The sequence below is a fragment of the Microcebus murinus genome, chromosome 11 (assembly GCF_040939455.1).
Source record: "Microcebus murinus isolate Inina chromosome 11, M.murinus_Inina_mat1.0, whole genome shotgun sequence".
In the NCBI taxonomy this organism is placed as follows: Eukaryota; Metazoa; Chordata; class Mammalia; order Primates; family Cheirogaleidae; genus Microcebus; species Microcebus murinus.
Window position 1 is genome coordinate 27,376,640 of NC_134114.1, and position 144,179 is coordinate 27,520,818.

Here is a 144,179-nt window from a genome sequence, read left to right on the forward strand (position 1 = left end):
TGCTTATACCATGTATTTTACTGTCATTCAGAAACTATTTGAATAGTTCATCCTGTGCCCAGAGGTCTTCCTTTTGAACCTGTCCATTCAAATGGGGGCATGGTGATTCTTCAATTATCACCCAGTTTTGTTGGTTCGTCTATTACAATATCACTACCTTGCCTCCTTTTTTGTTTTTAATGGTGAAAAATATCAAAATGTACAGAATATGATGAACCCCATTATCCAGTTTCAGCAATCATTAACTCCTCGCCAATCTTAACCTTATTCGTGATGTCAACACCCTCCTCCCCACAGACATATTTTGAAGCAAAACCCAGACCTGTAATTTCACAAATAATTTCAATGTATACCTCTGAAACACAGTGCTTCTCCTGAATTAATTCTGAAGCATTAAATATCAGGATAGTGTTGAAAATTCCTCAGTTGTCTCCAATGGTTTTTTCACATGGTCCACACATTGCATTTGATTGATAGTCTCTAAATCTTAATCTTTGGATTCCTTCCCTTTTTTCCCCTTGCAATTTATTTATTTAAAAAACTGGGTCATTGATACTTTTCCACATCCTGGATTTTGCTGATGCCATCACTAGAGTGACACTTAACGGGCTAATCTCTGTCCCGTATTTCCATAAACTGGTAGCTACATCTAGCACCAAAAAGCTCTAGACCGAGGGTGATTTGGGGCCCCCCAGAAGATATTTTTGGTTGCCACAAGAAGAGAGGTGCTACTGGCTTCTAGCCAGTAGAAGCTACGGTGCTGCTGCTAATCATCCTAAAGCACAGGAAAGCCCCCCTCAGCAGAGAATTCTCTGGTCCAAAATGTCAATAATGCCAGCAATGAGAAATCCTGCTCTAGAGGGTTGTGTCATCAAGTTCTTTTAGCAAGGAGATATTTGATAAGTAGCATTATGTTCTTCTATCAAGAGATGTTCCATGTGGCTTTCTTTTTATGATGTTAGCATCAGTCTCCATTTTCATTTTCACTGCTATCACTTTACCCTCTCTTGGACCTTGATTCCTCACTCTCCTATACCCTGTCCACACACTGGGTAAGTACACACCTTTATTTCTGGATAAAGTCCTTGTGTTCCTTCTATCCTGGTGAACGCAATTGCAATTCAGCATTTATTGACCATCCACAATGTGGAGGATTCTGTGTGTGAGTAATAGCACAAGAGAAGGCACAGAGCATATGAGGAAAGGCAAGTAGTCTAGGGACTGGGCAAAGGAAGGAACGAACCCTTTGTCACTGGGTACCCTATGCCTGCAGCAGGCAAAAAGGCAAACTCCTCTTACCACTCTTCTTTCCCACCTAGCCAAATATCTCAGGAAGTCAAAAGGTCTCTTCACCAAGAGACTAACTCTTCAAGATATGGGTCAAAGCCCTAAAAGTCTGTACTAAACTTATTTTATGGACTTGCTTTGCCTTAATAATTTTTACATTTTAGTGAACAGAAATATTTAGATGTTGATATTTTTATATTTCTCAAAATATCAAAATTGCAGTTTTAAACATTAAAATCACTATATTTAAGGTATTCAAATTAATACTTAAAATATTCTTTCCTATTTCTATTAATATTTAGCTCCTCCTTGTTTAGTCAGTAATCTTCTTTAAAATGTGTCTTAAAGCTAAGACTGAAAACTCATTACCTTCCTTAGAGAACTTAGTATTTTCACTGACTTATACCTTAATCCCTCATGAGTATTTTTAATGTTAAAGAATAAACTGCATTTGAAAAAATAAAATTGAACTATTATTTAGTTCAGCAGTACATTTATCCCCCACCAACAGTATATATATTTATTTCATGATATTATTTAGGTGTAACATTATCCCTTGAATCTTTTGTACAATTGCCTTGGTAGTTATCCTTAAGTATACGGATGCATAGCTTACATTGGCACAATGGGTTGAACTTTTTTAGTGATTTAAATTCTAAATTTACATTATTTTCACATCTGAGCAATATATAATGTATCCCTAAACTTATATTTGACAAGTTTTTCAACTCTAGTGAATATATTTCAATAAAAATCATGTGTTAACTGGCTCTTCTGCTTATTTAAAAAGCAAAATCAATGTAAATTTTTGTATGTTAAGGCTATACACTTAGTAAAACATGTATTATGATTTGCTGTACTGTGGCCATGAATATAAATATATATGGAGTATCAAAAAATATAAAGTCAAAATTATCTGTAAGAGTCTACATTTACCAGGTAAGCACTTTGCTGATTAAATAACAAATCACTGTGTGTCAAATGTTAGAAGTGAATGTAGTCAACAGGTCACAGAATAATATTAATACATAGCAGTGGGGGAAAGACTTTTAAAACATGTTGGGAAAAAACAGGGTTATCAAATAATTACCCCATGACAGTTATGGAAATAAGAAATGAGGTTAAAAAGAAGACATAACAATGGTTTAATTTTATTCACATAGTTGCCATTAAAAGGTTAACTCATTCATAAAAACACTTTAGCTATTCTAACATCATTTGGTTCTCATTTCTTACAAATTAATCCCACCACAGAGCAGAAATGTTAGAAATTATATTGCAACTTGAACACATTAAGTATTTTTAAAACCTTTTAAAATAATACAGTTTATGAACAATTGTACACAGCAGGTTACTTATTAATATGTTACATATTAACAGATCTATGGTAGCACTTGGACAAATAGATTTTCTGGAGATTAAAGATGGAGTTGGCATTTTTTTCAAGGAGGTATTTTATATCCATCAGGTAAGTTTCTGTAGTTTAGAATTTTACTTTTTTATAAAGTGAGATATATATGTATATATATCTCCACATCTCCTTAAAAAAAAAAATCAAGCCAGAAACTAGATCCAGCTCTGGGAAAACATTATTTTTATTTTATTTCTATCTAATGCAGCATGTAAATTTTTTGCTGTGAGTGTCTACATATATACTCTTAACTACAAAAGAAAAACTGATTCTTCTGGATATACATCAAAACCTAGATTACCTTTGTACACTAACATTTATTAAAAAAAAGTTGATAACATGTTAAATGTTGGCAAAACTAAGAGCACTCGATTTGACTACCCATCCTAGCTTTCACAGAATTTACTTTTGAGCTCACTAGACTCAAATTTTATAACGACAGAATCTGTTTCATACAATGTGCATCCAGCACTTGATACAGTAGTATATGGCACAGAGTGGGTGTTAAATATTTGTCAATGATGGAACAAAAATTTTCACCAGCAAGTGAAAAAACAACACATGATTTGGAATAAATGGCATGAGAATACCTAGTGTTTCATTATGCAACAATAGCTTTTTGCAAAAAATTCTAAAGTTACTATTATAAGTAGATCAAGAATTAGATAAAAAATAATTTTCTCCAAAAATAAAGGAATTCTCATAATGGGGAAAAAAGAAAAGCCATAATAACATTTTATCCCATAAAGCTAGTATGTAAAACTTGGAATATAAGCTAAGTGAAACCACCATAATTACTGAGTAAGGCAATTCCAAAACTACTATGTTTTACATATTTACTAAAGCATCCATTCTCTTTCGGACAATATTCCCAACACTGGATAAAAATATTTTTTAAGGTTTTAACAAACTCCTAATATAAAATGTTTAATCAGTTCATCCTTTTAGGCCTTGAATCCATGTTAAAAGAGTTTTAAAGCTGGAAAAAACCTAGTAGACTCAAATCATTTTTTAAAAATTGACCCTAAAGCAGCTGTATTAACTGGATAATACATTTGTAACAGCATCATGATTTTGTTCTGATACATGTATTTCATCCATAGTGGAAATTAACCAGAATAAATGTCAAATGAAAACATTCATCTACAAATAATTTCAAAAATGATTGTTTTAAATACTTAAATCAATAGAGTCATAACATCACTGTATTCTGAAATTAGAAAATTCATAGCACATATAAAAACACATTTACCTATTTCAATTAGGTCAATGTCAGAATTTATCAAAATTCTCCATCAAAATTTTTTAAAATCTTGATTTTTAGGTACTATAAAAAATATGCACTAGTCAAATGATATGTGTTTGGTTTGACAATTCCACAATGTTAGGAGGAAAGGGAAGGAAAAAACACTTATACAGTTAAATTTCAAATCCTAAACATATAATCCTTTATTTAAGCCTGCCCCTCTATATTTAAAAAGATATCAGCACTCTTGGTTACCCATTGCAAGCAATACAGAAATCTCACTGGTATCAATTCTAATCAGTTTAGTCCATCCATTTTCTTACATACATAGTAACTTCTCTTTTCTATCTGAATATAACAGCAAAATAAGATAAATCTCACTTTCTTCGTCACCTTTGAACACGGGGCGACCAGTCCAAAAATAATCGAAAAATGTAGCTTTATGACTGGTAGTCTGTTTCTGCTTTAAAAATATTTTTCCAGTAATCAACATTTGTCATATGAGGAAATCCTTCACTGTTCTAGAATCACAGTTCGAAGCTCATCTTCTTTATTGATCATCATCGAAGCAATTGCTCCATCATTAAACTCAAAAGAAGTTCCTCCATCCACCACCATACATGCGTCCCAACAACGAGAACGAACACAAACCCTAGGCAGAAGTAAATATGTCATTAAATAGTAATAGTTTTCTTAACCCTAAATAATAGGTTATTTAAAACCCTAAATTTTTATCTAAACTAATATATCATTTGGCCTTGATTTTAAAAATCATGTTATTTAGTATGAGAGAATTAGTAACTGTAAATACATGGGTACATTATCAAAGTCTCAAAATTTCAATGTTCAAGACAGTATCATACACTTAAACATATAGCAGTAAACAAGTGCAGACCTGGATGGAACTCCTAACAGTGGTGTATTAAAGTTGCAATTGCTATATATTCTGGCTGTGAGCTCATTACTGGATATAGGTTCTGCAAATATTTTTCTCACTCTTTGTTTTCTTAATGGTATCTCTTTTTCAGTTTTGTTTTGTTTTGTTTTGTTTTTCTGAGACAAGATCTTACTCTGTCACAGAGGCTGGAGTACATGGTGCTGTCATAGCTCACTGCAGCCTCCAACTCCTGGGCTCAATTGATCCTCCTGCCTCAGCCTCCCAAGTAGATGGGACTAGAGGCATGCACCCACCCATCCGACTAATTTTTCCATTTTTTGTAGAGATGGGGTCTCACTCTTGTTCAGACTGGTCTCGAACTCCTGACCTCAAGCAATCTGCTGGCCTCGGCCTCCCAAAGTGCTAGGATTATAGGCGTAAACCCCTCCACTCAGCCTCTTAATGGTTTATTTTGATTACTAACAGTTCTTAATTCTAATGTAGTTCAATTTTTCACTCCTTTATCATTAAAGTGTTTTTATGACATGTTTAAGGAATCTTTTCCATCCACCAAAGTCATGAAGCTATTCTTCTATTTATATAGCAAAAATTTAAATATAAGAAGTATGTGGCCGGGTGCGGTGGCTCATGCCTGTAATCCTAGCACTCTGGGAAGCCCAGGCAGGTGGATTGCTCAAGGTCAGGAGTTCGAGACCAGCCTGAGCAAGAACAAGAACCCATCTCTACTAAAAAATAGAAAGAAATTATCTGGACAACTAAATATATATAGAGAGAAAAAATTAGCCAGGCATGGTGGCACATGCCTGTAGTCCCAGCTACTCGGGAGGCTGAGGCAGAAGGATTGCTTGAACCCAGAAGTTTGAGGTTGCTATGAGCTAGGCTGACGGCCATAGCACTCTAGCCTGGGCAACAGAGCCAGAAGAAAAAAAAAGAAGTATGTATCTTTGAAAGAGTCTTTGTAGTCTTACCCAAACTGAGTATAATTTGTTATTAATTAAAATTAACTCTCAAATGATAAAGTGAATTTTAAGATGAGTTTTCTTATTAACATCTTACCTTGAAAAAAAAACCAACTGTATATTCATAAACAGAAAATTTGCATAGTATACGTAGTAGTTTGTAATTAAACTATCTTTGGTTGCCATAAGATAGATGACATTTTCTCATAATGACAGGTTTTCTTATTAGTTTGGAATATTGGGCAACCTTTACAAAATAAGAAATCATTCATTTTTGTATATCCTCTCAAAAAAAAATCTGAAGCAGATTCAATAGGTAGAAGAAAAGCTAAAAGAAATGATTCCTTCTCTAGGAAGTAGGACAGATTAAAAAAAGAAATAAAATGAATATAACTCAGGTTTTATATGAATATTTATCCTTCTTTTATTCCATAGTTTATGAAAAAAAAAGTTGCTTTCTAATCGGCTTCTTTTAAAATGATTAAGTTGATCCTACTGTATCCTGATACTTTTTTTTTAAAACCAACAAATCAACATCACCCAATTAAACAATTATAACCCTTTTACTCACTTAAGCTTTAGTTTCTCTAAAATGACACAATAAGTTTAAAAGAAAATATCATCTTAGCCAGGTTAGCATATCTTATTAGTTTTACAGGTTCTACTTTTCCTGCTAGATTAAGTTTGAGTGAATTTAATGACATTAAATAATTTTAAAACTGTGCTTTGTAATGATGCAAAGAATGAAAACAGTCACAAGTTAGACCTAGGATGCTTACTTTGAGGAGAAACAACGCTGACGACTGCTTGAGAAAACTCTGTTTGCAATTGGTTCTCGAATACTGAAAAGTATTTTTGGTTCTTCTGGACTGTAGAGCAGTGATTTGTTATATTCATTTGTCACTATAAAGAAAGAAAAACAATATTAGCACATTCAATAAAAGATAATTAATTCTGAGAAGTAAAAAACAAAAAATAGATACAATTTCCAACCTAAAAGCAATTCTGTTCCAAATATTTGGGAGCAATTTTCTAAGAACTCACAACACATACTCCGTTAAAAAAGAAAAAGACTTATAAATGAGAATTAAATTCTGTGATTAGCCCACAAAAATATACATCTACCCCACGATATAGCAGAAATAGGTATAACTAGGGTGGCAAAAACCACTAACTATGAAGGGAGAAATTAAATAAAAAACAGAAGAACTAGGTAGATGCACTCAAAAAAGGAACTTGAGTTGCCAATTTCCCCTGCCAAGTTCTTTCCGAAATAACATATCAAAGAGTTCATAACTATAAGGTAATAGTCTTGATATAAAATGCAATCTCAAACAATGACAGGCAATGTGCTTTCTCCAATGAAACTGCCATTATTCAAGATATATTTAGAAATCTTTGGGACCTGCTTTCTCTCTAACTAAGAGGCACACAAGGATTGGCATACAAAGCACAAATCAGTTAAAGACAACTGCACAAGAAACCAGGCTCGAAAGAAAGTTTGAGTACCATATTAAAAAAAATTCCGAGGAGATCGGTATATTCACACCTAACGGGTACAATGTACACTAAAGGGGTGAGAGGCATACTTTGACTTGAACTATACAAAAGCAAATTATGTAACCAAAACGTGTACCCCTATAAAATTCTGAAATTTAAAAAAAGGAAAAAGCAAACAACCACAGAACAATTAAAAATTATGCAAATATTTGACATGTCACGGGACATCAAAATATTTAATAAACACGTTTAATAGAAAAAAAGTATAAGAGCGTCAGATAACCTTAATTAATATGAAGCTTTAACTATTGTGGAAGTTTCATTTGAATTATTGGCTCTTATTAAAAAGAATTAATTTATCCACAAAAATAAAATTTGCCTTCATGGGAGTTATCACAAAAAACATGCTAGCTCTGAAGGAAACTTCAAAAGAGTAGTTCCAGAAATGTCTATACCAATGATTACACCATTGGCAATCACGATTAACGTCTAGACAATCAGATCGTCAAAGGAATAAACATTCATTCACTAAAACTCTGGTATGTTTATTAAGAGAAAAATCAATGACTATGTTTTGTATATACCTTTAATTTATATACCTGACATAAATTTCAGGTATATAAATTAAATTTTATATATATATTTTTCAAGTTAAACTATATAATTAGGAATCAATTACTATATGTGCCTAATTTTCCTTTCTTTGCTACAAATTTAATGCTAATTCAATAAGGCATGATTAAAATAATCTTTTAGGTCTCAAACTGAGAGGAGAATAGAATCCATTTGAGACAGCTGAAAGGGACTTCAGAGATTAAGTCTTGCTTTCAAACTATTTTAGAGGCAAACCATCCCCCCAATAAAGGAAGTGTTATGTGGAAATCCAATATATAACAAAGATAAAATAAACTGATATTGTTAAAATACTTTATCAGGTTCAAATGCATTGCTAACTGATTTAAAAGATAATCAACAAGAATGAGGTTATTTTGATAACTCTAAAATTCAAGCATTTGTGTTTATGGATGACAGCTGCAGTTTCATATGTGTCAATATTTTGTTTTGGTTTTATATGTTGAGAAAATCCTCACATAGGCAGTTAGATGCAACTAGAAATACATTTTTTTTAACAATTTACCTTGATATTTTAGGACATTCTTCAATTAGAGATAACAAGATTTAATTTGAGGTCTATACAAAAAATGATCCTGTTAGATGAGTGGACTTTGGTCTGTTAAAAACTGTGTTTTTCAGTTTAAGAATTTAAATATTTTTTAAAAAACAAAATTTAAAGAATATATTTAAAAAACCCCTAAGCACCAGCTAGATGGCTCCACCTCAACCCTCTCTTTATAGTTGTGGAAGTAGAAGAGTAGAAGATCATAGTCTTAACCACAGTTTCACTGATCAATTGATCTGATTGATCTGAGACTGGAACCTAAGTCTTTAAATTTTTTATCCATTCTCCAACAGTACTATTTCTCTTAAAGGAATCCTGAGGTAACTGGGCAAAACTAGGTAAACAAAATATTTGAATGAATGGGAAGATAAGCATTCATAGCTCGGTGAATTCCATCTCATTCAGAGGATATTAATGGCACACCAAATTTAGTTATGTATTTCCTATGTGCAAGATATAAGTTTCCCTATATTTTTCTACCTCCCAGGAAATGTTTGCAGTTATGCTGCTCTCACATAAGTTACATTTTATGGTTGACAAAAATCACAACATAAAAGTCAAACTTTAAAGTTTACATTGTTTGAATACATTTAAAGGGATATTAAGAGAATTTTAAGTCAAAAAAGTGCTTTGCTTATTAAACAACTACACTTCACAGTATCATTCTCAAAATTGATATAGAAATAAATTAAACTGTTAGTGATTAATACCATGTGTCACTGACCTTTCTCTACCAATTCTCTGTTCAATGGAAGACTCAAATTTCCTTGTTGTTTTGCTATTGAGAAAGAAAAGAGAGAAAGTATCTTGATAAAATATTTCATATAATAGGTAATATATAATAACATATACACATTATATAGCGTATTATACTCATAATATAAACTGCAGTGTCCCCCTTATCTGTGGTTTCATTTTCTCAGGTTTCACCTTCTACAGTTTCAATTACCTTTGGTCAACCACGATCTGATAATAGTAAATGGAAAAATCCAGAAATAAACAATTCATAAGTTTGAAACTACACATCATTCTAAGTAGAATGATGAAATCTCACACAGTTCTGTTCCATCACACCTGGGACGTGAATCATCCCTTTGTCCGGCATATCCATACTGTACATGCTACCTACCCGTTGATCACTTAGCTGACTCAGTTATCAGATCTACTGTTGCAGTGTGGCAGTGCTTGTGTGTGCAAGTAACCTTTATTTTATTTAATAGTGGCCCCAAAGCACAAGAGTAGTGATGCTGGCAATTCAGATATGTCAAAGAGAAGCTGTAAAGTGTTTTCTTTAAGTGAAAAGGTGAAAGTTCTCAACTTAAAGAAAATCTTATGTTGAGGTTGCTAAGATCTACCATAAGAACAAATCTATCTGTGCAACTATGAAGAAGGAAAAATAAATTCATTCATAGCATATATAGGGTTTGGTACCAAGGTTTCAGGCATCTACTAGGGGTCTTGAAACGTATTACCCGAAGATAAGCGGAGACTATTGTAATAGCTGTTTTGGTACTCACCGATACTTAAAACATCTTCCACAGCCTGAGCTGCAACCCTGTTAATATTGAATGACCTAGAAACAAAAATCACATTATTCTTTCTTGTATTAATTCTAAAATCAATCTAAAAATGAAAAGGTATAATCTACTTAATATATAAATAACTCTTAGAAATTACTGAAACAAGTTATAAATGAATAGAATTGAAAACTGATAAATAATATATTGGTATGGGTATGGAGAAAGAAGTATTCTCACATATGGATGGGAATACAGAAATTGCAGTTGGAAAGCAATAATGTACTATCAAAATTAAAATGAACATATTCTTCAATCTAGTAATTCATCTCAAAATATACTTACATATATAGTGCACAAAGATATGTGCAAAAATATTTACTGAAGCACTGTTTATAGCAGCAAAGCAACTCACATATATATCCATGGGAAGCTGATTAAATAAATATTACAGCTACTCACTTTATTAAAAATAATAGGACTATATGTGCTGAGAAAGAAGGATAACCAAAATATTAAGTTAAAATACAAAGAGCATTATGTAGTGTATATATTATTTCCCTATTTTATTTTAAAAGCAAAAAAAACTACACACATATATGGCAGTTGAATCTAGGGATTCGTACTAGATATACAAAATGAAAGGGAGACAAGCTTTTCACTGTATACCTTTTTGTACTTTTTAACATATCTATTTCTTTAAATTATGAGAGTTTCCTTGAAGGTGAGAAATCTTTTGTTTACATGTATGATGCCTCGTCTAACCACTTAAGCATTAATACAAACATGGATACCTTTTAAAAATAGTTCTGTCCTAGGGTCTATAAAAATCACTAAGAAAAGGTTTTTTCTTCTTTCTTTCTAAATTCTTCCAGGTAATTTAGAATTCTTCTACTGCCTCATAACCTTCATATATGACCTGAATAGATAATCCCAATGAATAGGAATAACATAATGAGTCAACACAACTCTAAACCTAAATCGCTGACTCAACTCTTTTGGCAGGAAGAGATATTCCCCCTATACCTTTTAACCCTATGCCCTACATGTTTGAAGAAATGCAAAAACATGTTATACTCTCTTTTAAGAAAAATGCAGATATATAAAACTTTACATTAAAATTTTAAGGTCATTCACAGACCAGACCCCTTTGCTAAAAAATCTGAAATGTGGCCCACGCTTATTCCATTTTCACCATTATCTGCCCCCAATTTCACATTCCAACCACACCAAGCTCACTCCTTCCTCTGTACCTTGTTCATACTTACTATGTAGTATAAAGCAAAGTACTTTCAGTTTCCTGACTTTCTTATTGTTTAGTATCATGTCCACAATACCTATCTCATTAGTATTACTGTTGCATACTACAAAATATAAGGCACTTAGGGCACTACCTGGCTCGTGGCAAGAAGTCAACATTGAATGAAAATGTCAAAAGCAAGGGATACATATGAGTTAAATTCTAATTCCTCTAAACATCCACATTATGGGATTTTGATTATTTATGAATTCTCATTTTAAATCTAAAACTAATATACAAATAAACTATGTTTATTAGGGTTCTATTGAACTAAAATATATAGTTAAAGGGCAAAAGATTTTAGTGACTACTATCTCCTTACAGGAAAGACAATTTAAGAGAACAGAAGTCTCATAAGAACTTGCTCTAATATTTCTAGAACTATGACTTATTAAGGATACTACAAACCAACCCACACTAAATTCTCCGAATTAGAGTTAGATGAAGATAATTTACTGGGGTTGTAACCTAGATCTTGGCCAATTCACTCTGCCTTCAGGAGTAGTCTGCGTTCTACATAAAAGACAAAAACTACTATTCATGCCTAAGTGGGTGTCAGATAGCTTCTTTCTTAGGTCTGCAATTTTCACCATTATGAGAGTTACTCATTTGAAATACGATATAAACACAACAAAATTGAAAGACAAAATTGAACATCATATCTTTATCAGCTACTAAAACTCCATCTCCTACAAATACTTTCCCTTCCTTAATTAAGTCTGGCAGGGCACAATGTACAGAGGGGAAGGATTGGGAACAGTCTTAAAGAGAAACTAACCAAACAAATGAGATTCTACTCTGTAGTACTTCTCCCAGCATATAGAGTAAATCATGTTCCATGCTGGACAGAGAAAAATGAGATGATAATGGGATAATTCAGACACTTGCTAAACAATACAACCCCTATATCCTATCTCTTGTGGAAGAATTTCTGGAAATGCCAAGATCAGATAGCTATTCCCTAAACACATTTTTTTTCCTGGACATACGGTTAAACTCTATTTTCTAGTCACTCTGCCATATAGCCCTGTGACTGAGTTCTAGCTAAAGGAATCAGAGTAGACATAGATAGACAACACTTCCAGCCTGGCTCATAAGCCTCCCGTAGGGACCCTCCACACTCTTCCTCCTGCGGCATAGCAACATTGGGAGCTATGTTTAGAAGATGGTACAGCCACATGATGGAAGGAGTAACCATTTGGAGGACAGCCGCCTGCCAACTAGGAATATCCACTTCAGACTTTACAAGAATAAGAAACTTGCATTGTGTTAAACCGCTGAGATTGGGGGTTTATCTGTTATAACAATTATTAGTTTACCTTAAGTTATACATTTCCACATTTCATACTCAATGCAAGGACTGAAAATGTCACATAAGAAACCTCTCTGAATCAAGAATTAAATGAAAAAGAAGAGAAAAAAAATACACTATCCTAATCTATTCTTTCCTGGGATTCCTCAGAGGTCTACAGTTTTAATTTAAGTCTAGAACTTAAATCCAAACTCCACCATTTATTAGCCACATAAGCTTTGGGCAAGTCAGTTAACTTATGAGACTTCTTGCACTCTACTAATGAAAATAAAGTCACCTACCTCCAGAATATTTGTGAGAATATAAACAAAATAATGTAATTAGCTTGGAACAAAAAAAGTGCTCAGAGATGGCAGTGTTATAAAATAAAAATTACTAATGTATAGATTGTTTTCTCTCTATATATAGCTTTCTCCCAGACTCTCTGGCTCCTAGGCTTCTCTTCTCTCCCTGCATTTTCTGAAGAGAAAAGGACAGAATATGAATGGGAAATGCAATCATTGCAAAAGAATCATCAGTCAAAAGGCCACACTCAAGATCCAGAAGGCCACATGTGGCCCCAAGGCTGCAGGTTCCTCATCCCTGGAACACATTCAAGGCAAACAAGCTGCACAGGGCTGAGCAGAGAAGAGACTGAGTAACCAAGGTGGCACGGATAGGATATAGTTAGTGACAGAGAGGTCCATTCTAAAGCACAGGTGACTTTAATAAAGCAAGACAGCTGACATTCTAATTTAAGCCATACTTATTTAAATGCAACTCAACTAGAGGGTGTATGTGGGAGCTGGGGAATGCTCTAAAAGCTGCCTCTAATATAAGCACTATTTTTTTGATAATTCATTACAACCTAGTGACTGATCCTTCAACTGTGTGACCTCTACAGACATTTCAGACACCTCTCCCTCATATATTTAAAAGCTGACCTTCCTTGTGAAGCAGCACAAGCAAGAAGAACAGTGAAAAAGGCACTGATTTTACACTCAAGCATACTGTACCTTTTTTTCCCAGTGCTGACAGTTACTAGTTGTATGACTTTCACCTAAATATTTATTATTCCAGCTAACCTTCAAGTTCTTCCTTTATAAAACTAGGATACTACTACTTTCTTTCAGAATTTTTATAAGGATTAATGTATTAAAAGTACCTAGCATAATACAAAGTAGCAGGGGCTAAATAACCAGCAGCTTGTGTTATCATGCATAAAATATAAACTTACAGTATCACAGAAGTTCAGAAGATAGTTTTATTATTTTATCTGTTCCATTCCCCTCATTGTGCAGATAAGGAAATTTATAAATGGTTGCAAAGCTGGTTAATGGTTTAGCCAGATTTCTTAACACTCAGGCTAGTATTCTTTTCAGTTATATTACTTTGCTCATTTTTATGGATGAGAATACTGGGTAAAGAGAAGGGAAACCACCTAGGAAACTATTTCTAATTCTCACTCTAGTTTTCAACAAGCAGTATATGATGTTCTGTAGGAAAGATGCTATCATGATAAATAAAAGCTGTTAATTTTAACATTTTCAACTTTATCTATGAGACAGTTACAAAATAATTTTGTAGCATATTAGATGATTAAATTTATTTTTTCAAACAATTATTGGAAAAGTCACTTTAGAAATGTATTTCCTCCCACTGACCTTCAGGAAAATAAGATATTAACCTATCTTTTTAAGTGATACTTACTTTTTCCAAAAGATTATTTGGCTAAAACTAAGATTTGTTTTTAAAGATGTAAAGTTACTTAATACTTATAAATGAAATGGTATGATGTTTGAAAATTACTTCAGAATAACATAGGACATAAGCAGATAGGTAGGGAAAACAAGATTGAGCACAAGCTGGTAATTACTGAAATTGGCTAATGGGTATGAGGGAATTCCTTAGACTATTTTGTCTACTCTTACACATATTTAAAACTTTCCACAATAAGAAGTTTAAGAGCTCATGCTTAACAAGTAGGAAATAAAACTCTAAATTAAACTATTGAAATTTAATCAGTTTGATAAGCACCGTTTTAGCTGTATTTGTGAAAATGTAGTCATTTACTGAAAAAATATTTGCGTGAATATATATTAGGTACTGTGCTATGCACACAAAAAATTAAACGGGGGAAAAAGAAAAGGAAAAAACCTCTAATCACCATATCAAATCCCCAAAGTTGCTCAAACTAGTTGGGTAATTAGCATATTAGGTAACTAATAATGTGATAAGTGCTATAATAGTACTATGAGAAAAAATGCTGGGGAAGGACAGAAAAGGAATTAATTCATTGTCCTTATGAAAGGAAGTGAGTGTTAACAAAGATTTACTAAGGAGAATGACATTTGAAGACTGGATTTTCCAGCCAGTGGATAGAAAGTGGAGAGTGTTCAGACATTCAAAGCAGGAAGAAGTTGCATTGAGCAAAAACAAAAAGCCAAGTGAGAACATAGACTGTGTGCAGAATTGCAAGTAGCTGTGGTGGCTCTAGTATGATGGGTGGGGGTAAAGGTAGGGCAGGAATAAGGCCAGTGAGGTAACCAAGGTCATATTTTAAAGGGTCTTAAATGGCAGACTAAGCAATCTGAACATAGACATCAATGAATGTTTTAAAGCAGAGAAGAGATTTAATCAGATTTATTTACATTTTAGAAATATTACTCTGTTGGTAATGTGAATGACAGCCTGAAGAATAAAAGGTGAGGTACAAAGAATATTCATTAGAAAGATGTGGGCTTGGACCAAAGAAACAGCAATAGAAACCAAAAAAGGTGGGCAAAGACTTCAGAAGTACAATTAACAGGATTTACAGACTACCATGTCTAGAGGGGAAATATGAAAAATGAAAGACTCAAAGGTAAGAGCAAGGTTTTGAGAAGTAATGTTTTTCTTTAGAGCATGAAGTCCAGGTAAATAGTGATGGTATTAAGCAACACAGAGAACAAGAAAGAAAAACTAAAGATAATAAGTTAAAGTTTTAAATGTGTTGAATTTGAAGTGCTACTAATACCCTATCTAGTAGTAGTTTTAGAATGTGCATTTGTACTCAGGAGAGAAGATATGTTTGGGTGGCATCTGTATGTATGTCCTAAGAAATAGAAGAGAATGTCCAGAGGAAGGTTATAGAATAGACCGTATACCCAGGATGTCCTAGGTTACCTCCAGTTAAGCCTTTAATGCACAAACCTCCAGCCTATTTTTTGTATTATACCTTGTATTCTTTTCTTTACTATTATTTAAAATATTTTTTACTGTTAAGAAATATACAATCCCCAAACCACTTCTCATTTCCTTTTATTTCCTTACAAACCTAATGCTCAATAATGATCAAATAATGACAAAATCCAGCCTGTGGCTATAATCCAAGAAGGCAAAGCAAGACTACGGGACCCAATCAATAAATGAAACAGAAACTGGGCCAACCTGCATAACACCAGGCAACTTCTTGAGTATTAAGAGGGTAAGATGCACTGATATGAGACATCAAGTAAATTACATTACTTAAAATATTTCACAAAACTTGATAAGCAACATGCCAAGTTACTCACCAGGCCTTTGATCCTGTTCCAGTACACAAATTGAGCCCTGAACTCTTCTGTTTTTCCCATGGACCATCATCAACTGAAATCTCATAGTAGGACGCCCTGTGAATTGAGAATATAAAACTGTTTGCTGAACTTATGGTTCAAGGTAAATAAGACAAACATAGTCTTCTTTAGAACTAATGAAATCTAAGTAAGTCAAGCTTGACCAAGAAATATCTGGCTTAGTAAGCACACACATTATGGTGCTAATTCCGATATTGATTAAGTGAAAAAGTTAGAAGGAAAAAAATTTCTGCATGTCTACGTGCCTTTCTGATCTACATGCTCCTTTCTATCAATACTTTAATATTTCAAACAGAAACTTCTTGCAAATTTTTACCTAGCATTGCTGCTACGGTCCTTATGGAGTCTAACACATATAGAGCCTCATTTCAGAATCCAAAAAGAGAAAATACATTCTTAAGTAAGTTTCATTCTGGGTAGCCAGGCCTTGATATAGCTAAATCTGTATCTAATTCTTCGAGTTACCAAAGGTTTCTGCTAGATGCTTGCTGCTTAAATTATATATAACTTTTGAATTGGTGTAAACTAACAGATTAGATAATAAAGCCGTAAAGAAAAATTTTCAACCAATACTGGGTTAGTGGACAAAACTAGGAATAAAATTAGAACTATAATTTCTTAAGAGAGTTACATTCCTTAGATTATTTCATAAATATGAAATCAAATAGGTTTTCTAAAACCAGCAAAAATGATACTCTTCTTTATGAATGCATAAGTGATTTGTAACTATTCAAAGAATTTTTGAAATGTGTAAAAGCCTATTTTGTAAATTCCATCTTAAAATAATGGTATCACTGATCAACACTGAATTATGTTTCTCTAGTAAATAAAAAAGTTAAAATAAACCCTTAATAAAATATAGCTTTTCAAAATAATGACAGTTATTAGATATGCTTGAAAACTAACCAACTATGGATAATTTATCTCTTATTCTAACCCTTTCAATTTCACCTGTAAGCTCTTAATTTCTGAACATTTTCATGATATACTCTTTTGCATTTTTTTCTCTAAAGTCAGCATTCCTTATAAAAGATAGCCCACCTAATATTCACATTTAGCTATTTCATAGCTTTGTTATATCTTCCTAGGAAACGCACATTAGGAGCCTAGTATGTACAGACAAGCCAGCCAAATCCAGAGAAATGGCTGCTACTATGCCAGAATCAAGTAGAAACAAAAGAGATTAGAGGTAAGTGGGGGGTGGGTAGAAGAAGCAGAGGTAGAGAAAAAGAATGGTCAGGTGAGAGATGCTGAGCCCAAAACAATGAGCAAATTTAGTGTCATTTTCACATGCAAGTTTATCAAGATTAGTCAATTCATAGATTTTTTGTTTCAGGGAAATTATTTTTTTTTAAGGCAGCAATAAAACTCACAGTCCCTTTAGAGTGGGTATACTTCTTCTTAAATTGTCCACTGCTACAGCCCAAGAATAAGACATTCTAGGTTAGAACAAATAGGAGAAAAAAAAACAAAACTGGGCTTTTAAAATGTTCTTAAATCTAAGAACATTATAAATGAGGTGGGAATAATATTGCTGCACTTCATATTTTTTTAAGCGAAGCACTTAAGTTTTCAGAGCATAATGAAGCCTCAATACAGGTCCTGGAATCAGAAATACTGGGTTTATATTATAATTCTGATGCTAACTAATTATATAATTTGAACAAGTTATCTGAACTCTCCAAACCTCAATTTTAGTAAAAGTACAACTACCTTTCTCATAGGGCTGCTAGGAGCACTAAATAAGATAACACACACAATATGTGCCTGACACATAGAGGGCATCCAATAAATGTTCATTTCCTTTTTGCCTAAGGGTCTGGATCCTTAAAAATAAGTTCTAATGCCTACAGTAGTTAAACCATTTTCAATAGTATCAGAAGCCAATCCATTGTTGTTCTTATCTTAGTAAAGATATAAGGTAAGACATCAGAGAACACAAAAAGAAGCAGCATCAGACATTATTTAGGAGATAAACCAGATCACTACTGCCACAGGAAATAAAAGCATTCAATCCAAATCCCTTCATGAGACCACTGACTTCCCAAAAGTCTATCAACTGATCCCAGTTTTCCCCCTTTTATAAGTTTTTTAATTTTTTAGTAAGTACAAATTATAAAGCAACACTAGTAGAAGCTCTCAGCAGTTAACTATACAACCTTTAAAATATACAAACAATAAAATAAGCCATAAATGGCTTGCCTAGAGTATGCATAAACTCAAAGAACATTTTTACCTTTGTCATCTATTAGAGTTTCTCCAATCTCATTTAAAGTTGTTGCTTTCTTCTCTATCTTATGTCTTTAGCAATAACTAAATTATATCAGTAATTAGAATTACGATTTCTCCCTTCTCTCATACAATAGCATCTATTATTCATCTCTGTATTGCTTCAAACTTGATATGCAGCAAAAGAAAAAACTTTATATATAGCATAAGTCTTGCTGGTGTTAAAATGTTTACAGTTTACTATATTTTCCATTTTCCTTTAACTATTTTATTTCTTTGAAGAATTTTACTTTTAAACATTTTTAAATTATATATTTATTACCCTCAAAAAAATTAAGATAACACTACCTTTACCTTACTCATCTTTATATCCCTAGAGACTCACATATTGCACATAGCAAGAGCACAATATATTTTTGTTGAATAAATTTAATATTACATACAACAAAATAATTACAAGTAAAAAAAATTATTCAAGTCATTCTGTTGACTCAAGCTTTGTTCTTTTCAATACTTTCAGAGTTGAGTCATCAGCTAAAACGTGGATATCTTTTTCAGTTAACCCACTGACTGCCATGTGAGTTGTATTTAACTCAGACTAGTTTTGAGCCCAGGGCCTCATCATGAAACAAAACCCTGTAGTTGGTTCATGAAAATCTTGCTTGTTTAAGTTTTTATTGTTACAATTAACATAACAATTTAATTCTAAAAACATGAATTGTGTTGCATATAACTCACGAATAGAAAACAATAAAAAATAACAAATTAGAAAGGATTGTTTTGTTTTAATAAAACAGTGTGGCCCTAAGGAAAAATTTTTTTCCTAGTGTGGCAGTCAATGTGTTAATACAAATTTTTCTCACTAAAATTAAATTTCTGTGAAAGGAAATGACTTGTAAAAACAAAATATCAGAATTTATGGAACTTTGAGTAAACTAGGAAACCAACTATTTGGCCTTCAAAAGATCACATGGTTCTGGTAGCAGGAAAGTGAGACATAAAACTCATTTATAATCTTCTACTCTAATCTACTTACATCTATAAAAATGAGAAGTCAAACTAAAGTACTACCAAGAGTTAAAATAACTTTACATTACAGTAGTCACTTTATAGCTGGTAACTATGTTCTACAAACAAGTTTTGCAAAAGAAATTTTATTAACAATAATTTAAGCCTACATTATATTTAAGTCCCACAAAACAAATTTTATCAGTAATAAAACACATACATTTAAATGCTTCTAATGAGGAGCTGCATTAACCTTAAGTTTTGGTAATAATGGTTATAATCTTGAATTGTCAATGCATTTGCCTTATGATGTGTTACACTAAAAAGAATACATTACCTATGCAGAATTCCTGTCAAATATGCCTTGTCTAAATCTTATCATGCAAAGAAGAAAAAAAATCATACAAATTTAAAATAAGGGATATTCTGCAAACCAAATGGCTTAGACCATTCAAAAATATTAATATCATTAATGACAAAACAGGGGTGAAAATGTCCTTAATCGGATCCTGGATAAAAACAAGCAAATATATCAGCTTTAAATGGCACTAAGACAATCGGGAAATTTTTAATAACTATCTATAAAAGTTTTATATCAATTGCAAATATAAGCTTAGTATATCACTCCCTTAAACATTTCTAAGCTGGGTGCAGTAGTGGTCCCAGCTACTTTGGGGCTGAGGTGAGAGGATCACTTGAGCCCAGGAGTTCAAGGCTAGCCTAGGCAACACAGTGAGACCATGTCTCTAAAAAAAATAAAATTAAAATTAAAAAAACACATTTATAAGCACCTATATAAACAGATTAAAGGCTCTGGGAAGTAGTACAATAAAGAAACCCAAATAATTTGGTTTAACCTAGGGTTTCACAAACATTTTTGGTCACAAAACATTCTCTCCCCTTAATGTGTATTTAACATATATAAAGGTTGGGAAATATTTCAGTAAATAATTAATTGCTATTACTTATAAAATATTAACTATTCACAAATTTTAATTTGTACAAATTGAATATGAAGATCCAAAAGTATTAAATCATTAAATCCTATACTCAAAATCACAGGGAAAGTACCTGGAAGATAGACTCTCCCCAATGAAGACTTCGTTTAGTGCTCTCACTGGCAAAAGTTGTGGTCCTGAAGCCTCAGACCCTGCAGGTAATGAGAAAGAGAGAGAGAGAGAGAATGAATGAGAATGAATATCAAGATAGCTCCTCAAATTTTAGAAATGTTATAAAAATTCTATAAAACATTAAAAATGTTTTTGTTTTAATAGAATCATATACTTCAATATAGTTAACATAAATTATCTCTTCAGGTATCCATTATATAAACCTTCATGTCACCTAACCATATACCTGCAATGAAGCCTCTATCTCTTCAAAATAAACCTTAATTCTTCTTGAAACAATTTTTCCAAGAATGATGAAATATATTTATCCATCTTATAGGATTCTTGTTGTCACCCTTAGTTTACCCTGGAAGCTTCAGAGGTTTACCTGACCAAGTACTTCCAAAGGACAGCCATTTTGAAGTTAAACAGCAAACTACACGCATGGCTTATGTTAGAAACCAAACCAGATATGTTAAGAAACCAGATTTTTTTTTTTTAAATAGAAAACCTCAAGAGTGTTTTTAGCAATAGCAGCATTGGAGGAACAATGCCGCATCTCCCTTAAGGACTCCTAAAAAATATCTTCTGTTTTTAAGCTGTAAGGTTATTTGCAGTTTAAGTAATCTTCCTTGATGATTATTTAAACATCACTCCATCACACAGAAGCCTCCAAAGGATTCCCAGTGCTTTCTGGTTCAAATTTGTGACTGGCACCTTCAATTAGTTCACTTTACTTTTTATTTTTATCTTTTATTAGTTTCCAACTGGAAATGCCAACTCTATCTTCTCAATGTCACCAACAGCAGATTTATTGCACTCCAATAACTCTCGCTAGGCAAGCACCATGAGACAAGGTCACTCTTCTGTCCCCTCCACAACTTCTCCTAAGTCAGTGTTTAAAAGTCCATCCTACTTGTGGCAGACAGCCTCCAACATGCCCCCAGTGATTTCACCCCTGACTCCTGGTATTCACACCCTTGTAAATATACACCCTCTGTTCCACATCATACCAGGGTTGCCCTATGTGACCAACAGAATATGGCAGAAGTGATGGAAGTGACTTCTGAGATTAGGCTAGAAAAGAATCTGTTTTTTCCCCACCTTGGTTGCTCTCTTTCTCTCAGATCACCTGCTCTGAGGGAAAACTTCTCATGAGCAGCCCTTTGGAGAGACCAACATGGTGAAGAACTGAAACCTCCTTCTACCAGACATGTGATGAGCTGGGAAGTGTATCCTCCAGTCCCAGTCAACTCTTCAGTACTGCTGTCCTAGCTGACAGCTTGACTGTCACCCTCTGAGAGGCCATAAACCAGAACTAGCCAGCTAAGCTGCTCCTTGATTCTTGACCTTCAAAATCTGTAACATCATAAATATTTGTTTAAGATGCTAAGTTTTAGGTAATTTCTTATATAGCAATAGACACCTAATATACAGTAGATAATGAATACACAAATAAAACTACCACTGTCATCAACACAATCACTGATCTATTCTCCTCTGACTTGCTGGACTGATTATTATATTATTCTGTGTGTATGTTTATTATTGAACATTAATCACACTTTTCTCATTTCTTTTGTATTAAAACTGCCTAAAGGGAACCCACTATTCTTTCAAATATAACAAGTTGTTATTACAATACCATGGATCCTTTGAGCATTTGTTGTTTACCTAAATTATCAGCTCAACCTCATGGTACAGTAGAAAGAACTTGACATAAAAAGCTTTATAAAAAGATCTGGTGTGTTCAATCAAATTTGACTGCACTAAAAACTAAAATTGGCTAACTGTCTTGATTTGGTACTACATATATTTACATCCTCATACTTGACAGTTTTACAAATGTAAACAGCTAAAATTTATTGTTTAAATAAGGTAATTACTAATGGAATTTTTTTTAGATTACCACCCTCACAGATTTTCTACAAATGCTCAACAGTAGGCATTCACTAAATATTACTAATAAGTCTGAACTCTCACCATCAAACTGTATTCAAGTTTTTCTTTTATATGATCTTGACTCTCTACCTCTGCTCCCATTTTCCCTCATCCTAATTTTCTTCTTCATATTACATTTTTATTACATATGCTTGAATTTCAAGTTAATACCTTTGTCAAATGAGGAAGAGAATAAAATTGTTTCAAATCTCGTTAATCATAACTCTGCTTGCATTTTCTTTCATGCTAATTGACTACTAAACCTTACCTAATCAAAACTGCACTCAGCAATGGGATGTGAAAAAAAGATAGCCTTGACAACAATTAACAATTTTCTATCCAAGAGAAAAATTATAATTTTCTATATTTTTAAATATAGAATTGTGATACTAGTGACAGAGGCTGCTACAGCGAGTAATTCTATCACACTGCCATATTGCTATATTTCCAGGTCTACTTGAATTAGATGGAACCATGTGACTAGTGATGACCATGGAATGTGCGTAAAAGTCATGAAAAAGCCTGGCTCCTTAAATTTCCCTTATGATCATCCATGTTCTCTGTCTTCTCCCTACACGATACAGGGGATCCAATAGAAGACTCAGAAGCCGAAGGAATCTGGATTGCCTGAACACCCTTGGACAGTGAGACGAGTTAGAAATAAACCTTTATTGCATTAAGTCCCTGAGTTCTGGGACTGCTATCAACCAATTCACCTCTCCACATTAATACAAAAAGCCTTGCAAATAAGAAAGTTACTAGTTTATACGATTAAAAAGAAAATAAATAAATCAACCCTAAGTTCTCCTTTTGAAAGTATACTGGTAAAAAATATAAAATTCTTCTTTAACTTTTAGACAAATAAGACCTAATTCAAGATAGATTATACTACATAAGATAAAAAATTTTGTTTAAAGTTATGCCATCCCTTTTTTGATAGGTTAAAAAAAAAACAAGATTTTTTTTCTCTCCAATCTTTTGTTCTAAATTAGAAAGTTAAATCAGGGATCAAACATGGGAGTGTATTTATAAACCCAAACCTATTTCTCCTTTCAAAAATCCCAATGGAAGCTTCCTAGGAAATGTTTCCTGACAACTTGAAGAAATTTAAATAGGAAATATAAGGTATCCCTTGAAATATGTCTGATTTTTTCCACAGAAAATAACACGATAGAAAAAAAAATCTCTAACAAAAATAGCCTTCTAAGAAAGTGCCTAGACATGGTAAGTACCACATAACTGTAAATAATAATAATAATAATAGCAATATGGTAATAATTATTTAGCAATGCCCTGTGTTGCTATTCAGAGAAATCTGAAACTATTCTGATTCTAGATCCTTTATACAGGTGGCCTTCTGACCTGCAAATTCCACATCCATGGATTTAACTAACCTCAGATTGAAAATATTTGGGAAAAATAAAAGTAAAAAATAACAATAGAATAATAAAAAATAATACAAATAAAAAACAATACAAAATAACTTTTTTGTTGTGTTAGGTATTGTCAGTAATCTAAAGATGATATAAAGTATAGGCGAGGACATGCATAGGCTATATTCAAATACCACCATTCAAATGCCACTTAGGGATTTGAGCACCCATGAATTTTGGTATATACAGGAGGTCCTGAAACTGTCTCCAGGATATCAAAGGATGACTATAAAAAAATAACCTGCTCCAATTACCCCACTACCTCTACCTCCTCCTCACTGGAAGCTTGCAATAACTATTTTATCCTAGTATTCTATCTTGATGTGGAAGATTTTACCATTAATTATGCTAAACACTTTGTGGCCCCTTTCAATTCAAAGACTCTTGTCTAAGTTTTTAATTTAAATTTTTAAAAAGTTTTTTATTGATACATAATAACTATACATATTTATGGAGTACATGTGATATTTTGATACATGTATACAATGTGTAAAGATCAAAACAGGGTATTTAGGATATCCATCACCTCAAACATTTATCTTTTTTTGTATTGGGAACATTTCAAATCTTCTCTTCTAGCTATTTTGAAATTCACAATAAATTATTAACTACAGTTACCCTACACCATGTGAACACTAGAACTTGTTCCTTACCTCTAACTATATACCCATTAACCAACCTTTCTTCATCCCCCTTCTACCATTCCCAGCCTCTGGGATCTATCATTCTACTTTCATGAGGTCAACTTTTTTAGTTTCCACATATTAGTGAGAGAATATGTGATATTTGTCTTTCTGTGCCTGGCTTATTTCATTTAACATAATGACCTACAGTTCCACATCCATCATATTGCAAATGACAGGATTTCATTCCTTTTTATGGTTGAATAGTATTCCATTGTGTATATATACCACATTTCCTTTATCCATTTATCTGATAATAGATACTTAGGTTGATTCCATATATTGGCTATAGTGCTTTAATAATCATGGGGGTGCAGATATTCCTTTGATATACTAATTTCTTTTCCTTTGGATTAATACCTAGTAGTGGGATTGTTAGATCATATGCTAATTCTATTTTTTAGTTTTTTGAGAAACTTCCATATTGTTTTCTATAATGGCTGCACAAATTTACGTTCCCACCAACAATGTATGAGAGTTTCCTTTTCTCCACATCCTTGCCAGCATTTGTTATTTTTTGTCTTTTTGATAATAGCCATTCTAACTCTGAAAGATGATATCTCATTGTGGTTTGGATTTGTATTTCCCTGATGGTTTGTGATGTTGAGCATTTCTTCACATACATGTTGGCCATTAGTCTGCCTTCTTTTGAGAAATGTCTACTCAGAGCCTTTGCCCACTTTTTAATGGGATTATTTGTTTTTTTACTGTTGCATAGAGTTCCTTGCATGTTCTAATACCAGACCCTTGTCGGATTAATAGTTTGCAAATATTTTGTTCCATTCTATAGATTGTTTCTACACTCTGTTGTTTCCTTTGTTGTGCAGATGCCTTTTAGTTTAATACTGTCCCACTTGTCTATTTTTGTTGCCTGTGCTTTTGAAATGTTTCCTCTGCCTGAGTTTTGGGAAATTTTCTTTGGTTATTTTTTTTATTTTGAACATTTTTTCTGTTCTTTTTCTGGACTACCATTAATCATATGTGAACATCCTGGATTTTAAGCCATGATTTACTAAGTTTAATACATAATTTTGTTTCTATATATGAAATACTAACTTAGTTTATAAGCTAAATACAATGAATCTAAGGAAACTGAGCAGTGCATCTTTATAGACCAACCTACATCTTCCTTAATTAAAAGACCATTGGTGAAAAGAACCAAATCTACAATCTTTACAGAAAAAATGGGAAAATACAACTAAGTAATAATTCATGAATTAGCTTAAAACTGAGAATTTACCTTAGTCTTTGTAATAGAAAAAGCTATAATATTCTAGCTAATATTCTCTTAGCAGCTTACACAAATACTTCAAACATAAATCTTAAGGCTGGGATGCAAAATTTCCCAATAATAAATTTATTTAATATACTGAAGTATAACTATATAAAATGTATAATTATTATGAAATCTTCCACAGATTAGCTTGTTTTATCTCTACTGCTTTCTTTTTATTTTTTATTTTTTGACATTTGGAAGAATAAGGCCAAGAATCTTTTTTTAAAAACATCAACTATCTTGTCAGATATTTTATAATCCTTCCCTAATCAATTAGTTTTCAAATCTGTCCTAGGAAACACTTCTTCTAGAAATATGTTATATTTCTTACTTCAGATTCTAATTGTAGTAAACTTTACAACTGAAGTCATTCATTGTACTTTCTTAAGTGTTGCTAGTGGCATTAAAAATAATTATAAATTATTATCTTAAACAATTAGAGCTCAAAGGAACTATAAGTTAAATATTGCCCCAAATACATCCAATTCCCAATCTACCTACTTTCATCACGAACTCTTTCGATGTTAAGGGCTCTACTATGTTGATTCAAACTTAGTTGCTGTTCATGAAGGTCCACAGGAACAGGGTTTATGCCAGTCCCTTCAAGGTATAACCTGATTCGCTGCCTCCATAACCACCTTAGGAAAGAGAAGGAAAAGCAAGTTATCTTAAAATAGAATAAATTAAACTAAGGATTAGACATCATAATAATTTAACCAAATTGAAAAGTAAAAATGATTTATTCCATAAATAAATTATTCCACAAACACCTAAAACCCACAGGTTCCTGCTCAAAGATAGATTTGAATGTCTGTCTTTTCAATTATAATGGAAATATCTAATATATATGTAAAAGATCTCCCAAGTAACTTGAATTACAGTTAAACTCTTTGTCAAGAACCCATTGAGGTCAAGATATTGAGCTAGATATAGCAATATACTTCCACTTCGTGGTTATAAATTAGTCATTTCTAGAGTTGCCAAACTACCAAAATGCCTAGAAACCAGAATCATTGGTAATAAAATGATTCTAAAGAGAAGAAGATCTATTAATAATGCAACCATACAAATACCTGGAAAAAAGTTTTTCCAACTATAAAATCTAATCCAAGCCAGAAAATAAAAAGTAGTCCAACTTGGCTCTCTCAGATATAATTAGCCAAACCCTTTTTAGCTCCTCCCTCCACCTTCCTCTTTTCATGAGGGTCTGACCACTGAACAGATTAAGTAAAAGAAATACAAAAAATAAATTAAAAAACCATCCCCACTGCTTAAGGAATACTTAATATATAAGACAGAGACACCAGGAATCTCAACATGGTTGAATTAAATTCAGCCTTCAATCATTGCTGGTTTGGAGACGAGGATAAAAAATATAAAATTTCAGAATTTGAACATTCAATTTTAGGCAATAGTTTTAACTATCTTTCTACCAAACTTCTAAGGAAATGTAAGTTAAGGTTAAGAAAGTAGAAACTTGGCCTCTGTTTTACTGAAGGAGAAAAACCTCTATTTGCAAGCACATTACAGGCCAAGCAACATTTGTCAGGCTTTCTCTCCACAGTTCCAACTGAACAAGGAGAAGGTAAATAAGATCTGTCTGTGACCCAGCTAATACATTACTTTTTATGGATATTCTTACAACTATGGAGTTATCCAAATGTTATCGGATTTGTTCTGTTTTCAACAGTATTATTAATGGTACATACATATTAAAATGTTTTTATAAGAACAATAATAAGAAATTCCTACCTGAACTCACCACGATAGAACTTCTGTAAGGCTTCTGGGAAGGAATGTGTATATCGAACAGGCAGACACAAATGACCCTCAGACCTTTGGGTGGTATAAAGGGGAGAAGAAAAAGGGTAAAGAAAAAGAACTTAATCAAAAGGTAACACTAAACTACAAAAATCAAAATATAGGCCGGGCAAGGTGGCTCTCACCTGTAATCCTAGCACTCTGGGAGGCCAAGGCGGGAGGATTGCTAGAGGTCAGGAGTTCGAAACCAGCCTGAGCAAGAGCAAGACCCCGTCTCTACTATAAGTAGAAAGAAATTAATTGGCCAACTAATATATATAGAAAAAATTAGCTGGGCATGGTGACACATGCCTATAGTCCCAGCTACTTGGGAGGCTGAAGCAGCAGATTGCTTGAGCCCAGGAGTTTGAGGTTGCTGTGAGCTAGGCTGACGCCACGGCACTCACTCTAGCCTGGGCAACAATGTGAGATTCTGTTTCAAAAAAAAAAAAAACAAGATATGAAATTTTGAAGATTTCTATTTTCTTCTTCATTTTTTACTAAAAAATTGTCTATACTTTCAACAAAAAGACCAAATAAAATAATCTATGTCCAGCTTTAATGCCATATCAATAATACTTAAGTTTCTATATTACAATGAAACTGAAAATAATAGCAAATTTGCCACTGATTAATTACCTTGTAGAGTTATCTAATAATATAGTAGAATTTGCACATTACCTTTAAATTATTTGGCTATTAACTTGGAGCAAGTCACTTTAACATCAGTTTTATCAACTCTAAAATTGTGATAAAATCACTAATCTCAAAAGGTTAATCTGGGAATCAAACTATTTATGTAAAAGTGTTTTGAACCATAATCCCTTTTTAGATGCTATTTAATATAACCTGGAACCTGAATCACTAATAGAGAACTAAGAAATCTTAATCCAATGTAATCCCTCATTTATAAATATATATATATATATATATAGATGAAATTCCTTCAAGAAGTTCATAGCTTGATGTGAAAGACAGAAATTAAAACAAATAATTAAAATTACAAGGTGGTCACATTGCTTATAGGCTGCTATAGGAAGATGAGAGTATACACCACCTAAAGGTATACCGAAAACTCAATCATCATCATTTCTACAACACTTCAAACTTGGAGAAAAGGCTGAGGGTAGGCTTACCAAGACAAATTTCTGATAATAAATGTAAATTACTTGTAAGTGTTAGGAGCAGAAAAAAACGTTTTTACAAAGTTGTGACTTTGTCAGTTTCTTTACCTGAGAGGGATAACACAAAGGGTGAGAAAGGGCAGGGCTTAAGTTTTTTAATTTTTATGCTCACTGTAATACTTTACACAGTGTTAAGTAGATAAAAGTATTAATAGTCATTTGATAGAATAAAAGTATTAATAAAAGTATTAATAGTAATAAAAGTATTAATAGTCATTTGATAGAATAATACATGCTGAGGTTAACTCGAAATCTAAGATACTGGAGAGAGAAGAATCTCACATGAAGTTACAGGCACCATAGCTTGAGAAAAAGAAGTCAGCCAACTCAAATTTTAGAAAACCCCAGGAGGCAACTAACTTACTACATCTTCCTGGAGGCAAGAAGAAAAACCAAAGGACTTATAAAACCTGGTATTATAGGTAGAAAACAAAGAGATGGCTATTAACACCCTATGCTTATCATTTTCAAAATTCCCACAAGTTTATGAATATTAAGCCAGCCGTTTTAAAGGAAAACATACTTGCATAAACTGTATAAAATATGATCAGGAATGTTAAGTAAAAAATGTCTTAACCTGATTGATAGGAAAATATGCCATTAGAAGTTCTAAAAGCCACATGCATCAAAATTGATGGCAATGAAAAATTAATTACTGAACCAATTATCTCAATTGCTTACATTCTGGGAATGTTTATTCAGCTAGCTTGGATCCTAGCCCAAACTCCCTAAGATCATTTAATTAATCATTCCCTTTTCAAATGTTTATTGCCTAATGAAGTATAAAACTGTGTTAGTGATAGTGAAATTAAAATATAAGGCCCTATACTGAAGGAATTTATAGTCTAATGGAAAAGACAAAGAATTAAACAAAAAATAATACAAATAATATAGAATAAGTGCCTTCTGTACAGTGAATTACAGTCAGAGCCCAGGAGAAGCACCAGAGTTTTGAATGAATAAGTACTAGAGAAGTGAATAATAAGTGGTGTAAGGGCATTCTTGACAAAAGCACATATAGAGCATGAAAAAAATGGGCCTTCAGAATTCTTTTACTTACTCTTTAAATCAGGCACTATCTTAAATATCAAAAAAGCCCTTCACTAGAGCAAAAGCATCCCGATGTGACCCTCTAATCATGGTGTTAGCGGATGCTCATGCTAAAAATGTGAGGATTAATCTTTGCCATAACATAATTTTCTACCATCAATGCCAACTAGATGCATATATCTGAGCTTAAAACTAGAGCTATATTCTTGAAAACAACTACATAAAAGATAATCCTGCTAAATTCTACATGCCTAAATTTTATCCCTAAAATGTTTTTGGAACATCGTTCTAAGGTTCATGGTAGCCAGGAACAATGATAATTCCACTTAAAAATCATGCACCATAGTAAAATACCGGTAGCAACAGAGCACAGTAATCTGACTATAGTAAATAAAGAATAGCTTCCGGATTTTAAGATGGATCATAAATACTATGCAAAGATGTTTGTATGTGTAACATGAAACACACACACACACACACACACACACACACAAATCAAACAAAAAGAACAAAAGATCCTTACCGTTCTGGATCCGTGTTTACCCCTATAACAGGTTTAAGTCTGTCCAAGACTTTACTTGCTGCCAAAAGCATCGTGCCATCACCTAAGGGACATAAGTTAGATAAAAGAGATAACTAGCTTTCTGTTATAAAACCAGTTTTTGACATCATTTTGAATACTAATAGTTTTGTTTTAACAATCATACCCTACCCTGCTGATTGCCACAGCCTACCGCACTTCCTTTCTACCTACTATACCTTTGTACTCTCTCTCCCATTCTAATACAGGATTTTAACAGTCACAAGATTGACATTTTTGGCAGAATAATTCTTTGTTGTGGGGGGCTGTCCTGTACAGTGTAGAATGTTTAGCAGCATACCCATTAGATGCCAGTAGCACCTTCTAGTTGGTAACCACTGCTCTAATCCCCAAATTTCTATTAGCCAATTCTCTTTCTTTCTCCCATAATGCCAGTCCAAATTCATAAATTATTTTAATGAAAATATATCCAACGAAGTGTCTAACTTCAGATTTTTCTCTCCAACAGCTGCCATCAATTTAAAGCTTCAGGAAGAGTGATCATTAAACATAAAGTTTAGGGAAAAAAATAAGTGTTAAGTATACTGGAGGCCAAAGAGGGGTAGAAGTTACCTAATTTCACTAAACTCTTTAGTAACTTCAATTTTTTTCTTACAACCAGCATAATTAAACCAAAATACAATAACCATTAATCCTTTGAATATCTGAAGTTAAATGCCCACCTTAAAATATACACATGGAAATATATATACGGAACCTCACAGAAACACCATTCATTAAAAAAGTAGAATTTTGTACAAAACAGATGTTTTAACCTAATCTTAAAAATCCAAAAATTTGTCTGATGGTAGGACTCCAAAAGCTTCAAAATAGCTAGCCTCCAAAGAATCTGGAAATAATGTGTATTAGTAGCATTTCCATATTCCAACATCTTTACCTCTGTAAAACTATTACCTCCTGCAGCTATGACAGCATCTGCCCATTGAACAGTCTCTTCATCATACTCTCTCCTCTTTACTAGACGCACTTCAATTCCCTCATTCCTAAGATAAAGAAGTATAGGTGATGTAAAATTTCCACTAATGACATATAAATTAGGGGTATGCTTTCTGAGAGGCAGATTATTACAATGGAGATGTAAAATAAACAAATTTATGTTTTATAAACAAATTTATGTGCAGCTTTATAAAGTTACCTTTTTTGCATTTAATTACAATAGCCAATGAACTATGATGGTGCAGTAAGCATGATAAACTGAAAGTTAACAACTATCCTAAATCTCCATGTGCTTTAAATACATTTTTATAACCACTAAAAAATAGCAATAATTTATTGGTGTGAATTTCATTTTCTCTACTCCTTCTGATGCTAAAATTCATAATACAAAAATGGTCCAGAAGACTAACACCAAGCGAGCCAATTGTTTAAATTATAAAACTGAATAGCTATTATTTTAAACCCAATAAATAGTCACTGAGTGCCAGACACTGGAACAGTGACTAAAAATACTGTATAATTTCCGTATTCTCACAGTGACTCTCTTGTATACACAAACTTATTCACTGACTGCATTTAATCTCAAATTAACTGAAGTTTCTATAATTTTTAGACATAAATTTCTATAATCATAATTTTTAGACACTCAAAGATGTTATAATGAACACTCATATAATCCACTACTCTGTTTTAAGAAATAAAACATTACATAGTAGAAGCCAGCTGTGTACTTAATTAACTCTTTGCAAGAAAAGGCACTTCTCAGACCAAATAATTGGAAACACCTGTGAAATTTTGAGTACAATAAAAATTTCCTTAGAAGTACCATAAAATCGGGTCCATTAACCTTGATATGACAACAATCATTACTAAAAAAAAACCTAAGGAAGAACTGATGGTACAAAATAAAAATTGAAGTCCTGAAGATAAATCCCACCCAAGGCCCAATCCCATAGACTTACCGTAAACTATCTACAATATGCTCTACATTTTTGGTGTGAATATGATGTCGTTCAAGAAGTCCACTGTAGCTAGAGCCTTTCAATGCAAGCTATATCAAAATAAAAGAAATGTTGCTTTAATACATGTATATATAATATCAAGGCTTTAAAAAGCCCCATATAAAATAGAATTCTTTGAAGGTATATTTTAATGACTATCTGTAAAACCTATAAGTTCAAATTGAACTAGAAAGCCTGATTTCAGAAAATTGTAATTTGGTTTTAATACTAAATACAGCATTAAGTTTTCTGCATCATGTAGTCAGCAAGATCTCAAAACTTTCATGTTTTTTACAGCTTAAGTTTTTTATTTTTTTAATGACTTTTTAAACGTATTGCATATGCCTACTTGAAGACCAAAGATAAACTAATATTTACAGAGGCAGTTAGATGACCTTTGTTCCACTTGGATTTGCTGCTGTCTCGTGTTCACATTTATGAACTCTATTTGAAATTTACCCTATGCAGTCTAAACAAAGAGCTAATTAATTAGCTCCCTGAGAAAGGATAACTTTTAGATATACAGACATATACCCTTTAAGAATTACATTTCCTTAAGTTGACTGGAGTAACATTTTATAACTATCAGTACCATTAACAGTCTCCTTTTAAAATATATATGTCTTCTAAATAGTACATAAAATAAATATTGAGAGAAAAATTTAGAACATCCATTTAATCATCAAGTAGGAAATCTGTCCACTAGAGTGAATGCTAGAATTCAAAATCATTTTATTTTCTTTCCTCCACCAAATTCCTCTATACCTTTCCTCTTTATGATATGGAATCAGTTTTCCAAGTACCTGTCCAACATATAATCTTAACATTTTGTTTAAATAATTACTTACTGAATTATAAAGTAAAATCAACTTTTAGATAGCATGTTAATATGTATTTTGCTTTTGAAAGGAATTATAATCAAATACAATCCTGTGACTCTGAGATCATTAATGTTAACATTTTGATACTTACCTTCTCTGTCATTTACCTATGAATACTGAGTTAAGAGTTTTAAAAGAATTTTGTCCTCACTCTATAATCTAAAGGGAATGTTTGTTTTCCAAAAGAGGAGCTAAGGAAGCATCTGGCTATTATGAAAATTAATATATATTAATAGATATTAATTCATAAAGATATACTATATCAGACAGCCCATGCAATGGTTTAATGCTTAGCCACAAGCATCATTGTATTTAGTCAGAGCAAATCAATGTTAAGAACTTATTTTTAAAGAAAAGCAGAGACCAAAGTAATAACTATTAATAGAAAATTCTTCATTTAATCAACAAATCAGGTCTGAAAATCTATTCTTAGAGTAGAATTTCTGAATATAGATGAACATAACATTAACATTCAGATTGATACTATCATTACCCAGCTATAGATTAACTAAAACTGCACTAACCACCTTAGTGGAGAGAATGGAACAAAATGCTTTTCCTCTCTATCCTCTCTTTTGGTCAGCTCTAGTTTCAAGGCTGAAGAGTCCCAATTTCTATCTCTAAACCTGTCCTGTCATCAGGGTTCCAAATGAATTTACTAAACTGCTTATTTGACATCTTTCTTTTTTTTTCTTTCTTTTTTTTGAGACAGAGTCTCACTTTGTTGCCCAGGCTAGAGTGAGTGCCGTGGCGTCAGCCTGGCTCACAGCAACCTCAATCTCCGGGGCTCAGCGATCCTACTGCCTCAGCCTCCCGAGTGGCTGGGACTACAGGCATCCGCCACCATGCCCGGCTCATTTTTTCTATATATATTAGTTGGCCAATTAATTTCTTTCTATTTATAGTAGAGACGGGGTCTTGCTCTTGCTCAGGCTGGTTTCGAACTCCTGACCTCAAGCAATCCACCCACCTCGGCCTCCCAGAGTGCTAGGATTACAGGTGTGAGACACCACGCCCGGCCTTGACATCTTTCTTTGGATATCTAGGAGGCATATTGAATTAACATGTTCAATACTGAACCCTTGATTTTCAAAGCCAAGGATTCTCCACCTATGGCTTAAGCCAAGAATCTAGAGTCAAACTTGATGCCTCCTTTCCTCTTATTCCCACACCCAATTACTAAATCCTATGTTTGATCCATGTACTTCTCTCCTTTTCACAACTACCACTCATGATCCCTCCTAGAATATACTGCCCAAACCTCTCATCAGAGTTCCCTACTTCCACTCTTGGCCACCCCCAACAGACTATTCCCCATACAGCAAACAGAAGGACCCAAGCAAGTCTCTCCCTCACTCAGCTTAACACCCTTCTACAAATCATGCTTTGCCCCTGCCAACTCTCCTAGGCCTATGTGACCTGACTTCAGCTCCATTCTCCTACCTCATTTTTCCTCCTCATTCCCTAGGCTCTAGTTTTATTTGTCTAGTCTCATCAAGCTCTTTCCTTTGTACTTGCTGGAATGCCTTCCCTCTCTCCCTCAGCCTAACCCTGGTTCTTCTCAACCTTGGGGTGTCAGGACTGCCTGACCACTGAAACACAGCTGCTGCTGCCGTCACAGCTGCAACAGCCACCACTGCCAGTTACTCCATCCTCAAACCTGTTAATTGCTTTCACTACATTCACCACGCCTAAATTTATCTTGGGTATATTTCAAAATCTATTTGTCTCCCCTTACTAGAATATAAGTTTCAGAAAGCAGTGATCTTACTTGTTCACCATTATACCCTCAAGGGCCTAAGTACTGGCTAAGTATTTGTTGAGTGAATTCATTCAGGCATGTTTCAGAAAAGCACCAACAGTGCAAAAACAGATGCTAGAGAAGATAAGCCAGCCAAGTGACAATGGTGTGTAAAGAAGGCCATCTTCACCTGGTCAGAATTCAGCAGAGGCAGATTAGTTATCATAGTCTAATATTTTGTTACAATAATTATCTCTCACGATCCCATTTTAGGGGTGAATACATAGCTAGAAATTAAGCTCTAGAAAGTTAAATGTATTCATCCAAATATGTGAGTGCCTACTACTGTGTTCATTTACATATTAATTGAGCTCAATCAAATGTATTAAATGGGGCACTGAAAACTGCCAGGGACAATGAGAACTAATTCAAATACAGAATAAGTCTTTAGAACAGTTACATCAAATTTACTGCTTCTTACCTGCTATAAATAAAACTGAAGGACTTCAATTCCCTGTCAAAATTTTTGATCTTGGCCGGGCGCGGTGGCTCACGCCTGTAATCCTAGCACTCTGGGAGGCCAAGGTGGGAGGATTGCTCGAGGTCAGGAGTTCGAAACCAGCCTGAGCAAGAGCAAGACCCCGTCTCTACTATAAATAGAAAGAAATTAATTGGCCAACTAATACATATAGAAAAAATGAGCCGGGCATGGTGGCGCATGCCTGTAGTCCCAGCTACTCAGGAGGCTGAGGCAGCAGGATTGCTTGAGCCCAGGAGTTTGAGGTTGCTGTGAGCTAGGCTGATGCCACAGCACTCACTCTAGCCTGGGCGACAAAGTGAGACTCTGTCTCAAAAAAAAAAAAAAAATTTTTTTTTTGATCTATGTTCCAAGTTTTTGTCTGGATAACATGAAACATGCTTGTGCCCAGAAAAAAAGAACATAAACCTTATTGTATAAGCCCTGCAAATTCCAGTCTGGTGGTCAGAAACTTTTGTGCATACTTCCTTAATTCTCTGCAAATTCCAGGAAATTAAGATACGCAGCAGTTGAGTGTTAGGGAACTTTGGTTTGAGATGGTAAAGAAGTTGGTAAGATGGTAAGAAGATGGGAAAGAAGACGGTAAACTTTGGTTTGAGATGGTAAAGAAGTATGAAATGTGGGGGAAAAGTTTTAGAGAACAAAATACTCCAAGCTTTTATGATTGCCAGCAACACTAAAATTCCTAAAATTCCAAATCTAAATACAAAGTTCATTTAGCATCAGAATACTTAACATTGAAGCAGATATGTCATTTTATAAATTCTTATTCCCACTCAAATTTCTTTTTGGGAATTAATTCTCTAATAAATCACACTCAACATTCATTTAGAAAATGTAAGTTCTTATATTATTTTCTTTAAAGCTCTTGCTGGCTGGGCTATTGAACTTTAGTAACACAGACTGGCTAAACTAGGCAGATAAGAGACAAGGCATTTAAGAAAATCACTTAATAAGCAGAATCAATTAGAAAATCAAGTCACTATTCAATTAACTGTCATTTTTTTAAAAAGTAATATGCAAAAGCTGGTAAGAACTTCTAGCTACACCTCTGAAAATAACACGACTTCGAGTATCTAAAAACATACCTTTAATCAGACTAAAACAAGAACAGATGAATTCTTATAAAATGTCTTATAATAAAGATTGTCTTATAATAGGTTAGAGAAGTTAGTGAAATTTAGAACACATTCCCAATTCTCTGCAATGTTACACAACATTAGGTATTAATGATAAAGGCTCTACTATTTTTCCCCCCAAAACCTGTTACTTCTTCTCCCCATTAAAAAAAAAAGTTAAAAGATTCACCAGGACACTTGGAAAATGCAGGTAACTCTAAACAATCTATAGACAGACCCATTTCAGTATAAGCAACAGAATTTCTCCAACGAAATTTCCAAAAGCCAAAGATCACTTCTCCCCACGTAGCTCAAATGTTAAAACACAGCAGAGAATGAAAAGAAAGAAGATTCTGAATAGACAGATTTAGGACACTTTTAGGTCAGATATGATAATTACACCATTTCCTAAATGGTCAGTGACACTTCTATTAAATTTCAGATGTTTTTACTTGACCCAAACTGAACTTACTGCAATTATAAATTTTTAAAACTTGTTTCACTAGTCAGTTATATATTATTATTTTTGTACTCTGTAATTTCCATGAAAGCTCAGTAAGTGAAGGAGCTATGTCTTTTTTAATTTAACACATAAGAAATTCACACTGTTGAGACAATGACAGTTAAGCATGTAAACTCACTAGGCATAATTTTTTAGGCACCTAATAGCATACACACTTAACTAAATGGTACATTGTTATTCATTGTTATTGCCCTAAAGGGTTAGTGGCACATAATTAACAGCTAGAAAGTCAACTCATGATCAAGCTTAATGTAATGAACCCTAAAGATTTCTTCAAATATGTTTGGTATTTATCTAGGCTCATTTCTATTTCATTTATTCTCTCTCCCAGGCCTTCATCTTCATTTTTGCCATTGTTCTCTTTCTATTTCTACATTCCTCTTGTTTACTCCTCCCTTATATGTTGGTAGTGCTCAAAGTTTCATCCTTGCTTTCTTATCTGCTCTCACTTCATCTTGCCCGAGTTATCTCCTCACTCCAGAGGCCTGTCCTATGCAGTACACACCAGTAACCTTGAAAATCTATACTGCTAGCCCAAGCCTCTCCAATCTACAGGCTCCAATTTTCAAATGCCTACCTTTATATCCATCCACACGTAGTTCAAGTACATTTCTCCAAAACCATCTAAGACCTGATCCCCCCTTCAAATCTGTTAAGCCCCAGACAACAGTTAACAGCAGCATTTCTTACTTATCCAGTGAAATAAACTCAGGTGTCACCTTTAATTCTTGCCTCACACTCAATCTCCACAGCCAGTCAATGATGAAGTCCAATAATTACACCCATAAGCTGTTTCTTCAATCTGTGTGTCCTTTACATTCATGTTGCCACTGCCTGAGTGCTGGGTTATACCAACTCAATCTGGTCTAATGCAAAAACTTGCCTCCCTGTTTTCTAAACTAGTTCTTTCAAAAGTCTTTGACTAATTGCCATCCCCCAACCTCTCCTAATCACCACCACCACAAACCTGTTTTGATACTACTCCCAAAATGCTAAAGTTTCAGAAAGATTGACCCTTATCACCCAACTCCAATGGGGAAAGACAGGCCAAGCAAGAGTTGTATTCTACTGCTAAGAGTTTGAAAACCACTAGGAGATAACTCCTTAGCATAACACTTTTAATGCTTTTATTAAGGCCCAGCCTACCTGTTTGGCCTCAATATACTCACTCTTGAACAATGATTTTCAACACACCCTTACAAAGCATTTTAAGTTGGTCACAATTTAATGATCACCGCCAACATTACTGTTAAATAGGAAATAAAAAACACTACATGTAACAAGGCTAAATTGTTTCCTGTTATCTTTTATTTAGAATGTAAGTACTGGGTCACAATATAAGATATCTGTGAGCCAGATATCTATGACCCAGAGTCAGAAAGTTTTGAGGTTTTTGTTGGCTACAGGATGAACTTCACCAGGGTCTTACTAACACTGTTTTTTCTCCTTTACATATACAAATTGTTCCATGTTCAATATTTAAGTCAAATATCCCCAAATTAAAAGATAGCATTTCACTCTCCTCATATTGGCAAACATGTCTATTAAGTGCTGATGAGACCATGGGGATTCAATAATTCATCCAATGCCTGTGGAAAAAAATATTTGTACTTCTAATTGCAACATTTTTTCTTAAATACTAGAAAAACTGGAAACCTAATTATCCAAACAAAGGAATATTATACAGTCATTAAAATTAATTACCATGTATCAACATAAATTAAGTTTTGAAGCCAATAGTGAATAAGACCAGCAAATTTCTAAACAGGCATGTATTCTAAAGAATATGATCATCATTAATGTAACTTCTAAAGAGACACGAAATGTTATACTTGTTTATGAATAAGCCATATCAATAAATGTAAAACCATATGCATGAGAACAGACATAACTTCAGGCCAGTGGTTACCTTAGGGAGTAAAAAAACTGGATGGATAGGGCTTTAGTTATAATTGTAACATTTCGTTTTTCAAAATCTGAAGCAAATATGGCAAAATATTAACATAAGTTAATTCTAGGTAGTTGAATACACAGATGTCTTGTTACTTTATGAAACCTTTCTACATGTTTGAAATGTTTCATATTGGAAAATATAAACTTTAAAAAGATCATTAAAGAATCTATTTAAAAGTTGAAAAAAAAAAATCAAAGACCTTCTTTTCTCCCTGTCATCCCTGCCTTTCCCAAATTGTTCTCTCCCTTCTTTGTACTCCCATGGACCATTTATAGTTACAATACAGTGTAATGTATTTTTCCATACATTTGGAAACTGTTTATTCATCTTTGATTCTCCAGGACCCAACAGGATGCCCAATAGTTAGTACTGGCACTATACTAGACTATCTAGACACTTCAAACAAAGTAAATCAACCAACAAACTTCCTGGATGTCTGTGATAGTGACCCTGTAGCAAGTATTTTTAAAGCAGATCATAATTTTTGAAATTATCTTTTCTAGTATAAAAATGCTTCTTAAAAGGCAAAATTTCAAACTATAACTGTCTCAAAAAAACTGATTACAAAAACACTACACAAGCAGAGTTAAACTCAACATATCTTTAGCTCACTTCAGTGATCTTAGTAAGGCAATCTACTTTGGAGTGACCAAATCAGTATTATTTCAGGTACATAATTTAAATATAAGTGATATTTACATAATGATCCTTATTGTAGCTGAAAAATTAGAATTAGATTGTGAGGCTTTAAGTTAAATTACATAAATGACAAATTATTTAATTTGATCTTCCCAAAAATTATGTAAAAAGGAAAAGCTGGTAGTATTATACATATCTCAAAGCTGAAGAGGCTAACATAAAGAGGTTAGGTTACTTGCTCAAGTTTACAAAGCAATTAGATTGTTGTTCCAGGATCAAAACTCTGATTTCTTTTTCTTAATCCAGGATTTGTCAAATATGTAATGCCCATTCAGCCACATCCTACTAACATTCCTGTATTAGCCATATATTTCACTCCCACTTGTAAATACTCACCGGGCCTCTAAACTTCAATTATAATGACTAAGTTACATAGGTCAGGAACTATTCTGTTCTTTATTATGTCCTAATTCTACCAACTTTCAGGAAGAAAAGAGCTAATCAGATGAACCCTCTTTGAATGCAATTGTTTTATAAACATTGGTCTATACAATCCACATCTAATGGTTTAACATGAAGAAAAAATAAATTTTCCTAAAGCATGAAATAACTGGTACACTTGCTGATATTTTGAAATTACACATTTGTTATATATTACAAAGTTCACTGATAGTGAAATAAAGTCAACTTATACTTTACTACTTAAGATATTGATATGCATCAATAAATACTTTTATTTACTCAAACCTAAATTTATATAATTAAAAGTATAGAAGAATTGATCACAGTGAAAAATTGTTATTTGTAATCTTATGGTTGGTCACATATTTGAAGTTTTTAAAACCTCCCCCAGGTAATGGTGATACACAGTAAAGTGGAAGATAAGCACTCTCAAGCATATTGGTCAATGACTCTCTAATGATGGCATTTCGGCCTCTTTGATAGTCAATACTTTTATATCTTTCAGAGTTTCCTATTTAACTGCAAATATTTAAAAAGGGAGTACACCTAAAGCCTCTATTTTCCAAATTGTGTTCCACATTTTCTGCCAAAAAAAAAAAAAAAAAAAATCCCATGGCTAAATAAAACTTGTCTTTGGTTTAGACTCATGTTTTCAAACATATTTAACTTAAAACCCCTTTCAAAGAACCCATATTGGTAACCTCTGTCTTAAGCTTTTAGCAGCTAACATCTGAAAGATTGACAGCTGGTAATAAGGCCCTGGACTAGAAGAAAGCTGGTCCCCAACCTCAGGGAGAAAAGAAAAATGATCTTAAAGAACATCAGAAACATTTTGCCACATCTTTTAATGAGGGTGTGGGGGCGGAAAGGTGGAAAGGATGTTGAATAATATGCAGTTCTTGGCCTCAAAGAGTTTACAGTCTAGAGAAGAAAATAATCACAGATAAATATTATGAAGACACAGAGAATACCTAATCCAAACTTGGTAGCCAAAGAGAGGCAGAGGCATAGCAAGGTTACCAAGTATGGTATCCTAAGGGAGTAATGTCTGAGTGTGACTACAAAAAAGGAACTGGAATTGGCTAGAGGATGGAAAAGAGCATTCTAAGCAAAAAGGGCTATAAAAGTAAAGACACTGAGAGATGCAAATTAAACCACCCTGAAATACCATTTTTCGCCTACCTGGTTGGCAAAGACTCAAAAATTTGATAAACTATTTATAGAAAAACAGGTACCCCCATAGTCTGTTGGTGAAAGTAAAAATCTGTACAACTTCTAAGGGAGGCAATTGGCAATACCTATTAAAATTTTATATGCATATGCCTTTTGACTCAGCAATTCCACTTTTAAGTATTTATTTTAGAGCTTGATTCACACACATATAAACACAAATATTATTCATTTCAGAATGTATTTAATATCAGAAGGTATTAAATTAAGGCATACAATGGAATAATGTACATACTATCAAAACAAAAAAGAATGAGAATGCTCTTTATGGCAATCTCCACAAATAATGTTAGCTTTAAAAAAAAAAGATGCAAAATAGCTTACATAAAATATTGTAATAGAATAAAAAAGAATGGGACAAAGAAAAAGAATATTTCGCTGTGTTGATGTGTTTGTATTATTTCTGGAAGGAAACAAAAGAAACTGATAACATTAGTTACTTCCAGGGATAAAAACTGAATGACAGGTGACAAGAATAAGAGAAAGACTTTTGATTGTATAATATTCTCTATCTTTTACATTTTGAACCATTTTAATTTGCTAATCCATAAATAAATCATATTAAACCAGCACAACATTTAATAGAAATTAAGGCAATTTGAAATTCCTAGAAAATCAAGTTCAAGACAAGAAGTGATCAGAAATGAAGCCCAAGAGGTGGACAGAGCCCCAGTTCATGAAGGAACTTATTTGGCATATTAAGGATCATGAACTTTACCCTATGACAGTGTTTCTCAAACTGTGATCTGGCACCACTTGCAAACCTGGGGAGATGGGTAAAAACTGCAGATCCCTGGAAATCAGCCAGAGTCAGAAATGTTCAGGGTATGGTTCAGAAAAGCAAAGTCTGGGGATTCTCCACAAACTGAATCAGAACCTTGGTAGCTAAGATTCAGGCATTTGCATTTCAACAAGTTCCCTAGGTGACTAAAAGTTATGGGGAGCTTTTGAGTTCTAAGCAAAGGAATGAAATGGCCAGATGTTCACTGTAGACAGACCACTCTGATGTCTGTGTCTGGAAGATTTTCAAGGAGCAAGTTTCAGTTAGAAGGCTCTGGCAGTATTCCAGATTATGTTCTTATATTTGATAAATAATCATATTGCATACAATATAATTATTGCATATCATGTGGCAAAACTATTATCTGCCCAGGAGCTACAACCTATACCATATCATCTTTTTCAGGAAACAAAGTAAGGAAAACATACTCCAAGGGGCTATACCTCCCAATAAAGGCAAGCTTAGATGGAAATAAATAGGCAAAATTTAATCCAATAATAGAACACACTGTTAGAGGAAACTATCCTATCTTATCCTAAATTAAAAAAAAAAAACTAAAAAATGGGAACCATTGAAAAGGGTTGCCTCTGAGGTTATGAAACTTTGAATGGATGTGAGGACAACAGAAATTGCTGACTTCTTATTTGGTATATATTTTTAAAATTTCAAATAAAATCTTTTTTTTTTACTAATAAGGCATGTTTCTGGTGTCAAAATCCTTTCAAATCAGTTTTATTTCATCTAAAGTTCTAATTTGTGAATGTCACGGACCTGATTAATAAAAGTTCCACATTTGCTAACTGCTATATCTCTTATGACACATGTAAACCATAATAGTTTTATTAGCCTTTGCAAGGTCATGAGACAGACAGTAAACCTAAAATGTTTGACTAAAAATCCTATATTTACAAGACAAGTGGCTGGTCAATCAGTGGGGGAAAAGATAAGATTTAAAAATAAAGCAATGTAACCAATAAGAGAGTAACTAAAAATCAAAACTTTAGCCCAGCTTGAAGAATGTAAACCTATTCTGTACATGCTTTATCAACTAAAAATATTTCCTAATTGTTCAGATTTCTACAAAGTTAGAAAGCCATGAGGCTTCACGTTATAATATTATCTTGGCATTCCATCCTTCATCTTCCATTTGCATTTCAACAAATAACCTAGAGATCTATTTTGCATCAAAAAAAACAAAAAACAAAAAAAAAACACCACCACAACAAAAGAGAATGCTTTGACACAAAACTGAGTTACCATGACACTACAGACATAGCAGCCATGGTGTAGACTCACAGGAGCACTTGGCCGCTTTCTTTTATGTCCAATTAACATGATTCATACATCATACTATTTTTTACCCTAGCAATATAGCAAACAATATTAATCACCTTATCAATCCTATAATATAAATGATAACACAAGTTCAAATCAGTAAGAAACTAATCCAATAAAACTGTAATGACAACATCAACAAAAAGATTCCACTGCCCAGCAATTACAAAACCGTATTCTACAGTTCAGGAGTTTTACTTCAAAGCTTGCTTATCCCAAACAGCATTACCTAGCAATAGACAAATATTTACCAATTAGAGATTTCTCCACTCAGAGTGGGTACACTAGGTAGTTTGATTTTTAAAGACTTACTGATTTTCCCTACATTTTAAGTTTTTTTTATTAGTGGCACTCTAGTCAGGGGTCCAAGAGTTAATCCTAAATGAGATGCCACACATTTTCTTGAGGCCTTGAAAAAGTTAGCCAGTTTCAAAATGCCAGCACTAGAAAGGACCTTGGAGGCTATCTAATACAACCCTAGCATTTCACTGAACTAGGTGAAAGCACTTTGAAAACTGACAATACTACACAAAAAGTATCATTTTCACCCATGAGGCCCAGGGAAGTTAAAAACACATATGAAGTTAGGCTGGGCGCAGTGGCTCACACCTGTAATCCTAGCACTCTGGGAGACAGAGGCGGGCTGATTGCTCGAGGTCAGGAGTTCGAAACCAAGCCTGAGCAAGAGCGAGACCCGTCTCTACTAAAAATAGAAAGAAATTAATTGACCGACTAAAAATATATATACAAAAAATTAGCTGGGCATGGTGGCATGTGCCTGTAGTCCCAGCTACTCGGGAGGCTGAGGCAGTAGGATCACTTGAGCCCAGGAGATTGAGGTTGCTGTGTGCTAGGCTGATGCCAGGGCAATCACTCTAGCCTGGGCAACAAAGTGAGACTCTTGTCTCAAAAAAAAAACAAAAAAAAAACCACAAGCATATGAAGTTAACCACAGAAACCAGGGCCTAGAATTCCAAGCTCCCCATTCCCAATCCCACACTATGAACATGTCAACTGAGTGTACTATTTTAAATTGTTCTAGGAGTCTTTGATACTGATAAAATTGTATGAAGAACATATTTATGCACATATGGCATTTGACAAATTCTAAAAGCTAGACCTTGCAAAATTATGAGTACAACCCAAAGGACACACCCCTTTCCCAAAACAGAAACAAGGTACTTTTTTCTGACATTACTATTCCCTGCCTCAACCACAATTTCACTAACATAAATTCAACTACTTTAACCTCCTGTTCAAACTATTCATTTATTCTTTAAATGACACAATGGTTTCTATAAGTTGCTACCTTCAAACACTTAGGAAAAATAGAGAATCTGCACCCAGACTTCCTCCCACCAGGTGAATGCCCAGGGATCCCTCTTCAATTGACCCATCTAAGCAACAAGATGTTTAATGCTGACAATAGATTCGCAATTTCATTTAAGCAAAGATGATTTACAATTTCATTTTGATGCCTGTACAAAATAACTTCGCTGAAGATTACATAGGATATCAGATGTTTAGAACAGGCTGCCTATTCTTACACAGAATTAAACTAGATTACAGTTTTATGCAATTAATTCCAAAGCCTTCTGGTCCACAGAGCCAACAATTAGGGATTTCCAATAGAAATTTTTCTAGGCACATTTTTCATGTTAGCCTTAGTGACTCCTTTTCCTAAAGTTGGTAGTTGGGGAAATGGAATCATCAATTTAAAAATTTTTTTAAAAAAAGGAAGGGGTGGGGAAGAAGTCCAAACGCAGGGTTTTTCTTCTTGGATTTATATACTTTGCAAAGACATTAATAAATATACCAAATATAGTCTATTGTGGCAGTAATGCTACATTAGAGACGTAGGCTTTTTGTTTCATACATTAGCCAGTATACTTGTCCCTTGTCTGACATTTCTACTTAGTAACATACATTTCAAGTCAAATTTTCCCCCTTACTCCTTTTTTCTCAGCACCGAAAACACGTGTGTTTTTAAAACAAACTGCTAGAACCTTGTCTGACGACCACGTTCCAGCATGAAAAAGGCTCTTCCTGAAGGGCTTTCCAGAGTGTCCCAGGCCTTGTGGTCCAGCAGAGTGAAAGGGGGTGTGTCCTCCGTGCATTCACCCCATTTCTCGCAGCTCTCAAGAGACAACCCGTGACCACTTTTCTCTGGGCGTCCATACCTCAGGCCACCCGCTCACTTTCTTGGGTCGTGTCACCACAAGGGGGTGGGGGTGGCGAGAGCACAACTGAATCCCCAAGCCCCTCTCACACTTAAAGGGCCACTCCACTGAACAGCCCTGTGCTTCCTCCATTGCTGGGCGCCTCTGCCTGGGAGGTCTCAGCAGTAATACTGACCCCCTCCCTCTCACACCCATACAAACACACACGCACCGAAGCAAGGGGGGGCCCGGGGCAAACCCAGAATTAGGGGGCAGCGAGAGAGACAGGCGGGGCATCTGGGGTGCCCTGGGAAGAAGAGTCGTCCCCAGAGGTCTCGCCTGAGGGGGTGCAGCCGCCCCCAAAGCTCCGGCCCAGCCAGGGAGCGAACTGGGCCGAGCCACAACGGCGGGGGCAGCCGGGACCCACCAGCTGCTTCAGGTCCTCCTCCGAGAGCTCCGCGTAACGGTACCGCTGCTGCTCGAACTCGTACCGGGTGGTTTTGGCCACCACCACCACCCGCGAGGGGCGGAAGCCGCCGTCGGGGCGGCTGCCACAGACCGCCAGCTCGCGCGGCTGCCCCTGCCCCAGGTGCCGCTGGCCGCCGCCGTCACCGCCGAGCCGGGGCCGCGCGGCAGGGCCTCCAGCACCCGGCCCCCGCAGCGCCGCCGCCCGGCCGCCCGCCACGCGACGACAGCTGCCCAGCAGGAAGCCTCGGTAGCAAGTCATCGTCTGCAGGGCCGCGGCTGCAGGCTCCGGCTCCCCCCTCCGCTCCCCACCACCCGAGTGAGCGCCGCCCGCGCCGCTCGGGCCTCTAACTCCGCGCCGGGCGGGCAGAGGTTAAGTGCGGAGACGTGCGCTGCCCGCGCTGCAAGGGGGACTAGCCCAGACGTTGACGGGGGCGGGCAAAGCGTGGCGATTGGGAGGCGGGAGAATACAGGCGAGAGAGAGGTGGGCGGGGAAGAGATGGAGGCCTCAGGCTGGTGGGGTTTGTTTGTTTGTTTACCCATTTCTTGCACGCCTGCGCAGTGGCCGCTTCACGGGCCCCGGGCGGGCCTCCCGCTCCACCCCTCTCCCTGCAGTTGCTCTTCGCCCTCCGAGGCTAACTGTGTCAGCCAATCGGAGCCCGCTGCAGTTTCGGAGCCCGAAGGCCTGCGGGGATTGGCTGCGGCCGGGGAAAGGGCTGGAATCCTATTTGGCTTTCGAGCTGCCCTGAGGAATCCTGCTGGAACCGGTCTGAGGCCGGGCGGGGGCTGCGGGCGGGGTTTTGAGCGACTGGCGGGAAGGCAGGTGTCTGGCGCTTCCCGCTCGGCTCCGTTCTTTTTCGTTATTACCTCAAAATCTAGACCACATGCCCGTTGTTTGTTCATTTAACCAATGCCTGTTGGATACCTGGTGTGTCCAACGCTGGGCTAGGGGCTGAGGAGACTGACCCAAAACCGGCTGCATAATTTTGTGGGGCCATGCAACATGAAGATGCTAAGCCTCTCGTTCAGAAGTCATTAAGAACATCAACCTCGGAGCGTTAAGCCAAGCACAGGGTCCTTCAAACATGGGACCCTGGGCCCCCTCTGCCGACCACCGAGGAGCCATCAACCCTGAGGGAGAAAGGCGCGGCCACTGAGGAGCTTGGAGGATAATAGGCTGAGGGGTCCTGTCTCCGGGAGCGTTTCTAGATGGGGAGATAAAATGTTGAAAAGCTAGATAGGACAAGAGTTCAGGGTTAAGAATGTTAATAATTTGGACTTTATCCTCTAGGCAATAGTTTTCTGAAGGCTCTTAACCGGAAAGGAGTGAGTTGAAGCAATGTTTGACGATTATTGATCTGGCTTTGGAATGTTGAGTAAATTGGGAGGGAAGAGGAGGAAGAGGACTGAAAGGTTCTTAGAATAATTACACGCGAAGTGATAAGGTCCTGGACTAGGGTAGAAGTAATGGGAATAGTAGAAAAAACTATTGTAAGGGGAAAATCAAATAGCAGTACACATCCTGGTGTTTAATTCCTTAAGCTCGGAAGATCCTCTTGCTTTGCTCTTTTGTGGTCCTGGCGCCACCAATAAGCTTCTGGACTTTGGGCAGGTTACTTCATCTTTCTGAGCCTCAGATTTCTCATCTGTAAAATGAGGGGTTGAACTAACGTGATTCCAAGGTTCTACCAAGCCCAAATTGATTCAATGACTCTATGACTCTTCTCAGCTAGCCACCAGCCCGGGCATTCATTCATCAGTTTATTGTATTTGTTGAGTGCCTACTGTGTGCCAGGTGGTACATTAAACTGGGAATGTACACAATCTAGTCTGAAAGGCATTTAATTTACTTTTAAACCTTCTGTCACTGACCCTGTCTGACCAAGAACTTTGGCTCTCAGCAGCTGCTAGTAGTAACTTATAGGGTAACAACCTGAAGTTAACCTCAACTTCTGAGGAGGTAACTTTCCTATAAATTGGACATTTTCAAACTCCTTTGTATTCTTGCTATTCTAAACTTTGTAAGTCATTAGATATTAGGAAGGAAGAAAAGGGAGAAGTCACAGCCGACACTGAAATTTGAAGCTTGGGTGAACAGGAGACTGTTATTTGATCATTTGATGGGGAAAAAGTGAGTGGGGAGAACCTGTTTGGAATCAGTCTGAGTTTTGTTGTGCGTATGTGAACTTTCAGATCTCTTTTCTTCCCACTTCACAAGTAACTCAAATTTCTGGCTGTCTCACATTTCCAGCTACAATATATGTTGATATTTTGGTTAGGATATCCTTTTGTCTATCATTATTTTGCATCCCATCTCCTTCCACCTCCTTGAAAATAGTGCTTTATCAAGTTATCTACTCATATATATCTTCCCTCTCATATATATCTTGAATTTCCCCTCCTTCCTGGATTTTCCTCTTCAGCATTTGAACATACTCATGTCTATGACATCTTTAAAATTTTTTAAAAAGCAAAACAAAAAACCTTCTAAGCACTAGATTTTTACATATTGCTTGTCTTCCCTTTACAGATAAGATTCTTGAAAGATTGGTCTTCATCATTGCCAGATACCTCCTATTCATTCCTCAACCTGTTGTAATCTAGCTTCTCCCTACCACTTTACTAATTACTGCTATTTCCAAGGTTACTAAATTTTCTGATTGCAACTCACAAGACTTTTTTCAGTCCTTAAATTCTTAATCTTTCTGAAGCATTTGAAATAGTTATCATTTCTTCCTGAAATCTTTTCCTCTGTCTCCCAGCACACCAGTCCCTAATGGTGTTCCTCCCATCTCTCTGTCCCCTTTTGGGGTTCTTCCTAAGTCCATCTTCAGGATCTCTCTTCTATCCCTCTTTTATCTCTCTCTCTCTTCCTCTGGTGAGTTTATTTGGTGTTGTGTAATGGAAAGAGCCTGGGCCTTGAAGTTAGAAAGGTTTTGGTTCAAATCCCAGCTTTAGTACTTATTAGCTTTGTGAATCTTGAACTGGTTGGTTAACCTTTCTCAGCCTACTTCTTCATTTATAAAACACAATAGCTACCTTATAAAATGGTAAATATATGCACAGATGCCTAGGCCTGTACCCATTACAAAGTAGACACCTGGCAAATATTAGCGCCTTTCGCCTTTCATGACATCTTTAGCCCAGATCTTCCTCCTGAGCTTCCAATCCCTCCCTAGCTTCCTGTTCAATAATGTCTCTTGAGTTTTACATATATAACACACATCAACTGGGGTCAAGTTATATTTGAGTGCCTGCTGTGAACCAGGCATCCTGCTAGACACTGGGGATTAAATGATAAATAAAAAGAGTCCCTGCCCTTGAAGAGCATAAAGTCTATGTAATGATAGACTTTATGCACAGAGTACTGTAGGAATTTGGAGAAGCAGGTCTTAACTCAGCCTAAGAAGAGTTAGAAAAGGCTTTCTGGAAATGTCATGAGCTAAGCCTTAAAGAATGAATAAAGCTTAACCAGAATCAGCAAGAGTGAGAAAGGAATTCTGCAGAATGAACAGCATGAGCAAATGCATAGAGGCAATAAAATAGCAGTTCAGAATTTTTAGAGAATTTAAAGGGAGATAGACAACACTCACAGGTGTTGTCTGTGAGAACATGGAAAGTGTTAAATCCACGCTTAGAAACATGATTTTTATCCTATATATGCTAAGATGTAACTAAAAGGAGAAAATGACACAATTAGCTTTCCAAAAATTAGAAGAAACATAAGCAGTGAAAAAATACTTAAAAAGATAACCTTATGAAAAATCAGAAAAATGCAAATTAAGATCATAGTGACAGAGTATTTTATATTCATTAGATCGGCTGAACTTAAGAAATCTTGGTAATACTCTAATTGTTAGAAAGCTATTATCCATTTCATCAAATTTTTATTAGACTAAACATATGCCAGTCATTTCAGTAGCTTCTCCAATACTGTAGTTTACAAATACTATCTTAGAAATCTGAAATATGTTATGTTTTCAAGGGGTTTTTTGTTTGTTTGTTTTTTTGAGGCAGAGTCTCACTCTGTTGCCCCAGCTAGAGTGCCATGGCGTCAGCCTAGCTCACAGCAACCTCAAACTCCTAGGCTCAAGCAATCCTTCTGCCTCAGCCTCCCAGGTAGCTGGGACTACAGGCATGTGCCACCATGCCCGGCTAATTTTTTCTATGTATTTTTAATTGGCCAATTAATTTCTTTATCTTTTTAGTAGAGACAGGGGTCTCGCTCTTGCTCAGGCTGGTTTCAAACTCCTGACCTTCAGCAATCCACCCGCGTTGGCCTCCCAGAGTGCTAGGATTACTAGCATGTGAGCCACTGTGCCCGGCCTGTATTCAAGTTTTTGAACTCCAAGTCTGATGTCAAAAATTAACCAGTACTATGGGTATTATCTGATCATTGGAAAAAAAACAAACAAAATTTCTGGCATTCATGGATTTAATATCAGTTTCAACTAAAACAACTGAAAAAAATCTGTAATGTTACAAAATTTCAAACCCTATCTATGGTGAGGCTGGTGTGCTTTCCTAGTGACTCAGCCTACGTTTTCAACCACGTGATAGCCACATTTCAAGCAAGCTTAACTGTTCTCAACATTTTATGAGAAAAATTATATATTACTGTGATATTCACAATTTGAAGATTTATAGAAGTCTTAAGATCTATCCTTCCCAATCCCTAGAACTCTGTCCACTCAACTTCATGTACATTCTGACTGTGCGAATGATATATACGCCTCTTTTTATGACATTCACATACACCATAAGATCTGTATAAGATGTATTCCACGGGCAACTGAGGGTTCCTTTCTTGGCAGTAATGGATATAAAATAATATTTTTTTTTTTTTTTTTTTTTTTTTTTTTTTTTTTTTTTTTTTTTTTAGCATAGCACTGAGATTTGATAAAATAATATTTTTTAAGAGAACATTTTAATGGTCCATAATTAAGGTAAACAATTTGGTAAAATTCCATTGAAAGAGAAGAAGGTTTAGCTTATCTTAATAAAAGAGACATACTTAGGTATAATATTAGTTAAATAAATTTTAATAAAAACAACTTTTATGGAAATCCAAAATGTATACTTTGAAAACACCTAAATAACTTATGGAAATGAATTTTATTGTACAATTGATCTCTTCACATTAAAAGTGGACAAAGAACATAGAAAAGCCAAAAAGGAAAAGGCTAGATGAAGATACAGGATAAGGAAAAACTATAAAATGTCTCTATTTCTACTATTAGTACTAAATATTTGCATAAAAATTAAAGACTAACAGAATGGACAGGAAATGAGTTGAAAGCATCATGAGGTAAATATCACATTTCTGTTTTTCATATCTGTTTCACAATCCAGAAATTTTCACTCTTTCTCTTTGCCTTCCTGATAGTCTAACCCTATTTTTTATTCTGTTGCACTGACATTTCTATGTAGGTCAGAAATTAATGTAGTCTAATTTTTCCATTAATATATAGAGAAATCCAAAGAAAATCATAGAAAGAATGAATTCAATACATATTAAAATGTGTGGGGCATTGAGAAATATTACTTCATCTATACCCTAGTGTAGGGACGAGAATGAACATGTCAGGATTATAAAGACCTCTGTCCTCTTGTCACTTTAACAACTATAGTGCAATCACGATGTTTCATATCAGTTAAGATCTTAGAATAAAAGAGAACCAATACTTTAATATTTTCCCCCAATGTCTCCCTGTTTATATTATGCTTCTAATGAAAATTTTCCACTGAGTATGTTCTGTATCAGAGTCACTCTTCTGGATCCAGAAAAAGTAAAAAAATAAAAATAAAAAATAAAAAAATTCTCTTTTCCCTTCTTTTTATCTTTCCCTTCATGTTAAAGCTCATTTTTTTCTTCTCTCTACCTTTTCTCTCCTCCTCTCTCACATTAACTTTTTTTCTCTTCATTTTCTGAGCCACTGCTTCAGTTAGAAGTAAAAGATATTATGTACCATATGTTTTTGTAGTCACTGGAAGAATAAACGGGTCTCTCTTATTAGCTAACTTATACTGTTGTAGTTACTTAGTTATAAGGAAAGAGCAAATTGTACAATTAACTTACTAAATCATGACCTAAAAGTTAATTCAACGTTCGTGTACTAAACTTTCAGGCATTAGCTGAGGTTTGACTTAATAAATACATACATATGTAATTATATTTATTATTATATAAAAGGTATTATAATAAATTAATATAACTTTTAAAGATATATTCACGTGTATACTTCCAAATGCATATTGTTCTTCAAAGATCACTTTGTGAAGTTATACCTATTCCAAATATGTTGCCATTGTTCAGAACATTTTCAGAAATCATTTTCTAATTGTGAATTTTTACCTCCTAAGTAGAATTGTATAGGGGTCACAATCAAAAGTCATTTTGAAACCATGGGGTGATCAAACTGGATTGAAAAATGAAATATAGCTATTTTCTTGTGTGAAAGAAAGAATCGTTTCATGAAGTATCTCTGAAACATCTCAAAGTATAGCATCAAAAGTCTGTTGTACAATTGTTTAAATTACTAAATTCTCTAATGCTGTTTAATAAAAAGATTCATTTGGCTATATATGGTACATGTGTTCAAGAAAGGTCCTTATACAGCCACACCTACTAGAATATTAATGACAATTTAATTACATAAACAAAGAACAGCAAGTTAAAATATTTGGCATTTTGATACTTACGTAATATATTTTGTTCATTTATTCAACTATTGCATGCTGACCATAACTCAAGTATATACACAATAAAATAAATACAACTCCAAGAACAAATGCTCTTTTTAAAGGAATTTATACTGTGAATATATAATAAGCTTATAGTATTAGGAAATCCAAAGGTTAAATGAAAATATACATTTTCTGGAGGATAAACATGATTTAATGAAATATTATTGTGTAATTATAGTGTTTTTCAAAGTAATGACTCTGAAAATTTAGTAAAATGTTTTCTGGCCAATGTATGACTAAAAAATAAACATTTTTGTTAGCTATTTATCAAATCTAGCAATATATGATTTTAAGTATTATATCCATCAATGTGATGAATAGTCCCAATTAGTTATCAAATTCTATTCTAAATTGACTTCTTCAAAAATGATAAATTTTGAACTTCTGAAGTCCATTTATTTCTTAAATTCTGTCATTTTTCTCCACTGTAATCAAAATGTAAAATATAAAACATAAGAGAAAAATTTTAATTGCAACAAGTCACATTTCCTAAGCTTTCTATTAAAACTTTTCAAGAAATGAATAGATCTTCTCAATTAGTTAGGATGGTTTAGTATTTTCAGTAGGGTGACCAATCTTTTTGTAGATGTTGTCATGTTTATAGTAGGTAGTGCTCATGAACAGGCAACCGACTGTCTGTAGTTCCACCTAGAAGGATCTGTGATATAAATTAAAAATATTTTATTATACAATATGTTTAAACTCGATTTAATATTGAATGTAATTAGACATGAATACACATGAGTATGCTCATTGGTAAGAAAATGAAAGATATAGAACCTACATTTTTATAAGTAACATTTGGAAATATAGCTAATAATTTTAAACATGACCTCTTTTTAGATAATTAAGCCTTTTTAATTTATGGGCAACAGAGTCCAAAAAATTAGACTTTTTATTGCTTCCATTTGATTTTAGAATCTGTTTGCAGTACCTCCTGGAGAAGATACTAAGTGAAAAGGGGAAAAATGGCAAGGGAAAGAGGGTTCATGTGATTGACATTTGCTTTGCCATTGTTTTACATTAAGATAGTTGCTTATCACCCCTCTCCTAAAATGGAATATAATAGAATATAGATTTCATAATTATGTGTCATTGGTTGGTGAGAGAATTTGCCATTTAATCTTTATTTCAAATTGATATTTTTAATGAGTACCAACTAATTTTCTAATAGACCTCATTTTATTGTTTATAATATAAACATCATAATAATGTAAAATATATTTTTATTTATTCATTTATATATTTCAAAGAATAGTAAACCATTTTTAATAGATTTGTTGAAAGTAGCAAGAAAAATCTTATTCACTTAGTTCTCTGGCTTACTGAGTCAAGCAGGTTATGATACTGATCTTCATGTTTTATGTATTTTTCCTTTTAATTATATTTTTAGTATTAAGCAAATGAAGATATTTCATCCAGTTATACACATGTTCTTTAAGATATTCTTAAATTATGTACAATTAAAGCAGCTTTAAGATTTTAAAATGATGAAAAAATGAAAAAATGTTTATTACTACACTATCTTTGTAACTGTATTATTCAGTCCTCTGTAATACAGAATTCAAGCCAAATAATTACTGAAAATACTTAGATGACTTTATTAGAATAGTCATATCTACATAACAAAGTTGAGCTTACTATTTTTGACAATGATTTTCTCCAAAAAGAATGATGAATTAGTTTTAAATCCACACATCAAGACAAACACCGAATCCTAATGAAGATCACTTATAAAAAACAGTGATTATTCAAATCTATTCCTCAGATTCAAAAACCCAGGGCTCTAACCACCACCCACTTTAAATGGATCAATTCCACTTTGTAAAAACCTATTTAATATATTAAGATTGTGCTTAAGATGTCTTTTTTAAACCTCTGACCTAACAAAACAAAGGCTATTTACCTGATCTATTTTTAGTGACTTGGGTAAAATCATCCTCATCCTCATCACAGCTATCACAGTTTAATTGTTGGACTGTTTCTGACTGCCTTTCAGCTTGATTGACATCTTTTTGCTTATTGAAGCTTTGAAGTGCAACAAGACGATGATGTATTGCTGCATACAGATATCTTGTATCTTTGGCACTGGCCTGCATGAGAAAAATTAAATTGTTAAGCATATAAATAACTTATTAATGTTAGCCACCTTTTACACATTTTTAATCTTTCACTATCAGTGAGGAGGGATTTGTATGGCATAAATCTAGAATGTAAATAAGTATTAACAACCCTAAAAATTGAGGGATAAAGAGCCAATTCATCTTGAGCCAAATTGCATCCTAAAGTGTATGATTTTATGAGGACCGAATTTGCACATTTTAAATTCAGAAAATGAAATTTTGTGGTTCAAATTTCTATTTCAATATAAGTTTGTTAAGACTATCCTTCCTCCACTATTTTACACTATAGAAAATTATAGGGTTGTGAGGAAAAAAAGATTTCCATTTACTTTCCATCACTTTGTTTAGACATTCCTCTAAGCCAGATAGCTTTGTGGAGAAGCTGAGGTCATTAGAACAGTCTATGATAATGTACCATAAACACATAAGCAGTCCTTACTTTTCAATACTTTTCTATGCGATTTTTATGCTTTCTATTAATATAAAAACTATGGTAACAATAACATTGATATAACATTTACTCTTATATATTCTTTTTTTCGTTCAATCCTTACAATAAAACTGTGGGTTCAGTATTAATTTCATTTATATTAGCAAAAGCAGATAGCACACATATCCAATTTATACTTGTTTCTCTGTTCCTTTTATGAAAGAGGAAATTTGTCTCAGAAAGGTAACAGGATTTGCATGAGTTGCTAGTCAGCAAATTGGCTGAAATTTCAATCTCAGGTTTTTGTCATTCAGGTCAGTGGGATTAATGGAATAAATTATAGTCCATAGTAGAATAGAATTCTTTCACCTAATAAAAAAATTTTTGAGGAATAAACTACTATTAATGTCATGAAATTACTCATTTACATTAAGTTAAATTACATAGATGGGCTAGGCAAGGTGGCTCACAGCCTGTAATCCTAGCACACTGGGAGGTCAAGGCAGGAGGATCACTTGAGCTCAGGAGTTCAAGACAACCTGAGCACAAACAAGACCCCGTCTCTACAAAAAATGGAAAAATTAGCTGGGCGACGTAGCACGCGCCTGTAGGCCAAGCTATTCAGAGGCTGAGGCAGGAGGATCACTTGACCCCAGGAGTTTGAGGTTACAGTGAGCTATGATGATGCCACTGCATGCACTCTAGCCAAGGCAACAGAGTGAGACTCTGTCTCAAAAAAAAATTTAAAAATCACATGTATATATTTCGCAATCATATTAGCTATTTAATCTCAGCAGCCTTTTTTTTTTTTTTTTTTTTTTTTTTTTGAGACAGAGTCTCACTTTGTTGTCCAGGCTAGAGTGAGTGCCGTGGCGTCAGCCTAGCTCACAGCAACCTCAAACTCCTGGGCTCGAGTGATCCTTCTGCCTCAGCCTCCCGAGTAGCTGGGACTACAGGCATGTGCCACTATGCCCGGCTAATTTTTTATATATATATATCAGTTGGCCAATTAATTTCTTTCTGTTTATAGTAGAGACGGAGTCTTGCTCTTGCTCAGGCTGGTTTTGAACTCCTGACCTTGAGCAATCCGCCCGCCTCGGCCTCCCAAGAGCTAGGATTACAGGCGTGAGCCACAGCGCCCGGCCTCAGCAGCCTTTTAAAGTGTGTTATTGTTACTGTCATTTTGCAGATGAGTAAAATTAGTTTAAGGAAAGCTAGGTAACTTACCTGAAGGTCATACAGTATGTACAATATAATATGGTACATATGTATTTTTATATGTACATACACACAGATGCACATATGTACTAAAATATAAGATAAAAATGCTAATAGTGACCATATCTGAGGATAGAGTTTTGAGTGATTTTTATTGCATTTGGTTTGCTTATCTCTAATAAGTCTCCTACTATTTAAAAAGTCAGCATGGGTAAGGTATTGAACACCAGAATCTAACCATGGTTAACAGTTTCAGTCTCTGGCAGTCTGCTTTACCCACCGAAAACCAGGTGCCTGACAGTATCATCTCCCTAAAAAGGGTTTGAACATGACCTTACCCTAACATTTTAATACTCAACATCATTTACACCTAACAGTGCACTTACTGGTGGTTAATAAAACCTTGGTTTTTCATCACTGGGCACTTACTAACTTTTTTCCCACTACTATACAGAAGCCAATTTACTTGTATTGTCACCTCTGCCTGAGTCACATGGGTACTGAGCTTTCTCCAGTCTTCTGGGTCTCAGCCCATGGGGAAACCAAGGGTTTGGTTTTTTTGTGTTTTTTGTTTATTGATTTTTTGCTTTATTCTTGCCAGCTCTCTTGAGTCTGGATCTTATATTTGGAGTTGAGCATTCCTGCTGCCAGGAACAACTAAAGCTGTGCTCCCATCTTGTTACCTTGGAGATCTACTCATGTCCAGAATTGGAATTTGCTATTGGACTGGTTGTTTTAATTTGCCACCCCTGTGTTTTTCCATTGCTCACTGGTTCCTTTCTGGTAATCCCAAAGCCTTCTCAGTCTCAGTTTGTAAGACAAAGATCAGGCTTCAGACTCTGCTGACCTCTTTCTGGGAGCCCTGACAATAGCCACTTTGGTAACTTAGTAAGAATGTTGACATAGTTCAATAATAAAGAAAAGTAAAGAAATAGTTCAATAGTAAAGTAAAGTAGAGATTTGATTGCATAGATCATATAAATGTCTTGGAAGGATACCAATTGATTACTTTGATGTTAATTTCTGAGGCTGTAAACAACCACATTGAATGGCTGGGTTTTTTTGCCATTGGTACAGATTATTTAAACAAAATGAAAGAAACTGAAGTTTCTCACTTACCTGAATTAAAAATATTTTGATGTTATAGTCTTCTAAATCAGTAGCTGTTATTCGTAAATTTTTGTGGTTTGCTCTTTGAATCTTCATTTGAGCCCACAGTTTGCTGTTGAGGATCAGCCTCAGACTGCCTTGATTTCGCATAACTGAAATAGGAAGGTGAGTACATCAGACAACAGAACTGTTGATGCCTTAGCCTTTCAGGGGAATTCGCTGTTTTTGAAAGCAAAGTAAATCTTGTAGTTGTTTTTCAGACTGTATGTTTACTATTAAGTTGTAATTTAACTAGATTATAACTGGTTGGTTTTCAAATTGTATTTGATTTTTATTATGTCGGAGAACTTTTTTTTTTTTTAGCTTAAGTGCTGGGGTTACATTGTTTTTACCATAATATTTAAAAGTGGTTAAAATTTTAGAATTCCTTTTAAGACCTAATGATTGGAAGAATCCAAGAATTATTTACAATGGAGAAAACTGAAACAAAAACCTTAAGTGTCCAAAATATGAAATTAGTTCAATAAATTATGGTACAACTATTTAAGAGTATATTATGAACCCATTAAGAATACTGCTGAAATATATTTATTGATGTGGAGAGATGATCATAGTATACTATGTAAAGGAAAAAATCATGTTACAAAGCAAAATAAACACAAGGATTCACAAATTTTACAATCTATGTATACATTTATGTATATAGAGAACAAAGTCCAGAAGAATGTATTCTGTTAACAGATGCTATCTCAGGAAGATAAGTCTTTAAGTGATTTTATTTATTTCTTTTATTGATCCAAATTTTCTGTTTTCTACAATAATTAGTATTACCTGCATAATAAAAAGAAAAGTTGTTTTGGGTTTGTTTTCAGTTTTGTTTGTTGTTTCTGGTTTTTTGGGGGGGGGCAGATTTGGCAGGCAGTAGAATTAAATCAGAGTAGAGAACTAGTATCTGCCTTAGGAATATTACTTGGTTGAGTTATTTAGAAACTTGTTTGTCAGTTACAGAACTGAAGATACTGTTCCTATTCTTTTTATCTGAATTTTATTCCTTACTCATTCCTGCAGCTTGATATATCAAAAACTCAACAACTATCCACATACCTGGATCCAAATTCTACCAGTGGTCTCCTCCAAAGCTTTGACCTCTCAAAATGGACCAGTAAACCCATTTATCCCACCAGATCTCTGCCTGTGCTTACTTTCAGTTCGGGCCTTTGAACAATGCCCATTGTGTCTTTTTGAATGCCAAACCTCTTGTATCTTTCAATTTGACTGGCTCCAGCTTCTGATCACCACTCTGCCTGCAGAATTCAATACATCTTTTATCCTTAGAAATTGACTCTTCATCCCAACCCCCATACCATGTTTGGAATGCCAAGGATAAATTGTGTGGCAAGTATTTTCTTTTAGGAAAATGTTTCACTTTACTAAATAATTTGCATCATATTTTTTCAAATAATAATGAGATTACTATTTAGGTGTGTGCTGGGCTCTGACATAGGGATTGTACACACATTATCTTGTTGCAGTCTCACAATCAGTAAGTCATGAACTACATCCCCATTTTAAATTGATGCTACTAGGACAGAAAGAGATTAAGAAACCTGTCCAAGGTTACCAGCTAGTCAGTGCTGGAGCCAGAACTGGAACCAATGCAGTCTAACAGAAGAGCCTACCTGAAATGGGAAGCTCCTATAGTACGTTAGGAATAATCTTATTTTTTCAATAAGCTGATTTATTGATGTGTTTTATAACATGTCTGCAGAAAATGATGTATACCTATATTAGAAATTGTACCCTGAGAAAGCATGGCTTGCTTTACAAAATGATTCCTTACTTAGTCTTGACTGTAATGTTCCACAGTCACTGCTTGCTGTGTCATTCAGTCTCAAAGTTCCTCTGCCTCTTTCAATCCAGGATTGTGTTGTTTTGTTGAATATAAAAAGCTTGCAGTTGATCTAAATGACAATTTTTAAAAATGTAAAATATATAGAAATTTTTTTCAAAGCAAATTATTTCCTATGCCATAACACTTATGTGTCTGCTCTTTTACTAGAATTACCTTTGTTAATGATTTATTTATCAACTTTTAAAATTTATTATATTTAACTTTTAAAAACATGCAATTTTTGAATAGTTCAAACATCAAAAATAAAAAGACATACAAAGTAAAAAGGCTCTCCAACCCTGGTTTCCCGTCTACCAATTTCCACCCCCACAACAGGGAACCACTGTTACTGATATTTTGTTTATCTTTCCAGAGATATTTGTATATACATGCCAATACATGTATGTTCTTCTTTTTTCTATAAATGGTATAATACCATACTTTCTGCTTTCTTACTTAAAAATCTCTCTCTATATATATGTATATATATACAAACCAACGTTTAAATTAAATTTATTATTTGAGCTATGTAATGTTATTTGAAAATAAAGGAATCGTAGAACTATTTTCATGCTTAAAAATTTTAAGAGAGAATATGAGAATGTGAATAACTAGAATGTGATACCACAGGGTACCTACTACAATTTAATGATTACTAGTGGTTCTCAAATATTGCTGTGTACAGAAATCACTTAGACAACCTGTTAACAATAGAGCATGCCAGAGCTTCACACCTAGCAATTACTTCAATAAGGCTAAAGTTAATCTAATCCAAGTGTTATGCTTTGAGACACACTTGTGTCTGTAGATCATGGGGGAAGTGAAGCGGAATAGAGAGAGCTTGGGAGAAAAGCAGATAAAGAAAGGCAAAGGGACATTCCTGCCTTGTTGAAAAATAATAAAGTTGTAGTAATCACATTTCATATGCGTATGCTGATAGTGGTACCACTGAACATTCAAATCCTATGTATGATATTGTAGTGTACATCTGTGAAATTCTTGAGTTATATCAAATTCTAAACTTTTTAAAAAGGAAAACAAAACTCCTCTTGTTGAACTGAAATCAAGTCATCATCAACATTGCAAAACCTTCAGTGTAAGTAGAATTATTTAATCATGTGATAATACTAGTTATAAAAAGCAAGTATGAAAAGTACAAAGCATGGGTCTGAAGTTATTTTAAGACAGAATCCTTGGCTGACTTCTTTCTAAGGGACTAATATGAATAGTTGTAAACTCAACAACCTATTTTCTGCAAATTATGCATATAAATACAAGAACACAACAAAATATTATTCTAATCTTTGGGAGTGTCCAGCATTTTTATTAAAACACCTTAGTCTTTGTGAAAACTATTCTGTCTGCACTTTTAAAGATGTCCCTGACAATAGTAACTTTATTCCATGTATAAGTGTTACCAGAAAGGGTAATATATGATACACAGACCTTTAACACGTTATGTTCTTCTTCCTCCCCTGTTATAACATCAATTTTCTCCAGCAAACATTTTTGTGGTGGTTGGGAAGAGAAAGCAGCAGCTGATTCAATTAAGGTTGTATTTTTAATAGAGTTTGTTCCTAAGAGAAAATGGAAGAAAAACACATAAAAGACCACATTTTCTCTACTATGAAAGTTTTTTGTTGCCCTTAACACACATCTCCTTGGCTTTTTATAATAATAAATGTTTCCAAAAATTCAAAGCACCTGAGTTTGGGTAAAATCTCCTTATTGATTCCTCCATAGAATTAAGTCAAAAAAAAGGAAAGCTTATACATCAGGTAACCATATTTATATGCTTTAATCTTTACCAAAAATTTTTGAAATGCTATATTTTTTATTTTATAGAAATTAAATGATATGAAAATCAGGAAACAAACTGCTTGAATCAAATCAAATGTTTTATAAATGAAATAATTCTTACTTGAATTTAAAGAGTTGATAGGAAATTTCAGAGTGGATTTGAGTGGTTTTTCCTTGGAATATGAATCATTTTCGGATTGAGGCTGGGTGAGTTTTTGAGTGTCCTAGGTGGGGAAAAAGATGCATCATTGCAGTAAGCCAAAAGATACTTTTGTTCTAATCTCAACACAGCAAACAAACTTAGCAGCTATGGTTTTGTTTGGGATTCCTATGTGCTGAACAAGGAATTCTTCCTTATCGTTAGAAGGTCTTGGTTCTAATCCTCAGAAAACGTAATCTAGTTATCACCAGCCTACTTCAGGCAGGATCTAGTCCTGGCGGCAATGGAAAAAGTTGTAGTGGCACAAAGGAAGGTAGCAACTGTTCCATACATACTCCCACGAGGCTAACCTGATACCCAGGAGATACAACTATCGTTTCTGTTTCAAGGTATTTTAGTATTCCCAGAAATTCACTTTTGCTATCCACTTCATGGAAAAAGGGGGAAAAAGTTATGCAGAGACCCCACTAGATGTCTCTGAGAACATCTTTGTAGAAAAAAATCCTAACTTTTCCTCCAAGGCAATTTTTGGCAACAATCACTTTTAAAGCTGCATACTTGGGGCTATGTACATCTGTTGTTACCAAGGCCCTCATGAGAAAAGACTGAGTTATGGCTAAGCCCTTTATAATAGTACATATATCCCAGCAGAACAGGGAGAATTGGAACAATGATACTTAAGAACACACGTTTATACCTTTCCCCTCACCAACTCAAGATTCTTTCACATTATTTAATTGGACATCAAGATATTCCCTTATAATTGGTAGACAAGAATGTAATTATTCCTATTTTAAGAAAATAGAAACTAAGGCACAGAAAGTTTAAATGACTTACTTTAAAAGCACATGGTCAGCCAACAAGCCAGGAGTTCATCCTGGTCCCCAAATCACAAGGTCACACGTTTACAGGATTAGAGGACAAGTATAAATCATCTCTATAGTTCTTGTTATCTTTGGGATATTACCAACAAAAGATAGGAAGCTCAGGTTTCTTTATAAGTTAAAATGCACATAGGAAATGTGCACAAGTTCCTTCTCAAACGAAATCTATTGTCCCGACTGTAGTTTATTTTTATAGGTATCTATCTCCTCCAACTAGATTATAAACACCTCTAGGGCACAGTGTCTCATTTAGCTTTGCATAACCAATTACTCAGGTGGTTTTCAAACCTGGCTGTACATTAGAATCACCTGATACTCTAGCTTACCCCACAGACATTCTGATTTAATTGGTCTGGGATGAGGCCCAGGCATGGGAAATGCTTTAAAGTGTTACCAGGTAATTCTAATATGCAGCCAAACTTGAGATCAATGCTTTCTATACCATAAGAATTCAGTACATGTTTGGTGAATTGAGTTGAATGTTAAAGTTGATCCTGTGAGGTTTGGAAAGCATTGTGTCTGACATTTTATAGAAGTTATGTTTAATCTAGTGTCAAATTTAGAAATAAATGATATGGAATAAATGTGCCTAACTACACTGCCTGGAACTTCAACCTGGAGGCTGGTCCATTCTGGTTCAGATCCAAAGGAATAGGTTAACCACTCTAGGACTGCTGCAGTTGACCTTCATTTTGGGCATGACAGAAGGGTGCCTCTAAGCCAAAAAGCTCTGATGTTACTCTTGAATTCGCATGTAGCCTGGGGCATGTCTAAAATAAACTAGATCTTAAAAATGACTGATTTATGAAAGCCCTAAAAATCTTGAAATAAACTGGCTTCATGAATTAGTTCTTTCATTCATCTGAGCCCTTACACAGGTTTTAAAATCTCTGCAGATTCCTTGGGATTCTTCATGTAACTGGTAAACCCTAAGACAAGCTAGCCCGCTGGCACTGTCTCAGCTACCATCCTGATCTGAGTGAAAGCTGGAAAAGGCCTGAAGATGTGATGGACCAGATGAAACTAGAGGCACAGTTGTTCCAGGGCTTTCGCATTGCTGTACAGTTCCCCATTGTTGCTGTCTCAGAGATCAGAACTCTGGGAAGAGCAGAGCAGCAGCTGCTTCTTCCAGAAGGATACTCAGTATTGAATAAGGATGATAGTAGTTAGTAGTTTTCACTAGACAAATATATTCCCCCTAGGGAAGTAAAGTACTATGATTTTTTTCTCTTAAAGCTAGCAAGAAAAAATTATAATAATGCTTTTTGATGTAAAAGCTTGAAGGTAGCATTGTGGTTAACTAGTAAGAACAACTTGGCAATTAATTTTAAATGCATCTTGTTTGGAAAATGCTATTGAAAACTATATTAAAATATCACCAGTTGAGTTTATTTAGCTATTGAAAATAATCCTGGGATTTCCTTGAGTGCCAGTGATCTAACATAAGTCAAAGAACTATTTCATATTTCACATGAGTAATAATGTTATAATTATACAGTTCCCTTCCTCTGTGAGTTTCTGTCTATTATTCTAACAACTAGGGCATGCTTCCCAGGAAAATCTTTCTAGTTAAACAAAATGTGCCTTCAAACCCAGGAGGTAAAAAGTATACTCCAATTTAACGTTGCTTTTAATTATCTAAAAATTTGCCTTCAGAAATTTGAAGTGACAGCTCTCCATATAATAATAAAAACATTTACCACAATCTTACCAAAACTCTTTCTACCATGTTTTCTCCAAAAACAAAGTTGAAACTGCAGCTTTTAAAAGAACATTTATCTTCATTTGGTTGACATCTAAGGAAAAAAAAAACACAAGTACTTGCTATTTTAAATATATGGATAAAGCCATTTTAAACCTTAGCAGATGAAATAATCAGATGATTTAATAGATTTATGTAAAACATAAACATCTGCTAACTTTTATCTGAAGTTAATGAAAACAAAGGAAAAACTGAGATAGGTACTTCCAGAAGTGATTGTCAAAATATTTGCCAGCTGTCACAGCACTGGCAGAGACCAGTCTTGGCTGCCTGTGCACCAGTGCAGTGGCTGTGTGATCTACCAGGAGGGCTGCCCAACCCTTACCTTTTTGTTTTTCCAGCACAGCCTATCTAATCTCTAATCTCCACTCTTTTCCCCAAGTGGCTGATGCTTTTAGCATTCAGAGATCTCCAGAGTAAAAGCAAGGCCAACCTATCTTGTCAGTTATAGTTGAGTGTGCACTGGTTTAATTTTTTTCCTCTCAGAAACATTTTTTAATATTAAAAGTGCTTTGCATGATGAAAAACTCAAAGACATTCACCCTTCTCTTTATAGATAGGTGTGCTCAGGGTTCTTCATTACATCCCCAGTGGTCACAGAAGGCAAATGCTACACAGCCTAATCGTATGAGTCAATTTATGTCCACAGCTAGATTTAGTCTTCTCTCAGATCAAACACTCCTTCATCACTGGTAATACTAATGAATACTAACTTTTCATTTTGCAGATTTATACCACTTCCTTGTTGTCTATCCAACGTATGCTAATAAATAATAATGACAAAAATAATTTTAAAAGAGGAAAAAAGAATGCCAGAGAAAGGGGAGAAAGGCTAATCTAATAACCAGATGTTGCTTAACTAAATAAAAGTTTAGCTGTACCTTTTCAAAAAGTTCTTTCTCACCCCAGTCAATGAGACAATGAAGAAAATCCAATATTAATATGATAATTAAATACTAGAGATATTTTGAAAAACATCTCAGACTTGTGTTCTTGTAAAATTTCCTTTCAAAGACAATCTTGGCAATTTATGCATACAATGTCAGAAAATTATTTTGTGAATGATTAGATTGACAAAAGAAAGCATGAAGGACAACCCTTCTGTTTTCTCATTATTAACTTACCCTCCTGATGTTGCACCTAAAAAATGCTGGTTAGTAGACAGCTGGACTGAAATTCTGGCACTTGGTAAATTTTCACTTAGCAAATAGGAATTCTCCTCAGAAACCTGAAAGTAAAAAAAAAAAAAATCCATCAAAAATTTCATTAAAATTGCCTTAGTATAGGAGCACCAGAGAAGGAAACAATAATTATAATTAAATATATGGAAAGCTTACTATGTTCAAGTGCTGCCCTATGTGTTTTATGTACATTGTCTCATTTACCTCTCACAACTCTGTACACTTTGTACTTCTATTATCCACATTTTACAGATGAGTAAACTGACTCAAAAAGCTTAAATATAGGCCGGGCGCGGTGGCTCACGCCTGTAATCCTAGCTCTCTGGGAGGCCGAGGCGGGTGGATTGCTCGAAGTCAGGAGTTCAAAACCAGCCTGAGCAAGAGCAAGACCCCGCCTCTACTATAAATAGAAAGAAATTAATTGGCCAACTGATATATATATATATATATAAAAAATTAGCCGGGCATGGTGACGCATGCCTGTAGTCCCAGCTACTCGGGAGGCTGAGGCAGGAGGATCGCTTGAGCCCAGGAGTTTGAGGTTGCTGTGAGCTAGGCTGACGCCATGGCACTCATTCTAGCCTGGACAACAAAGTGAGACTCTGTCTCAAAAAAAAAAAAAAAAAAAAAAAAAAAAAAAAAAAAAAAGCTTAAATATGGCTAATTTGCCCAAGTCACATATAAAGGAGGTGTGTTTGACACTAGACACTGCACGTAATATTCATGAATCCCACTAATTTTTGTCATTTTTACCTTTTTAGCCAAATGGAGTTAATTCTCACTTCTGTATTAGCAAAGTTATCTTTAAGGACTATTTAATCCCTGGAAATATCTTAAGAGCTTCACCCTCACGGTCACCCAGTGTGAGAGAAAACCCTACTCATTTCTTCATCCCGAAATTTTTGACTGGTAACTTAATCTACTTTTGATGCATAACATGTAATCAAAATTTTGAGCTATACTTTATATTACATGCCATTCCAAAATAAAATTCAATTTAATAACATTTCAGAAATTAGTCAACACAGTTTTTCTTACCTACTTTGAAACAAATTAAACAACATGCATCACTTCTTAAATAGATAAAAGAAAGAACTTATGTAACATAGTGATGATTATTACATTATATTTAAATGAAAACTTTTATGAATATACTATGTATAATTAAAAACATATTTACTTTAAAATCACATATGGCATGCATAAATGATGAAATGATTTTTAAATTCATAATGGGTCTCACTAAATCATGTCTTGCAAAGAAAGGGGTTTGGAAATATAAAAATGTTGGTAAATGCTGACCAAGTTCAACTCTTTCACTTATTAAAAAAAAGTATGTTGGGTGGGTGCTTTGTTTGGATAAGCATAGTTAGATAGTGGCAGAGGCAGGTTTAGTACCAATCTGATACTTTTTACAATTCCATGTGTCACTGTCCTTATGTTCACTATGGGAAAACACAACAAAACAAAACTATGTGACCAAATCTCAGTAGTTTAGCTGGAAACAAATGACTGATGGAATAACTCTTGAATTCTAACCTATCTGTCTCGTATCCTATTCCCCTCAAGTGTCTGCTTCTGCTGGAAGACACAGCTATCACTATGGCAACAGAATAGACCCCCAAACCCATACCTGCATGGCTGGAACAAATGAATGTCTCCTTAGGCCTAAAATGAGTGATTCAGATATACAACAGTTGGAAGAGAGAATCCTTATCTGTCCCTGGAGTCTTCTCAGACCTTCTTAATTACTGTTCAGGGAGCTCTCCACTCCTGTTATTCACGAAGATGGGTCTGGAATGAATCCCTGGTATGACTTAAACTGGCAAAGCCACAATGTGATGTCAACCAGTTGGAGATGTAGAACATTCCTCTTCCTTTTTCAACTACCGACTCTGGCTCCCGCCCACCTCATTGCTCCCCTGATTCTTGCAGGTGGTCCGGTGCTCTGGGGAACAAGACACCCTGATTCCCACCGCCTGGTACACTGAGCTTTACAACTTAGGAGACACCACAATAATTGTTCCAGGGAACAACTCTCCAATTTAAGAGGACAAGTTTAGTAAGTTACAAAGGACTTTTTTGCTATTTATTCCTGTGTTTCTTGAGCCTAGCAGCTCTTTAGCAACGGAACAAAGCTTAGGCAACCCCTAATTCTGGATGTGGGAGCCTAACACAACATACAAAAAGAAGGATGAGGGATTGAGGTCAGTCTGACTGTTGAGGGTTTTCTTACCTTATTTTTTGCTTTTTCTTTAGTCCTACAGGATTCCAACACACTGCCATGTCCAAATGTTTTTCTTACTTTTTCACAGCTTTGAACTTGAGGTGGCTGCAAAATAGCAGGTCTGAGAACATGTTCAGAATGCTTCACAGGACCTTAAAATAATAGAATTTAAAAATCAATGTATTTTTAATGAAATACTCTTTTTCTATTTCTAGCTAATATAATGCTTATTTTCTAAAGCCATGATTAAATGAGGAACTAATGTTAATTAACCAAAGTCAAAATAGTTCTTTTTTTTTTTTTTTTTTGAGACAGAGTCTCGCTTTTGTTGCCCAGGCTAGAGTGAGTGCCGTGGCGTCAGCCTAGCTCACAGCAACCTCAAACTCCTGGGCTCAAGCAATCCTCCTGCCTCAGCCTCCTGAGTAGCTGGGACTACAGGCACGCGCCACCATGCCCGGCTAATTTTATATATATATATTAGTTGGCCAATTAATTTCTTTCTATTTTTATAGTAGAGACAGGGTCTCGCTCAGGCTGGTTTTGAACTCCTAACCTTGAGCAATCCGCCTGCCTCGGCCTCCCAGAGTGCTAGGATTACAAGCGTGAGCCACCACGCCCGGCCTCAAAATAGTTCTTGAATTGCCTACTACTCACTCTTTGCCTAGCTTTTGACCAATAACTATTCATTTTTATTATGGGACCTGGCTTACCAAATAATTCCTTCATGTTTTGTCACCCCACCCTACCTCCACACGCCCCAACACACATATATATAAGCAGATTAAAATATAAATAGTAAAATGTAAAATTTATGGCACTTTTGAAAGAGAAGTTGCATACCTTGTTCTGCACTGTTTTCATCAACATTACTTTGCACACGAATTGATGTCATAAAAACGTTGTTTTTCCTCACTGTAAGAAAAGACATTTAAAATTTTTTAAATCTACGAGTTTCTACACTATTTGGCATTTAACAAGTCTATTCCAAACTCACCAGTAGATGTCGCTGTCAGCACTAATAGAGTAATAAGCAGTGCGCATTACAGCGCTGGTTCTACTAAAATGGGATTGGCAGATAAATTCCACTACATAGCGTGCTCTTTACTCTCAGAAATCTAACAGAAAATTAGGTCATTAATGGAAAGGGCAGCCTTCTTGAGAATCATGAAATAGTGTACTGTGAGAAATTCTACATATTATAAAATCTGAATTGTTAATTAACCTTGTGTGCATTGATACATAGCTCTTATAGAATATTATGAAATTCTTAACAAAATCTGCCCTCTCCGCTTTGATGAATATACCTGAAGAGAGAAGTAAAGTTGGCCATTCTGCTATGTTATTTTTTATAAGTGTGTTGGCGGGGTAAGACTGTGGTGGGGACTGCAAGCCTAGAATTTCTATGCATTTCAAAGGGATCTTCTCCGGATTGCAAACTGCAGGAACAGTAACCTTTGGCATTTGATTAACAAAGGTGAGAAAAGAGTAAGAATGACTGCTTCAAAGTATTTTTCAGAATGTTATGACATTATAAAGGTTGGAGTAGAATTGCTTCTCTAATTCAAGGTTCAATGTAATGGTTTATTATGATCTTCATTATTCAAAACTGACAATAAATGGGCCATAGTTTTCTCCTCTCCAATACTAACAACATTTTGCATAACATAAAATAGAATGGTGCTTATGGATATCAATGTTTCCTTATTCATTCTTTGCGTGTGTCCAGTAAAAAATAAATGAATTCAAATGAATTGAAGCAGTTGTCTAAATAACTTAAAGCTGTTCCTTTGTTTTATGCACAAATAAAACAGAACACCTTTGCCTTTGGGATTAGGACCTCTATTTCTCTTTCTGTAGCTTGTTAGTCGAGTTAAAATGGGCCCATTGAGCTGGAAAGTATCTCTTCTGGGTTTAAAAGATGCCTGACATACTGTTGCTCAGTCATGCTTGGAGTTATTAATAAGAATATAGATTAATTCATTTAAAAACAAATGTCATTGGTAGAAGGGGATCAGTTCAAATGAAGTGAATAGTTTGTATCTTTTATTTCTCAGTGGCAAACTTAACTTGGAAAAGGCAGTTGATTGTTCAGAAATAAAAACGCACAAGAATAGAATCATCATTTATTTATCTATTATTTATTTATTTATTATTTTGTTTTTAGAGACAGGCACTTGCTATGTTTCCCAGATTGGCCTTGAACTCGTAGGTTCAAGTGATCCTCCTGCCTCAGCCTCCCGAATAGCTGGAACTACAGGTGCCACAGTGCCCATTCTGCACATCATTTTAATGTGCAGAAAGTGCCAAACATTTCAAATATTTTATTATAATAAAATAGTCTTCATTAGCAAAACATTACAAATTTCAAGTAAAGAGAAGTAATATTTTAATTAGTGAAAAGTTTAATGGAATCCTATCCTAAACTTTGGAAGATGAAGCTAAAGCATAGTTCCATGTTTCAAGCACTACGTATGTTATAAACTATGTAGATGGACAATAATAAGTAAAATAGTGCAAATTGCTTTTATTGTTATAGGGCTGCGTTATAAAAAATAATGCTATCATAAACATGAATTCCTTGAAAACATCAAGTTCTAACTTCCTACCAGAAGAAAACATATATGCTACCTGAATTTGTGAAGTTGGAATTCATAAGGTGTTCTTCCCTGCACATTTTGCTAAGGCAACTATTTGATTTGTTGCTAAAATGTCAGCATTTTATGATAGCTGAGAAATAAAACTCCTCACTGAGAATGATTTTGAGAAGTCAGAGTGTCAAACTTAAGGTTTTAGGACCTCTTTATTACTAGGCCCAGAAGGGGGGGAAGGTTGGGAGGTCACTGAAGGATTAAGATCTCATTCGCTTCTGAGACAGGGTTGACACTAAAAGCAGATTGCAAACTAAAGTCAATAAGAAAGTGGGTTTTTTGCTTTAATTTAAATTTTTTCTGATTTGGAAGAATTTGTGTATCATAATTTAGAAAAATCGTTATGTTTTTATCAATAAAAATAAAGAGTGCCTCTGGTGAGGATGATAAACTAATTTCCATTCAATTCAATACATATTTCTTGAGTGCTCATGTGTAAGACACTGTATCAGGCATGAAGATGACCTGGAGGAACTCACAGTAGAGAAGACAGAGATTTCCATAGGTAGCTACATTACAAGGCCAAAGGCAATAGGGCCCATTATAAAAGGAATCACTGGAGAGCTTTGAGTGTAGAAGAGAAGCAAAGTGACTGATTTACTCAGAATATGGGGTATGATAAAGTTCTTTTTAAAGGGTAGATGGGTGCTTTAAAAATGGCCATTTACTCTAATTACAAAGTTAATACAGGCTCAATGCAGAAGCTTTGGAAACAAAGCAAAATACAAAAGCACAGAGAGTGTGTTGGGTAGGGAGGGTGGGTAGAGGGACCAAATTCCTTGTAATTCCACTACCTAAGGTAACCACTGCTAACATTGTGGCTTATGTCATTTCACTATTTTTTCCTATGCTGATAAATGGAATTTTTAAATATTGGTTCACTGGCCAATACATTTTATAGCATGTTGTTTTCACATAACAATATGCCAAACTACTCAGTGGAGAGAATTTTAACATTACCCTTTTGAAAAGTTTCTTAGTAATCTCACATTCAGAAGAAACATAACAGTCAACAATCAACAGCCAAGGCTATACCTACCTCCCTGGGACTGAGAATCTGTAGTATGCAAAGTAAAAGATGAAGACCGTACACGCTTTCTTGAAAAACCGTTACATTCTGTAAGAAATTCAATGTAAAGGGTAAAATTGCTACAATAACAAATTATCTTCAATCCACAATATGGCAGGATAAGCAGAATTTCCTTTTGCCTGCATAGATCATCATTTGAAAACACATTAACTCCTGAAGCACAATTTTAAATACTGGTTGGTGATTATAATCCCATAGGCATTTAGTACTAGTATGAAATGCCTAGTATGAAAAATTAGAAATGAGTGGCTTCAGCAAAAAAATTATATGTGCATCTGAGGTTCTACTGAGACTGCTTCTGGTAGGCTAAGGAACAGGCAGTAGAGAATAATGAAATTTAGTCATTAACATCTGTGTTCTCAAGAACCTACATATTATCTTTCAAAACAAAAGCCAATCTACTTGTGTGTCTAAAAACAAGGAAAACCATTAAGTTTTACATAGCCTATACCACATGACAAAATGCCTCTGCCTGCTTATTTCCTTGGGATAAAGATTGATTTTGGAATACAGAGCGTAAATCATTACCGAGTTCTGCTGCTTCATACAGGGTATCTTCTGCAGGTCTCTGAAGAGAAAGAAAGCTGCTGATGAGAGCTGAGTATGTGCTATATTTATATCAGATTCCCACCCTGCCATTTTACAGAATTCTCAGAAGCCAGGCCTCTTCAGCCCAGCCAGGACAAAGCAGCTCACCTTTATTCACTAAGGCACATACTCAAGAAAAATCAAAAGTCTGGTATAGCAGTTTATGCTTCATTGACTACAGAATCACTTGTGCGAGTCTGTTCGAGTGGAGATTTTGAGGCGCTGACAATCAAGATTCTGAAATGGTTGGTCTAGGGTGGGGCTCTGAAATCTGCTTTTTTAACAAGGTCTTGGAGGTTGATTTTTTTCTTTAGTTTCATTTGTTTTGGGGTAGTAGGGTAAATTTCCTGCATGAGTAAGAATGAATACCAAAAAAAAAAAAATAGTATTCAAATAAGTTAAAGTGAGAATGCTACTAATCTTAACTGTTTGTCTTTTATAGCAGATGGTTTTAGTATGATGCTGAAAAAGCAGGATCCGTGAGATTCCTTTTAACATCAAATCTCACAGTTTAGAATTTATTTTATACTCAGTTTTAGGCTAGGTTGGTTGGGGGGTTGGCATGAGGGGTCTTAGCCCCCTAATCTTTTTCAGCCCCTTCCCTTTTCAAGTTACTCCAAATAAACATATTAATTATAGTAAAACAGCATGTTCTCTGTTTTACTATAATAAGTAGCCTCTGGTTTCCCATTTCAGCCACATTGATATCTATAAATCCTGACTATATAAATATTCCAGAGGCACTCCTCTGCTCAACGAACAACAGGATAAATCCATGCACAGTGATATCTTTTAGTATAACTAGCTTCTTGAAATACAATTTTCTTCATCAAAGTAAAATTAAAGAAAAGTAGTTTGACCTTACCTTAAAAGTTTGCTCTCCCTTTTCAAAAACAAATACTGGTTGAGCAATGACAGATTTTTCTGTAAAGGAAAAAGAACAGGCAAGAAATTAAAGCATTTCTAACACCAACTAAAAGTACTTTAAGAAATTTTTGATTTTATTTTCCCGGCCTTGGAGTAAAATAAATCCAAGCTGTTTTATGTGGATACTATAAATTGCATACTTATACACAATATAACAGTTAATCACCTTAATTAATACTTAGAGAAAGTGATAGTATGTTTCCATAAATAAATAATCCTATTAAAAGAACATGCTTGAAGTATTTAAGGAAAACAAAATATAATTAGCTGCCTTTCAAGTCTCATCAGGACATAGTGATTAACACATTAAGAATAAAAAGTTTCAGTGGGTGAAAAACCTCATCTGTGAATAGTACTTCTACTTGGATTGGATCTTAAAGTATTAACAATATAGATGTACTGCATTACATCCTTAAAATAATCTATAAATAATTCATATTTTCTTTACTAGTCATATACTAAACTATATTTTCAATATTTAGAATAGAAATTAGTCTTACACAGTGTTGTAAAGTACATAAAGTTTGTCTTCAGCCCTGCCAGCCTTATTAATCTTTTATATTTTCCTATCTTAGGTAAGATATTATTAATAGAGAGAAATTCATTCACATTAGGGTATACATGACTGAAAATAGCTTTAAATATCAGCACTTCAGAATTCTTAGGAAATATATGGAAATTAAGAGCTTGGGTTCTGGAGTTAGATAGGCATGCATTAATATGTAAGTTCCACCACTAATTGGCTATAGACTTTGGGAAACTTAATATGTCTGTACCTTAATTTCCTCATCTGAAAAAAAAAAGAAAATTATAACAGTACTTACCTTATAAAGTTTATATGAAGATTAAATGAGATTTTCAGATATAATTATTTAGATTTTATCAAGAACACAAAAGCCTTAAAGAAAAGATATTAAATATTTGGCCTTCCAACAACCCCCATTCCCAAACTCATAGCTATTGTTGCTAAGTGATGACAACACATTTCCTGACGAGCCCAAATAAGACCTGAGAACTTTCTCATTATAGCAACCATTAGTAATATATTGTCTTGGCATACACTCAGGTAATTTGCCATTCCTGAGCTGAATAAATAAAGCTCTAGCTGTGGAATTTCAAGAAACTACTGGACAATTGCATCTTTTAAATGCCAGAAAGGGATTCCCTATTTCCCCACAATCTTATCCCATAAGTGAGTGTCATAAACTCTGAGAGAACACCCTTTGTGAATCTCTTGGTGCCATGTGAACTTGGGCACCTTCCTCTAGTCCAGTGAGATTATAAATAAACTGTTCAGTATGCAGGTGCTTGCCATGCTGTTTGCCCTTTGAGTCAAGTGATCTCCAGCAGAAAATGCTCAATAACATATTAGCATTCCTATCCTTATGAAACTACAGTTAAATTCTTTGTTCTTTCTCAGAACAAGCTCCTTTTCCAACAAGTACATTAGATTTAAGAAATGATATTCCTAGAGACTTAGAAAAGAAATAGTTTTTGTGAATATGCAATGGAATATTTGTGAATCAGAACAATGAATGGGGCTTTTCTAAACTAGGCTTAGGAAAGTCATCTTCAAAATAGCATGACTTGACCAAAGCTTAGACAAATAACATCTTGACTTTTCCTCCATCAAAACATACAGCTAAAAACATGCAAAAATGATCTTCAATGGCAGCATTAAGGAGAAAATCACAAAGGGTACTTGCAGCACAAAGGGCATATGGCAACATAAGAAGGCCACCTCTACTCATTAATTCAACAAATATTTGTTGAGCATCATTTTTGTGCCAGAGCTGTGCTGGGAGGTAGGGGTGCATGATCTGGTTGAAGGTGCATTAGTGTCAGTGCAGCCGCTGTCTCTCCTTGATACTGCCCAGCACTTAGAAAAATGATAATCTCCACACTTCCTCTTCTACCTAGGTTCTCTCCCCCTCTCCCAAGCAATTTTAAGAATTTATCAAGCCATTGGGTCTATAGCAGATTTCTGACCTGATCCAGTAGGAGAATTTGAAAATAAAAACAAGGTCCTTAAAATTATATTTTTAAAAATATAGCTTTTTTTCTTTCTAATACAGCCATTAATTAATCCATTTATTCAACAAATATATATTGGGGGGGGACTATGTACAAGACATTTGCAAGGTATTGTAGATAAAGTAGCAAAGAAAGCAGATGTTATCCCTGCCCTCATAGATCTTACACTGAGGAGTAGAAACAGAACAAAATAGTTAATTAAACAGTTATTAAAGTTCAGTTAGGTTAAGGGCTACAAAAGAGAACCAAGTGACCAACAGGAGAACCTGTCTTGTGCCTGGGATCAGAGTAAGTTTCTGAGGAGAAGTGATATTTAGATAAACTTGTAGGATGAGTAGGAGTTACCCAGGCAAATGTGGGCACAAGGGCATTCTAAGCAGAGAGAGAAGCAAAAGGAAAGTTCCTGAGGAAGGATGGAACTCAGCAGACCCCAATAAGGAAAGGAACCAGTGTGGCTGATAGCCTGAGAGAAGAGTGGACAGTTGGTACAAAATGGGGCTGAAAGTGAAGTTGGAGCTTTGCAAGGCCTTGTAGGTTCTGCCAAGGAGGTTTGTTTTTGTTCCAGGAAAAATGGGAAGGCAATAAGGAATTTTAAGCAGGGAGTAATTTGCTCTGTTTTTTTTTTTTTTTTTTTTTTTGTGGTGGTTGTTTGTTTTTCTGTTTTTTTAAAGATCACTCTGCCTCCTGTGTAGAAAATGTATTAGAGGGGGAAGGGACTGAAGGAGAGGAAATGAGGAATGTGGTTAAGAAGCCAGTCTGAGTTCTAGAAGAGAGCTGATAAGGTTGCTCTTTATTTCTTTGTTTAAAGTTGTACATCTATTCCTTTTTTTTTTTTTTGAGGGAAATGCAATAATTAAAAGTTTAAAATACAGTCTTATGTTACAAGGAATGAAAATGAAGAGATGATAAAGAAATACTTTAAAACTTAAAGATTAATTTTGATGTTTTGCCTGTTCTGAGATTCATGTAGCATTTAATGAATCCCTGTGTTCATTGTTGTTTCTGAAATATTTCATTAAGAGAAGACACTCATTCATCCCACAAATATTTTACTGAATACCTGTTACAAGAAAGAACATGAAGTACTGTCTATCTAATCTCAGTTCACCTGTAATTCTGCTCTACAATGGAGGTGTACTGTGGGCCCAGTGCTTTTATCCATTGTCTGGTCTCACCTAATTCTTTCAATCATTTTGTGGAATACTCCTAGATGAGGAAACTAAGGTTCAGTTTAGCGACTGCTTAAATTCATAATGCAAGTAAGTGGCAATGCCTTTAATTAAACCCAGGCTTCTTGCTTCCAAAATCATTGATCTTAACACCATACTGCCATATATCCTACACAGTTCTTCTGGCACAAATCATGCTCCAAATGTATAACAAACATAATCCAACACCATGCCAGGCAAAAATCAGTATAAAATAATGAGACTTTCAACTTTGTCAAAGTTGACTCACCATACACATGAACTTCCACTCCCTCCTGAAATCAGAATCACACAATAATAAAGAGTTTTTTAGGGGGAAGAGAGGAAGCCACCACAAAGGAAAACTGAAAAGAAATACTAGCAACAAAATTTTGGAAGCTGGGAAGTGGAAGGATAAGTGATAACTGACCTCACAGACCAGGAAAGCCGAACCACAAGCTTAAGTCAGCAATAGGATGCTAGAAGGCAACCTGGCTGACCCCCTACAGAAGCACCAAAAGTCCAGGAATTGTTACCACTAAGTGCTCCAGGAAGCAGAAATGAAGTTTGGCTGAAAATAAGATGTTTTGTCTATTTGGCAGCAAAGCAATTGTCCCTCTCCTAAACCGAGCAGAAGACTGGAGGATTATTCCCTGGAAAAGACAAAAGATCAGGCATAGTTTAAAGTGGAGGTTCTATAATTAAAAGAGGGGAATTAGGTGAAAGTTTGCATACTATTCTATATTAGTTCCCTATTGTTGCTAGAACAAATTATTACAAGTTTAGCGACTTAGAACAATACAATTTTTTTATGTTGCTTTGGAGGTCAGAAGTCTAAAATGGGTTGGCGGGACTGTGTTCCTTTTGGAAGCCCTAGGGTAGAATACATTGCCTTGCCTGTTTCAGGTTTTAGAGGCTGCTGGTATTCCTTGACTCATGGCTCTGACATCACTTCAACCTCTGCTTCTGCTGTTACATCTCCTTCTCTGACTCTGACTTTCCTACTTCCTTTTTGTTTTATAATGCTTACAATTGCATTGAGCCCATCCAAATAATCTAAGATAATCTTCCCATTTTAAGATCCTTAACTTAATCACATCTGTAAGCTTTCTTTCAGCATGTCAAGTACATATTCACAGGTTTTGTGCATTAGTATGTAGACATCTTTAGGGAGACACATTACTCAGTCTACCACATACACAAAACGTTGAGCTCTCATTCCACTCAGTTCATGGAATGCTAGGAGCCAGGTTTATTTCCTCTAGGAAGAAAATTAGAATATTTTTCTCTGACCAACCCAAAAGACTTAAAGATATTGACAAAAGGGTTCCCCAATAAAGGATTAAGCCAGATGATGAGTTTCCAACACAGGTACACATAGCTGCCAATTAGGTTTTTAGTGACCCTTTTCAAATACAAGCAGGCAATCAAGGATCACCAGACAAAAAACACAGTGATAAAACAAGTATAGAGGAGAAAGGTAAATTGAATAAGAAGAGACATCAAAATCTATAGATATATCATTAATGTCCTCATATATATTAAATATTCATGAAACAAATCAGAATACTATTTTTTAAAAAGACAAATAGAGAACAAGAATAAGCTTTTAGAAATTAGACTTTAAATATGATAGTAGAATCAATAAAAAATCAATATTGATCAAAAATATCAATAGGAGATTTTGAAAATAAAGTTGAGTAAATAACCCAGCAAGCAGAACATAAGAACAAAAGTAGAAAATAAGAGAAAAATATAAGAAAACTCAGATGATCAGTCCAAGAGTCTACTTCAATACCTGACTAGTAGGAGCCCTAGAACAAGAAAATATAAAAAAGAGAGAGTATGAAATTATCAATAAATGGATCCTGGAAATTTCCCCAGATGAAGAACTTAGGTTTCCAGATTGAAAAAGCCCATCCAATGCTCAGGACAACATGAAAATAGACCCATCCCAATGCACACCATGAAATCCTGGAACCCTGTGGACAAAGAAAAGGTCCTAACGGCATCCAGAGGGAATAAATAAGGTCACATACAAAGGAGCCAGAATCAGAATGGCTTTAGGCTTCTCAAGAACAACATTGGAAATTAGAAATCAAAGGGGCAAGGCTTTCAAAACTCTGAGGGGAAATCATTTCCAGCCTAGAATTATATACTAATATAAACTGTTGATTAATCATGATGATATGATGAAAACATTTCTAGAGTGCAAAGTCTCAAAATAGGTATCCCATATCCACCCATTCTCAGAATGCTTCTGGAGGATGTGCTCAACCAAAAGAGCTGGTAAACTAAGAATGCAAGAAACAGGGGAGCCAATTCAGGGGAGTCTCAGGCAGTCTTCAGGGTGATGGTGATGGGATATCCAGAATGACAGAAGGACACCCATCATAGTAAGCAACCCTTCTAGAATGGGGGAGGTCCCTGATGAGTCTCCAGGAAAGAAATCTCCAAGAAGAGGGGACTCAAACTAGTTGAATATCTCAAATGGTTGAATATTGTAAAAGAATATTTATTTAGAAGACCAGAGGAAAGTTTGGGGATCAGCTGGTGATAAGTCTATAGAGAGCTAAGAAAACAACAACAAAAAATATGACACAAGTATTAACTCCAGGGAAAACAAAAAGTTGGGCATAAAAGGAAAAGTGATAATCATATTTCATAATACATTACATGGCTCAGTCGCAATAGCATTTACATAGTCTCAATAATGTCAATACTAAATCTTGATCTAATCAAACTGAGGATACGATGATTTGGGGAAGACAGGAAAATAGAAAGTGTGTGTGTGTGTGGTGGTAGTGGTCACAGGGCCCAGGGAAATCTGTGAAAGAGAGCTAGATTCTTCCATAGCAGCAAATCAATAGTGTTGAAATGTAAAAATAAAGGAATAGTATGATATTTAGAGATATGGAGGTTAATACCCAAAGAAACAGCTGTGAGAGTTGGATGCTGATACCTCTGGATCAAGGAAATGGAAAGTGAAGGAAGGGACAAGGAAGAGTCTGCTGTTTCTCCAGAAAAGCCTTGAAGAACCATTTAATTTCTTAAACCACATGAATATATATAGCTTTGAAAATAGGAAAACTAAATTTAAAAATAATTCCTTTTCTACCTTAGTGTCAGACACCCATAATTAAAGGGCAAATCTCGCACTGCTCTCCAAGGGTAGATTTATTGAGTTACACTGCCCAGCAAGCATTAAATACCTTGTTTCTTGGGCTTTTCTATTCTTCGCATTAAAATACATGGGAATAAAGGTGTGAGCAAGATGGGGTTGCTGAGTTCAGAAAGTAATCAAAGCTTCCCCATAATAACTACAAATCCGCTCTTTAGGATGCAATCTAACTCTCTGAAAGACATGGCCTTCATCTTCATTCTTGGCCTTCATCTATACTCAAAACACTGATTCTCCAGAGAAGAATTCAGCTGTAAACTATGTGTATACAAAATAGCTTTGTTCCTCAGGATTTGCAAATGCTATCACAGTCAGTGTTTACAATAAATATAAATTTTCCCCTTATTTTAATATGTACCATAGTTTTCTCCCCCCCAAATCTGGGGTGGGTTGTAAGGTGCTATCCCTACCCTTTATTTCCATATGTTTAATTGACATCTGGCTCTGACGTGTTAACCTATTTCAACTAGGAAAGTAACTGGAGGATTTTGTTGATGAATCATCACAGAGGAGGGGGTTTGAAAGTTCTATCTGCTGAGCTGAAAGAAGATCCCTAAAGTGGAGGAAGACACTGAAAATGGAGTACCTCAACCTCAAAGCCCCATAGCACGGGGGACAGGCAGCTCCTAGAGGCCCCAAAGTTTTTGCTACTCAGCTGCTCCTACCCAGATTCCAACAGACCTCTCCTTGCCAGTTGGTAGATTGGGAAGGTGGACACCAAGTTCTCCACACTGCCAAGCTACCCTAGCTAGGGCTGAAAAGAGTTGTGGGAAACAGTCTTGGCAGGAAAGAGGGTGGCAACAACCCCCTGCAGAGTGGTAGGTGCTGCCAAATGGGTCACCTCTAATTGCTCCCAGGACTGAAATTATCCACTTGAACTGCAGCCCTGCATTTTCCTCTCTCGTTCTTCCAGAACTTTCCACCTGTCTCTCCCACATCCTCTTCTCTAATGTCTTCTCCTTGTGCACAGTCTCACCCCAGTCTCCGATACTTTCCTTTATGTTCCTGTCCCCTTACCTGCTTTTCACTGTGTCTGGCTCTCTGGCTTGTCAAAGAATGGAAGGTGTTGGAAACTTTGAAACTTTGGAGCTTTGAAATCAGAATAGTCCTAGAGCTGTGTTTTTTGCATATTTTTACAAAATTACTCCAGCTTTTTCATCTCTCTCTCCCCATATACTTTTAAAAGGGCTTCTTTTGAAGATTAAGGCAATAAATACATGCATATGACAGCACTTAGTACAGCTTCCTCTTCAAACCTTTTAGGAACAAAGCAGAATATCTCTTCATTTATATCTATCCATCCATCCTCCATATATGCATACATCTCTATATATCCAGGTATAGACATATATATATACACACACATGCACACACACATACACAAACATGTAGCAGTAATGTCAGACTACAGGCTACAGAGAAGATGCTCTATAATAGTTAAATTCCCTTCCACCCTCCTCCTCAGTCCTGTATTGTATGTACTCACCTGCCTGCTCTATGTTTACTCTGGGGGAAATGTCTCATTGTTCTTCAAAAATCTTTCTTTTCCTCTTCACTCATTACCTTATTCATACTCCTAGTTTTCACCTCATTTCTCTTGTTGCTCTTCTATCTTATTCTTTTTATTTTTTGATATCAGGAATTTTCTGAATTCAGACTGTGGCCCATAAATAGTCTTAGAGATCCTTGCTCCTCAAATCGTGGTCCCGACAGACCAGCAGCACTGGCTGAAATATAGAATCTCAGTGCCCAACCCAGACCTACTGAGTGAGGATCTAAGTTTTATATAACATCCCTGGATGATTTGTGTACACATTGATGTGTGAGAAGCAGTCCTCTAGCACCTCTGGGTTTCTGTCAATTGAGATCAAATTTAGGAAGAGGGCAGTGGAGATTCCTGGAGTTAGTGACTAAACCTGTGGGATGTTCTGAGTCAGCTGCAATTAATGAGAAAATAATTACTATTCAAACTACATACTATGCTTATTCTGATTAAATATAAGGTGAAATCAAGGGCTACTTTGAAGACCTACAAAGAAATCCCTGTATTGATATTAAAATTAGTCATTCAGATATTCTGCTTGAAGCAATTAGTAATTTCCTCTCAGAAGCAAAACTTTGTTTTCTGTCTTAATGAGGTGTCTGAAACTTGACATTCTGTCATGAAAAATTTTTTAGAAAATGTCACTGCTTTAGATTATTAGATGTTAATTAAAATGTTTGTTTCTGCAAACCAGAAATTTAGCCTGGAAGCATAAACTACATCAGAAATATTTGTCATAGTTCTAAGATTCTCCAACAAGAATTTTAAACATCTAAAGTTTCAAATGTAAAAAAATGACATTATCTGTAGAAAAAAATACACAAATCATAGCAGGTGTCCTCAATCTCTATATGGAACACCAGGAAGAAGAGAAACAAAGGGTTTGAATCACAACCTTGATTTTTTTTTTTAAAAAAGAACAAACAAAAACAAAAACTATATTAAAATCTGCTAAGATAGTTTTGAGAAAGGGCAAATTGTAGCCCCAGGAAAAAAATGAATCTTTGCCGATTTACAAAGGACCACAACTATGAGACATTTTGTACTTATATCTAGCCATATATGGGGGAACTCTGCAAAATTCAGGAAGAATGAAACAAATAACAAATTACCCACTAAAATATAAAAAAGTATGTCTTTACAGAAGATAGGGCCACAGAGTGACATTATTAACTATGATGGGACACTCTTGGTTCTATTTGTGAGATGTTTTGTACAGGTTTCAAGGTAAAATAACCAGGATCCCTGGGGAAAACAGAGGCAGTTTATACAGAAAGTTTCCAGGCTGACTCATGAACCACCAGCTCAACTTTAGACACAAGATGAATGGACCCCGCTGGAATGACTGCAGCCCTGGCCATTCCTACTGAAGTTATAACCAATTTTGTGTGCTGTAAATACCAACTGGTTGTAAGAAATACAAAAGTGTACAAAGTGAAGGGGGCAGGGGGAACATTTACCCCTTTCAATCTAATCCTACAGCTTTAACTGCATTTGTTTTAACTTAACTGCTCTAAGTTTTTATTGAAAATGAAGCTGCAAACTGCCAACTATAAGAAATCTAATATTTCTTAATTTATATTCATTTAGGAGAAGCATGCACTAGAGAAAAAAAGGAGTCAACATGAGACTAAGTCTCTAAAATTACAGGACATGCCCAAGATCACACAGATAGTCCTGAGACATCTGAGATTAAAACACATGAGAGCTGATCCCAAGTCTCATGCTTTTTCCCACAAGTACGCCTCCTTCCACTGTGAGTCAAGTGACTATATTATAGTTTCTTCTCTTATGAAGGGTGGCGTGCCTGGGCTATGATGGCTCTCTCCTGCCTCCACGGTTCTGTACAAACCGGGTGGAGATGTGATCCCGTACTGTGTGAGTCTTCTTACACTTAACGTTTTGCCATCTATATATGCCGCAAGATGCTTCCCTTATTCTCACCATTATTTGTTCACATTCTGACTCTAAAGAGGTTTGTCTGTGACTGTCTGCAGGCAAATGGCATGATGATCCTAGCAATTTAAAATCTCCAGTCAATATTTATTTTCAGCCACTGGCAAAAATAACTCAGAAGAATGTGTTAATTTTGACAGAGCACACCCATTTCTTCATAATTTGGAGGTGTATAGACTATTGTGTGCTTTTGTGATAAGGTTATTTGCAATCTTGAAAATGTTTATGAGCAGCAAATGTGGGACCTCTGGACTGATAATATCAGAAAGAGTTGTTGGCTCTACACCGCTGCCTTATTGAGGCCCAAGGGCTGAGACAAATCGCAGAATATGTCCTAGGAAGTGCTTGGTCAATGTAGTACCATTTGGAAATACATATTTCATTTGACAGCATTTGTAAATCACATATTTTCCCCTCGGAATAACTCGCAGTGTGAAAATGCTTCCATATGTTAGAAATGGGTCTCTCCATTTTGCTGAGGGTTGGCGGGGAGGAATAGAAATAAAGTTTAGGTTTCATGGGATGTTGAAAATATATATTGAGCAGGCACAATCACAGGTTTAAAATGGTATCTTCTTAAAGTTAATTTTAAATAATTCTCTAGTAGTTTTTTTTATTACTGCTAAAATTAAAGAGGTGCTTTTAACTCAAAATATCATACTAGTAAGAATTAAATCACTATTCAGAAAGAGTTCTAATAAGTGAATATAGCTTCATATAGCTTCATGTATTGAATCCAGACAAATTTAAACTCTTCCTCTTCATTGAAGAAACATGCTATTTTTAAACTGCTTCACGGATTCCAAGGACACAAGCCGATTGAGAAGCTTCTCAACTTCATCCAATTCCAAAACACTTTTCCTTAAACTTACTCCTCTTTGTTTTGAGCCTTTGAGCAAACGGGAGAAAAAGCTACTTGTTTCTCCATTTCCACAGAAATAAATGGATGTTACTCCACTGAAAGTAAGTCCTTGGAGACCTAGTCAGGAAGAAGCCAAGCTGCCCCACAAGCCCAGAAAACTCAGGGCCCATTCTCCCCTAGGGAAAACCCCTGGGAGGCCAGCATTCGTCTTCTTGTATTTGAGGACTGAACTCCTGGCCCTCCCGCACAGAAACAGAGCAGGAGAAATATGATGCTGGGTCAGATGGTTCTGAACAGATATCTCATTGCATTGCATCAGAACTAGTTTGGGAGAAGTAAAAGCCAGCAACTGGTACACTTACCAGAAACATTTTGTTCACTATGCTAAAGAGAACTACAAGAGAAAACTTTTCACTTTTAACATTTATGAAACCTGAAAAATTCTCAGGAAAACTGAAAACAATCCTTTAAATTATCTATTCCTGACGACTCCGGGCTAGCTCAGTCAGTAGAGCATGAGACACCTAAATTTATCTATTCCTTTCTTAGAGCTTTCATGATCATTGAAGTATTGTGACAAATCAAGATTAAAGAAAGGATTGGAGAAGATATTATTATAATTATGTGATGTCTTTTAAAATTTTTTTTTAAATTGTGATAAAATATACATAACAAAACACTTACCATTTTAACTGTTTTAAGAGCACAGTTAAATGATATTAAGTACATTCATTGTTGTGCAACCATCATCACTATTCTCCAGAACTTTTCATCTTCCAAAACTGAAACTTTGTAACCATTAACTCCCCATTCTAGTTTCCTCAGAGCCCCTGGTAACCATTATTCTATTTTCTGATTCCAAATCTGACTAGTATATAAATACATACAATATGTGCCTATTTGTGTCTGGCTTATTCACTTAGCATAATGACTTCATCCATGTTGTAGGATGTATCAGAATTTCATTCATTTTTAAGGTGGAATAATAACATTGTATGTATATACCATTTTTTTAATCCATTGGTCTGTTGATGGACTTTTTTTTATCCACTTTTCCCCATTTTTCTTTTTCTCCTTTCTTTGCTTCTATTTGATTCCATATTTCTCTCTAACCCCCAACTTCCTTGCCTCCCCCACACATGTCCCACCTCATTTCCCCTTCTTTCCCCTCCCTGTATACTCATCATTTCCCCTATATGCTTAATATTATAATAAGAAAATTATAATAAATAAATAACTTTTAATGAGTATTTTCCAAAATTAGGTAAAACTCAAGTCATCTTTCCTTAATTTCTCTATCCATTTTAAATACTTGTTGTTACAATGGTCCTTATATCATAAAACTCTTGGATGTCGACAGAAGTGTAGTCCTAGCTCTCTGTGCTGACCACTAACTCTGAGCAGGTTACTTCTCTCTTCTGGTTTCAGTTTTCTAATATGTAAAATCAGTTAGCTAAATAATCTCCGAAGCCCTAATACTCAGTGATTTATAGGTATCAATCTTTTTGATGAACTGTTTGGGAAAAAAGTATTGATTCATTTAATAAACATTAACTGCCTGCCATGAACAAGGACAATAACTTTGGTGAGTTTAAGGCTTAAAATGTCAGACATGTTCACAAAGATAGAAGTTTGGCACATTTATTATGTTTTTCAGATTTGTTTTCTATAACTTTATGCTTTTTCTCATCATTAAATTTATAGCTAGGGTTGTCTTCTAAAAGTCCCTCCAGACCTATTAATATTTTGTTTCATACCACTATAAAAATAATCACTTCCACTAATTAATCCATATTTAAGAATGAAGCTCCTTATAACAAAAGTTGGTCTTGTTACATAAAAAGAATTTCATAATCATAATTCATTGGTATGTGTCTTGTCCATTCCCAGCTTCTAAAAATATACACACACAAGTCTTTATCTGCAACATCATTTCTCTGCAGACAACTAAAGTTTAACACAACCAAATCCTAGGCCCAAATGGTCCATTGCTAACATTCATAGACTTTCCTCTTACATTACCATTTTTCTCTAGATGGCAATAACCCTCCTTCTTATGAACTAGAAAAGATTTGGTGCCAATTACTTAAAGAGGTCATTATATAGGTCTGAAGTATGGTTCTTCCATCTAGATGGAGCCTGACTACAGTAGGATGGTCAAGTTATTGAGCTGTAGTTGCTAGAAGTCTGGAAGTTTCTCAGAATCTGATGAGGGATAGGAATTTGACCTTGGGGTCTTTCTGTATCATGGCCTGCCATGATACAGGCCACACTTAAAATCTCCTCCTTATCTCTCTTGTTTGAGTACACAGTTGGGTTCCTTCTCCTCATTTCCACTTGCAACCCCTCTCCTCTTTCTGACTCAATGCACTTAGGTATGTTTTATGTCCTTTGGATGTTGTGTTATTAATATCCAAAGATACCTTCAGACTATCATCCCTTGTTAAAAGTCTAGATTTTATTTCCTGTGACCCGTTTCTTGTTCATTGCCATCCACAGGGGGTGAGGTATCTGATGATTGGATAGAAGAAATGCAGCTTCTTACTGAATATAGGTATTTACTGCATTTTAAATCTTGACTTTTGAATGTTTTGTTGGATTTGCCCACAGACTTCATTAAAAAGCAACTCAGGTGTGAAACTTACCTTGCCTACATGTTGATTAAAATTTCAAGTCAAGTTAATGATTTAATATAATAGTTGAGCCAAGACTTGCAATAGAGCCCCTAGCTTAAATTAAAAAAGTGAATTATATTATAATAATGGCTATTATGTAGCCCCTTTTTAATTTGAAGTTTTAGATACTGCTTGTTTATTTTGTAAAAGACCCAAACCATCTCTCCAAGTCCATATCAGCTAAGTTCCACAAATTTTACATTGCTGTCTTTCATGCTTCATGCAGTGTAAGAGATGGGACTATGCAGTTGTATAAAGTAAAAATTGCTAGCCTGGTCAGTAAGCCACTTGCTGTAGGGTGATAGGTTTGCACAAATACACCTGCATTTTCTCAACTGTTTCTTTTAGAGTCAAACATTCCCTTTTGGGAGACAGTTGGATGTGATCAGTAACATACTGAAATTAACTGGTGATTTAATAGCAGCCTATTTTAAACAACCCAACTGCAAACTGAGTTCAAGGGTAGCTAGTATCCAGGCCCTTCACAGGTGCTTAGTGGAGCATCTATTTGTGCCAGAATAAGAGGCAGTGAGCATGGGTTGAAGCAAAGGCTCTGGAGTCAGGGTTCTTGTGTTAGGGTCTTGGCTCAAGATCACAGCTGTGAGGTCTTGATGTTACTTACCTCCTGGGGCTTTCATAAAGGCATGAGCTAATACATGAAAAGGACTTGAAAAGACACTTCTGGAATATAATAAACACCCCATAAATGTGATTTGTTTATAAGTGGCATGCTAGCGCTGTGGTCTAGGGTAGTGGTCCCCAACCTTTTGGCACCAGAGACTGGTTTCACAGAAGAAAATTTTCCTACTGCCGGGGTAGGGGTTTGGGGTCAGGGTGTCGAGCTCAGGCAGTGATGCAAGTGATGGGGAGTAGCTGTAAATACAGAAGAAGCTTCCCTCGCTTTCCCGCTGCTCACCTCCTACTATGCACCCCTGGTTCCTCAGTTTCATGGAAGACAATTTTTCCACTGACAGGGGTGTCAGTGGAACTCTGTGGCCTGGTCCCTAACAGGCCTCAGACCCGTGCTATTCCACAGCCCTGGGGTTGGGAACCACAGGTCTAGGGTATAAACCCATTTTTTTTCTCTCAAAGGACTTGTACAACAGGGTTAAGGAGGCAACATCAGCATGGATGAGATAATTGTGGGGAAATCTCAGGATCTTAGTTCCGAAAGGATCTAGACTCGCATCCCCAATAGGTGGTCTTCCATAACACAGAATGTCAGCGCCGGTTAAAACGAATGTGTTGCCAGAGCTCAGCAGCCAATACGTGGAGCACGCTGGCATAGGGGCTGCATGTGTGCTGAGATCTTGGCCCTTCATCCCACAGGGTCAGTTTTATCTGACTTTACCTCAAACTGCTTTGGACATTTTTATCATTTTTTATGTATGCCTTATTGTGAAAAAATGTGGAGAAGTTGCTTCTCGTTGTCACAGTTGTGATTGACTTTAGAAGACACCAGCTAAGATAGCATGATTTGAATGTGAATGTTAGACTAAATTACGCCACCCTAAGTGGTGTCTGTTTACCCAGTAGGGAATGTGCAGCCCTGGGGTGGTTGCCAGCACCAGGAAATTCACATCTCAGAGGTGTCTCATTACAAACTCATCATCTTTCCATCTCAGTATCAGAGGCTGTAAGTATTAGCATAATGAATGTCAAAAATTAATTTTCATTGGTGAAGTTAGTGGCATTCAAGACCCTTGGATTGCCTAAAATATTTTAGGGATGCTTCCTAGTCTTGCATAACCTGGACAGAAGAATCTGGCAAGGCCTGTAGCCTGTACTCTGAAGTTCAGAGCTTTACACTGAAGGGTCCTGCATCCCTAATGAACAGGGGAATTCCTGGTTACTGGCTGACTACATGGAGTACTGCCTGTGGAATGCCATTTTGCCTAATTAAAACTTTTAGGCAAGATGTAATCAGATTACTTAAAGAACAGAGAGTTTGGGACCTCATGTAAACTGTTTTATGCTTACTTGCTAAAAAATATTTGTTTAATAAAGATCTGTCTATATGAGAGAATTTAGCCTAAGACTTGCTTTCTTTGAACAAGATATTAAGGTTGTAGAGTAGTTTACTTTTATCCCATCCCTAACCTTTTGTTGGCTTAGTGCTACCTCCCAAAAAGAATCTGCAAGTAGATGAGTCAATTTCTTAAAATGAATCTCTCTCTCTCCATATATATGTATATATACACACACACACAAACACACGCACACATATACAAATGACCCTTGAACAACACAGGTTAGGGGTGCTGCCCCCCTGAGGAGTTGAAAATTTGCATATAACTTTTGACTCCCCCAAAACTTAACTACTAATAGCTTACTGTTGACGGAGTCCTTACAGTAACAAAGCAGTCAATGAACACATATTTTGTATGTCAGGTGTATTACATACTGTATTCTTACAATAAAGTAAGCTAGAAAAAAGAAACGTTATTAAGAAAATCATAAGGAAGAGAAAATATATTTACTATTCATTAAGTGGAAGTGGATCATCATAAAGATCTTCATCCTTGTCATCTTCACACTGAGTAGGCTGAGGAGGGGTTGGTCTTGCTGTCTCATGGGTGGCAGAGGTAGAAGAAAATCCACATATAAGTGAACCTGGGCTGTTCAAACTTGTGTTGTTAAAGAGTCAACTGTGCACACACACAGCCCTACACATACAGACACACATCCTATTGGTTCTGTTTCTCTGAAGAACACTGACTAATACACTATTTCACCTGGTGGTTGTGAGAATTAATGAGCTAATGTATTAATATACGGCCATTTGTAAATTTTAAAGACACCATAAAACATAAGGATGGTTGTCTTCCTAGTATAGGTGATGTGTAATGTACTTTGCTGAGGTTTTATTGACATACAAATTAATATATACAAATGTAGTCATAGAGCCTAAATTATAAATAAATAGATACAAAATATCACAGGAGATGCTACAAGACAGGAACAAGTAGGGAGAGGAGCTTCCTAGTCTTGTGTTCTGGACTGATAACAGCATCTGTTGCCAAAGAGCATAAACTCCACGTGGACAGGAAACCATGGCTTGGTTGGCTTAGTTCAATTTACATACCTAGCACATAGAGTAAGTCTTTGCATGTGGTTATTGCCCAGTTAACTGCTGAAGAATTAGTGAATTTTATTTATGTTATCACCCCAAAATTACATTTTTTGTGAGTGACTGGGTGAAAAGATTTAAATACCTAAGAGTTAACATAAAGCACTTTAGTATACAGCATGGAGGGTTAGAAAATATGTATATGTTGAAGCTGGTCATGTCTTCAGAAATGTCAAATGTCAAATAATCATAGTCTGTATGCTAAATATGAGAGTTAAAAACTTAGCCTGGCTGGGGAAAGGCCAAAGCCATGAACTCAAAATACTTCCATGACTAAATACAAAGCCAGACCTCACTCTCTAGAGCTCATGGCTTTGCCTCCTTGGACTTTTGCTGAACTTTGCATAATAGCACAGTGCAAATATAGCAGGCAGGAAAAATCAGGGCCACTGCACTGAATGAATACTTTAAAACTCCAAGACAGTAACTGGAATGCTATTTAGAAGCATAGCAAACACTACACAGTGTCATTTGTCAACTCAAATCTCTAGATGACATTTCTTTTAGCAGTCAGTGGCCGATCTGTACTATATTAGCATGCTTCACAACTTTATGGATTGTGGTTTACGTGGGCAGATATTTTGAGACTTGGCTGTGGAAGAATATGGCTGCTTTCAAAACATTCTAGGCAAAAAGCTTCTGTCTGAGAAAGAAGACCAGACTTCTAGACTTGTTGGTATTTTGGGAAGTATGTCATCATAATGATATTTCCAGGCTTTTCTGGATATGGCCAGTAAGGGAGAGACTATCAAAATAGCCTGCCTTAAATTAAAACAACAGTGAGATATTATTTTCCACTTACACATTTGTGAAAAAAAAAATTTTAAGTAATACCTAGTATTACTGAAAATATACCCTTACACTGATGATTGGAGGGCCATTTGGCCAAAAAAAAAAAAAAAAAAACTTTAGAAATGCATAATCCTTGACTCCATAATTCCACCTCTAAGAATTTATGCCAAGAAAATAATACTATATCTGTGCAAAAGATCTCTCCATTACTATAGATTCAACACCATGTTAATTATAATAGTAAAAAAATTAGAAATATATAAAATGTCTAACAATAGGGAATTGCCTGAAGGAATTTTGCTATATCTATATGAAGGAACAGTATGCAACTGTTAAACACAAGGTTGTAGAAGAATAAACAAATGGAATTTTTTTTATCCTCTATTCTTAAATTAAAAAGCAGTTCACAAACACTATGTATAGTTTTTGTTTAAAAATCAAGCAAAAGAAGAATCCATACATGTGCATAGAAGAAAAGGCTAGAAGACTATACACCAAAATGTTAATAGCAACTATCTTTGGGTACTAGGGTTATAGGTGATTTTTGCTACCTCCTATATGCTCCTCTCACCACATTTTCATATAAAAATATTCTATCAGCCATCAGGGAGAGGAGAGGTAGCTTTAAACACTTTAAACAAAATGAACAGCAGACAAAAACCACCTATGAACTAGGATTGTCTACTAATAGAGAAGAGCATTTTACAGTGCTATGTCTTAACCCTGGCACATTCTAGGACTTTACATTCTAATGTAGTTGGTTCAAAGTAATTTATTTGAGCCCTAATGGTACTACATGGTCTGAAAAGTTTACATTGCTTTCATTTAATATGAAGTATTTTCTATCCACACTATGCTAAGCCTTGTACAGCATGAAGTCACTTTGTACAGCTCCAGGCACTGATGTAGGGAGGTAGCCTGATACAGTCACACAAATGATAGCACGCAGATGTCACTTTGGAAATGAAGGGTTTTGGTTCTTTAGCTAAGTACTTTCCATGCCACTGGAACCTAAAACTGAGTCTACAGAAAAATAGTGGAAAAAATAGAAAATAAGAGCTCATAGCCTAGACCCACAGAAAAACAGATCCATCATAGGTTGTTGAGGAACCGTTAGATAGGAGTGTCTGGTAAACCCTTAACCTCTGGGGATGATGATGTCATCCATGAGAGCACCCAGCCTTCTCCACAAGAGTCTTTTGCTGTCCCTGACAGAGTGGGTTGGAGGGATCATCTTGTCTATTCATTTCAACATCTGCCACTAATTGATACTCTGGCTGGGGAGTGGATTTGAAAATTTAAGAAGACTGATGGTGGAAATGGCTGTGAGGTAGACAGTTCAGTCTGAATCAGTGCCCATCAAGTGAAATGTGACACTTCTTTCTGTCTGACTCCAGCTGTTCCTGGACCATAAAAGGGAATAAGTCAAGAATAAATCTATTTTTCCCACAATGAATGAGCCAGAGATGCAGACAAAATGAAGCTTAAGCAAAGTCCAAAATGTCCCACCAGTGGGGACAGCTCCAGGCTAACTTAAAGCTACTCTCAGCTGCATTCCCCCTGTAGCTGACTCAGCCTTGCCTGGATGGGTGTTTTGCATTACACACGATCTAGCATACTCTAAAATACTGAATGTGGCTAGAAGTTTAAGCACGTAAGTTTCAGAATGCCAACTCCAAGGAATATGAATTCTTGATAGCCTTCCATAGTCCTTTAAAAATCAATAATGAATCCAAGTTAACCCACCTTTATTGCATCACTATTATATCTATTCTCAGAATTTAAAAATAGAAGATTGCAAAAGCATTTCACAACCAGAGCCTCCCCAGGTGCTTCACCAGCCCATCATTTTTCTGAAAATGCAAATGGACAGAAGGTCACAGAACATGAGACCCATGAGCCCGACTGACTCACCTTGCTGTGGCTGGTCCTCCTGCAGCTTCAGCTCACACGTGCGCACACTGAACAGGTGGCTGCTGCCTTTTCTTTGTGTGGTAGACATGGTACTAGCAGTATGGCTGTGACTCAAGGCACTTTCTTCCCTTGGCCAGTCACCTTAAATTGTCTTCACGAGACACTTAGAAACACATAGGTAGATGCAGATAGATCCTATCCTTGAGTGTAAGCATGTACTCCTCTAAAGAACTTCCAAGTTTTTCTTAGTCATGATTCTTAAAAAAAATAATTTTCTAAATATAAAGATGCCAATTCATTTGGCTAAAAACATGACTTAATTCTTTCATTTCAAAGCAAATTGAAACTTTTTCCCTGTATAGTATAAAATCCTACAAATTAACTATTTCTAACTGATTACAGTTTTGGCAATTTTTGATTCTGTCTGTTGACATGAAATCTAATGCCTCCAGTATTAGAGAGGACTGCTAGAGTAACACATACACAAAGAAAAAAAGTGCTGCTGAGTTAAATCAAGTGATTTCTAAGCCTGCTCTGAGTTACCGTCAGTGACAGCTGAAAGTGTACAGTTCTTAAGGGAGGCTGGGAAGAGGAGGAGCAAAGTGGGCAGGGTAATTAGCATAAAGAGGCAGGCAAGAAATGGCATTGGAGTTGCTCTGAATAATAGTGACCAAAGCAGGGATTCTAAAGATACCCTGCTGTTACGTTACTGTAATTACATATCTGACTTTTGCTACTTTGCCTGTAATTAAAATAAAAGCTGAAGGAGGGGTTTATAGTGCAGGGACATTCATTTGTACATGCAAAATCTGAAAGGTAGAACCGTAACTGCTAATGAGTTCATGGAAATGTACTGCCAGAACTTTCGATTTCTGTAAACACCTCTGAGTCCTCAGAAGGGAGCAGTTATAGGGCAGCCTGCCTGCCAAGGCAACTATTTGAAGTGCTGGAAGGAAAATAAACACACAAAACATTTATCTCTGTTTCCTTCTTAGATTCTCTATTGCTATTTCTAGGTCATAGGGCAAGGCTATTTCCATTTTTTCTTGTGCTTGCTATTTCATTACTATTTAAAAATATAACCCCCAAACACCTTTTATTTAACTTGGGAGGCTGCTACAACTGAAGCCATAATGAATGCTGCCCTTCAAGAGTCTTTGCAGATTCAGAAAGGAGGTGGTAGGCAGAACTAAGGAGTAAGGCAGGGCTGGTTAGCCTCAAAGCCTGGACCCTGCAGTTTCCTATGCATATTTGGAAATTGATAAACTTGAAACTCCTGAATAAGAAATTTACCTCCTAACCATATCTAGGTGGGTGCCCTCATTTTACTTTGAGACAATTAACAATCACCAAGCACACTCTCATTTATGAAAACCCTTATGAAATGTGTGATTACTCTTTTAAAATAATTCCTATGATTTATTAAAATGTTTTTATTGTTTATAACCTATCTTCTGCAGTTTTAGGTCCACCACAGTGTAACAGGTTATAGAAGTGCTTTGTTACTTTGAAAGAGAGTCCAGGCGAGGTGTGGTGGCTCACGCCTGTAATCCCAGCCTTTGGAAGGCTGAGGCAGGAGTTTGAGATCAGCTGTAGTAACATAGCAAGATCTTGTCTCTACAAAAAAAATTTTTAAAAATTAATCAGGCATAGTGGTGCATGGCTGTAGTCCTAGCTACATAGGAGGCTGAGGCATGAGGGTCACCTGAGTTGAGGAGTTTCAGGCTGCAGTGAGCTATGATGATGCCACTGCACTCCAGCTTGAGTGACAGAGCCAGATCCCATCTCCTCTAAAATAAAAAATAAGAGAGAGAATCCTGTTGTTAGAGAATTATAAATCATAGTTTCTGCTTTAAATGGTTGGCATTCATCTCATCCTTCATAAAGACCAAAGGTGAAACGCCAAGGTGTTTTTTCCTAAATAACATAAAGCTATCACTATTTTATCAAGTTGTAGACCTCAATAATAAGCACTTATTATATAGGCAAATTAAATAACCCACAAAACTGTTACGCCAACTCTTGAGGGAAATCATTTTTCATAAAGTTTTATAATGAAAAAATTTAAAAATATATGAATAAGTACAAAGAATAGCATAAAATCTCTGTGTACCCATCACTTAGATTCAGTAGTTATCAGCTCATGGACAATCTTGTTTCAGATCTACGTGTTTCATCACAGCCACTCTCCTTTGTGCCACTGGCTTTGAAGCATCCCAGATATGACTGCATTCGTAAATATTAGAGCATGTATTTCTAACTAAAATGCAAGGATTTTTAAAAAACATAGACATAATGAGATTGTCATGCTTGTAACAATTAAACATGACTCCTTAATGTAATTAAGTGCCCATGCAGTGTTCCTATTTGCCTGATTGTCTCATAATTTTTTTGTTTTTTACGTTTTTTTTTTCAAATTGGGATCCAAAAGTCCACACATTATATTTGATTGATACATTGCTTAAGTCTTTTTCAATCTATAGGTTCATTTCAAAGAGAAAATGTTGTTTGGTGGTTAACATTTACATTTACCTTAATTTGTGTCTGATTTTTCAAGGAAGCCCCCTAGATGCCTTTATTTTTCTTACTCACACATGTAAAGATGCGGGGGGGGGGGGGGAGAGGAAAAGGAATGGTCAACAGACCTGAGAAGCTAAAACACCCAACTTTCTCTCCATGTCACTCCCATCTGTGTACTGTGCAACCTTAAGCCGGGCACTTAATATCTCTAGGTTTGTGCCTTCATTCGTCAAATGAAACAAATGCTTGGCAATGAAAAAAGCAATGAAAAAAATTATTCAACACTCGTTCTGTGAATATAAAAGCTTGGGAAAGGAAGGAGTATCTTGTTTTGTCATCAGTTACAGTCTGAGAAGAAAGAAACACATTTAAAACTAAAAATCTGAGTAGGATTTGAAGGTGTATTTGAAAACCCAGACCTTCGGTTCTCAAATTTAGCTAAGTACCATAATTACCCTGGCAATGTTGTAAAGATACGGATTCCTGAGTCCCAATTGCACAGTTTGAGATCTGGGGTGGAGTGTGGAATCTGTATATTTTTAAAAGTCCTCTGGTCCAAGAAAACAAGCATAACCTGCTTAAACAGAGCTTGTGTGCTTCATTATTTCATTCGTTACATTTGCCCTAAGGGCTGGTGAAACCAAACAAGCACTCCTTAAACACAGTGATTCCAAGTGCCACAGTGTTTGGGGGCAGTGGTTCCTCTTCTGTGCATCATCGAGACCGTCCTGGGCAGTGGGTCTGTGATGGATTACTGTGTCAAGGGGACTCCTGAGTTCTTCCACTGCATGTTGAGTTCCACTTCTGTTCTTGGAGGGTCTATGGTTTGACTTACCAGTTTCCACTGGAAATAAGCCAGTATAGCTGAAAGCAATGCTCTAGGAGTGTGTAAAATAACACCAGATGTATCAGCGGGAGTGGGATGGGGGCTACTTTGCTTTCCCTCCTCCTTCAGAAAATGTTTCAGAAACATCATCAAGCTAATTCACAATGAGCATATTATACTTTACTTTTTGTTTGTAAATAAAAGTAAGAAATCAGAATACAGAAGTCTGGCTGGGTCAAGAAACAGGTGAATAATCTTTGGCATTTTTACTTGCAATTGATTAAGAATGAATTCGAAGCAGCTTCATTAATTCCCTGTAACTTCCCCAAAAGGATACTGATAGTTTCCCTCAATCGGGGTTCTTCCTTCTCTACCATATCCTCTCTGCTTAAGTTATATTGTTGTACTCCCAAAAGTATAGAGTGGAATGGCGCATCACAGATAAACAGTCAGTGATATCAGCTGGCACTTTGGGGATATACTTGAAAAACTGATATTTTATGATTAGAATTCATAGATCAGAAAGCACAGTATTTGGCTGAATCATCTAAATGGTATTAAATTTATAGGAGGGTTTTCTCTTCTCAGTTGAACCATATGCAAAAAGCAGGAACATGTGCATTTTAAATTAGTCTACAAGTGAGTTACTTGTTTAATTAACAGACTGCCTTGTTTCAAAAGCATTTGTGATGTCTAGTTTACAAGTATATCTGTTCTTTGAAGGTCTTTGGACTACTTTGAATAACAGGTATTATGTAAATAAAAAGCAGTAGTAAGGCATTTATCACTTTCATCCTCAAAGAATAAGATAAAAGATCCCTAATAGAATATAAACATGAAAACTGTGACCTCTGGGCTGAGCCTCACTATGACCCCAGGAATTATTAAATGATCATTGTAGTCGAAGGCTTAGGAACTAGTGTTAAGACTTTAAATAACAGATCCCCTGCTCCTTTATGTCAATCAGCATTAGATTTTTTTCCAGATCACTCTTCCTCAATGCATCAACCAAAGACATTGTGCATGAGAAATGTTTTGAGTTTCACAGGGTCTTATGCAACACATATATGGTAAAGCCCCCATAGAGGTAGGCTTTTGTGGCTGTCCAGAGAGTCATGTTACTACTCGAATTCACCGCATGTTCTTAGCTCATAGTGTTTCCCAGGTGGCACAATTGGCTGAATTCCCATTATGGCCATCCGTAAAAGCATAGGAGACACAAATGGTTGTATTAGAGACTGTTTTGCTTGCATACTTGCTCTTGTCCATGCCTTCAGGATGCTACACTGGCATAGCACCAAGTCGCTTACTTATCAAAGGTGCTCACTGCCCCGAAATTGCTACCACCGATCCATTGAGTGCTAACATTTGGGTCTTGGTTATCAGAGACAGTGCCTCCCCGCACAAACATTGCATTGGTAGTTAAACTAATTTTGGCCCTTTTGCTGATGAATTTCAGATTTGGCTGCTGCAGGGCTCCCTCTGGAGGTGAGCAGAGTCCAAGATCAGTTCGTAAGATAGCCTGGCCACAGCACAACGTAAACTTGAGTCTTTTTATCCAGCACCCATAAGAGTGGGGTCCTCTATCTGTGAGCTCAGGAGATGATTATCTATCTGTATCTGAGGTTGTGGGAAAGTTACCTGATAATGCAACTATGGGTGAAATTTGATCAGTGCTGTGTACTGGTATCTAACCTCATCCAGCTTTAAATTTCTCTATCTTTTTTGAAGTCTTTTAGCCAAAGTGAAAACAAAACGAAATATAATCAAAGGTCAGACAAATGCCAAGTTTTATTTTGTTTTAGTGCAAGGAAACCCAGAGTAAGGTGGTTCTGGTTCCATAATTTCCACAATCTGAGTAGGATTAAAGGATCCCACAGAATCTGAATTCCATCTAGAAGTGTTTCATTCATTTTCTTTTATATTAATTGGATATTAAAAATGAAATTATTCTATATCTGGGATTTGCTTCAAAATAATATGGGAGAGGGAGATTTGAAGGGTATAAATGAAATAAGATTGGCAATAAATAATTTTTAAAGCCAAGTCGTGGGTACATGGGGATACATTATGTTTTCATGTCTACTTTTGTATATTCTAAAAACTTATATGATAAAGAGCTTTAAAACATAATTAAATGAATCTAATTGAAAGGTATGGGCAATGCGCTAGATTTATTAGAGTATGTACAGAAACTCTTCAAATTTCTTTCCCTATTTAATTTTTTACTCTCTATATTATGCAATACACACAAAAATTTTTTAAATTTTATCATTCATAATGTGTTAGTGTGGCAACACTACATGAATACAATTTATAAACAAAAAATATTGGGGTACATTCTCAAACCTTTGTTGTTGACAGGGGTGCATGACCATCAAGTTCAGAGACCTCTGTGGCAGAGAAAGAAGCTGGCCCTTGCATGATGAAAAACTCATTTAATGAAAATCACACAGCCATTTTACTCACTACTTGTCAACTGTACAGATGTTTCTTTTGAACCATTTTTCTAATTTTAATGCTATTTTATCAATTCTATCTCTAAAATATAATTGTGTCTTAATCAGTTTGGACTGTTATTGCAAATGACATATTGTTTATATCTTCTATATCCCTCTTGCCTTATTTTGTGTTTGTGTGTGTCAGCTTGTTCAATGATTTGTTGAGAGAAGTGGATTAAAATATATCCCATGCCGCATCTTTTTAATTAAATATTAAAATATCTTCTGTAATTCCACTTTTATTAGTTCTGTTTCTCTTAATTTTTACTCTCTATATTTTGAGGCTCCATTAATTGCATTTGCATTTATAATTGCTGTCTTTCCAATGAAGTAATCTTTTAAGCAATGGATCTTTTTTGCTTCTAAAAATGTTTTAGAAGATTGTACTTCATTTGCTTTTGGTGTAGTTACATTTTCTATTTGTTAGGATATGCATGGTATATTGTTTTTCATAAACCTTTCATTTTCAATCTATCTGTACCATTATATTTCAGGTGTATTCCTTGTGGCATTGTATGGTTAGTATTTTTAAGTCTAGTCTAATAATCCTTTTATTTGAATATTTAGGATATATATATTATATGTTATTACTGTATATATTTGTTTTTAAATTACCACTTCAGCATTTATTTTCTATTTCTCCCACATGTTCCGTGTTCCTTTATTCTTTCTTTCTTGCCTTTTTGTATTAATGATTGTTATTCACTTTTCCCTCTCTAGTCCCTTGTTAGTTATCTTTTTAAAAATATTATTCTTTTAGTCATTACAATAAATATCATAACATATATCCTTGACTTATTAAAGCCTAGTGTAATTTAGTCTTTGTATTACTTACTGTACAATGCGAGAATCTTAGAACACTTAAATTCCACTTAGGTACCTCTTGCTTTTGTGCTGTTGTTTCTCTGGTTTTTTTTTTTTTTTTTTTGAGACAGAGTCTCACTCTCTTGCCCAGGCTAGAGTGCTGTGTGGCATCAGACTAGCTCACAGCAACCTCAAACTCCTGGGCTCAAGCAATCCTTCTGCCTCAGCCTCCCGAGTAGCTGGGATTATAGGCATGCACTATCATGCCCACCGAACTTTTTCTATATTTATTTTTAGTTTGCCAATTAATTTCTTTCTATTTTTAGTAGAGACAGAGTCTTGCTCTTTCTCAGGCTGGTTTCGAACTCCTAACTTTGAGCCATCCGCCTGCCTCGGCCTCCCAGAGTGCTAGAATTACAAGCGTGAGCCACCTCACTCGGCCCATTTCTCTGTGTTCTAATTCCAGATGTAGTTGAAATCTCACAACACATTATTATTGTTGTTTTGTATAGCCAACATATTTATATTTATCCATATATTTACCCTTTTTGCTGCTCTTTATTTTTTACTGTTACTTTCATGGTTCTAACTGGGAAAATTTTCTTTTTCCCTGAAGAACTTTCTTTAATATTTCCTGTAGAAAGGGTCAGTTCATGACAAACTTCACATTTTTTTTCCTTGCAAATGTCTTTCTTTACCTTTACTTTCAAAGAATATTTTGTTGAGGATGGAATTCTTGGTTGGCATTTATTTTCTCTTACATTAAAGATGTTATCACATTGCTTCTGGTTTTCATTGTTTCTGAAAAGAAGTCATCTGTCTTTTTTTTTTTTTTTCACCTTTGAAAGTAATCTGTCTTTTTTCTCTGGCTGCTTTTAAGAATTTTTCTTTATCTTTGGTTTTCAGCAGTTTTACCAAAATGTAAATAAGTATGGTTTTATTCATATTTATCTTGCTTGAGGTTCATAGTACTTCTTCAACCAATGATTTGATGTCTTTCATCAGGTCTCGAAAATTATTACTTCAAGCATTTTCTTAAGTCTAATCTCTCTTTTCTTTTTGAGAACAATTTATTTTTAGAGTTGTGTTTTTTTTTAAACCATGTTTTATATGTTTTTTATACTTGTTTTTGTATTTCTATTTTCTCTTCTCTCTGTGATTCAGCCTGGATATTATCTTCTGACCCATGTTTGAATTCACTAATCTTCCATTCAACTCTGTTCAACCTGCTGTTAAATCTCCCTTTAAGCTCTTAGTTTCCAGTTATTGTATTTTTTAGTTTGAAGATTTTTGTGTGTTTTTATTATTATAGTTTCCCATATAACAATATATCTCCTGAAATTCATTATTGTATTTTTAAATTATGACTATATTAATCACAGTTATTTTAATTTCTGTTTCTAGGGACAGCAATATCTTCATCCATGTGGGTCTGTTTCCATTTTCTTTTTTTTTTTTTTCTGGTGCAGGGAGGGTCAGGTCATCTTGTTTCTTGGTATGCAAATTATTTATTTCTATCAAGGATTAAACTGATTTGAACTTGGGATTCTACCTTTGGGACTGTTGGTCTATTTCCAGTTCAACCTTTCTTTTAGAGTTGTGCCCTTTGGGGGTATCAAGCAAAACCAAAGGATCCTCCTAGGTGATCCCTACAGACTCTGTCTGGAATTTGTTCTGCTCCCTGCCTCTTATTCACCACTTAACTGTGCTTAATATTGGGCTTACTCTTTCGGCCTTGCCTTCTTTCTGTCATTTTGTCCCCCAAGTCCTTGTTGCTTTGCTAGAACTATTTGCCTTTTAAAAGATGTCTTATATTTTGTTAAACTTCTTAGCTATTTTCAGTGGAAAAATTGGCCCAGAACAAGTTAGTTCACCACTACCAGAAGCTTAATACTGTGGGTTAAAGAAAATACAATGTGTTATGTTCTAGATGTATAGTCATTTGTTATAATTTTTATAATTGTAACTTGCCTACTTAAGTTGATTTATAGCAACCTACAACATGGAAACTTAGGATTAAAAAAACTATAAAAATATAAAGTTATAAAAAATGATAATGTTGATGTAAAAGTAACTTTTAGAATTTACCTTGAAATGTCAGCTACAATAAACTAAATATTTGTGAGACAATAAGTGCACTGAAATACAGCCTTGCTCTAAATTTTACCATATTAAATGGCTTTTTATAACAAACAGATATTATTCTGATAAAAATTAAGCATTTAATATTGTAATTTCTGGGAGATGGAAGTCATTCCATCAACATGGACTCGCTTGGTGCCACTGCTGCAGCTGCCTCACCTTCCATTATATAATGCTGAGAGCAGCAGGACACTTGTCTTTGGACACTTTGCCCAAGTGCCAATAGCAATATAATATTTGCCAGTAGCAATAAAATATTTGTTCAGCTCTGATTTTTCTACATCTTCTCTCTTATTTCTGATACTGTATGTAATGGCCACTAGTGTAGGAATTTGTAGCCATTAGAGATGTCCCTGAGCTTTGCACACTCCTCTGTACTCTTTTCCTCAATCATCCTTTTTTGTGCTTACTCATCAGATACTTAAACAAAAGATACTTAAAAAGATACTTAAACAAGCATCTTTTCTGTGAGAGATTTTTCTGGTCCCACCCCCTCCAGGATAGAGTTAATAACACCCTTTTCTATGCTGGAACTATATTTTGAGTGTATTTCAATTATTGGACATATCATATTTTCCAAAAATTACCTGTATACATTTGCTTCCTTTATACCTAAATATGAGTACACTTGGCCTAATATGTGGTGCTTAGTAAACTAAGAGTGGAGGAAAGAAAGGAAACGAAACAACCAGAAAGAAAGGAAGAAGGGAAGGGAGGAAAGGGGAAGGCAAAAACGAAGAAAATTATGGTTTATTTATTTTTTTCTCCATGGGACCATGATGAAATATCCAACTTGTGGAATGTTTAGATCTCAGAAGATTGTGTGAGAATCTGAGAAACTGAGGAAATTTCTGCTCTTCCCATGGTTAAGAAACTAGATAAAAGAAGCATTTAAAAATTGTTTGGGACACTAGATTAGATGATCTTAAATAAGTGGCTGACACCTGGAATAAAGAAAAAGAATAAAGTGCTACTGACCTAAGAGGCAGAGATAAACTTAATGACCTTAAAATGAGATCAAGATCACTGAATTGGAAGGTCTCCTGGAATCTGGGCGTCACCCCTTGGTAGCTGTATAACTTTGGGCAACTTACCATCGGCAAGCTTCTGTTTCTGTATCATGTAAAATGAGCATTAAAATACCTATCTCATAAGGCTATTTAGTTCCTTGTATCAAAGGAGAGAAGGATTTGACAGACACAATTCCTATAATCCTGAGGTCCTGCAGATACTGAAGCCAATGTAGACTCTGATAAGTACAATTTCCCAACCTCCTGTTTTAAAATCAGACACTGTCTTAACATCACAGTGATAAAAATTATATTCAGTTATTTTTGTGTTCCATCCTGCCAAAGAGATGCTTGGGAAAAGCAAAGATTCCCAACTTCTGGATTTCCTGAATAGAATTTGTACTTAAATGAGGAATGTTATCAGGTCACTAAATATGAAGTGTCTTATTTTGAATCAAAAGTGTAGTTTATTATATCTCAAACAAGAAGCAGTACAATTAATCAAAGTATGCACGTAAACTATTGACACAGTTTTGCCATTCTAATGGTAGCTTGCTTATGCCAGCAGCAAAGAAGCCTAGAGAGCTGGTGGACTGTGTTTCGGCATTTCATCTTTATGCAACTATTGTGACGAATGCTTGAGATTGTCAAAAAGAATCCATTTTTCATCACACGTAAAAATATAGTGTAAAATTAGTTTGCCTTTATGTTGTGTCAGCAAAGAAAGGCAAGCTTCGAGAGGATTTCTCTTCTGACACTCATTTAATTCAAGCAGAATCCATCTATCCAGCTTATTTACTTTGCTGATTTGTTTCAAATGGCCCAATGCTGTTGGAATAGTAACATCAAACCTTGCTGATAATTCAGGCATAGGTTGAGATGGATTCGCTTCCACTACAGCTTTCAGCTCATCATTATCCACCTTGGTCTCAGGCTGCCCACGTGGTTCATTTTCAAGATTAAAATCACCAGAATGGAACTTCTCAAACCATCAACCGTACTGTGCGTTCATTCGTCACATCCTACCCAAACACTTTGTTGATATTTGGAGCTGTCTGGGCTGCAGTGGTTCCATGACAGAACTCATATTTGAAAATAACACGAGTTTTTGACTTATCCATAGTTTCACAAAAATTGCTCTAAAAAATTTTGAAAGTTAATTATAAGCCAAAGCATGCGTTTGAAAGACTGAGGATGAACTTTCATGATAAAAATAAAACAAGAAGTGTGAAAATGAAATGCCAGAGATATCAACTGTCAAACTTAGTACTTAAGGAAATGGGACCTTAGAGGGCTTGTAAAAGGAAAGTGGGCACTGATACCAAAATAAAGTGACTTTCATATTTGCCAATACCTAATTTGTGTTTTTCTAATGCATACCTCTTACCGATAGAATCGTTTCAGAAAATAGGACACTTTTTGAATTGAAGAGATCAGCAAAGGAAGACGGACGGGGATTATTAATTTGTTGACTTGATGCAGTGATTTATAACTCTAGCCGCACAATAGAATTATCTAAGTAAGAGCTTTAAAATTATTCCAATTTTGCCCCATCCCAGACTAATTGAATTTGAATCTCTGGGTGGAGGCCTAAGCATCCATGTGTTAAAGCAATAGAAGTGATTCTAATGAGCAGCAGAGGTATAACCCACAGGACAGATGTCTGCTTGGTCAATTCTTTGCTAGTTTTGTGCCTATGCTCTCAGACCTTGGCAGATTCACCAGTTAGTGCTACACTCTTTCTTCTTTCCCAAGTTGTGTTGTCATGGGCCCAAGACCCTGCCTCAAGAGCTTTGCACAACAGCTTGTTTACTGATGGGTGTGTGACAGCCACATCAGTGACCTGGGGAATTAGCCTGTGTCAAAGCTAATTAGTTGCACTGTTTCCATTTTAATGAAGCATATCAATTAAGAGGAGAGCTGCACTGGAAAATTCCTGGGCCTGCCACACCAGCGGTCCTAGGGTACTATATGATTAGACACCAAATTTATTCATTCATTCAACAAGCACATATCATGCACACCAACTGTGTGCTGGACGCTGGAAATAAAATGATGAGCAGAGATAAAATGCCAACCTTCAAAGAGCTCTCAGTTTTTTTTTATCATTTCAGAAATCAATAATTTGCCAGCTACCTGGAGTTCACCTCCTCTTAGCCCCCAAATTTCAACCACTCTTTTCCAGACTTTGGAATTTGATAGGCTGATAATATTTTTAGTTAAAAGAGTTGCCAGTTTTTGATTGTGTGAGATAAAAAACAAAACCAAATGAAAGTCTTTTTAACACATAAAAAGTAGCAAATAGATCATGTCAGCATAAGGAATTGCCATTTCTTTTTAAAGGCTAGTCAAGTGGAGCAGCAGGACTAGAGAAGGAGCAAAAGAATCTGTAACTGGTTGTGACCAATTAGTTGTAAACACCATCGCTCAGACTAGCCAGGAATCCCCCTTTAAATGAAATAAATTTAGCTTCATGGAAAACTCTACACACACTTCTTTCTCATTTTGCTGCCCCCAAGAGCAATTGTTTAAACTCAAATAATTTTCTTTTTCTTTCTTTCTTTTTCTTTTTAGTGAACAGTACTTATTATCCTTCTCCAGATAAATATGCTAAGAAATTATACTTCTGGCCAAGATGAAGTAACCCTCTTATCTTAAGCAACCAATAAATTTAAAATATATATATATTAATATATATACACACAATGGTTTTCAAGACACTGGATATCAGGCAATGAGGAACAGTGATTCCTGAAAGACAAGAGACAATTGAGGTGAGCCCTGTGATAACCCCAGCTTAATGTTTTCAGATTCCAGTCTTTAATGCAGAAAGGGAGAACTCAAGTGGAGCCTGGAAGACTCCCTGACAAGAGATAGGGCTGAAAGTCCAGAGTGAACAAAATGGCTAGAATTCACTGGAAAGAATACCAGGCAAGAAAGAGCTATATAGAAAGAGGTATCTGCAGATCTGTAGTTTCCCTTGAGTTTTCAGTTGAATAATGATTAGCAAATGCAAGTGAGGAAACGAACTGAGGCCAAGGACAGATTCACCTGGAAGGGTAGAGGTAAGAGTACCTGGCACTCACACAGGGTCAGAACAGTGCTTGTACCCAGAAATCACACTGGAAAACCTCATGATTCATGGGCCCTTTGGTAGAATACTCAGAAATGACTTGTCTTAAGAGAGGGGAATAATAGCCCTATAGTGAGGACTGCAGGAAGAGAGAAAATACATATTATACACAGAAGAACAAAGATAAAGATAACAGCAGATTCCACATCAAAAACAATGCAAGCAAGGCCAGGCACAGTGGCTCACGTCTGTAATCCTAGCACTCTGGGAGGCCGAGGTTGGAGAATCACTTGAGGCCAGGAGTTCAAGACCAGCCTGGGCAATAATGTGACCCCATCTCTACAAAAAAATGGAAACATTAGCTAGGCATGGTGGCACGCCTACATGGTGTAGTCCCAGCTGCTCAGGAGGTGGGGCAGGAAGGTCGTTTGAGCTCAGGAGTTTCAGATTGCAGTGAGCTATCATGATGCCACTGTGCTCTAGCTAGGGTGACAGAGCAAAACTCTGTCTCAAAAAAAAAAAACCAAAAACTCACACAAACAAACAAATAAAAACAATGCAAGTGAGAAAGCAATTTTTGTTTATGATGATTCAAAAACCTCAACAAATTATAAATAGAAGAAAATTTCTCAACCCTATAAAGGGCATCAGTTAACAACCTACATCTAACCTCACACTTCATGATGAAAGACCAAATAATTTCTCCCTAAGATCAGGAACAAGAAAGGGATGTTCATTCTAAGCAGTTCAATTCAACTTTGTACAGGACGTTCCAGTGTTTCATCCAGATTGAAAAGGTTGAAGTAAACTATTTTCTCAGATGATATGACCATTTATGTAGAAAATATAATGGAATCTAAAAAAAGAAAAGACCCCACCTCAATGAATAAGTGAGTTTAGCATGGTGGCAGGATATAAGATTGATGTACAAATAAAATTGTATCTCTATATAGTAGCAACAAACAATTGGAAATTGAAATAAGATAATAATACCATTTACAACAGCAGCAAGAAATATGAAATATTCAGAGATAAATCTGACAAATATGTAGTTTTACTCACTAAAATAACACTTTTAGCCAAGTCAATTGCAAAAGGGTATGCAGAATATTCATAGAACAAGTTGGATTTTAAAATATATTCAACAGTAACTTATATTCTACTGGCTACTTAGTAACCTGATGCAAAAAAGATTTTTTTGTCCAGTAAAGGAAGGCAGATGAACAACATGCACAGTACTTCTATGCATCACTCATGAAGACATCAAGATCATCCCCAAGAGGTGGGGTGGGGAGTTGTCAGTCATCCACAAAGATGTAGAAGACATAGGGAAGGCTAGAGACATCCTATTCATAATATATCACATAAAATATTCAAAAACTACCAGTAAATTCCAACTTATAAAAAATACTTTGACCCAGTCTTCTTCAGCCAATGAGAATATTCTTAAAATTGGACGTTTTTTTTTTGTCATCTAAATTGTCTTACAAATAACCTTCTGAGCCCAGAAATGAGGCAAAAATCTTTGTTGAACTAATGTTCTCTACTTCACTCTCACTCTCTCTAGGTGGGAAGGAGGGGGAGGATGTGTTCACAATAGCTCAGAAATCCTCCAGACAGTCAAATATGATTGAAAAGACAAAAAGCAATGGCTTCAAGGGTACGTCTGTATTGAGGATGTGTTTGCCTTCATCACCCACACGTGTAGTTCTATGTTACTTTGTGATGACCACAGATAATAATAAAAAAAACCCTAAGGCAATGCAAAAAAAAATACCATGAACCAAGAAGAAGCCTAGGTTTAATTCTCCAGCCTCTTAGGGCATCCACAATGAGTTGTAATCTTCAATAAATGAACTAAGTGGTCTGAGGATCCTGTTCCTCTGAGGCTCTTAAATGACACAAGAACCTTCTAAGGCTTCCATCCAATGTGTTATTGACAATGTTTTTGGGAATTCGTACATATCATGGTGTATCTAAAAGGAGTTACATGGGTCTAGCTAGCTATTGGACTCAGGTTTGAAGCATTATTGGCTGAACCGGGCTAAATTTTCCCACTAGAAAGAATGGAAATTTTTAAAGTTCCAGAAGCAAAGTCTAGGAACCCCACCAAATGTATGTATTCACACCTTATGTTACCTGCTAAATTTTGATGACCAAATGGTTTTATGTAATGCTTTTTTTATTACTTCTTTAACACTTATACGTACACTTTCTCAAGATTATTTTTTCCTGTAAAAGAAACGTAAGTTTTGCCTTTGTCTTATTTTAATAAGATTGGCTGCAAGCCTATATAAAATGCCAGTTTTGCCACAATTATTAGGAAAATGCAACACACTGGACTCTAAACATTAAGCTAAGAAAAGCTGTAACGGCAGAGCGAGAATTTTACAGAGCTTCACACACCCACTGCACTCTGCTTGCGCTTTTCCCCCCCATCTCTCTCTGGTTGTTGACTGGAACCAGGAAGCACACAGATATACAAAATTTTTTAAAATAGCAATTTTTAGTGATAAATGACAGAAGGTACACAAATGGTGCTTTCAGGCCTTAAAAATATTTTTGACGGGATACATTTTCATTTCATCTGAAAAGGTTTCTCACACACCTTCTTAAAGTCTTAAAAACCTATTCTAGGAGAGCTAATGTCAACATACTCAATTATAAATAATCTCTGGAGGTGAAGTATTTAGATGAATCATCCCTTTCTATTGCTTGTTTCATGAAGTTCAATTTTATTTCGTTGATGTTTACCTTGTCTAAATGTAAAGACATGAAGATGTTTTAATAAAGCATTTGCTATTTTCCTTCGTGCTTAGCCTATATCCCAACAACTTCTGTATCTTTAAAGTTGTACATGCATTCATATAATTTGCCTGTTGTTACTAGAGTTCAGTTTTTATCAAATTAAGTGTGTTTATACCAGAAATAAGAAAAATAAAGCTTACCAGAAGATCATGGTCTTTTTAATATTTTTCCAGCTGTCTCTCTTAGAACTTACTGCCTGTTGCTTGGAACAACATTTTTCTTCCTGGTTGTGAGATCCTGAGATGTTGGATTTGGTGTTTGTTTATATAATCTTTTATTCAAAACATCAAGAAATATATCTTTGGACAATTTAAAAAAATTGAGGATACAGCAGTGAGCAAAACAAAGTCCCTGCTCTTTGGAGCTTACAGTAGATGATGAGTGTGAAATGAAAGTATAAATATTGAACCATAGATTAGGAAGGGGTGCTTGTGCACTCAGTTGTCTCTGGGAATGGAATAGTCAATTTGGGCTGCTGTAACAAATATGCCACAGACGGGATTAAACAATAAACATTTATTTTTTCACAATTCTGAAGGCTGAGAAGTCCAAGTTCAAGGTGGCAGCAGGTCTGGTGTCTGATGAGGTTTGCTTCCTAGTTTGCAGATAGCCATCTTCTCACTGTACCCTCACAGAGCAGAGAGGAAGCAATCTTTCTTGCCTTTTCTTATAAGAGTGTTAACCCTATTCATGAAGGCCCTACCCACATGACCTAATTAACCTCCTAAAAGCCCCATCTCCAAATACCACCACCCTGGGAATTAGGCAAAACATATGAATTTGGGGAGGAGGATGCAAACATTCAGTTCATAGCAGGGAGGCTTGTAAAGTAGAAGATCCAGGTTTCTTAGGCCTGACAGATAAACGCTTATTGAGTTGGATTTCAGCCGGTGTCTCGCTTTCATCAACGTTGTTTTTACCTCACAGGGTAGCGACACAAACCTGGATAATCTGGGCTCCTGCTCACTTAAATTCATTCTAGGTAGACTCTTTTTAAGTCTGTTTCACCTTTCTTTCTTTAAATCAACCCTTGCCTGGTTATTAGAGAAAAATATTTTTCCTTTCTCTTTCATTCTTCACTTCCCTCTTTATTTCATTTCATTTAACCTATTAATGACTTTTGAATATATCAGTGATATGAATAACACATTTTTAAGCCCAATTAAAACCCTGTGGTTTGAAATAAAATTAGCTAAAATTAATAAACAGTGACAGCAACCTCTCCAAAAAGCCCTACAGGTGCTTAGAATTCTCCTTAAAGAAGCCTCTGCCTGCCCCTCGTCTTATTTTAATGAACTCTGCTCTTTTGTAGCCCCTGCCCCTTCCCTAAGCTGAGCCACTGGGATCAACCTGTGGATTTATCCCCTCTCCAGTCCAGAGTATGACCAATTCAGACAGTAAGTGGACAGAATTTAAGAAATTCTAGCCACCCACACCCCCAGGACTCAGGATTAAGTCATAATTTACTAGTGAATGAGAATAAACATCATTAGGCTGAGGTCTGGGATGTGTATTGTTGTTGTTATTGTTTTTAGAAAGTACTCTGAACAGCTTAAGGGCATACCTCAGTTTATGAACTATTATGTTAAAGAACATTTCTCAAAATAAGACTCCAAATGAACTGCCTCAGAATCATCCGGTATATTTCTTTAAAATGCCAATTTCTGGGCCTCTAATTGTATCATTTGAAATCTCTGGAGTTGGGACCTGGAAATCTGTATTTGAATAGCTCCTCATGCATTCCTGATGCACATTCAAGCATGAGATACTTACTGGTCTCAAATACAGTTAAAATACACTCATACCTACACATGATTTTTTTAGAATTGCCATTTCATTTCTCTGAGTAAATGGGATCAGAGAAACTAGATTTAAAAATTACTTTAAAAAATACTCCTTAAAGGAATTAGCATTGTGAAAGGTCATGTTCATGTTATTGGAACTTTTAGTGATGTTTCTTTTCACATTTGCATATTAATTCAAGACCATCTTTATATCTCAACCTCAACTTGGATTATGTTCTTTTATTACTACCTGACTCTATCGAGCAATTATTCAGCAGGCAACTATTTAGAGTCCACTATGGGCCAGGAACTGTGCTGGAATAGGAGATGCCTTTAAGGACCTCACAAATTACGAGAGATGTGGTGGAGGGAGTATTGAATCCTACAGGTAACTAGGAAATTATGGTATAATCGGGCAAGCATCATGATGAGATGTGTACAATACCCAAGTGAAATACTTGTACTGTTGGAGCCAATGGCCCATTGTTCAGGGCACACCTTAATCAGATTTGGAGACATATGCCTCGATCTTGTTTGGTTGGGGTGGATTAGAGTTAGATCACAGTGTCTCAACTCCACACTCTTGACATTTTGGACTGGATAATTTTTGTTATAAGAGGCTGAGCATTGTAGGATGTTTGGCAGTATCCCTATCCTCTACCTACTACCGGTATATGCCAGGAGGACCTCCCCGTCCAGTCATAACAATCAAAAATGCCCCCAGATATTGACAAATGTGCCCTGGAGGGAAGGGAGGGCAAAACTGTCCCTAGTTGAAAACCACTGGGTTAGATGAATAAACTGCTCTGCACTAGTAAGGAACAGCAGTTTGGGGACCTGAAGAAAGATTACCAATGTGGGAGAGGAGGTAGGTAGACACAAGAAAGAATAACTGATGGCAGTAAATTGTGTCTTATTGTGTCTTTCTCTTTCCTGGAAATGTCTTTGAATACAGCAGCAGGTGATCATATTTCAGATGGATTAGATATTCTGTATGTGTGGGAAAGGATTAGACGACCTCCTAGAACTTATTTTTAAATTAATAATTTTAAAGCAATACAAGAATGCAAAAACAATGAACACTAAGTACTTTTGATTTGAATCATATTTTTAAATGAATGATTGAGGTAAAGGATTTTTAGAAATTTATTTATTGAGGGGAAACTGTAAATGTGTATAAAATAAGTTCTTACGTTTTTGCACATGGTTGAATTAGGATAGTGGAGATATTCTTTTGCAAATTTTCAAATGTGATTATTACCTTTATATATAGATATATAATATATAATAAAAAGCAGGTACATGGATATATTAGTTAGGTGAACTCATCACAATTAAAAAATTTAAGCAAGTGGATTTAATATAAAACGAAAAGATTAACTTTCTACAGAACTGACTCTAACCAACTAGGATTTCCTTAGGCTGAATGTGGGAATAGGACCTATAATGTAATACAACTTAAATAAATGCAAAGTCCACAAATCTGGAGCCAGCATTTCTATTGCTATTCATCCTGAGAGACACTCTGAGGAGTAAAATTTGCTCAACTAAGTTTGAGACATGCCGTGTAGTTGGTTCCCACCTTGGAGGGTTGTGGTTCACACCAGTACTCTCTGAAGTCCTACAGAAATAAATGGTTTGATTTTAATTTTGCTTTCTTTTTATTATTTCAAAATATTAAGGGGGTACAAATGTTTTTGTTACATCGATAGCTTTTGTAGGTGCTCATGGCACTGGTAGAGAAAGATTTCTCATGTAGAGATTAAGATATAAAAGTAAAAAGTTTATTTTATCTTCTTGGTAGGAGAAGGAGGGGGGAAAGAGCAGGGAGATGGCATGGCATCCCAAAGAAAGAGAAGGGGGTGCCAGCCTTGAGGCCAAGCGTCTTGCTGATTTTAAGGGAGGACAAAGAGAAAAAGAGTGATGGCCATCAGTTGACAACAAAAGTGGCAGCAGGATGTCAAAGTCCAAGAGTTGGTTTCCCTGCCTTTCCTTGGAAATGGGATTGTCAGGATTATTGGGATTATTGCAGGAGATGTGATTCTGCCCTCGAGATATGGTTGAGGCTGTAGCTTGTTCTCCTGCTGTTTACTCAGGAACTTTGTAAAAGCAGATTCTCAAAAAACAATCTTCAAAGAGAGATTTATATCTCTTTTCCGTCCATTCAGCTCTTCTCAGAAGTTGTGCAAAACAGAACTCCTGCAGGGTGCCTGTTAATGAGAGAACTCATAGGATTGATCTTTAACTGTTACTGGGGGACAGTAACAGAAATCGTGGGATTAGGTATTCTCCTGTTATTTTTGTAAGGCCATCCCTTTCAGTAATGTTTGTTTCAGGGCTAGAAGAGTGCCCATCACCCAGATAGTGTTCATTGTACCCCTTAGGGGGGTTTTCCCTCCTTCCCTTCTCCCCCATCCCCCTTGCTTGATTTCCAATGACTTTTACTTCCCTCTGTGCACATGTGTGCCCCTCAGTTAGTTCCAATTTATAATATTAGAGAGTAATATTATATTACATGTAGTGTTTGTTTTTCCATTCTTAAAATACTTCACTTAGGATAATGGCCTCTAGTTCTACTCAAATTGCTGCAAAAGGTGTTAACTCATCCTTTTTTATGGCTGCATGGTATGCACCGCATACTATGTGTATACCACATACAATGTGATATACAAGCACCACATTTTGTTAATCCACTCATGAACTGATGGGCACTGGGATTGGTGCCACATCTTTGCAATTGTGAATTGTACTGCAATAAACATTCGCATGCAGGTGTCTTTTTAATAAAATGACTTCTTTTCCTTTGGGTAGATACCCAGTAGTGGGATTGCTGGATCAAATGGTAGGTCTACTTTTAGTTCTTTGACAAATCTCCATACTGTTTCCACAGAGGTTTAACTTTGCTTAACCTAAAGTTTGTCAGCTTACCTGTCATTGTGTGGATATACTTTGCAAAACATAACCGTAGGCCATTCAATGGTTTTAACATCTGAGGAAAGAATGAATAAATAAGTGTAAATGGAGGAAAGGGAGAGATTTGCATGGAATTAAGAAAAGGGAAAAACTCCAAGATTAAGCATGTGTTGGTTACCTTTAGCACTGGGGAGAGAAGACTCTGACTGATGAACTTGAGTATTTTGGTTTGATTGATAGGCCCACACCCAGATGGAGATGAATATGCCAGGGTCTCTGTGATGACAGCCATTAAGATTATTTAGTTGCTCTACTGGTTTCATGCTCAGCAAGCAGTCTTTGGCTATGATTTGGCTTTTCATATAACTTTATCCATGGGAAGAAAAAGCAATGATACTGTTCCTGTGTGCTTGATCATTTTTCTTTGCAAATTACTAAATTAGCCTCTGGCATGAGTCTCTTGTGAGCTTGATTAGCTAAGTCCAGCTAATCCTAACTACTTCAGGAAGCTCTGGAAAAAATCAGCTTTGCACCTGCAAGCCAAGGGCTGAGGTTAGGTTTTAATGATTCTTCCTAGATGCTCTAACCTTCCATTCTAAGACCCCACTTAAATGGCCTCCTTTAAAAACAACTTCACTCCTATTTAATTACAACCATATGATTCTAGAAAAGAAAGATCTTTAAACAATGACAACAATAACAAATCTCACTGTACAAACATGTGCTTCTCAACCTTGAGAAATGTAAATGCATGGCAGTGAGCAAGGATATCAGCAAAGAAAAAAGTGATAAATCTTCCAGGAGTTTCAATTTGGCTCAATCTAAGAATTACTTTTATATGGAAACACACATGGATATCCTTTGGAATATAACAAAAAAATCCCTCTTAATTTTTAGAATAATATGTGAAACGTCAAAAATTTCACACTTGCAGAAAGCCATTTTGGGCTTTGTGCTCATACTGCCCTGGGCCGGAGATGGTGGCATGATAATAATCATCACTGACTTTATGAGGAGTAGAAGGGATAGCTTAAGCAAAATGTAGAAGAAAAGGGGGCAAAAAGTAACATCCACCAAGCACATACCATGGGCCAAGCATTTTAGATAGATGATCACACAAACTCACAGCAGCACTGTCAGGGGGGTCATGATATCTGTTTTGAAAATGCCAAGGCAGTAGCAATAATGCAGCCAGAATGTGCACTCAGATCTTCCATCTCTGTATTCCTGCCACGGTATCAGGTGAGTTTGAACAGTAAATTGCAATCTATTTGTGCAGAGGTCTGCAATCTTTTTCTGTAAAAAAAAAGATACAAAATGTAGCAGAAAAGATGAGAGGAGAAAATATCACAATACATCACAGGCAGTAATTGTGTCATGAAACTTTTATTTGTTACCATATTTGATCAAATAATCTGAAACCATTAATTGAGATACCACATTAATTTATATGTCACTAAGAAAGAAAATAATGCTGACAATTATAAGTGCAAGATCCCATCAATTGTAACAGACTTCCCAGTTTTGGAGATGTTAAAATGTGAAAAATTATGTACCTTATAATGATAATATAATGACATATAGTTCATATACATGAATGAATGTGTGTGTGAAGGGGGGTGATATAAAATGTATTTTCACCATCTTACATAGTCAAAAAAGTTTAAAATCACTGTCTATACCTTGCAGTCTTTTAAAAATAAACAGAAATTTAAAAAAAGATTCATATTCAACCATACTAAAATAAACTATCCACATTTCTTTCCAGTTCCTGCCAAAATGCATGTTTAATTTTTAACATAGCTATAATCCTAGCATAAATGCAGTTTATATTCTAGATTTTTTCTATATGCTTCCAGTTTGCTACATAATTTTTATAATTATAATTTTAATGGCTGTGTCATATCTAATTAAATTGATAATTTCTTAAGGATAATTTGCCAAGCCATTTTCCTATTTTTTCATAGACCTATAATGAATATCTTTGAATTCTAGCCTTTTCTTTTCTTAGAATTTTGATTATTATGTCAAGTGGTATAAATGTTTTCATGACTCTTCAAATGTATTGCCAAATAGTTTCTTAAAAGGAAAGTAATAATTTCCATGTTTAATGCCTCTTAGTACAGCTTTAAATTTGAAAATAAGTGCTTAAAGAAATAAAAAATTGATACTTTTCTTGTTAAAAAATAATGGATTCTACATACAAAACTTTTAGAAGAGTGATTCTCTTCAAAGAAGTAAATCCCAGGAATTTAGCGTTAGCCTAGCTAAGAAAAAAATGGGGTGGTAGCTCCCCGCTCCCTCAGTTGATTTTGTCCCACCAGAGCACAGGACAAGTGGCAAGTGGAAGCCACTCTGTGCCCCATGGAACGGAACTTCTTTTTGAGGAGGATGTAAGGGATAAAAGAGGGCAAGGAGGTGAAGATGGCTTTGATAATGCCCTCCTAGGTCACTGGAAGTGTGACCACAGAGAGAGAAATCGGTAGGGAAAAACAGTTTTGGGTGGAGAAGCAATTCGTCTCATCTTGGATATGTAGAGTTCAAGCCTTCCCAGCTTGGAGTGAGAGATCAGAACTAGAGATGCAGTAGTAGAATCATTAGCATAAAGATGATATAATTGTATTTGTGAGAGAAACTTAGAGATGAGGCAGGGACAGTGGCAGAGATCGCAAGAGAAGAGAGCGGAGAGTAAAAGGCTGTGTTCTGTGGATATTTTCCCGGGTTTGAGGGGACAGAAGGAAGCAATGCCAATGAAGGAAAGGGAGAAAGGCAGTCAAGAGGAGGTGGGTAAAGGCAAAGTTATAAAATCTAATTAAAATGTTAAAAAACACTGCCATTTATCAGGTGTCGGGCAAGTGGGAGGGGGAGGAGATAGGTATATATATATATATAAATATAAATATATATATACATATATACACACACATTATAAGTGTGATGTACATTGTCAGGGGGATGGACACACTTGAAGCTCTGACTCGAGGGGGGAGGGAAGGCAATAGCAATGCATGTAACCTTAACATTTGTGCCCCAATATTATGCTGAAATTTTAAAAAAATGGAAAAAGAAAAGAGGAGGTGGGGAGGAGAGGGTTTCAGGGAACAGAAACACACACTCCAACAAAGTGATGAAGAGCTTTGGCTGGCTAGGAATGACTGAACTTGGCATTAAGGACATCAGTTTTGACCTTTTGAGGGTGTGTATGGGAAAATGGGGGGAGGGAAGAGCCAATTTCTTAGTAGGAATGGTGGAGAAGAAATAGATGTGAACATAGGCTACTTGGTTCTAAGTGGCTGACTGCTCAAAGCAAGAGAGAAGTGGAGAGAAAGCAGCAGGATCAAGCAGAAGCTTATTAAGCAGGAGATGATGTACTTGAAGAAGGGGACCAGGACACAAAGAATACAGATACTAAATGAGTGTGGGAGCAAGATCAATGCATATAAACTTGCTGTGATTGGAATTGTGCAAAGCCATATATGCAAAAGCTTCTTAAAATGTGTTCATCACATGCTCTGCAACAGTAGCTTTCAAACTCTTGACTGCAACCAAGAGTAAGAAAAACATATCTAACTGAAACAAAAGTTTCACCCTATTTTCTATTCTGTTATTTTCCATTCATTCCTCATCTTTCTGGTCCTCCATCTCCTCCCCTTCTCCTCTTCCCTTCTCCTCCTCCTTCTTCCTCCTCTTATTTCTCCTTCTCCTCCCCTCCTCCTTCTAGTTGAATACCACTAAAAAATTGCATAACTCACAATTTGGAAAACTCTGACTTGCAGGGTGGCCTTAAAAGCAACATTTATTTTGAGAGGGAGGGTTGCATTATATAAAAATTTTTTCACAATATGTAAAAATATTTTATCACATCACTTAAAAAATATATAATTCTGGCCAGGTGTGGTGGCTCACACCTGTAATCCTAGAACTCTGGGAGGCTGAGGCAGGAGGATTGCTTGAGCTCAGGAGTTCAAGACCAGCCTGAGCAAAAGCGAGACCCTCGTCTCTACTAAAAATAGAAAAGATTAGCCAGTCAAGTAAAAATGAAACCAAAAATTAGCTGGGCATGGTGGCTTGCACCTGTAGTCCCAGCTACTTGGGAGGCTGAGGCAGGAGGATCACTTGAGCCCAGGAGTTTGAGGTTGCTGTGAGCTAGGCTGATGCCATGGCATTCACTGTAGCCCAGGCAACAAAGCAAGACTCTCTCAAAAAAAATTTTAAAATATATATATATATATCATTCTGATTCATACCAAATACTGCTATACCATAAAGTTTTTCTTCCTTCTACTGCAGAGATTGGAAGAGCTAAATTGTTTCTCAGTCTTCCTTGCAGCTATGCAGCTAAAGGTGGCCAGATGTCCAAGTTCTAGCCAACAAGACATAAGCAACTATCTGCTGGGGGTATTAGAAAGCATTCATTTTCCTACTTTTGTGACTCTGTGCCTTTTCTTCCTGCTTTGAAAGTCAAAGTCATGCCCAGAGTGGAAGCAGCCACATTGTAACCATGGAGGAAAGGTCAAAAGACTCACAAGGATACTGGACCTGACACTGTGGAACCTCTGAAACAGTTGGCACGGGCCAACCCCACCTCAAGACACTTTATGCATCACTAAAATCTGGAACAAAATGGTCTTCATGTTCAGAGCACAGAGCAGCTCTATGCCTGTCCCTTCAGTTCACACATTCGCCTTCCCATCATCAAACCTGAAGGCCCAAGCCAAGTATGGATCCGCCTCACACAAAACAGAGAACATCAGGGCTTCAACATTGTACCTCAAAATCCAGAGGCAGCAATGGATGAAGCCCCCCAAATGTCTTGTTGCCAAGAGGCCTACAGCAACTATTGAATTCATTTGTTTCTATAAGAATGGAGGTTCTTCACTGTAATGTGCTAGTTTATTTCAATAAACTGACCCTGAATAGAGAAGACCCTAACCCTCTCCTATCATTTGGCTTCCCTGGTTTTTCCCTCTCAGTTAGTAGCTTGTCAAAGAAACTTGTCACCCTGAGGATCCTATTGGCACAGAGGTAGGCAGATGAGTCATGCTGTTCAGGTTTCCTTGGGAATCATGTACTTCCCAAGGTAGCCTGGCCTGGTAGTGAGTCTCAGTCTCATTCATTTGCACCTCCTGTTGTTAGCCTTGTGGGGAAGGTCAGAGTCTCTCCAGGTGATGAGAGCAGATGAGGCTGAACCATTCTTTGGGTTCAGTGTGAGCCACTGCAAATTGATCAAATTACCATGACACCACCTGTATTAGTCAGGGTTCTGGAGAGAAACAAAACCAATAGGATCTGTAGATAGATGGATGGATGGATGGATAGATAGATAGATAGATAGATAGATAGATAGATAGATAGATAGATAATTTCTCTTTATCTTTTTCTCTATAATATAGATATCAATTGACAACTGATTTATCAACAGATAGAGATTTGTCTTAAGGAATTAGCTGGCACAATTCTAGGGGCTGGCAAATCTCAATTCTGCAGGGCAGGCCAGCACCCTAGAGACCCAGAGAAAAATTGCTGTTGCAATCTGAGTGCAAAGGCAGTCTGGAAGCACAATTTCTTCTTCCTTGGGGGACCTCAGTCTTTTTTCTTAATGACATCAACTGATTGGATGAGATCAACTCACATTTTGGAAGATAATCTGCTCCATCCATTCAAAGTATACATAATTAAATGTAAATTGTATCTTAAAAAAATACCGTCACAGCAACATTTATACTTACATCTAACCAAATGTCTGGGTACCATAGCCCAGCCAAGTTAACACATAAAGGTAACCATCACCACCCCTGATTAACAACCCACACCTCCTCTCTTCTAGGCCTCTCCAAATAGGAGGACAGAAGTGTCACTAAGGAGCTGTCTGGCTTTACAGTACTTTTTTCTACTTCTATTGGCCAAATTAAGATTTCCTTCAAGAGGAAATGTAGAACTCAGAAAAATTCTTTGAATGTAAGGGCTTTTTTCCAGGAACTTTAATATAATCAGTTTATAAGTACAGCTTAAAACATTTCAGCCTGTAATTCTAATTATCTTAAGTTTGCAGGTTGTATTGAAATGGCTGGCACCTATATCCTTCCACTTAAAATGCTCCAGAATTTCTGGCAAAAAGGAGTAAACTATGGGAGAAAATAAAATTTTCATATTTGCATGCATATAGATTTTAATTCTCTATTCTGCAAATTAAGGACATTGAACTAAATTTTCTCTGAAGTCCTCTTTAGATTTAGTGTTTTTGCGTTCATAACCATGATGAGTAGAGTCGCCATCTGTCCTGCAGAAGGGGAGAATGCAGGTATGTGCGATGGAGGGACATGCTAAGTATTTGCATGTGGCAATGACTCAAGACACCAAAGCATGGTTCTGTTCTTTTTCCTTCCTTGTCATCACTCCCCATCCCCTTCCCCCATCATTCCATCATGACTGCCAAGAACAAAGAATCTAGGTCATCAATGGCCAGGCTCAGTGCGGTCCTTGCTAGATATTGAACAAAATTCATTTGGGCAAACCAGAAGATCTGCTTTGCGACCTTTGCCGATAGGATATATTCAGAGGGGCTGGGTGAGGTGAGATTAGCTTGCTTCGGACAGATGAGAGTTTGTGGAGCCTTACAGCCTTTTGGAAGGAGGTAGGCACTGGACCTTCCCAACCTTGAGTTAGAGACACCAAGAGAATCTTCCCAGCAAGTTTTGAAGAAGTCATTCTGGAAGATAGGGCTGGTGTGTGTTTCTCACCTGGAGGGTGTCAGACACTACAGCTGAGAGACAAGGAGAAAGTATTTAGGATCAGCCCAAGTCCCCACTGTGGGGCATGGCAAAGGCATGCGAAATTTCCATGGGCTCAGCATGAGCTATAGATGTTAGGAGGGCACAGAAGTTGGCTCAAGGCCCAGACTGTGTGGCCCGATGAAGGATCAGAGTCATGGGATGACTAGAGACAAGTTCCAGGGGTGAAAGGAATGAAGTACATTCCTGTGGGAGTGACCGTGTCCAAAAGCTGTACAGAGAGTCACATCAAATGCACCACACCTTAGGGCCTGCAACAGACGGGAGCAGCATAGCTGGAGACAGCTAAGCAGTGACCCCAAGGCAGTGGCAGAACCTCCCCTTCACCAACATTTGGCCAGGTGGCTGAGGCCTCCCCTTTTTGTGAGGTTGAGGCTGTTGGGAACGGTCAGAATGAGACCCGTGGGAGCTTATGTGTCAGACAGGAGGAAGGAGTGAGCAGAAGCTTACAGAGAGCACTGATAATAATAGTGCCCGCACTTGACTGAATACATACTAGAAAGAGATTCTGTTTCAATTAAAAGGGGCTAAAAAAAATATTACAGGGTTGGTCTTATTTACCTAAATTGTCCTGAATTCATTTTTTCTGTCACTGGGCAGATACAGGAACTAGTCACAGGAACGTACACATAGAGATACAAATAGAATGAGATTCATATTTGCACGTCACCACTTGGTGACTTTCCAATTCAAATATGCTGCATAGAAAGTTATAGAATGAGGCTTTGAAACCCAGCGCCTATCTTCCAAAGAAGACATTGAAGCATGGCAAGTGTTTGCTACATCTGGTTATGCCAGGTTTATACAGACTGATTTAATCCTGCCTGAATTCATACCTGCTCTACTGATTTTGATGCCTTCCCAATGGAAAGGAGAGCTGAGGTGGCTGGAGAGGATCTGGGGAGAAGAGGAGGGGGTGTGGAGCTGTCATTGGCAATTCTGTGTTCACGCTGCTGGCTGCTGCTTCTTAGACAAGTTGACCACGGCTGTGCTGTGCCAGACACGCTATGTTTTCAGGCAGGATAATGTTTATAATGCTCAGGACCCAGCGCACAGGTGGTAGGTATCCAGTAAATGCTAATTACTTCCTCTGCTATCTGCAGGTGCATAATCTTTCATTGCGTCATCACTGCTAAGAGACACCGCCTCTTAGAGTGGCTCAGTGGACTTCACATCTGAGTTCCTAGAAGAAGCTGTGTAGCAGGGGTGGCCCCAAGACCTCCCAGTATGCAGGGCGTTTTGTTCTGCAAATCTGTTTCTGACTCATTGTCTGTGTTTGGGGGTGTCCAGTTGTGCGCCTGCATTTTCTCCTAGGAAATTCCTAGGATGCGCTAGTACCTGAGCAGTTTGCTCTGCAGCATTTTCACTCCACACGGCTTTTTTCTTCTTTACTGGTTTTGTTTCTGATTTCAGAATTCCTGCCCCAAGGAACCGATAAACATTGCTACTTGCTTCCCATCACAGATGGTCCAAGCTGTGCAGTCACTTGATTTTCCTTTTCTTAAGGTCAGTGTATCAAGAGCACAGGCAGGAAGCATTCGGGAGCTTCCTGAACCTAAATTAACTTTCCTCAATAGGCCGCATACGCTAAGCCATTTTGCACTGGAGCTAGAGAATAAGTGAAAGATGTCACCCTGCAGATAAAAACACACCAACAACTGCCATTTATTGAGCACATGTGTAGTGTGTAATACCCCCGGGATAAGGACTCCCAACGTTGAGGGGATGAAATAACTTGCTCAAGGCCACACAGCTGGTAAGTGGGTTTGAACCCAATCCTACCTGACTTCAGAGCCCAGGTTCTTGCCTCTGTGCCAAGCTGCCTTGAGGTGTCCTTGGCCAAAAAAATAACACACACTGGTTGAAAGGAGGTGTTTTGTGTTGCTTCACAGGGTAGAGGTGGCGTCACAGGGTGAAACCGAAGGAGGCAGATCTCAGCTCAACATAAAACAAGGTTGCTTAACCGCTGGAGGCGGCCAAAAGAAATGGGCTGTGCTGCTCTGTGAGCCAGTGAGCTCTGGGACTGGAGGGAGTCCTTGGAGCCTGGACGAGTGTGGCCCTGGGACGCCGTGCTGAACATTCCTGCTTCGGCTGGGGGGTTGGACTGTACGATTTTTCAGGCTCTCCTGACTCTAAGAGTTTGTAGTTCCGTGATTTTTAGAGGGCATGTTGCAGAAAATGTAACAGGTAACTTCTGTTCCTTAAACATGCCAGGCACGTCTCAGAAACTGTTCTAGGCCCATCTTGCTGTGAGGCCTTTGCACTGGCTCTACCCGGTGCTGAACTGCTCTCTCTCACAAAGTTACCCCCGGGGCTAACTTCTCCACCTGAAAGTCTTTTCAAAGAGACCTGCCCAACCACCCTTTTCGGAATTCTCCCAAAATTGACTGTTTGCAAAGAGGGTGCCCCCCTGCCAGCACTCCCAGTTCCTCTTCCTCTGTTCTGCCTTCTTCCTTTGTAACACTGTCAACCACCTGTCATACTATGTAATTTACTTTGTTAATTCACTAGTTGTATATTGTTTCTTTCCTCTGCTAGCTCCATGGGGTCATGAATTTTTTTTTCCTTCTATATCCTAGCACCTAAAATAGCTTCTGACATATTGTAGGCAATCAATAAATAATTGTTAGCTAAATGGTAGAACAGGGCCAGGCAGTCTGAGCTCAGGCTCTGCTGAGACCCAGGTAAGCAACTCTGGGCAAATCAGTTCATCTTTCTGGGTTGTAGTTTCCCCTTGGAAACTCTGTACATCTCTAAAAATAATTGTATAACTTAAAATTCAATTGGGTGGTTTGTTGTGTGCCTCTTAAAAGTATAACAAGGAATTTCAAATGAATATTAATACAAATATAAGAAGAAAATACTCCAATCATCCCTTTTGAACTGCACTTTGTTTGTTATTCAGCTGGGCTGCTAGCCTGAGTCTTTCCATATTCAGATTCTTTGTTGTTCTGAGAGCCTTTTATTAGTGGAAACACACCATTGAAAGATAAATCTAGTGAGCAGTACACTTCCTCTAAGAACCTTCGTGCTGGGGATTTTCCACTGCTTGGTTACTGCTTAGGGGAAAATTTTAGAGCAGCAGGAAGAAACATTGACAATTTGCTCCTGTTACTGGTGTAAGTCATGACTGGTGCTTCTAAGCACACTGGGGTTATAGCAGCTAGTACTGATTGTTTGATTTTTCTTTTATCCACATACATTTTGAGAGTTTTACTATTATTTTGAGGTGTACTTAGATGGCTTCACAAGAATATGGGGGAAGCATGTTATATGTGCTATGTGAAAGTACATAGTTATAATTATAGTTATTAGATAATTAGATAATATATAATATATATAGTGATGTACTGCTTAACAATGGGTGTATGTTCTGAGAAATTATTAGGTGATTTCGTAGTTGTGCGAACATCTTATAGTGCACTTACATAGAGCTAGGTGTATAGCCCGCCATGCACCTAGGCTGTATGGTGTAGCCTATTGTTCCTAGACTACAAACCTGTATACCACGTTACTGTACTGAATATTGAAGGCAATTGTAACACAATGATAAGTATTTATGTATCTAAACATAGTAGAGATACAGTAAAAATATGGCATAAAATATTTAAAAACGGTTTACCTGGATAGGGTGCTTACCATGAATGGGGCTTGCAGGGCTGGAAGGTGCTCTGGTTGAGTCAGTGGCTGAGTAGTGAGTGAATGTAAAGGCCCAGGGCATTACTGTGCACTGCTATAGACTTTATAAACACTCTGTATTTAGGCTACACTAAATTTATAAAAATTTTCTTTCTTTCTTTAATGATAAATTAACCTTAGCTTACTGCAACTTTTTTACTTTACAAACTTTTTAAAAAAACGTTTTGACTCCTTTGTAAAAACACTTAGCTTAAAACACAACACATTTTCCAGCTGTACAAAAGTATTTTACTTTTTTATATCCTTATTCTATAAGCTTTTTTCTGCTCTAGGTTTTATTTATTTTTTCTTTTCTGTTAAAAACTGGGACACAGGCCGGGCGTGGTGGCTCACGCCTGTAATCCTAGCTCTCTGGGAGGCCGAGACGGGCAGATTGCTCAAGGTCAGGAGTTCAAAACCAGCCTGAGCAAGAGCGAGACCTCGTCTCTACTATAAATAGAAAGAAATTAATTGGCCAACTAATATATATAGAAAAAATTAGCCGGGCATGGTGGCGCATGCCTGTAGTCCCAGCTACTCGGGAGGCTGAGGCAGGAGGATCGCTTGAGCCCAGGAGTTTGAGGTTGCTGTGAGCTAGGCTGACGCCATGGCACTCACTCTAGCCTGGGCAACAAGTGAGACTCTGTCTCAAAAAAAAAAAAAAAAAAAAACTGGGACACAAACACACACATTAGCCTAAGCCTGCACAGGGTCAGGATAATCGATGTCACTGTCTTCCACCTCCACGTCTTGTCCCACCAGAAGGTCTTCAGGAGCAATGACACACAGGCAGCTGTCATCTCTTATGATAACATTGCCTTTTTCTGGAATAAATCCTGAAGGTCCTGCCTGAGGCTGCTGTACAGCTAACTTTTTTTTAATAAATGAAAGGAGTACATGCTGAAATAATGATTAAAAATATAGTATAGTAAATACAGAAACCAGTAACACAGTGATTTATTACCATTATCAAGTATTATACACTGTACATAATTATATGTGCTAGCCTTTGATAGGATTGGCATGCAGTTTGTTTACAACACATCACCACAAACATGTGGAAATTCCTTGGACAACACTAAGATGGCTACTATGACACTAGGCAATAGGAATTTTTCAGCTCTATTATAATCTTACCGGACCACCATTGTATATGCGGTTGACTGAAACATTGTTAAGTGGCACATGACTGCATGTTTTGTTAGTAAAACACAAACAAAACATATATGATAAACTGAAGTAGTATTTTCCTATAGAATAAAAAAGCTTCAAGAAATTAGAAAAATAAGGGCAACATTATTTCAAAGCCACTAGAAGGAAGGAAATAATAAAGTTAAGAGTAGAAATCAATAAGGTTGAAAGGAGAAAAAGAATAGAGAAAACCAATGAATCAAAAAGTGGGTGTTTTGAAGAGATTACTGAAATTGACAAACTCTAGCAAGACTGACAAAGAAACGGAGAATACACAAATTACCAATACCAGAAATAAAATAAGGGATATCATTACAGACATCAAAAGATTAATAAGGGCATACCGTGAACAACTCTACACACAAATTTGACAACTTAGATGAAATGGACCAATTCTTTGAAAAGCATGAATTACCTCAATTCACTCAACATGAAAGATATAATTTGAATAATCCTATAACTATTAATGAAATTGAGTTTATGATTTCCAAACTTTCAATAAAGGAACCTCCAGGTGCAGATGGTTTCACTGGAAATTTCTACCAATTGTTTAATAAAGAACTAACATCAATCCTACACTATCTCTTCCAGAAAATAGAAGAAGAGGAACACTTCCCTAATGTTCAGAGCTAGGTAAAATTTACAGTTGGCTAATTTTTGGATTACCTTAGGTATTCAAAAATCCCATTTTTCCTTAGAAACTGATGGTAAGGTTTTTCTCCTTAGGTTATCCTAGCAGTTACAGTAGGTACTTGATAAATATCTATTGCTGAATTTTCCCAGCACTTTGCCCGTCTAGACACAACTGCAGAGTGAGCGGAATCATGGTAATTTCTCTAAGCTGCACGACTCTCTGGTTTACTTATTCTCAAGTATCCTAGTATTGTTTTTGTTGATGTCACCCTGAGATGCAATAAACAAACAAAAACCTGCTAATACAAAAAATGCTAGTTTAACCGGCCTCTTAACTAGGACTCTTTATCCGAAGACTTTTCTGTGTATCTAGAATGTTCCAGTTGTGACTCACAACTGTTTAAATTATCCATTTCTGTAAAACGAACCTCCCCAAAACTTAGTGGCATAAGATAACAACATTTATTATTTCTCATGATTTTGTGGGTTGAATAAATATTTCTTCTAGTCTTGTCTGGGGTCAGATCTGTAACTGCATTCAGTTGGCAGCCAGGCTGGGGCTGTCAGCTGCAATGCCTTCTTTCTCCTCTATGTCGCCCCTCAGTATGTCTAGCTTGGGCTTTCTCACAGCGTAATGGCAGGTGATCTGGGGCCATTAGCCAGGATGCCTTTGCTTTCCACGTGGCTACTCCACATGGCTAACTTGGGCTTCCTCACACAATGGCCTCAAGGCTACAATTCAAGATGTCTGCGTTCATGTATCTAGTACTCTGTTCAGGCTGGCTGAAACGGGCATCTAACTCTCCTTGTGTTCTCTCCAGAAAAATAACTAGGCTACTTTACATGGTAGCTGAAGGCTACAAGAGAACAAAGGCACAAGCTGCCAAGTTTCTTTAAGCCTAAGCCTGCAACTAACACAAAATCACTTCTTCTGTATTTATTGGTCAAAGAAGGTCACAAGGCCAGTCCAGATTTAAGGGGAAAGAAAAATAGATGCTACCTTTTAATAAGAGGAATAGAATTTGTGGTCATTTTAAATCCACCAAAATGACAATGACCTCGGGGCCATGTAAGATTCGTCAGTGTTTCTTTGTTCTTAGATTTTGTTTTCTTTCAGACACATCTACCTTCCACAGATACTGAATAGCTCTTTGAGAGCAAAGACTGGACAAGAATCACTTACGTATCCCTCTTAGCACCTTACACAGAGTGTGCCACTCCGGAAATAACATGCATCGACAAATGATTTATGAATGAATGTTGACTGAATGAAATAGTCTGAATTTTGTATAGTATATATTATTGTATTCTAATTCCACGTAGAATGGATTTCCATTTATGGTAAACTTGCCCACTCCAATGAACTATTTGATTAATCAATAGCAGTATATCCCCTCACTGTTGCTTTAATAATAGTTTTACTATGAATAGAATCTTACTTTGTACAATGAAACTTTTTCATAAATAGAGTCTTCCTCCAGGGTAGCCATTCTTAACCCTCACTACACAATAGAATCATCTGGGGTGCTTTTAAAAAATATCACACCAGAGCTCTTTCACCTGGACTAATTAAATCAGAATCCTTAAATGCACTAGAATTTTTTCTCAAGTGATTCTAATGTACAGGCCTGAGTTGTGAGGCATCTTTCTAGGGCTAAGGCTTTTGAACTGTGTCTTGCATTTCAAGGAGGTAAGTTTGGCCCTACCTCACCCAGCTTCAACCACCGCAGTCCAGCCTGTGAACAATTTAGTTCGCCAGAAGGATTTAATGCTAAGATAAAGTTTGAAAACATTAGGGTATTGTGATAGCCTAGGGTTCTTGGCTTAGTGAAATAGAGCAAATAATCATTGAAATATTTTTCTTGGCATTTTTATGGCTCATCTACATGAACAACTTTGTGGTTCTGATTGCTTAATACAAAGCAAGATCTGCCTTCCAACATCTCCAGCATGTTTCTCTGTTTGTGCAAAGCCTTACGACAACATTGCAGATCTGTAGCCTGTTGGACATCTTCTCTATTCACCCAAAGGTTACATAGGGCTTAGTGTCTGCTAATAGATCAAAAGAACCTTTCCCTGTCCCTATGGTAGGTGTTTTGCAAGGCTCAATGTCTAACTAGCCCACAAGGCTCACTTTTCAAAGGAAGAGAGATCAACTCATTTTCCTAGAACTCCACAGAACTCATTCTTGTGGGGAACTTTTACACTAAAGAAAAGGGCAAGAATTGTTATGGAGAAAGTTTTCAAAAAATAATATTTCTCTAAAGGCTAAAATAATGCTTTTAATAATCAAAGAAGAATCTAGGTTAGAATGTTTTGCTGTTTGGGCACTTTCTCAGATCAAAGGGTCAGATGTGACTATTTTCCCCCCTTGTAGATCAGGTAGGTCAGTTCTGAAGCTAAATCTCCATAATTTAGCAAGCCAAATTCTTCAGGAATAAGAGCTTATTAACAACATCCACATAGGTCTTCATTTTAAAGGTCTGTAAAGCAGTTGCTGGTACTATTCACATTTCCTCACCTCCCTGTCTCTTCAATCTCTTGCAGTGCCAAACCAATAGGTAGTTTATAGTCTTTAGCTGGCTGTACTCCTCAACTATGTTTGGCCAAGCATCTCTTCTTTAAATTCATTGCTTACTTAGCTTCTCCAACAATCTACTCCATTGATTCTCTTTGACCATGCATTCTGTCCTGCCCTTAAATTTGGGGAATACTCAAGTATTCATGCTTAGACCTTCTCTTCTCATGTTACCCTTTTCTACTGATTTCATTCATGCTCTTTGTTTTAACTACTAATAACTACAGTTGATGCCTAAATCTCTTTCCCAAGCCACGGGGTGTCCCACACTTGGGCTTAAATATTACATACTCTTGTACTCAACAAATAGTTTCCAAAACACAGCCACTGAGCCAATTTGAACTGATCTGAAGGAGCTTCTGGCAAAATTCATGTGTTGTGTGATAACCTCCACCACCATTTCTGATGCAGATTTCTGATCCAACTTGATACACTTCTTTCCTCAAAGAATTTTATTTCAGGAGCCTGGAGGCCTTCATATTCCCTTTCTTCCTTCCCCTGGCCCTGCACCTCCATCAGACATCATTGTAGTATCAATGAATATGGTGTGTGATTTGGAAGTTTGCACCACAAAAGAAGAGAGATTTATAATATGATTAACTGGTCTACCTTTCCTGGCCAATTGAACATGCTTTGCAGGGTATCCTCTGAGTGTCTCTTTCTGAGAATTGGCATCCAAATTTTGATTTTTTTAAAATTCTTTTTATATGTAAGAAGATGCTTTAAGAAGATATCTTTCATTTTTCTCTGTCCTTCTGTCTTCATATTGCCATGCATCCTCCATGCTATTCCTGTAATCTTACTCATTTAAGGAAATCTGACCTTTTGTCATGGACATTAATCGGCATTTTGGTAGGTCTTCCCTGCACCATGTTAACCTAGGGGCTTGGAGGCCTTGGCAGTGTACTGCACAGCACCGTTTCACTCAGTGATTGATGTCCCCTGCAGGACACCTGTTACAGAAACATTCTGTCTCTTTTCTCTTGCACAGACTTAAATGATATTTAAGGACTCCCTTTAGAAGCTCAAATTGATATAAAAATTGCCATATGTTCTGTAACTTTCCTGCTTTAGACATGTAGCCAGGGTTTTATCTTTACTGCACATGGGAGACACTCCTGACTCTTGCCTATTAAAGACCCTTGGGTGTCAGCTCATTTCTGGTTATTTAAGACTATCCTTAACCTTGATGGGCTGCTATTATAGCAGTGTAAGGTGGTACTCTGTAAGGCAGTCTTCAGGGCTGTCCCATTCACTGCCCTATCCCTTTTTCCTAGCACAAGGTAGGTGCTCACTAAACATTTATTGAAAAAAATTCATGAATGACTATGACATCCTTACACTTTTCAGCTAATAATCTAGGTGCCCTTTGCTCACAATGGCTGAAGGTGACCTGACTTATTCCTTAGGTCACCGGGAATGTGAGTTTGAGGACTTATCTTGAAACCAGACAAATTTGGATAATTACAGAACAAGAATAGCTGCTCATATCTCACTCCATTGTGTCAAAGGTCACTTAGTCCCTAAGTCTTTCCAAATAGAGTCTGTACCAGTTGCTGACCAAGACCTCCTGGGCTGGTTGCATGATATATTGGCTTTAGCATTACCTATCCTGTAGTTCATCAAAGGGGAGTCATCCAAGAACAGACCCCAAAAGCTTTTTAATGTGAATAGGAATTAGGAAAATAGAGACTGATTTCAGGTAAGCCTATGGAAATTTCCTATAGGAAGGTGAGTGCTAGGAGTGGCCCCAGAGACTGACACATCACAGTGGGCATCTTGCCCAGTCTTTTCAGATTGCTTTGTAAAGAGTCTCAGGTGGCTGAACTCAGTTACCAGCCTCCACAGCTATCAACGACACATTTCCTTCATCAATCTGCTTTCCAAGGACCCTGGTGAGCATAAGAAGTTTTCCCTTCAGAGAGAAATCAATACTACTGCATTTGCACCACAAAGAAGCCAAACAGTTGCTCTTTCTAAACCTTTGTTTGCAGCAGCACATAACTCTTAACCACCTATAAGTTTCTGTTTTTATATTCCAATGTTTAAAACCTACACACTCTACACCAGAATTTTTCAATGAAACTTTCTGTACTAATAGAAATATTGCATTTAAATATTGTTTATCTTGATTACTGAGTGTTGTTGGCATGCCCTTAGATTTTGCACTTGAGGCCATAGCCAAATGATGGGGAAGCTTAAGAGAAAACCTCACTCCACTTGCCTATTTAGGAATTGCATCTAAAAAGGGAAATGAATTAGACATCCTGTCCTCTTTTTTGTAGAAGGTCATGCTAAGCCCTCCCTTTGGTTTTGCGCTTTTTCCAGGAGTGATGGTGGCCAGTCACAAGGATGAGGATGATCTTGGTCTGTGGCTGAGTTGGGCACAGGCCCAGTGACTTTCTGAGTCTTCTCTGCAAGAAATCAGTGAGGAGTAAATTTAAGACTGGTTAGATTTTGGCTGTGTCTATTTAGCAGCTTAGGCAGTAGATGAAATTCCTTCTGGAAAGAGTACTCATTCTTTATCCTGCCACTAACTTATAGTTAAGCCCTTTGCCTTTTGCTAGCTTGGAATTCTCAGCCCATGTTAAAATGAACTAGGAAATAAAGGAATGGCATACTCTCTAGTATGCCAGAACTAGGAAATACTGGAGGCATACTCTCAGATATTGTTAGAAAACAAGCTAATTAATTTGCCCGAATGGAAGACAATGCTTATCAGGTCAGGAAACAAGTAAACAGTTTGCAAAGGAAGATTAAGACAAAATGGAGCCGAAAATACAAGTGAAGCCTCTTCCTGGGAGAGTACAGATACTGGGGCTTGAAGGTTGAGGCGTACCCCTCTGACTTTATCTGCCTCAATTGTATTCTCCTGGGGCAAGGGGAAGGGTGCATACTGGACATCACTAGTTTTAAAAATTCTGCCTGGTAAATCTAATGTGCACCAGACTGGAGAAGAATTGTGCTAGGAAATGATGACCTGGCTGGCCAGATAAACTAATTCCAACTAAAGTGTAAGTGGCTAAGATTGGATTCCTATGTTTCTCCTGCCACATGTTGTTAGCACATTGATAGTAACACTCTTTTGGTTTCAGGCAGCATGATGCCAGGGAAGAGTCATGGGAAAGGATGAAGCAATATTTATGAAGCTCCTACTTCCTCCCAGTCATCATGCTAGGTGCTTTTCATTAGGTTTAATTCTCAGATGGGGCCAGTGTGGTCACCTCCACTGAAGAGATGAGAAGGCCAATGCTTTACATGAGGAAGCCTTTCATGAAAAAGCTCAAAATAGCTTCACGAAGCAGATTCTTCCAATGGGCCATTGGACCTGCTCCTTCTACAGACCCTACATAACGGTCCACATGTCTGCCTTAGCAATGAACATCAGCACTACCAAAATGCAGCTCTCTGGTTAAATAATTCTCCAGCAACTTGAAGGGAGTCTGGTAAGGATGTGATTGCGTCTGGACAGAGGTGGCACGAGGAGGTCTGTTTGGGGTAAACTGGCTCCAGCCCAGGTCATCCCTCTGAGAAAAGATTTTCCATTCCACTTTTGCTTTCCCACCTCATTTTCCCCACAGCTAACATGTTTGAGCTCTAAATCTGTGCCAAGCACCAAATATTCTTTGCATAATATTTTTACTCTTCCTAACAACCCTATGTAGTAGGAATTATTATATCTATGTTATTGATGTACCTGAAGCTCATGGATGCCAAGAAATTACCTGGCTTCTCACAAGCTGGTAAGTAGCAGAATTAGGATTGAAAGCCAGGTGTTCTTACTCCAGAGTCTGAACTCTGAAGCATGGTCTATACTGCCTACACTAATGCCTTTCCAGTCAGAAACAGCTTCCTATTAATAAATAACATAAAATTTCCACCTTCTGGGTATTTTTCCATTTAAGGAGATGGCATGTTTTACCTGGGTCAAGTGGTAGTTTACACACAGCCCAAGGAAACACTAGAAATTAAGAACTCTCTACAGTTTATCTGACCTCAGCCCATAATTATGTAAGATTATTTTTTAGCATACCAGTAACTTTCCACTTCAGGCTAGATTGGAAATATACCCTCACCTCCCAAAATCTATTTTTGCAGCATCAGTCAGAGGATGCAGAATGACAGCAATTTCAGTATTCGGAGCTTTTTCTCTTTCTCATATTTAAGCCAAACATACCCTCATCTTTTGGCTTCCATTTCTCCCAAAAAATTGGGACCTGGAGAAGATACCTGAGGCAAAGACAAATCTCTATACATCTTTGTTTCTCCAGTACCAATACAGAGCCTGACACACTAAGTGTCCAGAAAGTATATGGTGGATGAATGAATGAATGGATGAATGAAGTCTGTATTGGGAATGTGAAGAAGGTGCTACTGACCCACCATTGATAGGACATAAACAGAAATTTTTTCTAGAAGTGTAACTGATTTTCAGTAAGCTACTATGTCATCCTCTGCCTTGCTTCTCCTTTTTTTTTTTTTTAAACTGCTTCCCTGCAGCTGGACTTACTGATACATCCCCACTGTGGTCTCAGGATTACCCCACTGTGGTCTCAGGATTATGCTAGGTCTTGAGCTGATCATGTGGAGGACAAGAAGTGTATCAGTGGCTTACATCTCCACCATCTATGGGGGCTTAAGAAAGGACAAGGTCCATAAAGCAGGATTCTGGGTGCTCAGCTACAGCTGCTGGCTTTACCTCAACCCCTCAGATTCTCCAAATGCATCTAATCCTCATGACAACCCTGTCAGGAATGTGTGCCTATTAGGATTAGGTTTGTCTGCATTCAACAGAGAAACAACTAGAATATACAACCCAAGGAAGAGTTTGTCTTTCTCACATGACAGAAGCTGCAGTGGCATTCAGGGCTAGTCTTGTGACTTTCCAGAGCCATGAGAGTCTCGGACTTCTTTTAGCTTTCAGCTCCACAAAACTTAGCTTGTGGCTTTGGGTTTCACGCTCACTAGGTAGCTGTTTCTCTTTCAGCATGCTGTATGAATTCCAGGCAGAAAAGAGGGGAAAGGATGAAAGGGGAAGGCCTATGTTTTCCTGCCGCCTCTCACAGGGATGTCTGCTTATATCTCACAAAAAACACCTGGGACTTTGGGGACATGAGTGTTTTTAATCAGCTACATGGTTTCTAAAACAAACTTGGGGTTCTTTTCATAAGGACAAAGGGGAGATGCAACTGGCATTTAACTGGGTCTTGCCACAACATGGCAGCACTTGGTGCTCCAGGGAGGAGCCCTGGGACCCATGATTTTAGAGTCCTGGTGCTTCCTCCTGCCTCCAGTGGCCCAGTCTACAGCACCAGGCTTCCGTCTTGCTTCCCCTCTCTTCACAAACCCCATCATAGCTGTCTTCCCTGTGAACTAGAGCCCTACCTTGAACCCCAGCGGCTCCCCTCACCACCATCAGGGTCCTTTTGTCTTCGGACCAGGTTCTGGCCCTAGTTGGTGTGCTGTCTGTTCTCTGGCCTTAATCAGTGGGTGGCATCCTTGCCCACAGCTCGCCAGCTCCCAGGCTGGACCTCCCTGAACTTGAGACTGTCCAATTCACGTCTGAACTTGTCTGGAGGGTAACCCAAAGCCTGTTCCTATGGTCAGGTTAGTTTCAGTACCCAGGAGTCAGGAAAAGGAGACCTAATTTCCTGTGGTAACGAAGTTCCAGAATGCTTTGCATTTGACTATCTCAAGGCTGGCTATAACTACCATTCTGGGAGCTGAGGGGAGGCAGCCTTCAGTCTCCTTCTCGCATGACCTAAGAAGGGGCATTTGAGATGTGGTTCCACAGCACGCAGGGGTAAAGCAGGGCAGCAGCACAGGAGGGGAGCCGGAAGGCATGTCACCATCATGTAGCCTGACTTTCATGCTTAATTCAGGTGAACTGAGGTCTAGAAAGGTGGAAGTAACTTTTCCAAAGGGGGCAAAGCTGCCCCACACATATGGATCCCAGCCATACAGCCCCTCGGGGAGTGTCTGGGTGAGCTTGGTGTCTGAGACCTGCTGGCAGAATTCTTGTCAGAGCTCTCTCCTGGTCTCCTTCACCTACAAGCAAGCCGTCTGACTGACCACCAAGAAGGCACAGGTGGGGGCCTAAGGGTGGGTACACGGAGGATTTCCATGTTCCAAACAAGGAGAGAACTTGGTGGAAAGTTGGGAAGACAGCTAACAGCACTCAGCACTTCAGGGGAGTCAAGTGCTGAGTGGTTGAATGGAAAGAATTTTAGACATTAAGGTCACAGGGTCCAGAGTGATGGTGGGAATTATTTGAGGACACTCGGGTTTGCGTAATGAAGGGAATAGTAATGGCAGCTGATACCCACTGAGCATCCACTATATAGGCCGGGCACTTTTATTAGAGCTTTGCCTGAATTAACTGACATATATAATGCTCATAGCAGCCCTAGGAGTTCAGTACCAAAGGTCCACAATCCTAAATCCGAAATATTTGAGGTCATATGTCTTTCCAGTACTGTAGTTTGTGTATTTTAGAAAATTAGTAGGGCACATATGCTGTATATTATGTAATGATTTATGGGGGTGACTAAGACAGCACCCAGTAAACAGGAACATTAATATTTCTGCAACAAATGGGCTAGACAAAGACCATCAAAACCCTCATGTCAATTTTGACACCATATAAGTTTAGGCACACCACTTATGACAAGTTTTGGTTTTCTGGATTTTCAGGACTTCAAATCTTTTGATCTGCATCCTTATGCTCATTTTTCAGAGGAGAAAACCAGCAATCAGGCTCAAGCATCTGTGATATTAACTATTTTATCCCACTGCCTGTTGATAATGGACATCTATATTATATTATTATATATAATAAAATTATATATATTACATATTATATCTGTTCCATGTCACTACAGTATATGTGGCCTCATCCAGTCCTCATAGGAATGCTAAGGAAGGGAGAGCAAACTCGAGCACATCTCTTTAACAAATGGGGAGACCGAGGCTCAGAAAAGTGGTGTGCCATGCTCAAGGGCGCACAGTGGATGGGTAGAGACGCAATCCAAACTGAAAGCAGGTCTGCAGGCTGCTGGCCTGACTGTCCTGATTCCTGTGCCATTTGGACACATTCCTTAGGCACTATTCGAAGGAAGAGTGTTAGGAAGAGAAATGTTCATATTTGGCATGTTTGGAAGAATAGGATTGACGTGGCATCAGGATCAAAGTGGAAATGCAGAAACCTGTGCTAACTTTTGAACACATTATAGAAGAGGAGGACGTGGTAGATACCTTATCACCCCTAAATTCCACAGAGCAAGGCCGTCTAACCAGTCAAGCAAGAAGACATGACAGAGTGTGTCGCAGCATTTGTTCTCTGAGACCGAGATGATCCCTCCTGATGTCAGCTTTATCTGAGGTCTCCTGCCTATCAGCAAGGGCGGGGAGGAAGCAGACACGCAAGTAGACATTGTGCTGAACCTTTGTGTCCTGCCCCAGAGGCCCCAGACTGAATGTCAGAAAGCCACGGGCGTGGGGAGTTATGAGAAGGGTTGTCTGTGCTATGAGAAAGGTGGCAGAGAAGGCCCTGGTCCCCTGCTCTCCCTGAGACCCCCCCTCCCAGAGCAAAGTCAGGCTCAAGAGGGAATGGATGCTGGCTGGCTCTATGCCCCAAACATGTGTAGCCCTTGGCATGGGCAGGAGGACAGGCAGGGGTGGGGGCAGGGCATCCTGGGAAGGATGGAGGGACGAAGGACATGGCAAGGACTTCAACCCTCTTCCATCTTCTCACATCACCACATCACACTGCATTGCTTCTGTCCAGAATCTTGGGAGATGTTTCCACTTCTGGCTATAACTATAGTTTTTCTAAGATGCCCAATTGGCAGTTAACTACATGGCACCAAAAAAAAAAACCCTCCTACATCTTGCAGATATCTCACCATTAGAGGAACTCCTTTGTATTGATGAATTCTGCAGAAGAACCACATGCAAGGATTTGGCAAAGAAGTGCCTATGAACATACCATCCATCTGTCTGGAACATTCTCCCCTTGCTTTTCTATCTGTTAAATCTCCACTCATCTTTCAAGACCTTCTTGGGGACTGTGCCTCTTTCCTGAATACCCCCAATATCTTTCTTATGCATACTTCTTTTAGAGCTGTTTTCACTCTGTAATGTGATTATCTGTTTACAGCTTGCTCTCCCCAGATGGTCAGATGGTCAGTATAATGGCATAACTCACGAGGACTGAGTGGGGCAATATATGTAAAGTTCTTAGCACAGAGTCCATATCAAGCAAATGTTAGCAATTCTCTTCTCTTGCCTTCTGCCAATTCTTCAATTGAACTATTTCTAGCATCCACTTCTTTTCCTCCTGTTTCCCTAGCACCACCCTAAAATCTGTTCCTCTATTACTTTAAGAGTTTACTAACCACACTTTGTGCCTCCAATATCTTTCTTTTAATTTTAATATGTCCTACAGGCTGCTGGCTAGTGACTTTCCCTAAGATATTTCTGTCTTTGTATTCCTCTACCATTCAAGGACTGCAATAACTCCTGGAGGGTTATTGCAGCAGCTGCAAACTCCTAGCAGTCCATTTGCTCCTCCCAGACCCAAACCTTTATCAGTATTCTCCAGGTGATCCAGTCCGCATGTACCAAACACACCGTGCAGATGACTTGCTCGTGGACCTCTGCTCTTACACCTTCTCCTAACTTAACAATGTTCTCCTTACTCCACACCACCTTTCACATCCTCCCAGGCTTAGCTTAAGCTGGATATCCTCCATGAATCAATTACACACTTTAAGAGGTCAGTTGAAAAACATGTATTGAGTCGTGCAGGGAAGGCATACAAAGGAAGGTCTCTGAGCTCTGAGGAGCTGAAGTCCACATGGAGGCTCGATGCTCACTCACATCCAACATTATTAACTTCTAGAGACAGTAATAGATGCTGAGTGTAACCCGTTTGGTCGGCTCTCTTCATGACCTGATATCTTAAGACTCCATTGTCTTGCAAAGTTTCCCCTAAGCATTTCTGAAGGTCAATAAAAGTTGTCTCACATGAGCTCATGAGCAAGTCTGACAGCTTCTGTATCAGTTAGGGATGCTTTTGGCCATAAGTAATAGAGCATCTGACAGTGCGTCAAGCAACAAAAACACTAAATGCCTCACAACATGAGAAGTCTGGAGGTAAGCAGATGTGAAGCTTAGGGTGAAGCTTAGGGTGTGCCACAACTGAGAAGTGGCAAGGTTGACCGACATTGGGCCACTGAGCTATGGTCCTTAAACTCTCCCTGACTACTGGAAGGTATGTTCCAGTGGTTGATACAGGCGTGCACATGTAGGAGAAGATGGGAGGCAAGGGATCAAGTGACCCAGTTGTGGACAAGGAAGACTATATAGGCAAGGATCTTGCAGGGCATTAGTTAATTAATTTGGGGCACTTCTTTTTTTAAACATCTCTGCTGTGCTTGACATTCCACCACATTGGTAGTCTATTGAAAACAACAAACAAGTAAAGGGGAATACTAGCATTTTTACTGCACGATACTTTCCTACCTTCTTTTTCTTCCTAGACTCCTAATATCTGTATATGTATATTAAAAAACTCAAAGTTCTGTAGTCAATAGTTGAGACTTTAAAGAAACAGTGTCCACAGATGGACTAGGTATCTGTGTGGTTCTGGTTAGACGATCAGTGACATTGCTGATGGCCGACCCAGCAGTTGTTCCCTCCTCCCTCCTTCCTTATAGGACTTGAATGTTCGTCAGGTGTGGAGCCAGCCCTGTGCAGCTGTGTGTCTCACAAAGGTCGGGCCTCCCTGGATGGAGCCCAGTGGTGTCCTTAGGGACCAGGCTCTTTCCAACCTTTTGCTTCCCTGTCCTTAGTCTCTTGGCTTTTCATCCTCCTGCGTGTAGATGGCAGCCTCTAGATGGCTGTCATCACTCCAGGCGTCATGGAGTGATTGTCATCATGGATGGCTGTCATCACTCCAGGAGTGCCTGAAAGATAAGAAGCAAGTGGAAGGGTCAAAAGGTGTTCTCAGAGCTTTGCCCTTTTGTTCAAAAAGGAAAGCTGCCAACTAACATCATTCTGGGACTCCCTGCCCCAGGCCCAGTTGAACCCTATTGAACACTCTACCTTCTTTCAGCCACCACTGCTCCTTATGGTTGCCAGGTTTACAAATTAAAATACAGGACACCTAGTTAAGTTTGAATTTTAGATAAATAACAAATAATTCTTAGTATAAGTATGCCCAAATGTTATACGAGATATGCTTACACTAAAAAGTTATCTGTAGCTTATCTGAGATCCACGTTTAACTGGACACCCTGTATTTATCCAGCAGCTCTTCCTTATGGGCACTGCCACAGCTTTCACTGAGTAACACTGTGTCCCTAAGGAGTTGTCCCCATGGGTGATGGCCTGGAGTCCTCCAAATGCCACAGTGCCGGGATGTTCAAGAGACGCTTGGCCCTAATGCTTCTCTTCACGTTTATTTTACACTCTATTAATGTAACCCAAAGAATAGTCATTTGTGCTGCATTGTCTTAATGCATTTTTAATAAAACATCTCTTCATTTTCAGCCCTCTTCCTTCAAACCCAGTGCCGAGTCTGGGGGTGGAGCTGGGCCAGCAGACACATGTGAGTGGCAGACAAGACGATGTACCCAACTTCGCTCCTTCCCACTGGAGCCAGGATTTGGCCAAGCCTGTCCATCTGCCTTGACTCCACCCTGGACATATCTTGACCAGGAAGCCCCAGCCCTGTTCTCTCGGGCAGCATGTTTTCAGTTTGTGCAAATAGACCTACGCCCTTGTCGATACAGACATGTCGGAATCCCAGAAGTACATGCACCTTCCTTTCAGACGTGCTGCCTAAATGGTGCGCTATACAGAGAGACCAAAAAAGGCTTCTCTGCCTGAGGCAGTCCTCGTGGAAATTGGGAGTTGGGTTGATTCTTGAAGGACGGGATTGAGTAGGTCAGAAGGCAGGAAGAGGTTGTTGGTTGCAGATGGGACTAAGTGTGTTTTCAGGGACTGTGAGGAAACCAAGACAGAGGCAGGGCTTGCCACTGTGGAGTCATAAGAAATGAGGTTAATTAAATTCTGGGCCAGATTATGGGAGACGCTGCAAGCAAGGAAAAGGCAGTACATTTGAATTAGCAGGAAATAGAGTCTGGTTCAATGTGAATAGAAAGAAATATTTCAGATCACTCAATCTAGGCTTGTTTTTACATTTCCTCTCATTATTCTCCAGTGTAAAATTATGTCCCTTGAAAAGGAACTTGGTACATTTTGTGGAAGATATGCACTCTTCTGCCTGTTAGGAAGTCTGAGCCTTTAAAACAATTCACAATTTCTAGCTAAATTCTTTAGTTCCCGGACTAAAGAAGACCGTCTAGTACTGGAGAAAAACATATACTTTATTCTTAGATATTCAAATTAATGTCAACTCAACTCATGCACAAGGATGTTCCAGGCCACCTTTGATCTCTTCTCATTACTATAATAATTGTCAGACAGCCACTTCCTTCCTCAAGGGCCGGGACTGTGGGAGTGTTGTTCCCAGGTGACGGGACAGTCTGTGTGGGTGCAGCCTCCTCCACACCATTGCCCACCTGCCGATTAGCACAGCCCTGGCTTTCAGCCAGCTAACCCCCAAACACGCACAGGATTTTCTGGCATTATTGCCCAATGAACTGGGGGCACCCAGCTTCCCAGTTACACTGTTCTGAGAACAGCACAGTTGATCTGGCCCAAGGTAAACCCTCTCCCCTTTTTGAACTTTGTCTTTCTTAATGGCCCCCTCCCCACCCAGGGGCCCTGGTGGCCTCTGTTCCCAACATCCTGCTTTAAATCCTATCCTGAAAAGGACTTGATAAACTATTTCACGCCTGAATGCTTGGGAGATGTTCATGGGGGGATAGGGAGAACTCTGGAAAATTGAGATGCAAAAAAGTGCAATACAACCTTTCTCTAAGACCTCTTTTCTCCCTTAAAAAAAACCCCAAGACTCAGGAGGTGAGATGGGGTAAGGTGAGGCATTCCTTGTTACTTCTGTTTTCCTTGGAACTTTTCCATTGTGACATTCACATGTTTGCTAGAATGTAAATGTGCACCAAAAGTTAATATGTGATCCTTCCCAGAAAAACAGGAAGGAAACAATTTCCAAAACTAGTGAAGCTCGCAGAAAAGACAAATATTGCATACACTCACTCATTGTGGGAGCTAAAAACGTTGGTCTCGTGGAGGCGGAGAGTTGAATGACAGTTACGAGAGACTACAAGGATGTGGGGGCGGGGAGATGAAGAGAGGTTGGTGAATGGGTACGAACATAGAGTTAGAAGGGATAAGTTTTGATGTTCTATAGCAGAGTAGGGACTATAGTTAACAACAATGTGTTGTACATTTCAAAATAGCTATAAGAGAGGCCTTGAAATGTTCTCAACATGTAGAAATGATAAATGTTCATGGTGACCGGTATCCTAAATACCCCAACTTGATCACTACACATTCTATGCATATAACAAAATATCTTGTGTATGCCATAAATACATACAATTATTATGTATTAATAAAACAAAAAATAAAATGAAATAAAATAAGCTTAGATCACGAGGATTTGGGAACCATCCGTTCAGAGGAGACCTCGCTGCTTCTTCAGGCCAGGGGAGGCCTTTCCAGCATGAGGAACAGGCTTTGCTAAGGGCCCAGGTGTTCCTTGTTTGTTTCCTCTGCTCCTGACCCTTCACTTCATCATCACGAGGATCGTTCTAGTTTGGGGCTGCTGTTATTTTTTCACTTATTTATTCATGAACAGGTAATACATGCACATGGCACAGAATTCAAAATATTCAACAGGGGATTGAATAAAATGTAAGCCTCCCTCCTCTTCCTGCTCTCTGGCCCCTCTGTTCCTCCCTGGAGGCAAACTCAGTGATCAGTTTCTTAAATGTCCTCTTCCAGAGAGGTCTATGCATTTTCAAACATAGAGTTAAAGAGTTATTTGAAAGTCTTTTGTAGGTTTGTTTGCCTATTGCTTCAGAGAGAGATACCACATTCACATGGTTCAAAAATTAACAAATTTAAAAGACAACCAGGGGAAAGTCACATGCCAAACTCCATTCCCTGCCCTTGCCCTGGTTTCTACTCTCTACACCACCTCTTCCCCCATTCCAGCAGGAAACTACTTTTGCTATGGTCTTGTGAAGTAGTCCAGACCTTTTAAAGGCACATACAACCAAATGCAATTTTTATGTTTCCCCCAAAGCAATTCTTTAACTTGGGACTCTATAAAGACAATAAAAAGAATTATTTGAAAAAGCAAAATGTGCATTGATGGAATTAACTATATGCAGTTTCTAAAGCAGTCCAACTCAAGCATGTATATATATATATATATATATATATATATATATATATATACACATACATATATATAAAACTACAAATAATAAACAAATTTAATTGCTTTAGAACATTGTGATCACCTTAAACAGACCCCTCACTTTTATAAGTATTTAAAAATTCATATTACCTAGGCCCCTACCAATCAAAACAGAAGCCAGATCAATCAAAATAGCTTCTGCCAACAGTACACCAGTACACCACTACATGAGTGCCTGGTGTATCTGGAGTACCATACAGGTGTGTCCTGCTATCAGACCTATTTGTCCCTGGGTCAGCCTGTGAAATTCTAGGACCAAGGTATTTACCACCTACGTTGGCTCTACAGTTTTGCTCGCCACACATGAGGGTAGTGTTCATAGATCACTCTGGTTTTTGATGGGAAGAGGGAACTTCTGCCCCAAGCCCTACCATTTTGAGAGCACCTTTATTTAGGAGGTTCCCTGGTTCCTCGCTGGCTCTAGCAGCTTGCATTTTGCATAATCCTTGCATTTCCCTCATGAATGAGCTATGCCATTATGCCATATAATATGCTTTGTAGATTACTGCCTAGTTCACCTATTTGGGAGGCCAATCCTGAGAAGAATGTTGCAATTATCAGTTCAAGAATCTGACTGTTCTGATGCTTGCTGACTGTTCTGATTCCCTGCTGCATTGGCTTCTGCTGTTTCTTCTTCTTGGAACACCCTCTCCAGGCAACTTTAAATTGTAAAGTCCTACCCACCCTTGAAAAGCCAATTCAGGTGTTCCCTGAAAACAGCTCAGATCTCCCATTTGATTGTATTCCTATTTCTTCCTCTCATCAACCACTTACTGCTGTTTCTATCCTACTACCACATTCTGCTTACAGTTGTATTCCAGCTATAATTATGTTTTTCCCCACTGCAAGGCTGCACATTTTGGGACCATGGCTATTTATCTCTGTGGTCTCATGGAAGAGCTTGCCAATGTGTCTAGCATGTAGTAGGATCTCAATAAATGTTTTTTAAATAGAATTGATTGTTTGGTTCAATCTTCATCCTTAGCCCCATTGAGAGGTATTTGTTGTTGGAGGAAAGGAGAAGTGCTGAAAATTGCTTACTTGGTAAGTTCAAAAAAGGGAAGATTTCAGTATGGACAGTGTAGCAGGATAGTGAAGAGCTCTGTCTCTGGCTATTACATGACCTGGATTCAAATCCAGTTTCTGTACTTACATTGCCGTGCCCTTGGACAAGCTATTTGACCTCTCTAAACCCCAGTTTTCCCAAATACGAAATAAGGATGAGAATAACAGTACCTACCTTATGAAGTACTTAGCACAGTGGCTGGCAGACTGTAAACATTGACTCATTATCATTTTTAATAGTTTTTATTGGGTGCTATTATCATCCATCTCTGCTTACACACGATCAGAAAGCTTTGACAGTAGCAGCTAAAACCAGGAGCTCTTTGAACCAAGGCTCAGAGCATTTCCATTCCCAAGCTGGTATTTGCTTGGAAGAAGGGAAATAAAAAAGACATTAATGAAACTTCAGTGAGCCTTAATTTCCCACTGGAGAACAGGCTGAATAGTAATTGGGAAAGTTTTGTCCAAGTCTGTTCATTGATTCAAAAATAAACATTTATTTCTAAGCTGACATCCATACTGAGAGCCACGGGGCACATTTTTTATTTGCTATTTGGCACTAAACATTAGTGTCCTTAAAATATATTTAGAAAGAAAGAAACAAACAAACAAAAAAACCTGTCCAATTATCTTATTACAGGCTCAATAACAATGACAGTTTTCGGAAGAAAAGTGTTCCAACATGAAGCAAATAAAAGGGACACTCAAATGACGAAAGGACATGGAAAATTTATAATTTCTAAAGCAAGGTTTATAGGTAGACTGCAAATACCGTAAAGCCTTGCAAAAATTCAGGAAGCAGAGAGTTAACAAGTGGAAATTGCTTGTCAGTTATGCTGGAAATTTCCACTGCTTGTTTTGTTGTGGAAAGTGTTACACAAGGGGAAGTACTGTCTTCTCGTGGGTGTGCATGCCCATGCGTGTGCCAGTGTGCCTCTTCATCAGCCCTTTGCAATGCTGAGTCATGTTCTGTTCCCCTTCCAGTGTTCCTTGTCGTTCAGCGTCACCAGGGGGCCCTCTCCTGGCCCGGGTACTGTATTGCTCTCACTGTCAGACCTATTCATATCTCCATCGCAGAGACATCATTAATGATACTTGTTAATAAAATACTTGGTTAGAAATGCCTAATAAAATATATATTGACTTGTAGAAACAAGGGGAACATTAATCCATGTCATTTGACAATTTATGAAGAATGATCAAAGTTCAAACCCTTAGGGACCCAAGATAGCCCTTGAACCAACCCTTCCCCCCTCCCTTTTTTTTTTTTTTTTACCATAGATGATGACATTGAGGCACAGTAAGAAGGAGCAATGTTTCCAAAGTCACCAAGCTAATTAGAAAGTCTGAATTTAGGACAAAATATGTCTGGTTAACCATGTAAAGAATAGAAATAGAGTGGTCACACACTGAAATTGTGGCCTGCAGCTGGAGAAACAGCATGGCCCTTTCCTTAGGGAGTCGTGTTTGGGAAGCAAAAATGCCAGTATGGCATGTTTAAATCCTCTTTGGGAAGCAGCACAGAAACATCACAGAATTTAAACATCAACATAAGTGTGGACAAAAAAACTCATACTCCTCCATACAGACCCGGGGGAAGACCATAGCGAAACCACAGGTGTGGATGTGGTGGAGAATAGAAAAATGGTGCATCCTTGAACACAGGGGCCTGGTCTGTCTAGGGCTCATACGAGGGCCGGTCTGAGGCTGAACTGTGGAGTAGAAGAATGGAAAAGAGGAAGGAAGAAGACTGCGTGACCTGCTGGGGCTGCTGTTTGGGTCTTTTGGGGAGTTTTTGAACTGTCAAGAAATTTTCTCTTTTCTCTCTGGGCAATTATTACATGAAACCACTTCTGGACCTTTCTGTGTTGCTCTGATAACATGGCTCCCTGCATTTGGAGGGGAGGCCAGAAGCTTTCTCTGTTTGGCGCAGGGTGGGGGAGTGGGGATTCCCAAGACCAACTTTGCAGGGGCGCAGCAAGGGACCTTGCTGGAAGCACATTCATGGTGGTTCTCCCAAGTTGAGGGGTGTGTGTGAGGCTAGCTCTGCACAGGAATAGCCCTGGGTGAGCATCTCACATCGTGCCTGTAACCACCAACTTCCA

At 36.9% G+C, this 144,179-nt stretch overlaps 2 protein-coding genes across 5 annotated transcripts; both read right to left on the bottom strand.

Moving 5' to 3' along the window:
• Nucleotides 1-2,408: 2,408 nt before the first annotated feature.
• Nucleotides 2,409-46,882, bottom strand: NADK2 (NAD kinase 2, mitochondrial). 4 transcript variants are annotated; one of them, XM_012736436.3, is made up of 13 exons: nt 46,820-46,882; nt 32,416-32,504; nt 31,412-31,500; nt 30,440-30,521; nt 27,635-27,718; nt 26,384-26,520; nt 20,512-20,590; nt 17,577-17,642; nt 16,144-16,239; nt 9,999-10,054; nt 9,206-9,259; nt 6,581-6,704; nt 2,409-4,596 (listed from the first exon to the last, which is right to left on the bottom strand). In XM_012736436.3, the coding sequence occupies exons 4-13, from the start codon at nt 30,508-30,510 to the stop codon at nt 4,458-4,460; spliced, it is 906 nt and encodes a 301-aa protein (XP_012591890.2). In that variant the 5' UTR covers nt 30,511-30,521; nt 31,412-31,500; nt 32,416-32,504; nt 46,820-46,882; the 3' UTR covers nt 2,409-4,457. The 4 variants fall into 4 exon arrangements, with proteins under 4 accessions (XP_012591890.2, XP_012591888.2, XP_012591889.2 ...); XM_012736434.3 differs by lacking the exon at nt 46,820-46,882 and adding an exon at nt 46,243-46,727; XM_012736435.3 differs by lacking the exons at nt 17,577-17,642; nt 46,820-46,882 and adding an exon at nt 46,243-46,723.
• A 4,494-nt stretch (nt 46,883-51,376) lies between these two features.
• On the bottom strand, nt 51,377-92,896 carry RANBP3L (RAN binding protein 3 like). The gene is made up of 14 exons (XM_012736440.3): nt 92,341-92,896; nt 73,005-73,063; nt 72,080-72,119; nt 71,501-71,578; nt 68,654-68,725; nt 67,823-67,965; nt 65,530-65,633; nt 64,355-64,439; nt 61,721-61,823; nt 61,246-61,376; nt 59,749-59,869; nt 57,918-58,060; nt 54,934-55,120; nt 51,377-53,685 (listed from the first exon to the last, which is right to left on the bottom strand). Exons 1-14 carry the CDS (start codon nt 92,426-92,428, stop codon nt 53,642-53,644), a joined length of 1,398 nt encoding a protein of 465 aa, XP_012591894.2. The 5' UTR covers nt 92,429-92,896; the 3' UTR covers nt 51,377-53,641.
• Nucleotides 92,897-144,179: the final 51,283 nt, after the last annotated feature.

Bases quoted from the DNA above. Each gene is read 5' to 3' on its own strand.
- NADK2 (XM_012736434.3), bottom strand. From the start codon at position 46,542: ATGACTTGCTACCGAGGCTTCCTGCTGGGCAGCTGTCGTCGCGTGGCG. The intron at 30,522-31,411 runs GTAATAGTTTTA...TATGTCCCTTAG, and splicing joins TGCTGTCATAGCTGCAGGAG to GTGATGGCACGATGCTTTTG. The intron at 9,260-9,998 runs GTGAGTACCAAA...CTTTCTCAATAG, and splicing joins GGAAGATGTTTTAAGTATCG to CAAAACAACAAGGAAATTTG.
- RANBP3L (XM_012736440.3), bottom strand. From the start codon at position 92,428: ATGTCTACCACACAAAGAAAAGGCAGCAGCCACCTGTTCAGTGTGCGC. The intron at 73,064-92,340 runs GTGAGTCAGTCG...TTTCCTTTACAG, and splicing joins GGAGGACCAGCCACAGCAAG to AAAAATCTGTCATTGCTCAA. The intron at 67,966-68,653 runs GTATGCAACTTC...TATTATTTTAAG, and splicing joins TGAAAACAGTGCAGAACAAG to GTCCTGTGAAGCATTCTGAA.